The sequence below is a fragment of the Bos taurus genome, chromosome 29 (genome assembly GCF_002263795.3).
Source record: "Bos taurus isolate L1 Dominette 01449 registration number 42190680 breed Hereford chromosome 29, ARS-UCD2.0, whole genome shotgun sequence".
Lineage (NCBI taxonomy): Eukaryota > Metazoa > Chordata > Mammalia > Artiodactyla > Bovidae > Bos > Bos taurus.
In genome coordinates this window covers 43391626-43533340 of record NC_037356.1, presented here as the reverse complement: position 1 = coordinate 43533340, position 141715 = coordinate 43391626, and the positions used below count along the sequence as shown (strand labels likewise).

The 141715-nt window shown below is 49.5% G+C and overlaps 4 protein-coding genes and 1 non-coding gene across 8 annotated transcripts; all 5 read right to left on the bottom strand.

Moving 5' to 3' along the window:
* Nucleotides 1-4446: 4446 nt before the first annotated feature.
* Nucleotides 4447-10259, bottom strand: CDC42EP2 (CDC42 effector protein 2). Its single transcript, NM_001075341.1, has 2 exons — nucleotides 10230-10259; nucleotides 4447-5876 (listed from the first exon to the last, which is right to left on the bottom strand). The coding sequence occupies exon 2, from the start codon at nucleotides 5582-5584 to the stop codon at nucleotides 4952-4954; it is 633 nt and encodes a 210-aa protein (NP_001068809.1). The 5' UTR covers nucleotides 5585-5876; nucleotides 10230-10259; the 3' UTR covers nucleotides 4447-4951.
* Nucleotides 10260-28867: 18608 nt separating this feature from the next.
* On the bottom strand, nucleotides 28868-55807 carry POLA2 (DNA polymerase alpha 2, accessory subunit). 2 transcript variants are annotated; one of them, NM_001024542.2, is given in 18 exon segments: nucleotides 28868-29328; nucleotides 30041-30167; nucleotides 30810-30869; nucleotides 31697-31803; nucleotides 32057-32165; nucleotides 35625-35698; nucleotides 36693-36731; nucleotides 37519-37643; nucleotides 41010-41052; nucleotides 42011-42073; nucleotides 42586-42741; nucleotides 44180-44268; nucleotides 44911-45104; nucleotides 47799-47905; nucleotides 51235-51292; nucleotides 51661-51758; nucleotides 52246-52370; nucleotides 55368-55795. In NM_001024542.2, coding segments are annotated over 18 exon segments (1803 nt in total). In that variant the 5' UTR covers nucleotides 55447-55795; the 3' UTR covers nucleotides 28868-29178.
* A 26436-nt stretch (nucleotides 55808-82243) lies between these two features.
* SLC22A20 (solute carrier family 22 member 20) lies at nucleotides 82244-104588 on the bottom strand. The gene is made up of 10 exons (XM_002699340.5): nucleotides 104080-104588; nucleotides 103896-103999; nucleotides 102130-102284; nucleotides 98890-99058; nucleotides 97626-97749; nucleotides 96526-96641; nucleotides 91036-91250; nucleotides 88599-88707; nucleotides 88192-88395; nucleotides 82244-82614 (listed from the first exon to the last, which is right to left on the bottom strand). The coding sequence occupies exons 1-10, from the start codon at nucleotides 104452-104454 to the stop codon at nucleotides 82518-82520; spliced, it is 1668 nt and encodes a 555-aa protein (XP_002699386.2). The 5' UTR covers nucleotides 104455-104588; the 3' UTR covers nucleotides 82244-82517.
* A 1333-nt stretch (nucleotides 104589-105921) lies between these two features.
* CAPN1 (calpain 1) lies at nucleotides 105922-133439 on the bottom strand. 3 transcript variants are annotated; one of them, XM_024986972.2, is made up of 22 exons: nucleotides 133335-133439; nucleotides 131776-132043; nucleotides 131552-131621; nucleotides 131175-131293; nucleotides 129447-129580; nucleotides 129192-129360; nucleotides 128279-128362; nucleotides 127846-127931; nucleotides 127409-127483; nucleotides 127119-127279; nucleotides 114909-115090; nucleotides 114006-114017; nucleotides 111003-111214; nucleotides 110863-110902; nucleotides 110229-110294; nucleotides 110092-110149; nucleotides 109068-109132; nucleotides 108583-108651; nucleotides 108262-108340; nucleotides 107333-107449; nucleotides 107056-107114; nucleotides 105922-106668 (listed from the first exon to the last, which is right to left on the bottom strand). In XM_024986972.2, exons 2-22 carry the CDS (start codon nucleotides 132040-132042, stop codon nucleotides 106642-106644), a joined length of 2151 nt encoding a protein of 716 aa, XP_024842740.1. In that variant the 5' UTR covers nucleotide 132043; nucleotides 133335-133439; the 3' UTR covers nucleotides 105922-106641.
* MIR2407 (microRNA mir-2407) lies at nucleotides 108369-108441 on the bottom strand. The gene has a single exon (NR_030849.1). It is a non-coding gene; the product is annotated as a microRNA mir-2407 (primary transcript).
* Nucleotides 133440-141715: the final 8276 nt, after the last annotated feature.

Genomic DNA, 141715 nt, shown 5'->3' with positions numbered 1-141715 from the left:
AGATATATTTAATTGGAATCTCAGAGGGTGAAGAGAAAGAAAAGGTGTAAAGGCAATATTTAAAGAGAAAATGATCAATAATTTCCCAAAAGTGATGAAATACACCAACTCACACATTGAAGATGGCAAAGAAAGCCCAAGAAAGCTAAAGAAAGACTTAACAGAAAAAATACTGACAAGTTGTGACATCTGTAACTTACTTTCAAAAGGTCAGGAAAAAAGTTTTTATATTCAAGAGAGAAAGCAAATTAGGAAAAACGGTAATAATTGGCAGATCTAGATGCAGATATGTGGGTGTACATTGTTGCTGCTGTTCAGTGGCTATGCCACGTCCAGCTCTTTGCGACTCCATGGACTGCAGCACGCCAGGCTTCCCTGTCCTTTACTATCTCTCAGAATTTGCTCAAACTCATATCCATTGATTCGGTGATGCCATCCAACTGTCTCATCCTCTGTCGCCCCCTTCTACTATACTTTCAGTATTTCTGTAGGTTTGAAATGTTTCAAAATAAAATGTTTGGGGGAAATATCAGTTCTCTACAGGGAGATCCACCAAGTGCTCAGATTCTTGAAAAAAGTAGGTCTGGGATGTGTCAACCTGGTGAAGAACCCTGAACAGGCAAAATGCAGGCTGGAGGCAAAGCGAACAGGAGCCGTGTAGCAAAGAAGGGAGGTTATTCATACCAGCTACAGCTTTGTTGTAGAAAAGTCTATAGCTTCTACATATATTTCTTTTCTTGCTGTGTCAAGTATAATTTTAAATATATTTTAATTCTCCCACGCTTCTCTGTTTTTCTCCACTGTTGTACACAGTGGTGATTAACTGTACAGTGTAGTTTATAGTTTGCAAACTATTGAGATGAGCTGGTAAAGAACTGCAGGGATAAAGGGCATCATCTCGACATCCTGGACTCGGAAGTGGATGTGATCCTTTACAAGGTTTTGAGTTGTCTCCCTTTGGGAAATGAGTGAATGCATTTTTTAAATTGTTATTATAATAATTAATGAGTTAGTATTTATTTGGCTGTCCTAGGTCTTAGTTACAGCATGGGATCTTTAGTTGCAGCATGCAGACCCTTAGTTGTGGCACGTGGGATCCGATTCCCCACCAGGGATCGAACCCGAGCCCCTTGCATTGGAAGCACGGAGTCTTAGTCACTGGACCACCAGAGAAGTCCCAAGTGGGTGTGTTTTTGACAGGGACAGACATATTATACCAGAGGTGATATATACAGGTTATAGAAAATAATATATGTAATATTTTTAAGAGTAAATACTCCAATAAAGAAGTGCATGGATGTCAGGCATTTAAAACAGTGGACTGTGGGGATATTTGCTTTTTTTTTTGGCCATACCACATAGCTTGCAGGATCTTAGTTCCTCAACCAGGGATTGAACCCAGGCCCACAGCAGTGAAATCACTAGTCCTAACCACTGGGAAACCAGGAAATTCCTGTGGGATTTTTTTTTTTTTTTTTTGGCCATCCAACAACTTCACTTCCTATATAGGGGGATTCCTTTGTGGGAGTGGTATCTGTAGGGAGTATGTACAGCTCTATTCAAACTGAAGGGGGAAGGTCCTTCACTCCACTTCTGTCCACCTTAGTCCCAAGTTTAGATAATCCGATGCTTCAGTTTCCCCATCCAGTTCCCTTTCTCCACCCAGGCATGGTAGCCCCGAGCGGGTTCCCAGAGTCCTTTGAATGTGCCTGCTAGGTAGGGAGCAGTTCCAGGGACCCAGGACAAGAAGGTCCGCCTTCCATGGCCACTTTATCCTCATCTCAGGTCTGAGGTGACGTGCTGTTTTCTGGCTGGGTGAAGCTATAAGGAAAGTGTCGTGTTTCCTGTCTTCCCCTCCTGGGCAGATGGGGCCAAGTCACCCAAGAGCTGAGGGGGAGCCTGCAGGCAAGACGGTGCTGGCCTTCAGCTCCCCACCCTTTGCCTTCATACATTACCAGGGTCTGAAGCTGAACCCCAGTGGGAGGAGAGGGTTGCAATCATGTACGGGCTTTGGGGCCTCACAGACCTGGGTTCAAAATCCCACTACAGATACTGCAACTCCTATTCTCTAAATGATGGCCAAAATTTCTGATTAAAACCAAAAAGTTTGGAGGTGGGTATGTAAAATGGTGCAGCTCCAATGGAAAATGGCTCTTCCTTAAGAAATTAAATATAGAATGATAATAGGATTCAGCAATCTCACTTCCGAACACATCCCAAAGAAGTGAAAGCAGAGACTCAGATATATGTACACCCATGCTCATAACAGCATTATTCACAATTGCCAAAGGGTAGAAGCAACCCAGTACTCTTGCCTGGAAACTTCCATGGACAGAGGAGCCTGGTGGGCTGCAGTCCATGGGGTCTCGAAGAGTCAGACACGACTGAGCGACTTCACTTTCATGCATTGGAGAAGGAAATGGCAACCCACTCCAGCGTTCTTGCCTGGAGAATCCCAGGGACGGGGGAGCCTGGTAGGCTGCCGTTTATGGCGTCGGACAGAGTCGGACACAACTGAAGTGACTTAGCAGCAGCAGAAGCAAACCAGGTGTCCATTGATTGGATGACTGGATAAACAAAACGTGGAATATACAGACAATGGAATATTGGGTGCTAAGTCACTAAGTTGTGTCTGACTCTTTATGACCCTATGGACTGTAGCCCACCAGGCTCCTCTGTCCATGAGATTTCCCAGGCAAGAATACTGGAGTGGGTAGCCATTTCCCTCTCCAGGAGATCTTCCCGACCCAGAGGTTGAATCTGTGTTTCTTCTCTTGCATTGGCATGTGGGTTCTTTACCACTAGTGCTATGTGGAAAGCCCAATGGAATATTATTCAGCCTTTTAAAAGAATGATATTTCAGTGCCTGCTACCGCATGGATAAACCTTGAAGTTGTCATGCTAAGTGAAATAAGGCAATCACACAAAAGACAAATAACATGTGATTCCACTTGTGTCAGGCCCCTAGAGAAGTCAAAGTCATGGAGACAAAGTAGAAAGGTGGCTGCCAGTGGCTGGGGTTGGGGGATGGGAGTCAGTGTTTAGTGGGTATGGAGTTTCACTTTGGGAAGATGGAGAAAGTTCTGGAAATGGATAGTGGTGATGGTGCAGAATAATGTGAATGTATTTAATGCCACTTAACCATATGCTTAAAAATGATTGAAATGGTAAATTTCACATTATATATATTTTATCAGTTTTTTAAAAATCACTGAAAAATAAAAAGGTAGTATGGCCAAGAAAAATGTCCCCTGCTCCAATTCTGCCTCTGCCTCTAGTATGAAATCTTGGCCTAGAAATAGGAAAGGCTGGAGGTGAGGTGGGAGTCAGATTTGTAGGGTCAAAAGGATGGAAAGGAACCAGCAGAGAGTGGAAGAGCAGGGGTCACTGAGGCCAGCACGCGCCTCCAGACATCAAGCCCCACCCTCTCTCTCAGTCCCCACTTGGGGCCAATTCTCTTCCTGCAACAGCTTTTTCCTCTCTAATCTGTGATCTATCTCCCCCTTGGCCTCTGTAGTGACCCTTCTAAAACCTGGGTCTGACCACATATCTCTCCTTCATAACCATGTTTGAATACCTTCTATCTGCAAATAAAGAAATGTTATCCCTGATTTTCTCAGCAACCCTGCAAGGCAGGTGTCGCTGATTCCCATTTTAGAGATGGGAAAACTGACTCTCAACAAGGCTAGGTTGGACTCAGAGACCTAGGCCCTTTTGGCCAAGCTTTGGATCCTCTCTCATTCACTCAGGTGCCTCAGCGCGTTTGTTCAAGAATGAGCATAAGCCCGTCTGCCCTCAGGCTTGGCTCAGAATCTTGACACCACCCCACCCTGCCCCAGGCATTCATGATTTTGGTGTCTTCTTCACGGTGTTCAACACGGTTGAAAATGCACTTGATTACAGATTTGCTATCCTTCCCCCCACTAGACTTCAAGCTCCAGGAGATCAGGGGGTCACGTCCCAGCACCTGGAGCACATGTGATGCGCTGTAGACCAACAAGCAGCACTGATGAGATGGGTCCACTGAGGAACACAGTCGGATCCCTCCCAGCGCCAGGTCTAGCCTGCCCTTCTGCATGCTCCCTCAGTCCCCTGACGCCAGAGAAGCTATTGGTCCCTTGCACTAGGCCTGTGGTTATTCCTTGGCTCTTGGGCCTCTCTTGCTAGACCTCAGTCTCCCAGGCCCAGTGCCTGGCCTACTCCAGCTACCTCTCATCAGACACCCCAGTCAATGTCAGAATATCCCCAGTTGGCACTTGGTTTGTTCAGGCTTCATTCTCACTATGGGCTCAGAATACCGTACAGTTTCTTCCAGAAGGCAGGCCTTTCCTGCACCCCATCCCACCATATAAAGCCCTCTGGGGCTGGAGTGAGTTAGCCCGAAGCTCCCAGAGCCTGGCCTGTCTTGAGGAGGGGCCCGGAACAGAGTACCGGGAACACAAGTACTAGCAGCAGCAAGTTTTATTGCAACTTGAATCCCCTGATCATGTGGGAGGGGTGGGGTGGAGGGACACCGGTCACTGATGCCAGGTTCCCAATCCACAGCATGGAGCCAGAGGTCCAGTTGGCTGTGCCCCGCCTCTTCCCTGGCCCCCCTCCCATCAGGGTGTCATCGAGGCTGAGTTAGAGGCAGGTGAAATGTGGAGTCCATTTCAGCAGAGCCTTCGTCTGAGGGATCTGAGGAACATTTGGCGGTGGGGGTCCAGGTGGCCCGAGACACACAGGGGCGCTTTGGGCTGACGTCGGCATGTGTCCTTGTGGGGCTTAGGCGGAAGCAAAGAGGCCACTCTGTCCATGTGGAGAGGGTGGGAGGGAGGGAGACAAAGGCTCAAAGTGAGAAATCGCTGGCCAACAACCACACAGGTGGGACCCAGGGACCTCGAGTCCTAGACCAGGGTTGGTGTCCACCCCCTGCCTCGGTGGCATTCACCCCACTAGCCGCCCTCGGGTCCTATGTGGGGATCTGCAGGTGGCCCAGGTCTTGGTCCATGATCTGGAGGACGTCGTCCAGGATGGAAGGCCCCAGGTCCACGTGCAGGGACAGCAGGGAGCTGGCGTGGGACAGGAAGGGCTCCTCCGCCCCGGACTCGGTGGTCAGCTCACTGTGGGCGGCGCCAGCCTCTGGGATCCTCCACACGTCCACAGTCCCCGCCTCCTGCGGGGAGGCCTGCGGGGTCTCCAGGTGCAGGCGAGGGGGTTTGGGGGGGGCCTGGGCGGCGGGCAGGGTGAGAGCCTGGGGCCCGCCGATGACCGGCAGGGAGATGGCATTCTTGAGCAGAGGGGACGGCCCGTCCGGGAGCTCCCGCCCGCACAGCGTGGCCGTGCGTGTGAACTGGAAGGGCATCTCGAAGCCGCTGTCCTCCTGGGTCTCGTCCACCGCCGTCCCCGGCAGGAGGTGGAACTTGCCCTGCAGGAAGGAGATGTCACCGAACGTGTCGTTGCCACCTCCACTGCCGATGTGGATGGTGTGGCGGAAGTCCCCCAGCGGCGGGCTGATCATGTCCGAGGACAGCAGGTCCCGCAGCTTCTCCTTCTTGCCCTTGCGGCTGCCGCGCTTCAGATAGATGGGCACCTTGGTGGACATCGCGACCTCACCCCCGGGGACCGGGACCAGCCACTCGCAGGACCGCGCCCTCCGCTGTCTCCTCTCACCCCCGTCCACCACAAACACCCAGAGCGAGGTGTCCAGACACCAAACACTTGCCAAAGGGCTAAGAAACGATCAGCGAAGTCAGAGGGCCGAGACAGCCAAAATCACTTTCTCCCAAGAAGGCTGAAAACGCTTCTGAAAACCGGAAGCAGGCAGGCGCAAAGCTGGTAGGCAGCAACTCTCCGGGCTTGTCCTTGAGAGATTCTTTCCGGTCCGGGCTGAGGAGCTGAAACACGAAGGATATGAGTAAGAGATGGAAGGACAAAAGCGAGGCACCTGTCTGGTTTCCAGGTGCCTTCAGGAGCCCCAGGAGCCCATGCGGGGCTTACTCTTGTGGGGAGCCCTCCTGGAAAGATCCTGTGTTCCTCCACAGATTTACTGCGGCCTCAAGGCCTGGATCCCAAGCGCCAAGCCCCTCCCTCTGTGAGTGGGGACCCTGAGTGACAGGCCTGAAGTCACATACACAGCCCTGGTTCTGGTCTCCTGCTCTGAGTCCACAGCTCTGTTCATCTTCATCATCTGCACTCAACTGTGCCCGAGACGTGACCAGTGCCGTCATCAGGGGTGGGGGCGTGGGGGGCAGACGGGGGCACTTGTCTCAGATTTGTCTCAGCTCCTGACTTGACCGAGGATGGAGGTCTTGTGACCTCTGTCTCACCCACCTGGGCTGGGCCCAGGACTGGATGCACAGCAGGTGTTCAGCCCACCCAGCCGAAAGTATACCGGTTTGGCCCAATCACATCCCACCTGGAAGGGAGATGCCTGCTCAGAGCTTCCCTTTTCTCTTCCTCCCGGTTAGGAGTTCCTTATGGGCAGAAACTGAGTCTACTGTAGTTTCTGCCCCTCCTTTCTGTCCCAGCAGCTAAGGAGAAGAGGGAGTGGAGGATATAAATACTTGGGGAGTGGAGGCTCTGCTCCATGCCTGGGATTTTGTTGCGTTCTTTGCAAACCCATCTCATTCAATCATCGCAACCGCTCTCCTTTCATTCCCATTTAAAATTAGAGCTCTCGGAATTTCATAGTGGTCCAGTGGTTAGGACTTGCAGTCACTACTGTGGGTCCAGGTTCAGTCCCTGGTTGGGGAACTAAGATCCTGCAAGCCACATGACATGGCCAAATAAATAAATAAAGTTAGAGCTATCAGACATTCTGGAGAGATTCCCATAGGCATTGCAAAATGAGAGAAGCAAAAATGCAAAAATGTAGTCTAGAAGATCCCATTTGCTGAAAGCAGTTCCGCTCCCCACTCCCCATACATGCATGTATGTGTACCTACACATACAGGTCTGCATAGGATTATATCTTATATCGGAGCAGGAAATAATATAGAAGGCTGGCACTAGGTTGGCATAGGGGCTACCTAGAGGCAGGGGGGGGCAGGGATGGAGTGTGGGGGTCTGTGACATGGGAGGAAAAGTTGCCCTCAATAAAAAATTATCTTTAATATCTGGTCTCATTACTAAAAAATGATATACATAAGCTAAGTATGAAAGGATGGTTGCCAAATGTTGATGGTAGTTCTCTAAAGATGGTAGAATTTCAGGTGACTTCCCCTTTCTTGTTCATACTTCTATAAGCTCAAATTCTTAATAAGAAGCATGTATTATTTATGAGCAATATTATTCATGTAGTCAGAATAAACACAGATATTTTTAAGGTGGAAAAAATAAATACACTCTGGAGGGATGTCATACAGGTTTAACAGAAAAAGGAAGTGGAACGAGCACTCCCTCTAGTTCCCACAGCAGGGGACTGGCCTGGTGTGTAGAATCAGCGTGAAAGGCAAAGAAACTTGTCCAAGGTCGCCCAGTGGGTGACCACGTGAGCCCACCCTCCTGGGGCCAACAGGGGCTGAGCAGGTGGGAAATCGCTGGGGAAGGGTCAAGCAGCCTCTGCCAGTTCCTCTGCCCCATTCTTCTTCTTCATCTTTTTTTTTTTTTTTTTAATATTTATTTATTTATCTGACTGTGCCGGGTCTTAGTTGTTGCACTAGGGTCTTTAGTTGCAGTAAGCAAACTCTTACTTGAGCACATGGGATCTTTTAGTTCCCTGACCAGGGATCGAACCCAGGATCCCTGTATTGGGAGCACAGAGTCTTAGCCACTGGACCACCAGGGAAGTCCCCTCTGCATTCAGCCTCCGGAGCAGGGTGAAAGAAGAAGGAGGGGGCTGGCAGGAGGGAGCAGGATGGAGGAAGGAGGATGCAGGAGAGGCAGAATCCCAACTACAGTCCTCCCCCCAGCCAGGCCCTTACTCAGGAAACCCCACCCCAGGACGGGACAGCTCGGGTCAGTGGTGCTGAGCCAGAGACCGGACATCTTGCCCCTCCCAGAGCACCTGCAGCTTAACAGGAAACAAAGGAATGACTCTCCAGTGGCAGAATTCCAGCTAAGCTTGGAAGGAGCTGGAGCAGGGGGAGGGAGGCAGGACGTGCTCTGAGGTCCTGGACTCCCATCACTCATTTATCTAAAAGACATTTATCTGTGCCCACCATGCCAGGTCTGGAGGCATGCTGACATATATCCTATCTGTCCTCCTGGCAGGCGAGAAATCCTGGGATAGTTTTCCTTCCTTTTCACTCATGGAGAAGGAGGCCAACTGGTGGGATCTGCCCAGAACTTGGGCCAGACCTCCCCCCTCCCCCCGCCCTCCATCATACAGGGGCGCCAAGACAGCCTGAGTGTTTCCACAACAGATCCGGCGTCCCTGACAGCTCTCGCGCTCTGAGCCAGATGTATCCACCCAATTCCAGATGTGAGGAGAACTGAGGCTGGGGGGAAGGGTTGGGCCAGTGTCAACCACCAGGGGAGAGCTGGGAACTGCAACCATCAAGCCCCAAATATTCAGATTTGGCAACACCAAGACCCCAGGCTCCAGCTAGCCTTGCATGGCTTCCATTTTAACCTCCGAGGCACAACACAGTGTCATCACTGGCCTTTACAGAGGCAGACGCTGAATCTCAGAGACATCAAGCAACTTTGCCCAGGTCACCCAGCTAGTAAGAGGAAGAGTGGGCACTGCTACCCAGCTGGGTTCCAGTGTCTCTGATACAATGGGCCATACCATAATATGTGCACTGCCTGGGGAGCAAGAGGGAAACGGATCCATCTGGGCTGGGGTTGCCAGGTCCCCAAGCCTCCTCCATTTAAGTCCTACCTCTTGGCTGCTTCCATGTCTCAACGTGCAAGTGTCCAGATGTATGAGAATGAGCTGTCCATCAGGACAAGGCTCTAGGGGCTGGGCTGGGCTGCACCCTGCAGCTTTGGGAGGAGCAGACAGGAGCCATCCCAGCTCTGTGGGCCTGCTCTGGAAGGAGCCCGGGGCCTCCTTTAGAGAAAATGACTTCTTGGAGGCAGAGCCCCCTCCTCACAAGGAATACTAGGCCACTTCCCACCAGGGGTGATCCAAAGGCAGGCCCCTAACCTTGAACTCACTGCTACCTGGAAAACATCTTTTTCTCTCTGGGCCTCACCTTCCTCATCCATGAAATGGGATGACAACAAGGCCATTACCAGGGAGTTACTGGAAGTCAGAGTGTGGATGTAGGAGGGGGTTAGCGGGTCACTGTCAGCCTTGACATTTATTCAACCAAATACCTATAGGGACTTCCTCAAGCATTCTGGTTCTCCGGGGACAGTGCTCCAGACAAGACCGAAAAATAACAGCCCCTGGGCCGAGGGGTCCACCGGTACAGGCGCCCTCGCTGGCCGCGGGGTCTCCCAACTTCCCTGTGCAGAGCGGCGCTCGGTTCCGTGGCCACCAGGTGGCGGGCGCTTTCCCTCTACCGCCCTTGTCCCGGAGGGGTCCTGCACGCACCGGGGTCTCCAGCGAATCTACAGATCTAGGCGGGCGCTTCCCAAGGAGAGGCACGCAAGTTGGCTTACCAGGTGCGGACTGTCTGCAGGATCTTCTTCCCTTGGAGGATTCTGGGCTCACAACCAGAAAATCGGGGGAAGAGGGAACGATCGGGGACCCTGCCCGGGTATCCAAGCTCAGGGAGGAGCCTCCCCTGTGCTTTCCGGCCTAGGCGATGTCCGAGTGTCCGCTCGGCGCAGGGCCAGAGTTCGGGCGTGCGGCCCCCGCCCCGTGGCTCCGGCGGGTCCTGCTACTCAGCCCCAGCTCGGGTTCCGGGGCCGACCCCCTCCCCGCCCTCTACCCGAGCGCAGCCCAACCCAGTCCAGATCCGTTTCAGGACACTCGCGGCCACGGCTAAAGATAGGAGGACACCTCACCATCGACTAAAAATACGACCCCGGGTTCTGGTGAGGGCGCTGAAAGGCAGGAGGGCACTCCTGGGTCCCGGGGGTGGGGCGGGGGGCCCAGCGCAGCATGGAGGACTGGACCGGGAATTCGGGTTCGGGATGCGCGGCGCCCCGCAGGCTGAGGGGAACGCGGGCGTGGCCGCCGGGACCGAGGCGCGGGTGAGAAATGCCGTGCATCTCATGGCAGAAAGGACCTACGTAGAGATGAGTTGGGGACCGAGGAGCGATCGGGGATGAGGCGCCTTAAGGATGCACCTCTCGAGGGACCCCCCACCCAGGAGCCGAGGTCTGGCTGCAGAGTTCGTGCCTGAACTCACCTTGACGTGCGTTTAGGCGGCTGACCGGCGAGAGGCGAAAGCGCAGGAGCTGGACCTCGCGGCTGTGGGATAGACCTGAGCTGCGAACTTACAGGGAAGACCGTGGCCCCTATGGCCCCGCCCCCTGCCCGTAGAGCCAATGCCGGAGCCGCTCCATCTAGGCCACACCCACAGCCTCGCCCCACTCGCGGGCCCGCTTGGGCTCCCTCTTCCGAGGCGCAGCTGAAGGGGTCCAGCAGCCGCAGGACCGGGGGTTCTGTCCGAACTCGGGCCGCTGCGGGCTGGGCCGAGTCGAGTGATGGGGCTGGACTCCGCGGACTCCGGCTATGTCCGTCAGAGCCAAAACTCTCGGTTCTATGAGGGCCGAGCGGGGAGGTAGCCGGAAGACCGAATTCTTTAGAATTCAGAAGAGGAGCGTCCCTGGAGGGTTCCCTCCCTGGAGGGCACTGGCATAAAAGTATTGAGTGACTGCTGAGGAAATGAATGAGGCCTCGGAGGCGCTTACGTCAATATATTACAGACTTCCGAGAGCTTTCAGGACTTTGCCGTCCCCTAGAAAAGAGGGCTTTGAGGGTGTGCGCGGGATGAATGGCCAGGCCACGCTCGTATTTACCGTATCTATCTTCAGGCTAGGTGGCTTCCGGGGCGGGGGTGGGACTGGTACTCAGTCTCTTTACAACGTTGGATGGGGCCTGAGCGGCGGCAGGGTGAGGTCCTGGGGCTTGCGGATGACGGTGACCAGGAGGCTTATTGATTGGTCGGTTGGTGGGTTCATTCATTCAGTAGAAGAAACGTTTACTGAAAGGCAGATCCTGCAAAGAGTGGATGGTAACGAGGTAAGGGGACCTGACAGCTGTGACAGTACAATGTGACCAAGATGATAAAATCTTCCATACTGTAAAGGTGGGAGGGGAGGAGAGGGGGTCAGGAAGGCATCTTGAAGGAGGGGAGGATGCTGAGGGTGGAGGCGAAGGTCACCTAAGCCAGGAGGGAGGGAAGGATGGGGAGAAGCAGAATCCAGTAGGCAGAGTAATGGCTCCCCCTAAAGAAGGGAAACCTGTGAATGTGTTTTGTTACATGGCAAAGAACAATTAAGTTTGCCAGCATCACTACGAACAAAGCTAGTGGAGGTGATGGAATTCCAGTTGAGCTATTTCAAATCCTGAAAGATGATGCTGTGAAAGTGCTGCACTCAATATGCCAGCAAATCTGGAAAACTCAACAGTGGCCACAGGACTGGAAAAGGTCAGTTTTCATTCCAATCCCAAAGAAAGGCAATGCCAAAGGATGTTCAGACTACCGCACAATTGCAGTCATCTCACACACTAGTAAAGTAATGCTCAAAATTCTCCAAGCCAGGCTTCAGCATCATGTGAACCGTGAACTTCCAGATGTTCAAGCTGGTTTTAGAAAAGGAAGAGGAACCAGAGATCAAATTGCCAACATCTGCTGGATCATGGAAAAGGCAAGAGAGTTCCAGAAAAACATCTATTTCTGCTTTATTGACTACGCCAAAGCCTTTGACTGTGTGGATCACAATAAACTGTGGAAAATTCTTCAAGAGATGGGAATACCAGACCACCTGACCTGCCTCTTGAGAAACCTTGTTTCTCTAACTGTTGTCAGGAAGCAACAGTTAGAACTGGACATGGAACAACAGACTGGTTCCAAATAGGAAAAGGAGTACATCAAGGCTGTATATTGTCACCCTGCTTATTTAACTTATATGCAGAGTACATCATGAGAAACGCTGGACTGGAAGAAACACAAGCTGGAATCAAGATTGCCGGGAGAAATATCAATAACCTCAGATGTGCAGATGACATCACCCTTATGGCAGAAAATGAAGAGGAACTAAAAAGCCTCTTGATGAAAGTGAAAGTGGAGAGTGAAAAATTTGGCTTAAATCTCAACATTCAGAAAACAAAGATCATGGCATCCGGTCCCATCACTTCATGGGAAATAGATGGGGAAACAGTGTCAGACTTTATTTTTCTGGGCTCCAAAATCACTGCAGATGGTGACTGCGGTCATGAAATTAAAAGACGCTTACTCCTTGGAAGGAAAGTTATGACCAACCTAGATAGCATATTCAAAAGCAGAGACATTACTTTGCCAACAAAGGTCCGTCTAGTCAAGGCTATGTTTTTTGCTGTGGTCATGTATGGATGTGAGAGTTGGACTGTGAAGAAGGCTGAGCGCCGAAGAATTGATGCTTTTGAACTGTGGTGTTGGAGAAGATTCTTGAGAGTTCCTTGAACTGAAAGGAGATCCAACCAGCCCATTCTGAAGGAGATCAGCCCTGGGATTTCTTTGGAAGGAATGATGCTAAAGCTGAAACTCCAGTACTTTGGCCACCTCGTGCGAAGAGTTGACTCATTGGAAAAGACCCTGATGCTGGGAGGGATTGGGGGCAGGAGGAGAAGGGGATGACAGAGGATGAGATGGCTGGATGGCATCACTGACTCGATGGACGTAAGTCTGGGTGAACTCCGGGAGTTGGTGATGGACAGGGAGGCCTGGCGTGCTGCGATTCATGGGGTTGCAAAGAATCGGACAGGACTGATCGACTGAACTGAACTGAACTGAACTGAATCAACTGACTTTAAAACAGAGAGATTGGGACTTCCCTGGTGGTCCAGTGGTTAAGAAGCCACCCTGCAATGCAAGGGACATGGGTTCTACCCCTGGGTGGAGAACTAAAGATCCCACGTGCAGCGGAGAAACTAAGCTGGTGCACCCCCAGCTAGAGAGCCCTTGTGCTGCAACAAAATATCCCATGTGAGGCAAGTAAGACCCAATACAGACAAATAAATGAATTTTTAAAAATTGTGTTGTGCTTTTAAAAAACAAAACAAAAACCCAGAGAGATTATCCTTATTATCTGGGTGGGTCCAGCACAATAATGACTGATGGTTCTTAAAGTGGAAGAGGGAGACTGGAGTGTCAGAAAAAGAGATGTGATGATGCAGGAACGCTGTATGGCTGCTTAGGAAGATGGAGGAAGGGGCCACAAACAGGCAGCCTCTAGAAGCTGGAAAAAAACAAGGAAGCGGGTTGTCCCCTCGAGCATCCAGAAGAAACACAGCCCACTGAGCTTGATTTTAGACCCATGTTGGAACCTCTCATCAACGGGACTGGAAGTTTATAAATTTGTGTTGTTTTAAGCCTCCAACTTATGGAAGTGAGAGCTGGACAATACAAAAAGGCTGAGCACCAAAGAACTGATGCTTTGGTATTGTGGTGCTGGAGAAGACTCTTGAGAGTCCCTTGGACTGCAAGGAGATCAAACCAGTCAATCCTAAAGGAAATTGGTACTGAATATTCATTGAAAGGACTGATGCTGAAGCTAAAGCTCCAATACTTTGGCTACCTGATGCGAAGAGCCAATTCAATGAAAAAGACCCTGATGCTGGGAAAGATTGAAGGCAGGAGAAGGGGATGACAGAGGGTGAGATGGTTGGATGGCATCAGCAGTTCAATGGATATGAGTTTGAGCAAGCTCTGGGAGTTGGTGAAGGATAAGGAGGCTGGCATGCTGCAGTCCATGGAGTCCCAAAGAGTTGGACAGGACTGAGCGACTGAACAACAACAAAGCCCCCACGTTGGTGGCGATTTGCTACAGTAGCAATGGAAAACAAATGCAAGGAAGTTTCAACTGTTAATCTGGAGGCTTCCTGGCCGCTCCTTCAACTCCCCAAGGAGCGTCAGTTAGGTGGATTCTGCCAGGACTGGCCTAGTGGCTCAGAGGAAAGCTGAGACCTGGACAGTGGAGGAAGGGGGCCCTAGGCCAAGTTGTGGTGTGGGTGGGTAAGTATTGTACCTTCCCCCTTCCTACCACCCAGGCTTTGTCAGCCACCAACTCACCCAGGCCGGCCTGTGCCCCTTGCCCAGTGCCTTTTGCCCTTGAGCTCCTCAAATCCTCTGAGAGCCAGTGAGATGGACAGAGCCAGCATCACTATCCCCCTTTATAGAAGTGAAAACTGAAACTCGGGGCACTGACAGTGATCTACTTAGCCTGAAAGGGCAAGACCTGCTGGCTCTGGGTCCTCCTCCCCGCTCAAGCTTCCCACCCAGCCACTGTCACTCCTGCCCTCCCCTCATTCCTACAAAGCAATCAGGTTGGGGGGACAGCTCGATGCCCAGCCCTGAGCACTGTCTCTGAGACACAGACCCAGGTTCTGAGCTGACTGTGCTGCTGACTTGCTCTGTGGCCACAAAGAAAGGGCAATCCCTTTCTGAGCCTCCTTGCCTGTAAAAGTGGAGTTCCATAAGTCCCAAACAAGATAAGGGACTTGCGCTTGTTTTGTTGATGGGAACACACAGTCCCTGCAGGCAGGAGTTTCATGGAAACATTATAACTGGAGCTTTGGGGGATGGCAGGTGGCCTTGCCACCTGACTTGGAATGAGTCTAACGATGAATAGCTGACTCTGTTAATGACTCCCCTGAGCCTGTGGGAATAAGGCTGAGACGCAGCCCCCACTCTCTGCCCATCAGTGAGCATCCTCCGTTGGGGGAAGAGACTTGGGAAAGGTCAGAAGCTCCATTCAGGGCTGGTGACAAAACAAAATTACAGGGACGAAAGCTTGGAGAGGCAAAGACCCTTATCCAAGGCCACACAAAGCCAGGAAGCAACTCCAGAGCTCTCTGGAGAAGTTCTGGTGTATCAGTTTAGTTCAGTTCAGTTGCTCAGTCTTGTCCGACTCTTTGCGACCCCATGAATCACAACACTCCAGGCCTCCCTGTCCATCACCAACTCCCGGAGTTCACCCAGACTCACGTCCATCGAGTCAGTGGTGCCATCCTGCCATCTCATCCTCTGGTGTATGGGGGAGGGCAACTGGAAAGCCCTGGGGATGACAGAGCACTTGGGCGATGATTTGTCCCCCAAGCCTGACCCAATCCTGGGCCCTTCCCTCAGCAGTCAGTCATCTGCCCAGCCTGGCTGAGTGGTCAGGGCTCCCAAGCAGGAGCCCAAAGCCACAGGAAGAGCCACCTGCGCTCTGGGGCTGTTCTAAGCCCACCTGGATGTGACACTGTTCCAACCAGCGCTGGCTCCCTGGACGGTTCCTACTCCCCTTGTTATCAACCGGAGTTCCAGCCCCTGCAAAGCCCACATCCAAGGCCTGCTCTGTGCCTGGCACTGGGTTCTGCACTTTGCAAGCGCTCAGGTAGGCGGTCCATTCTCTCCATTCACAGAGGCAGCTGTGTGGCTTGGCTGGGGCCTGCGGAGTCCCTGGGGAGCCTGCTGCTGGCTGCTCTCAGCTCTGCTGAATGGACAGGATCCTTGCAGACACGCCCCGTGTTGCCATGGTAGCCCTGCAGTTAATGAGCATTTATAATACAGGATTTCATTGACTAGAATTGTGTATGTGTTGTTTTTTTTTTTTTTTTTTTATGCAATGTCTCAGGCTGTGTGTAAAGGCCTGAGTACGGGTGATGAGGCTGGGATCCTGGGCCAACGGAGCATCGAGGTGTCCTGTGTTTCTGACCCAGTGGACGCTCAGGCCAAGTGCCTCCTGTTCAGGGCCTGGACTGGTCTTGCCGGAAGGTGTCTCGGACAGCCTAGGGTCTAAGTGGTAGGACCCTGAGGGACGTTCAGGAGAGGTGAGAGGTGAGGAAGCCTGGAGGGAGAAATGCCCCAATGGGTCATTCAAGTCCCTTCCCCTCAGCCTGGAGCCTCGCCTTGATCCTGAGCTAGGCCCGGGCGCCATAACCCTGCCCCTCAACCCCAGAGCTGCTTCCCCCACCCAAGGACCTGTAATCGCCACACAGGGACTGACTCAGCTCTTCCTTCCCCTCCCGGCCTCTTCTTCCTGGAAAGCACCAGCGTCAGCAGCCCCAGCCCCTGAGGGCCCTGGGGGATAGAGCTGGAGGCCCCCTTCTACAAGGTCATCTGGGGAGAATGATGGAGGAACCGAGCCGGAGGGTAAGACTCCCAGGCTGGAGCCAGCTCTCCTCGGCCCCTCCCACAGGGCACCTAGGGAGGCAGGTGGGACGAGGGGGCCCAGGAGTCTGGGGACAGGTCTGGGGACAGGGCGTCACAGGGGAAGGGACATCAAGGGAGCAGAGAGAGGAGACAAGGTCCCCGAAAGGGCCTAAGCTCCCCCCACCCCCATCCCCTCCCACGGGAGGCAGGGAGTGGGACAGGCTGCATCCGCCCCTAGGAAGCCTCCTCCGTGGCGGCCTGAGGTCAGCCTGCAGGGCCCTGTGGCCTGAGCCAACCCCCGGCCTGGGATGGATTTTTCCTTGATTGTTTCTTGTTTCCTTCCTCCCCTGGGCTCCTGCCAACTCCAGCCCTGTCCTCCTCACTTCTCACCCGCCTTTAGGGAACTCTGACCCGACGGAGGCTGGGACTCCAGATGAGAGCTCCCCCAGAACTCCCCCAGCTCCTGCCTCTGCCTTGGTCCCCTCCGTGGGAAATGGGTGGCAGGGCCTGACTGGAGGACTTCTCTGTGGGTCTGGATTTTTGGTCCCAGGCCCAGGGCCAAGGGGCTTTCCAGAGTCGTGACAGCCCTGTCCTAGAAGGGACCAGTCCAGGCACTTCCTTGGGAACCTCCGAGCCACATGGCCGTCTTTTGGTCAGGGCAACACAGAGTTAGCAGAGGTTGTGTTCAACACTTCCCACCCTTTTGAGACACTTTGTCATTATTCATTTTGAAAACTCATTGGCATCTACCTTGTGCCTAGGGCTGTGCCAACTGGAGAAGACACAGATGGCCAAGGCTGAGTTCCAGACCTCAGAAAACAGAAACTCTGGGTAAAACAAACAACCAATTCTGTACCATAATGGAGATCCTTGAAAGCAGAGGCCAGCTCTGATTTATCTCTTTCCTTCCGGGCGGCATGGATGAGGCCCAGTCAGTGACAATGGATTGCATGCATACTATTAATAAGTCGCTTCAGTCGTGTCTGACTCTTTGCAACCCTATGGACTCTAGCCCTCCAGTCTCCTCTGTTCATGGGGTTTTCCAGGCAAGAATACTGGGGTGGGTTGCCACGCCCTCCTCCAGGGGATCTTCCCGTCCCGAGGATTGAACTCACATCTCTTAAGTCTCCTGCATTGGCAGGCAGTCTGTTTACCACTAATGCCACCTAGGAAATGGGTTGAGAGAAGAACCAAAAAGAACAGCAGTAAGACCGGTTTGTTCTGCTAGTGGAGGGGAAGCAGGTGGAAGAGTCAGGAAGGCTTCAAGAAGAGGTGATATTTGAGCAGGATATTAATGGATAAGTAGGAATTTGCCAGTTGGAGAATGGAAAAGATATTTCAAGGGGAGCAGGCAGGGACAAAAGCAAAGGCCAGAAGGAGTACGAGTAGATGCATGGTGTGATCAGGAAACAAGAGATGTCTAGCAGACCATGGCATAGAAGAGGGGGAAAGACCAAGAGGGTAGAGGGCACCATTTGCCTTGCTCGCCTCCCATCCTTCTTATTCTGGCGACCACCCATCAATTTTCCAGAGTCTCTAGTATGATTGACCCCACTGCCAAGCTCTAAAAGTGGGTCTGAGACCCTGGTCTACCCAATCTGAGTGATGGGGATGGTTTAGGGATAGGCATATATCAGCAAGGGCTTCCCTGGTGGCTCAGTTGGTAAAGAATCTTCAGGCAATTCGGGAGACCTGGGTTTGATCCCTGGGTTGGGAAAATCCCTTGGAGGAGGGTATGGCGATCCACTCCAGTATTCTGGCCTGGAGAATTCCATGAACTGTATAGTCCATGGGGTCTAAAGAGTCGGATACGACTGAGCGACTTTCACCACCATATATCAGCAATGAGCTTCAGCCTGTGATTGATACGGCGACAGATGGCAAGACGTCAACTCAGGACTCCCGGCGGCCAGCTCTGTCCCTCTGAGGGAAGAGCCTGTCAGAGAATAAAGCCAGCACAGAGAAAAACAGAGCCAAGAGAATGACTTTCAATGACATGGCTTGTGCTCCTGCATCCAGTCTTGCCTGAGGCAGACATCCATTATATGAACCAACAACTTAACGACTTTTGTTTAGTGCAGTTGGAATTGGGTTTCTGTCACTTGCCACCAAGAATCTTGCCTATTAAAGAATAGTTAAAAGCAGGACTTCCCTGGTTGTGCAGTGGATAAGAATCTGCCTCCCAAGGCAGTGGGCACGGGTTCGATCCCTGGTCTGGGAAGATTCTACATGCTGCAGAGCAACCAAGCAACTCAGCAACAACTGAACCCTGGAGCCCTGGAGCCCGTGCTCTGCAACTAGAGAAGCCACCGCAGTGAGAACTGGAGCCCTGGAGCCCGTGCTCTGCAACTAGAGAAGCCACCGCAGTGAGAAGCCCTCGCACTGCAACGAAGAGTAGCCCACGCTTGCTGCAGCTAGAGAAAGCCCGCTCGTAGCAACGAAGACCTAGCACAGCCAAAAAGAGAATAATTAAAAACAGACAATAGCTCATGGTAGCTGCTGAATGGGTGGGAATCAAGGATCTGTGTAAGTGCGATATGACCAGAATTGCATTTTTTCACTGAAATTACTTTTTTTTTTTTTTTTGACATGGTAGCGCTTTCATTCGGTTCACAATTTAGAAATCACAAGGGGCAGAACGTCTCCCTCTCACTCTTGTTTTCCAGGCACCAGTTCTCCTCCCCACGGACAACCAGTACTGTTTCTTGTAAACACTTCTAGAGATACTCTTTGCACAAGCAAGGCCTCTCTCATCTTCTTTTATACAAGTGAAAGTTGCTCAGTTGTGTCTGACTCTTTGAGACCCCATGGACTATACAGTCAATGGAATTCTCCAGGCCAGAATACTGGAGTGGGTAGCCTTTCCCTTCTCCAGGGGATCTTCCCAACCCAGGAATCAAATCAGGGTCTCCTGCATTGCAGGTGAATTCTTTACCAGCTGAGCCACAGGGGAAGCCCTTTTTTACACAAATGGCAATATTTAGACAAGGAGAGCCCCAAAGTACAGCAGGCCATGGTGGGAGTGGGGAGAGGAGAGGCCGCATTGCCGGGGGTGGTGGGGGAGAATCTGCAGGGGCTGTGGGAAGCTGCATTTTTTAAAACCCCTACTATTCACATTGTCCTGCACCTCCCTTTTTTCAGTTAACACTATACTCATGACCACATCATATCCGTTCATAGAACATGTCATCAGTGTAATTTTTTCACAGCTGCATAGTGTTCCACATGGGGTGCCCCATAATTTACCTAAACTATGGCCTCTCCAGTCTCAAGCTACTCCTCTGCTTCCTCTGCTCCAGACACAGGCTTTCAGCTCATAATGGTCTCAGCTGACAGGCGTTTAGCTTGTCCCCAGGACTTTCTGTGACAAGCAGTGCTGCAGTGGGTCATCTTGTATAGATGCTGTTTTACACACATGTGAGCACAGCTGCAGAATAAGTTCATAAGAACTCAAGAGTCATGTGCTTCCCAGTGGTGCTAGCGGTAAAGAAAGAGTCCCCCTGCTAATGCAGGAGACGTAAGAGCCGTGGGTTTGATCCCTGGGTCTGGAAGATCCCCCGGAGGAGGAAACGGCAACCCATTCCAGTGTTCTTGACAGAGGAGCCTGGGGGGCTACAGTCTATGGGGTCACAAAGAGTTGGGCATGACTGCAGCAACTTGGCGTGCGGCACACGGGTGTCACAGGACGCTCGCAGCTGTCATTTGATCAGCTCTGTCCACTTGTCCTTCTCAGGGGATGTACCAGGTCCAGGGTCCCTACATGGACCACAGGGCCTGTTTCTCCTCAAGCTTCACTGGTACCAGGTTCTCAGCCTTTTTGATTATTTTTTAAAATTCTATTTATTTATTTATTTGGCTTTGCCAGGTCTTAGTTGAAGCATTCGGGATCTTTAGTTGTGGCCTGTGAAATCTAATTCCCTGACCAGGAATCGAATCTGGGCCCCCTGCTTTGGGAGCGCAGAGTCTTAGCCGCGGAACCACCAGGGAAGTCCCAATCTATTTTATTGTTGTCACCGTGATTGGCAAACACTAACTAAAGACAGGGGAAGCTTGAAAAGTGAAAGCAAAGGTGTTTGTCGCTCAGTCGTGTCCGACTCTTTGCGACCCCACAGAGTGCAGCACGCCAGGCTCCTCTGTTTATGGAATTCTCCAGGCAGAATACTGGAATGGGTTGCCATTTCCTTTTCCAGGGGAGTCTTCCCAACCCAGGAATTGAACCTGGATCTCCTGCATAGCAGGCAGATTCTTTACCATTTGAGACACCAGGGAAGCCTTGGTATGGTTTTAACCTACATTTCTCTTATGATAAATGAGGTTGGCCATTTTTCATAGTCTTCAGGCCAACTTTCTTTCCTTTTCCATGAGCTGACTGAGAAGTATGCTTTGGAGGGTCGATTCAGAGACGAGGGTGGGGCAAGAGGCCTGATTGGAGGCAGGGGCCACTTTGGGGACAGTTGGTTCAGAAGAGAGACAGAACTTGGGTCTGAGCTGTGGTGTAAAAGCCGGCGCTGGAGATAATGAGGTCGAAAGATTGGAATTTGGTGACAGATGGGCTACGGGGGCCAGGGAGGAAGGAAAAGGACGGGTCAGGCCAGTCCAGGGTGATGACTTGGTTGATACGAGGGGGCAGGGTAGGAAGGGAGGATAGGTGAGTGAGTCATCAAAGGCGGTGGAGGATCCCAGCGGGTCCCTGCCCACTCTCCATCCCACGTAGTGACTGATGCAAAACACCGAGCTGATGGCCACACACCCCTGCTCACATGCTTCGGTGGACACAGACCCTGGGCAGTGCCCCTGCTTGCCTCCAACTCCAAGCCACTGCTTGGTTCCCTCTGCTCTGGACCCGGCCTGCACCCACCCAGGCTCCAGGCGCAGGTGTCTTGCATGACTTCTCCTTTCTCGGGCCATCTCCCTTTATTCTGCAGCTCTCAGCCATGGGGTCAACCCCAGTTGATGTCAGGTTGCCTCGGAGAAACTCTGGACCACGGTTCTCTCTGTGCCATGGTCATCTGACTCATGTCCACCCCCTCACCCTGACACTGGACTTTAACCACGGTTGTCTCCCCAGAGTGGATGCCCATGAATGTGAGTGAATGAATGAACGAAGGGCAGGGCGCTGGAGGCAGCAGACGGGGCAAACAGGAGACGAGGGTTTAGGAAGCCAAAGGGCCTGGCGCCGGCCGCCTCTCTGTGAGGCACAGCCACTCGGCCCCTCCCTGGCGCCCCCTCTCATGCGGCTTGCTTGGGTTTCTGCTTAGCATTTGTGTTAGTGCTTGGTGGCTTGCAGTTTCTACCTTGGAGTGGAAACTCCAGGAGTTCCCTTTGGTTGAGGTCTGCATCTCGATGCTGAGACGAGATCCCGACAGGAGCTGGCAGCACGGCAGGCGTCTGAACAGGAGCGGGTGTGGGAACTGACGGGCTGAGGCCCAGGGTGGCACGCTGCTGCGTCCTTCTCTCTAAGAATCTGTTTCTGTGGATGGACTGAGGACGTGTTATGACCCTGCATTCCTTCGGTGGGTAGCTCTTGTGGGTCTACTGTGTGCCAGGCACTCTACAGGGACAGGACAAAGTCTTTGCCCTCAGGAGACAGGTTTACAGAGCTGAAGGGCGAGAGAGTTGTATGTAGATCTATATGGGGCTCCCCATGTGGTGCTAGTGGTAAAGAACCCACTTGCCAATGCAGGAGACTTATGAGACTTGGGTTCGATCCCTGGGTGGGGTAGGGTCACATAGTCAGGCACTACTGAAGCGACTTAGCATGCACACACATATATATATACATTATTTTCTTTCTTTTTAAAAAAGTTCATGCATATGGCAAAAGATTTTAAACAGGATGTGAGGATGGACATGACTAATTCCCTGAGACCTCCTGCTTCTGACCCTGCTTCTTCAATCCCCAGCCCCAGAGGAAAACCACTGTGATTGGAAATATTTTCTTGTGGTTTTTAAAGACTTTTTTTTTTTTGATGTGGATCATTTGAAAAATCTTCACTGAATTTGTTACAGGATTGTTTCTGTTTTATGTTTTGGTTTTTTGGGGTGTGTACCAAGTGGGATCTTAGCTCCCCTACTGGGGATTGAACCCACACCCCCTTGAAGTGGAAGCCAAAGTCTTAACCACCAGACCACCAGGGAAGCCCCCGGAAATATTCTAAGAGCAGAACATTTGAGATTTTTTTTGTTTTGCTTTTAATTTAATTTATTGGAGTATAGTTGATTTGCAGTGTTGTGTTAGTTCCTGGTGTAACAGAAATCATTTCTGTGTATAACAGCACAGTGGTTCACTTATACATACATAATAATCCGCATCTGCTAATCTCAAACTCCCAAGCCATTCCTCCTCCACCCACCCCTACTTGGCAAGTCTGTTCTCTATGTCTGTGAGTATATTCCTAATTGTAGATGAGTTCATTTGCGTCATATTTCATTTTACTATTATTTTTTTTGGCATGCCACAGCATGCAGGATCTCAGTTTCTGGACTAAGGGATTGGTGTGGCCCTCCCCCACTCCCCGGCAGTGGAAGCCCAGAATCCTAACCGCAGGATCTCTGGGGAATTCCCCATTTGTGTCATATTTTAGATTCCATGTATAAGTGATATCATATGGTATTTGTCTTTCTCTTTCTTACTTCTCTTAGTATGATAATCTTTAAGTTGTTGCAAATGGTATATATGTATATATATATATATATCTTTTTTTTTTTTTTTAATATTTGGCAGCATGTGAGATCTTAGTTCCCTGACCAGGGATTGGACTCTTGCCCCCTGCTTCAGAAGTCGAGAGTCTTAACCACTGGACCACCAGGGAAATCCCTACCATATTTTCTTTATCTATCCATCTATCGATGGACATTAAGATTGCTTTCATGTCTTGACTATTGTAAATAGTGCTGCTATGAACCCAGGGGTGTCTGTATATATATATATATTTTTTAATTTGTATCCATCTTTCTGAATTATAGTTTTGTCCATATATATGCCCAGTAGTCGGATTGCTGGATCATATGGCGATTCTGTTTTTAGCTTTTTGAGGACTCTCCATACTGTTCTCCATGGTGGGTGCACTGGTTTATATTCCCACCAATGGTGTAGAAGCTTTTCCTTTTCTCCACACCCTCTCCAGCATTTGTTACTTGTAGACTTTTTTTTTTGTAAACTTTTTAATAATGACCCTTGACTTTTTAATGATGACCACTGACTTTTTAATTTCTGACCACTTCCTCATTGCAGTTTTGATTTGCATTTCTCTAATAGAGTCTGGCGGGCTACAGTTCAAGGGGTCACAAAGAGTTGGACATGACTTAGCGACTAAACAACAGCATATAATTAGTAATGTTGAGCATCTTTTCATGTGCTATTGGCTGTCTGTATGTCTTCTGTGGAGAAATGGCTATTTAGGTCTTCTGCCCATTTCTTTTTTTTTTGCCCATTTCTTGATTGGGTTGTTTGTTGTTGTTGTTGTTATTGTTATTGAGTGTATGAGGTGTTTATATATGTGTGAAAGTGTATGTCTGACACTTTGTGACCCCATGGACTGTAGCCCACCAGGCTCCTCTGTCCATGGAATTCTCCAGGCAAGAATACTAGAGTGGGTTGCCATGCCCTCCTCCAGGAGATCTTCCTGACCCAGGGATTGAACCCGAGTCTCTTAAGTCTCCTGAATTGACAGGCAGGTTTCTTTACCACCAGCGCCACCTGGGAAGCCTCTGTGTGTGTGTGTGTGTGTGTGTGTGTATGCGTGTGTATATTTTAGAAGTTAAGTTGGGGGCAGAACATTTGAGGAGGATTCCAGATCTCAGGGGAAGGTGGGCCCCAGGGCTCAGACAAGGCGAGCCTTCCAGATTCTGCTTGAGGGCTCCTCCAGCTCCTGGGAGCAGAGAAGCCGGAGGGGCTGCTGCGGGGCTGCCTCTGCTGGCCTGACTCTCCTGCCTCTCACTCCTTGGGGCGGGGCCCACTGACTCAGCCCTCCAGGCCTCCTGTTCTGTTTCTCAGCAAGAAATGCTTCAGACCCTGGGAAGATCTGGAAGCAATGGAGCTGGCAGGAGAGATGGGGCTCTTTGGGGCCCCACCGGCTCGGGGCGGACGCCTGGGCTCTCAAGGAGCAGTGTACAGGGGCAGGGGTCAGCGGGGTCACAGCCGGCAGCTGTCCGGAGACTCCTGAGGGGCCCTGGGCAGCTGCACAGTGCTCAGCTGTCAGGCGGGCTCTGGGCTGACAGGAGGAGGAGGGTGGGTCTGGGCAGGGGAGTCTGGAGCTGGCCATGGGCCTGGTGGGCCCAAGAGCAGGCCAGCCCTGAGGCCCCTAGGGCCCTGGCATTTCCAGGAAGACCCAGAGGGAGCAGAGATAGGCCTGGCTGCTTAGGGATAGAAGATATAGAATGATGATGTCAAGGAGCCAGAGGCGTCCAAATGCCTGAGTGCAGGTGGTTAAGTCCCATCCTTTTGACCTCTGGACGTTATGGCCAGACAATGTGGCCTGGTGCTGACCTCTCTCTCCCCCAGCTTCCGGTTCTCTGTCCTTTGGTTTGATCCATACTCAGGAGGAAGCTTCCCCTCATGGAAGCAGGATGGCTGCAGCAGCTCCATCCTCGTGGCTGTGTCTTTTCTCCTACCTCCAGCAGAAGCCTTGGAGCCATGGTGTTTACCGTGTCTTAGGTGGTGTCTATCCCTGGCCAACCACCGAGGCCAGGGAAATGCAGTGTGTGGTTCGGTTTAGGCAAGGGAGGAGGGGGGAGGTTCCCCCCACCACGGAAACTGGGGTACAGTTTCTGTAGGAACAGAGGGTGCTGGGGAGGCTCTGTCCTCTGTTTTTTTTTTTTTTCCTTTCTTTTTTGGGCATGTTTGTTGCTACGTGGCCATGTTTGTTGCTACGTGGCCATGTTTGTTGCTACGTGGCCAGCTCGTGGCCATGTTTGTTGCTACGTGGCCATGTTTGTTGCTATGTGGCCATGTTTGTTGCTATGTGGGCTTCATTAGTTGCAGCATGCTGGCTCAGTAGTTACGGCGCACGGTCTGTTTCCTCTCTGCAATTGGAATCCTCCTGGATCGGGGATCGAATCCATGTCCTCTGCATTGGCAGGTGGATTCATAACCACTGGACCAGCAAGGAAGTCCTGTCCTCTGACAGCTGTTAAAGTGTCTCGCATCTCTCTCAGCTTCACTTTGCCCTGTGTGGCACTGCCAGCCCTTCCCTAAGTTACAGGCTGGATGTTGTCTGTCCGCTGTAGAAAAGCCTTCAAAGATCCCCCGAGACACACAGAATCTGTCCAAACTCCTTCACAAGTCTAGACTGTTTGAGTCATCTGGCTCTAATACATGGTACCAGGTCACTCAGTTCTCTTTTCTTTTCTTTTTCCCCTTCTCCCTCCCTTCCCTTGTATTCCCTTCCTTCATAAATTTAGAGCCTGGGTGTATACACAAGAGCATTGAGAACACGTTCACACAAAAACTTGTACACGAGTGTTTATAGCAGCACTACTCACAATAGCCCCAAAGCGGAAACAGCTCTAATGTCCATCAACTGATGAATGGATAAACAAAATACAGTCCATCTGTACAATGGGATGGGGCTTCCCAGCTGGCGCTAGTGGTAAAGAACCCACCTGCCAATGCAGGAAACCTGAGAGACTTGGGTTTGATCTCTGGGTTAGGAAGATCCACTGGAGGAGAGGATGGCAACCCACTCCAGTATTCTTGCCTGGAGAATCCCACGGACAGGGGAGCCTGGCGGGCTACAGCCCACAGGGTCGCAAAGAGCTGGGCATAACTGAGGAGACTTAGCACGCATGCACGTACAATGGAATAGCATTCAGCCATAAAAAGAAACGAAGCGCTGATAATGCTACGACTTGGGTGAACGTCGAGAACATTATGCTCCGTGAAAGAAATCAGACACCAAAGAGCACACTGGTATGATGCCATTTATTCGATATGCCCAGAAGAGGCAAACCCATAGAGACAGAAAGTAGATTAGTGTTTGCCAGGGGATGGGAGCAGGGTGGAGGCGGTGAGCAACTGCTAGTGGGTATGGGGTTTATTTTGGGTGGTGAAAATATTCTAGAAGTAGTGGTGATGTTTGTACCACTTTGTGAATGTACTAAAACCCACTAAATTATACGCATTAAAGTGAAGTTTGGGAATTCCTTGGCTGTCCAATGGTTAGGACTTGGTGCATCTACTTCCGTGCTGGGGCCCCTGGTTCCATCCCTGATTGATTAGACCTAAGATTCTACAAGCCACATGGCAAAAAAAAAAAAAAATCTCTGTTACAATTATAAATTATTCGAGTTTTCTGTACTGACAATCTGAATGAACTTTTTGGCCAACCAATATCTCAGTAATTAAAAAAAAAAAAAAAAAAAAACTGCCTTCCTCTACCCTCCACCAGTCAAGGTCTCTCTCGTTTACTTACAGGGTTCTTTGAGGGAGAGGCCACGTGTGTCCCGCAGGGACTGGCTCTCAGGTGGCTCAGCCAGGAGCCCCAGGGTCAGGGGAAAGGAAGTGTGTATCAAACAGAGAAGTGAAAAATCAGCCTAAATGACTATTCCCAGCACCAGGGGAAGCAGCGAGGCTGGGCTGAGCCAGCCTGGGTGACCTCGAGCTGAGGGAAAGGAAACACTGAGGTCAAAATGGCCGCAGGAGGCAGGAAGGAACGGATGGCAGAGGAGAAGTCACGGCCCTGCCCAGGTCCTCACCCCCCAGGACCTCCACCCGCAAGAACCCCCAGCTTCCTGGTTAGTATACACTTGGGGTCCCAGACACAAAGCGATGAGGGGCTTTTATTCCTTCAGCAGCTCTCCCCTGACCTTCCTTGATACAGAGCCTGAGCCTAAAGGGTGGCTGAGCAGGGCTAAAGGAAGCTGGGCAGGCCCCTGGGCCAGCGGGTGAGAGGGCTGGGGGCCCTGCCAAGGGCAGAGCTGGGGCATCGAGGCGTGGAAGGCAAACTTGGTCTGAGTGCAGGACTTTGCTTCTTCAGAACCACCTGCTTCACCCTTGGGCTTATGTCTCAAGGGCCCGGGGCACGACCCGGACCAGGGAAGATGCCACCAAAGCAGGTTCTGGAGCAGGTGGGTCCCAGGGGTCCAGGCCCAGCTGGACTCCTCTGCTTCTCCCCGTCGCCAAGGCCCCCCACCCCCCCAGAGCCTTATTTTAGAGTCGTGAGCCCCACACGAGTGAGAGGAACGAGGCTTAAGGAAACTGCTGAGCCAGCTAGAGGGGGCTGAGGAGCAGTCGGCTGGCAGTCGTTGGGCACTGACTTCCTGCTGAGAGCAAGGGAAGTTTCTGGTGTGGGGGGCACGTGTCTGCCAGACCTGTCTGAATCTGGGGTTCTCATCCTGCTTTTTCTGTTTGTTTTCAATGCCTGCCTAGGCCCTCCCAGAATGCTGCCCACAGTCACACGACTTGTATCCAGGCAACGGGCTCTTGTTCCCATTCATGCCAGCTCCAGCTTTCTCCCCCAACCTGCCCTGCACGTGCTTCCCATCCCTCCCCCCGCCCTGCCCCCACCCCCACCAGGATACAGGTATTGTCTCCCCTCTGCTAACCACCCCCATCCCACTGGGATCTCTGGACCGTCCTTGCCAAATGGGCACCAAGACATTACCATTCCCCACACAGCTTCTCCAGCAGCAATGTGAAAATAAGTGCCGGGGTTATGGCACCCTGGGAGCCACATGTGGCTCGCAAGATGAGGGTCGTTTTGTTTATTGTGGCCAAAGGCTTGTCATCTTCCCAGGCAAGGGTTTCCCGGGGGTGGGGGGTGGGGTGGGGGTGGGGGTGGGGTTTTTTTGCTGACATTTGGCTGGGTAAAATGCAAATGACATTCTTGAGCTGCAGCAATTCTATGGGGTTGTGGAAGAGGGGCCCGGGCTCCAAGAATGCCGGGTCTGGAGGCTGATAAGTCACGGTGGCCTTCTGGACCATGGTTGGGTGCTTCACGTGTGGGGGACCCTGGGGAGCAGTGAAAACCAGCCTCCTCAACCCCCCAGGTGGGGCTGGTCTCTAATTCTGGTCCTCAGAGGAGGCGCCTGTAAAACGAATGCAATGGAACGGCAGCTGCTTGTTTTCAAGGGGAGACCGGTTCTGCCCAAGCCTGGTCAGATCTGTTGATTCCACTTCGCCGTCAGACGGGGGAGGCAAAAGTTGGACAGTTAGGTTACCTATTTATCTCTGACTCAAGGCATTGGCCCTTGGCCTGGCAGCCGGGAGTTTCCAGCCGTGGCTCTGGAGTCTGAGGCAGGACGGCCACCAGCTGAGAACAGAAACCCACTCCTCATTTAGCAGCGATAGCCTCTTGCCAGGTGCCAGGACCCCCAGGGGTGGGGACATGGTGGGGGCCCTGGAGGGCCTGGCCTTGTCCGAGCATTATGGGTTGGAGGCGAGACTTGGCAGCGGTGCAACTCGGCCAAGCCAGCGCAAGGGGATCCGGCTCTGGCGCAGCTCCGGGAGGCCCCGCTCCAGATGCAGGGGTCGGGCCGGGACCACGATGGGCCCGAGAGGACCGCGCCTGGCGGGCCCGGCATGCAGCCAGCTGCACGCTCCTCGGCCGAACCCAGCGCCTCCTCAGCAGAGGCCATGGGGGCCTCAGAGGGTCAGAGCTGGGGCTGGGCGGAAACTCAGCATGACAGACGCTCTGCTTCTCTGGACAGAGGTCGAGGAGGCAACATTCTTTGTTCACTACCAGGAAAAAGAAGGAGTGGAAGACAGATTCAACGCAGAAGTTACAGAATTTATTCTATTTCTCCAAAAGTTGTTTTCCTGTCTGACTCATATACAAAATCGTAAAGCCTTGACCTTCCTGAGCGTGCTGCACCCACGGCCAGTTCTCTCTGGACTCTAAGTGTCCAGGAAGAAACAACAGTTTTCTTCCAGAGAAGCTGGACTCAGGGATGGGGACCAGCTGCCCGAGGCCTTCCCGCAGGGCCCCTGCCCCTTCCACGGGTGGGATCCTGTCAGAGGGCTACTCCCAGTCCCGACGTCTGTGAGGCCTGCGCGACGGGGCTGACGAAGGACAGCGGCTCAGATCCTGACCACCTGGGCGGCAGCACACGGACTCTGCCGCCCCTCACCGCCTGTGGTCTGCCTCCTGAGGTAGAGTCGGCCGAAGGTGCCCCCCACCTGGCCTTTGGTGAGGCGCCCCGGGTTCACACAGACGCAGCCGAGGATGTCCTGGAGGGGAGGAAAGAGTGACTGTGGGTCTGGAAAGGCTGAAACCATGGGCACGGATGTGAAGAAGCTGGACTCATCTAGGGGTTCAGCCCCAGAGGATGTTATAGAAACTGGAAACAAAGGCAGACGAAAACCATCTTTGGGCCAATGTGTTAATTTATTACAGAAAACTCTGAGTCCCTCTTGTGTCTCCAAAACAAAATAAAGAAGGTGACTCAGCCAATTCCCAAACGTGGAGACAAACTTGCTCTATTGGTTTCACAGCGTGAAAGGTTTACCTCCTGAGGTTGGACTGGCTCTGCTTTGGCAAGAGGAGGTTGATGGGGTACATTCCCCCACGAGAGCCTGAACCTGAACGTGCCCAAGAGCTGCTGGGAGCTCATCTCAGAATTCAGGGAGGGGACAGGCAAGCCCAGGTCACCCGAGGTGGCCATGGGTGAGAACCGTGGTTCGAGGGCCTTCCTAGCTGCCTCCGGGGCTTCCAGGCTGGGCTGCTTGAGCACCATGCCGTGGGTGGGGTGGGGTGGTGGCAGTGGGCAGCAAGGGCGCATCACTTAAGCATTATACTAACAGATTTGTTTTCTACTCCTACCCCTCCCCCAAAGGAACGAGGCCACTGTCCCCACCAGCAGACCCGAGAGGAGTTAAGTGCCAGGGCTCCAGAAAGGAACTGGTTCTGGCATTGCTGGGAAATGGCTGAGTTCAAACCCACCTTCACGAAGTATCTCAGCTCTGATGGGGCTATGAAGACGTCGGGGGTGACGGGCAGCTGAGCGTAGAGGTAGAAGTTCTCGTAGTCGATGGCCATGTCCTCCTGGGGTGGGTAGAGTGGGTAGTAGCTGCAGAGAGGAAGAGAGAGTCAGCAGCAGCGGACTCGGGAGCCGTCCCCAGATGGACTCCTTCTCTGCCGCTGGTTTTCACGCTGTCACACCCTGCCTCTCCCCGCCTCTGTATCTGGGGGACAGAGCAGGCCTGTCATGCCAGGAGGGAGCTCCCTGGTGGGGCCTAGGGAAGGCTGTTGTTGTTCAGTTGCTAAGTCGTGTCTGACTCTTTGTGACTCCAGGGACTGCACAGGCCAGGCTTCCCTGTCCTTCACCATCTCCAGGAATTTGCTCAAACTCATGTCAACTGAGTCGGTGATGCCATCCAACCCTCTTATTCCCTGTTGCCCCTTTTCCTTCTGCCCTCAATCTCTCCCAGCATCAGGGTCTTTTCCAATGTGTTGGCTCTTTGCATCAGGTGGCCTGGCCAAAGGATTGGAGCTTCAGCTTCAGCATTAGTCCTTCCAATGAATATTCAGGGTTGATTTCCTCTAGGATTGACTGGTTTGATCTCCTTGCTGTCCATGGGGTTGCAAAGAGTTGGACACGACTGAGCAACTTTCACGTCCACTGGGGAAGGTTCTTGAAGTCAAATCTGTCCGAGCTCTGTGACTCCAAAGCACCCCGGGCACGGGCAGGTGCCCCACCGGGCGGGCTCACCTCCGCTGGGTCAGGATGTGTCTAAGAATTCGGCTGAACCGGTCTGAAGTTCCAGAAGAACTGCAGAAGGAAGAAAAGCAAGAAACGGAATGTGGAAACTTGTCTCTCGGCACCTGTTTCTCTTTGGGGAGGATTTCTTAAACTAGAGAGAAGTGATGTGGCCAAGGTGTGTGACAGGAAGTTGCCTCTGGGGAAGTTTAAAGACGTATCTGTAAACAGCTCGGTCTGTTGAGCAGGACACTGGGTTGAGAAGGGGAAGAGCGGGAACTCCTTGTGATCAGGCCCAGGCAGGCCGTCATCAGCCCCACACCGTGCGAGAGCACGTGGGGTCTGCCCCTCGAGGGGCCAGCTGTAGCTGGCTGACCCTTGCACCTCCAACCAGAGCCAACCTGCACACACCCATCTCTCCTAACACACGAATGGCTCCACACTCCTTCCCATCACAGGTAATGGAAGAACTGAACCGCTGGGCCTCAGTTCAACAGACCCGGTAGCATCTGATCCCCTGCAGAGTAATACCTTGTTCTGGGAGGGGGCATACCCTCCAGGGTAAATACAGTCACCCCATGCGCATGGACAGCTTGTTTAGGTCACACATGTGGCAAAGGAAGCAAAGTAGATGAATGTCTATGACTAGAAATTAGGGGCAAAGATACGATGGAAGGGACCCCGCAGGGCCTCAAACACCGCAGACAAGTGGTAACAGACACATGCGTGTCCCGCCGCCCCCTGTGGGTGCAGAGAAACTCACTGGCCAAAGGGTTTGGCAGAAAGTGCTGCTCTAGGGACTGCCCGTTTGAGACTCTGCCCAGCAGGCCTTTGGCCAAGGACAGGACCAGGGTCCAGAGGGCCAGAAACTGCCCATGGAACTGGAAGCCCCTTCTCACCTACTGATCTCCTCAGCCCCCATGTGGAACAGCAGGTCGGTGGATGTCAAACCAAAGATCACTCCGTTGATGGAAAGGGTGCAGGGCTCGGACACGAGCCTCACTCGCTGGAACGAGAAGGGCGGGGCAGGTGTTAGTGTGTCGCAGTTAGAAACTTCTCCTCTGGGAAAGTGGGGGGTCCAGAGGGCTGGGGAGACCACGGAAAGTCCAACACACAGTACATAACACATGTGCTTGTGATAAAGAGAAGCTGAGAGTCAGGCCCTCCATCTCCCCACCCTCCACTTCCAGATGGAGCTGGGTGGTCGCCACCGGCACGTTGCACTCGGCTGCCTGCTGTTACGGAGGGGACGCGTGTACCTTTTTGTCCTCTCGAAGCAGGTCGGAGCAGCTGAAGGGAGGTTGTGGGTACACGGGCTCGTGGTGCACGTCTCTCAGCGACGGGACGATGATGAGGTGGGAGCCGGAGCTGGTTTGCAAAAAAAACATGTCAGAAGAAGGAAGATGAACACAGCTCATAGCCGGGTGACAGATTCCAAGTGTCAGGGCATCAGACAAGAGCCTGCTTCCAAGGGAGATGCTCAAACAGAGCTCTTCCATGAGGAGGGGCTGCTGTTTCCCCATGGGGTACTGGGTGTGAGAGACGGGCTGTTCTATCACACAACCACCTCGACGGGCTCAGGACATGTTTTCTCGCAGCTCCGCATCATGTTCTACTGAGAGAGGAAGAGGATGACCGGCAGAAAAAGGGAAGACGAGACAGAGATCTAGAAAATCAGGAAGGACAAGGATGTGACCAGAAATCCTCAGAGCCCAGATGGCACAGTGGTAAAGAATCTGCCTGCCATGTAGGAGACCCGGGTTCGATTCCTGGGTTGGGAAGATCCCCTGGAGAAGGGAATGGCAACCCACTCCAGTATTCTTATCTGGAGAATTCCATGGACAGAGGAGCCTAGAGGGCTGAAGTCCACGGGTTTGGAGAGTCGGACACAGCTGAGAGACTGAGACATCTTCACCTTCCTCAGACCAAGAGCTGAAGCCAAAGTTCTGACTCTTCACACTGGGTGAACAGATGTGGCTTTTAGGTGTCCAGTTGCCTCCCTGACTGGGGGCTCTTCCCTCGGGAGGGACCAGGCAGGCAGGCTGGATCCAGGAGGGGGAGAGATGGTGCATTCTCCCAGAGCTCACGCCCCCTCCCTGCCCCTCCGCCTCACACAGGGAACCAGGGCTGGTTTTTATTCCTCAGCTGACGGTCTGACAAACATGAAAGAGAGATCTACCAGCAACAGCAGAAGCAGAGATGACAGACTTCCCTCTGTGGAGGGTTATAACACAGAAGTGAAGAGAAACCCCGAAACTCTAGGGGCCGACGCTTTATCCTCTCCAGCCACACAAGAGAAGAGGGAAAAAACCCATCTCCTTGATTCCCTCGCTGTCCTTGGCAGAGGGGCCTAAGGTGGAAGGTGTTATTTTGGAGGCATATCTGACATCCGCTGGGCTTCTCTGGTGGCTCAGTGGTAAAGAATCCACTTGCCAAGCAGGAGATTTGGGTTCGATCCCTGTGCATGCTCAGTTGCTCAGTCGTGTCTGACTCTTTGTGACCCCACGGACTCGCCAGTTTCCTCTGTCTATGGGATTTCCCAGGCAAGAATACTAGAGCGGGTTGCCATTTCCTATTCCAGGGGATCTTCCCTACCAGGAATTGAACCTGTTTCTCTTGCGTCTCCAGCATCCGTGCCTGGGGAATCCCATGGACGGAGGAGCCCGGCAGGCTACAGTCCATGGGACCACAAGAATCGTTAACAACTTAGCCACTGAACAACACCCACCACTAGCTTTCACTTCTAGCGCCCTCTCTTGCTTAAGACGAGAAGGCTTCCCAAAGGTGGGCACAGGCAGGTACCCACCTGTGCAGGTATAGGGACACAGCTGCCTCTCACGAGGGATAAAGGTGCTGCTGATGCTCACACACGTGCCACTTGTTTGTCACGCCTGCTCAAAGCGTGAGCCGACACTTCTGCAGCGGAAAATCTGAACCTCGAGACCAAGGGTGCTCTGCAAATGAGTTACTGTCCCTTTGCCACTGAGAAGTTCCCTGTGATTATCCAAGACTACCAATTTGGGTGCTGAAGCCTGGCAAACGAGCGAGGGGTGGCCTGGAGGGGACAGTGTGTGTTCCAGAACCCCGGGGCTCAGTGTGTGATGGACACAAAGAGCAGAGGTGCAGCCGGCCGCTGTTAAGACGTGGACTTGCTCTGTTTCCTCGCAGGAGCTGGCAGAGCAACAGTTAAGGAGGAAACGGGCCTCCTGCTCTGAGTTATACACGGGTTGTAGGGGGAGGGATCCGCGAGAAAATTCCAACTATGCTGAGCATTGCACAACTTCACACATCATGGTGGGCCGGGCCTCGCAGCCGCTCCCTCAAGCTCCGGGGCTCTGCTGGGCTCCCGGGAGGGAGGCTGCACTTCCTCATGGGCTCTGGTTTTCACTGATAAATGGGCTCAGTGCTCTGTACTGCTGACCCCTCAGAGTAAAAATAAATCCCCCCAAAGAGGGCCATTTTTATACTGTTTGGGGAGGGTGGGCAGCCCCTCTCCCCGAGGCGCACTCTGGCTGCAGATGAAAGTGCCTGGTGGTGCTGGGAGCTCACCCCCAGGGCAACAATGCCCGGTCTGTTCTTTGTGTGGCACTGCTGTCAATACCACATGGGGTGAGGAACCAAAAACAACCCCATCTCAAAGGGAAAGCACCCGGCTGGCGTGCGGGGCGGTCCCTGCCTATCCCGGAGGGGACCCAAGGGCTGACAAAACAGGGACACCAGGCCTGCCCCTGGTTTTCAGGGACTTATCTCCTGAGGAGCCTCCAGGTCTGACAAACTCATTCAGGGTCCCAACAACCCTGGGGGTGCAGAGGGAAGACACCTGTCGTGTCACTTGGAGTGGGGGAGGGAGAAGGGAGCGGCAGGCCCAGCTGCAGGCTGTCACACCACACGATCCGAGCCCCCCGATTCTGGGGACGGTTGGGGTTCTCCCCCAGTCCGAGAGGCCTACCCTGCTGGGACGAGAAGGTAGAATGACAGCTAATCATTGCTGGGATCAGTTCTCACCGCCAAGGGCGGAAGACTATACATCTTGTTTCAAAAACCACCGTTGTTCCAGACGTATTTTACACTTAGCCTCAGGAATGTTTGTTTTCGATGAGCTCAGCTCCTGGCAGGCAGATCCCCGGAGGAGGAGATCCACCACCAAGAGCAGCTTCTCTCGAACCCGGGCACTGGAGGGGAGCGACAGGAAATGGGGGTGTCAGCTTCCAGAAAAACTTTCTACTTCTAGCTTAGGCTCTTCCTGGAATAGCGACTTTTCTCTCAAATTAGAACTGCCCAGCCCTCATCACCGCTATGACCTTTCCCAGTCCCATCCCTCCAGTCCCTGGCAAGGGTTCAAAATCCCCACCCTCATGCGTCCCCACCCACGTACGAGCTGTCGCGGGGCGCCGTGAAACCATCGAAGCACTGACTCGGGGAAGGACTTGGGCTCACCCCCCAACTCTCACTCACAGGAGATGTTAGGCCCCCTGGGACTCTGTGCTGTAAGCCATCAAACACTCCCCGGCCCCACCCCGGGAAGATTCCCAGGGAACATGAATTTCTACAAAAGGGAGTAAGAAAAGGAAGGAAATGCAGAAAGAGCCAGGGAAGAGCGAGTCTGGGCAGCCTTGTCCTTTCCAGTGTGTTTATCTCTGTTTTTACAAAGATGCTTCTTCACTCAGGGTCGGCGCGCTTGAAGTGCAAGGGTTCTAGCTGATCTCTGCAGTTCAAAAGGATACAAGGATGGGAACTACCACGACTTTTGAACGGTTTCAGCATTAACGGGGAGCCCTGGAGAAACTCAGGAAATGTAAGGTTCTGCCCAGTATTTTGAATGCTGACCTTCGTGTTCCTTCAATAATTGTTCGGAGACATTGCTTGAAAACATCTTCAAATGAGCTCGTCAGCAGACAGCTCTGCAAGAAAAGAAAGGAGATTTACAGGTTGAATGTTTGGTGTCTGTTCACTTGTAGAGCGCTGGTCAGACGGCCATGGGGGCAGATGCTGGGTGAGGAGCTGAAGGAGATGCAAAGATACACGAGACAAAGGTCTCTGTCCTTTTGAGAACTGAGTCTAGTTGGGAGCAGGCAAGGAGGTCAGGGAAGAATCAGTCCTGAAAGTGAGCCGAGGGGAGTAGGGAGAGCTTTGAAGCCTTTGCTGTGGCTGGTAAACCTGAGAGGGCTTCCCTGCTGGCCCAGGGGTAAGGGATTCACCTGCCAATGCAGGGGATCCCTGGTCTGGGAAGATCCCACATGCCGAGGAGCAACGGAGCCTGTGCTTTTAGAGTGCAGGAACTGCGACGACTCAGCCCACGTGCCGCAGCCACTAAAGCCTGCATGCCCTAGAGTCCATGCTCCGCAACAAGAGAAGCCACTGCAACGAGACGCCTGCACGCCGAAACTGAAGAGCAGCCCCTGCTTGCCCAGCTAGAGAAGAGCTCGCCTGCAGTGAAGACCCAGCAGTTGAAAATTGAAAAAAAAACGAAACAAAGAAACCCCTCCAGAAGGGCCATTTGTGTGTTAAGTTCAAAGGACAGTGACACTCAGGGCCCAGAGCTGTTGCAGCCAGGAAAGGGCTTTCACAGGCACAGCTCCGGGGGACCACGGGCACCTCACCCACCCTCCTGCCCCAGAGCCACACATGTACACGAAGGGGACCAGGACTCAGATATTTGGATCCCCTCCCCAACCCGCCCCAGCTTCCAGATGGCTCTGTACTCTGGTGAAATGAAGCCCTCACATTCAGTACCTTTATTAGACTTGCCCTGCAATCATGTTTTTCTAATCAGCCACAGGGATTCATTTAGGCTGTTACAGATGCAGGATAAACTCCAAGAGATGAAAGTAACAGTGAGGCCTTGACTGAATGCGAGTACCCAGTCTCTCCCTGACTCCAGCCCCAGCCACTTACCTCAACCTGTTCATGCTTAGCGTCCAGGAAAGGGCCAAACTGCAGAAACGAAGGTACCAAAAGAACACATCAGAATTGCACGTGCCTCTGAGTACCCTCACACACCCGATCCTAGCAGTTCTCCGCCCAGGATCCATCTCTCCCTCCAAGGCTGCCTGTACAGGCTGGGACAGGTGGCAGGTGGCGGGGGTGGGATGGTGCCCAGCCATATCACAGGCAGAAGGACACAGCCCCCTGGATGGCCAGGCACTGGGCCGTCACTAGCTGCTTTGTCTCCTATAATGCTGGGTTTTGTTCCCCCTTCAACCCAGCAAGGGCAGTCTACCTCCAAGAAGCAGTACTCTGGGCTTTCAAAAGAGATGAGTCCACAAATGGGAGTAATTAGACAAGAGGTGAAATACTGAAAAGTCAGTGCAGGTGGCAAACCCCTTGGGCTTTTTGATTACGACCATGCACACAAAGAGACTCCCTGGTGGGCCAGGGGCTAAGACTCTGCTCCCGACGCAGGGGGCCCGAGTTCTATCCCTGGTCAGGGAACTAGATTTCACACGCCACAGCTAAAGATCTTGCATGCTGCAACGAAGATCAGAGACCCCACGCACCACAACTAAGACCCGGTGCAGCCAGATAAACAAACGTTAAAACAAAGACCACACACACCTCGCCAAAGAGGGAGACCAAGAACTCAGAAATACTTTTAAGAAGGAGGAGAGTTTGACACTCTTCCTAAAAATTTAGAACCTCATCAGACCTTTTTCTAAGACTACGCCCACCCCATTCTCCCTTCGGTGCCTCCCTAGGTGACCTGTCCCCGGAGGGGCCCTACCAGGATGCAGACGTCCGGTCGGTCGCGGTTGATGATGGTGATCAGGTCGAGCAGGGGGTCAAAGGTGATGCTGTCAGATGTGGTGTACGGCCCACAGGCCACCAGGACCATGAACTGCTCAGAATCTAAGCCGGAAAGGATTGTTAAGGTGTTGATGAGAAGATGCTGGGATGGTGGGAGAAAGGACAATGAGGGCAAGAAGCCTTGGGACTCAATTAAGAGTCCCACATGTGCAACTCAGGGGATTGAAAGGAATGAGACCTCACCCTGCCCTCAAAGAGCCCTCCATGAGCTGCACAGACAGGCAAGTGTGCAAGCAACCAGAACTCCAGAGACGATGGGAGGAAGGTGGGAGTCAGGAGAGAATTGATCGAAGTGACGTTTGCTTACGTGGTTTTCCTCTTAACTTTTTTTTTTTGGTGGTAAAATATATACAACACAAAACTCAACTTTTTGGGGGGCGGGGGGACGTGCTGCGTGGGTCTCAGGACCTTAGTTTCCTGACCAGGGATCGAACCTGAGCCCTCAGCAGTGAAAACTCGGAGTGTAACCACTGGACCACCAGGGAAATTCCTCCTGATCACAGCCATGTTTAAGCCAACATTTCAGTGGTATTGCTGCTGCTGCTGCAAAGTCGCTTCAGTCACGTACGACTGTATTGCGATCCCATAGCTGGCAACCCAGCAGGCTATTCTGTCCCTGGGATTCTCCAGGCAAGAACACTGGAGTGGTATTAGATAAATCCATAATGTTGTGCAATTGTCACCACCTTCCATCTCCACAGCTCTTTCTATCTCGTAAAAATGAAACTCCGCACCCGTTAAACACTAACTCCCTGCTCCCCCTCCCCCAGTCCCTGGCAACCACCTCTATGATTCTGACGGCTCTAGGAACGTCATCTAAGGGGAATCATGTGGTATTTGTCTTTTTGTGACTTTGCTTACACTTGAGAGCAGAGTTTTTGGGGAGCCCGGGCAAGGCAGGTCCCCAACAGCACTGAGGTTTGCGAGCTCAGTGGGAGGGACCATCAGTGTTGAGAGCAGCTGGAGAATTTGGTACATCGAGGGGTCCGGGAAGACCAGCTAGGGGGCAAGGCTTGGGACGGGAGACTCTCGTGTTATGGGGTGCAGGGCCTTGTTTCGGGGTGCCCTTTTCCTCAAAGCATCTGCTTTCCTTTTAGAGAATCCGCCTTGGCGTCCATAAGGTCCTCTCCCCTCCACCTGCTGCCCTATGGAGATGTAAGTTAGGTGCACCGTCCTCCCCAGCCAAAGAGCAGCAGGCATGTACTGGCTTAAGCCATTCACTCTCTCCTCTGGATTCCAGAATCTCAAGGTGAACTATGCAAGGACAGAAAAAAGACAGGCGCTGACCCATCCAGCTGAGGTGCCTGGTCAGTGCAGCCCAGGACTCCCTGCTACCTGGACACCTGGCGTTGCTGAGCCGTGATCCGGACTGTAAGCCTGTTCCGGCCATTGTCCGGGCTGTGTGCTACCTGAGTTTCCCCTAACAAATTCTCTTAAATTAGTCTGAACCAGGTTCTGTAGCTTACAACAAAGCCAATGATCCTTGACTTCTTAACAGGCAGCTTTATTAGCTTCTTATGGTTTTGGTAACAAACTACCACAAACTTGGTGGCTTAAAACAATACACATTTGTTATCTTACAGTCCAAGAGGTCGGAGGTCCTAAAATCAAGGTGTGGGCAGGGCAGCATTCTTTCTGGAGGCTCTGGGGAGAATCCTTTCCTGGCCCCTTCCAGCCTCCAGAGCTGCCTGCATCCTTGGCCCATGGCCCCTCCTCCATCTTCAAAGCCAGAACCTGACATGTCCATCTCTGTGACCCGCCCTCTCCCGCCCTTCCTTATAAGGACCCTTGTGGTTACACTGAGCCCACCTGGACAACCCCCATCTCGAGAGCCTTAACTTAGTCACACCTGCAAAGTCCCTTTTGCCATATAAAGTCATATGTTCAGGAATATATTCCAGGAATGAGGGCCACTGTTAGTCGAGCGTAGCAGTAACTGAACTGAGATAGAGAATTCAAGGAGGAGAGTAATACTGGTGCTGTGCAGAGGGGAGGCGACAAAGCTACATTCAGTTCCAAGGCGCCCAGGAGACGCCGGCCCCAGGTAAACGGTGAGCGCCCGGGGCCAGGTCCATGTATTCTGTGTCTCCACACCCAGGTGTTGAGCCCAACACCTTGCTCACAAAATGTCTATTAACAACTGTTTCAGGGACTTCCAGCAGTTAAGATTCTGCACTCCCAGTGCAAGAAGTTCAGGTTCGATCCCTGGTCAGGGAACTAGAGTCGGCATGCCACAATGCAGCCCCAGTGCAGCCAAATAAATAAATGACTATTAACAAAACAAAAGCAACTTATTCAATTGCTTCCAAAGATTTCCGTGGCACAGCTCCGGCTCCGGGCAGTTCAGCCCTGTCTGTCCCCTTTGCTACCTGAACTTGATTCAACACCAGCACTCCAGTTTCCATAAACACTTACTTCCTGAGAGAATGTGCAAGGTCATAAACTCCTAAATCTTGCTCCCAATTCCAGGCCGCCTCTAAGGATGACCTCACACAACATTAACGTGGAGCGGGTGTTGACAATACAGGTAGCATCAGCTATCTCCCTGCTAATCCTCAACAGCCTACTGCTCTGCTTACAAAAATGCTTGGAATTGTTCTGAAGCCAAGTTTACTGAAATGTTCATCTTTTCTCATCTAGGTTAGCTACCAAGATGGTCTAGGCTTCCTGAGAAATGTATGTAATTTTAAAATAGAGTTTCCTTTTTGGAATAACCTTAGAATTGTAGAAATGTCCCAAACAGAGTCCAGAGTTCCCGTATGTACACCTTTCACCCAGCAACCGCTAATGCTAACATCTTACATAACTAGGGTACATTCATCAAAACGAAGGCATTAATACTGGTATGTTACTGTTAGCTCGTGACTTTATTTAAATGTCACTGGTTTTTCCACTAATGTCCCCTTTCCTTGTCCAGAATATCACATGGCATTTAAAGGAATTCTTTTTTAAATTGGTGCTCTTTACCCTTTTCTTGTTTTTTTCCTTTTCTTCCCCCTTCCCTTTCATTTTTTGGCCGCATGGCATGCAAGATCTTTCCCAACCAGGAATGGAGCCTGTGCCCCTGCATTGGGAGCTTGGGGTCCTAAGTACTGGATAGCCAGGGAATTCCACTGGTTTTTTTCTTTTTCAAAGCAACCTTCAAACACTTGTTCAACATTAGTCTTGAAATGCCAGCTCTTGTGGAATCAGAGCACAGGAGGTAAGGCTGACCAGCCACACAGGCTCAGACCCCTGGCCTTCCACAAAGGGCCCGTGAACCCATGAATCTGCGGTCACCCTGGAGCTCCAGAATGGTTCTCTCACAGCTCCTGAAGCTTTCCCAGGGCCAGAGGAACTGTGCTCCAGACCCTGGCCCACCCTTCTCCACCCGCACTGTTGGCAAATACCCTTGGAAGTCTAGCTCACCTCCATCCTCTTCATCGGGCTGATGGAATGGGAGCGGCACACCCTTCAAACAGGAGAGAAAACTGTGGTGAGGTTTTGCCCCAGGTTCCACCTCTGGTCAGGAACGGGGTGGGCACTGAATGGGGGCTTGTTTGTGGGTGTCTTGCTCCTTGGAGCTAAAAGCCCACAGAGTTGATGAAAGTGGAAGTCACTCAGTCGTGTCTGACTCTTTGAGACCCCATGGACTACGAAATCCATGGAATTCTCCAGGCCTGAATACTAGCGTGGGTAGCTGTTCCCTTCTCTAGGGGATCTTCCCAACCCAGGGATCGAACCCAGGTCTCCAGCACTGCAGATGGATTCTTTACCAGCTGAGCCACCAAGCAAGTCCAAGAATACTGGAGTGGGTAGCCTATCCCTTCTCCAGTGGATCTTCCCGACCCAGGAATTGAACCGGGGTCTCCTGCATTGCAAGTGGACTCTTTACCAGCTGAGCTATTAGGGAAGACCACAGAGTTGATGCCCCTTCCCTTTTCCTCTACTGCTCAGAGTGGCCAAGACAGCCGGTAGCATGAGGTCACGGCTAAACTCAAAACACACCCAGGAAAGAGCAGGAGCAAAACGGGCGACTGCAGGATCAGTGTCCTGCCTGGGAGGGCAGGTGCTGCTACTTCTTCCACATCCCCTGGAAGCCGGCAGAGGATCACCGCAGAGCAGGGGCTGCTAAGCTATGGGCGAATCTGGCTACCGCCTGTTGCTGTAAGTAAACTTTCACTGGCACACAGCCACGCTCTTTGGATAATGGGTTGTTCGTGCCTGCTTTTGTGCTACGATGGCAGAGTTGACATTGTATGAAGACCAAGTCTGTGGAGTCTGAAATATGTATCGTCTGGCCCTTTAGGGGAGCAGTTTGCTAAGCCCTGACCTAGAAGTAGGTCATACTCTACAGAGAATTGAGAAGCGAATCAACAGGCCTTTACAGAGGATGGGCTCCAGGATGGAGAGAAGCCCACACACTGTACCTCGTAGAGTCTGGTGGCAACAAGTTTTCTACCCGTGGTGTTGATTCCTTCCATGACCACCACCTGAAAGGCAGGCAGCAGACAGACTTGGTCAACAGGAGGTCTGGAAGAAGTTACTGTGATAGAGTTACAAGTACTGTCCAGCTACTCTCATTCTGTAATTGTAAGCTTGGGGTGTTTTTCTAGAAAACAAATGAAGGGGGTTATATTAGTGTAATAATAATTACGCTTTACATGGTGATCTCATTTTTACAACATTCCTATAAGGTGAGGATTATCATTTCCATTTCACAGATCAGGACACTCTGGGTTTGGGAGGTTAAGTAACATCGCCAAAGTCATCCGCCCTGCGGGGTGGAGCTGGGGTTGAAACCTGGCAGCAGATCCCAGAGCCAAGGTCGGAGCACACAGGGGACTGGAACCCCCACACTGGCATCCACTCTGGTGCCTGAGCTCCAGTTACACCTCTTGGCATCAGAGGTCAAAAGTGCGGGGCACCTGGCCACAGTTCACTACACACACCAGGAGCAAATAGCATAGCCGCATCCAGAGGGGAGACACACCCCTGATCTCACCTGTCCAGGAAATAGAGAATATTCTTTGAGCTCAGATAGATCCACTGGAATCTGAGCGCCTGAGGAATGTTCCAAATCTCCCTCCAGAATCACTGACTTGTGGTTCAGCTTCCCGTTGCTGTCACAGCCGATCTGGCCCAGCAGGGTGACGGGCTCCTACCGAGATACACAGGAGAACAACAGTCTTTGGGACACAGGAGCTTACAATCTGGTCCGCCCGATGGAGAGCAAAACAGCCCTCCAGTAACAGCGCTCATGTTTTTGGTGGCGCATCACTTTGAGCCCGAGGCGACCACAAGTATCATCACTGGCTCCCAGGGGTGAAAGGACCCTTAAAGGGCACCTAGCCTGTCCACCATCTAATGCCCCAGCCCCTCTAAGTGGCTGTCTGAGCCACAGCATCTCCAGTGAAGGGGAACTTGCGCCCGAGCCCACCGTCCCCACTGGCAGCCCGCTCACCACATATCTCTCTCTCATTTTTTAAGTTCTACCAGCTTATCGCTACCAACCCATCCATCTCCCTCCACCTTCCTCATGCATGCGTGCTCAGTCATGTAAACCCATGGACTGCAGCCCGCCAGGCTCCTCCGTCCACTGACTTTTCCAGGCAAGAATACTGGAGTGGGTTGCCATTTCCTTCTTCACCCATTTCCTGAATAACGGTTAATGACAGCTCTGGTTTACTGGGCTCACTGAACACCAGGCACTGTTCTAAAGGCTTATGTGTATCAACTCACTTAACTCTCACAATAACTGTGAGGTGGATATTATTATTGCATCCATATTAGACATGAGAAAAACCAGCAGCTGAAAGGTTAGATAATTTAATCAACGTCAAACAGTGGGCAAAGTGTGGGTTTGAAGCCCAGATGTTTGGCTCCAGGGCCATATCCTTTAACCACACACCATACCGCCTTGTAACAGGAAGTTCTTCATTAAACTGAGCTGAAATTCCTCTCTCGGTGGCTTCCTCTATCCTGTTCTCACTCCCGGGAGCAAACCGAGGAAGTCTAATCTTTCCCCAAGAGATTGTACAACCCAGCCTCCCCTCCACTACTTCCTCCCAACTCCCCCGAATCTTCCTTATATGACACGGTTTTGCATATCTTCCCCAGCTGGCCATTCTCCTCTGAATGCAAATATGTGACAGAGGCGCCGTAAAGAAACTCTGAGAACACATCTCCCCTTAGCGTACATGCTAGAGAGAAAGCACTGTACACGTGCTAGATTAAAGTATGACGTGGACATTATTCACAGCACCTGATCCCTGATGACAGAGACCAAAGAAGGGGAGAGACCATGAGTCACCGTTTCTGGAAATCCTCACTTTGCTGCTGTTCTCATATCCTGACACTTGAATGCTTAAGGCCCTCAATCTTGTTTACACGCAAGGCTCTAACCCAAGTGCAAAGCAAATGATTTAATCTGGTCACAAAACCAGACAGCACTTATAACCCATTTTACCAAGTTCATCCAAGGTAGATGTTCTAACTAGAAGGTAGACAGTTAGTGAAAAGGAAGCTGGAGGTTGACTTTTCATCATTGATTTAAAAAAACAGTATCAATCAGGAAAGACTATTAGAACAACTCTTACCTGTGCTGGGACTAGAATAGGAGCAAAAGCCTCAATTTTGTAATGTTCCTTGAGTTCACTGCCAAGTTCTTCTATCTTACAGGTCAGAACTGAAATCCCAGAGGGAAAAAGTGTGTTTAAGACATTTTACTTGCCAAGCAGAGAAAACACAGCACCTTGTAAAACACTAAAGTCAGTCATTTCACAGAAGCAGGCAGGGTGCCAAGGACAGCAGCCAGTCTGTAAGCTGCTCAAGCCCGAGCCAATTGCCCAATATTTGGTTGCTGAACCCGGCCTTCCATTTGGCCATGGTCGGGGGGAGGGAGGGGTCACGGATGAGGTCACAGTCCCAAAGTCGGCCTGGATCCCTCCCCAGCCTGCCTCTTACTCAGGTGGTCAGGGGGGTTTCAGGGAAGCCAAGAACAACCCTAAGAGCCTTCCAGTCTTTCCAAGGAAGAAGCCATAAATGTCTCCGCTTCCTTTAACACTCTAATTGGCTTCCTCTACACAGTTCAAGTGGTTGTTACTGGGAAACGGTTATGTGCTTTTTCTTAGCAAAGTGCTTGTGATTTGGGAGAATTATTGAGAGTGGTCATCTCATATCCGTTTCCTAATAGGGGCGCCCAGAGGACATCTGTCAATCAAAGGGAACCTTGAACTTGTTCTACCAGCCTAGCTGACGCTTTGTTACTGATTCAAGCCCCTCCAGGTGGTTTTATACCCTCCAGAATGTCAAAGGGAAAAACAAATACCTTCTCGAATGTCTGGGAGCTTCTGAAACATGTATTTGTAGCTCCCGGTGAGCGGCTCTGGATGTCCCAAGACCTTCAGGCTGAGGGGACTAGCTCCTCCTCTCCCGGACCAAGACACCCCCTGCGCCGAGCCAAAGGAGGTAACCACTTCTCCCCGGTTACTTCTCGAGCTGTATTTCTGAGGGGGAGTAGCGCTGATTGGAAGCAAAAGACATCAAAGTTACCGCGTTCACATCTAAAAGGAGAGGAGTCTAAGATGAGGTTACCTCTTGGAAATTTGGGATTGGAGGCATGCCAGCCTGGCCTCACATTTTATAAATCTAATCAGCTTAATGGGGTTGGACATTCTGGACCTTTAAGGAATTTTAGGAATGAGTGGGGTTGAGGAATACCAAACGTGTTTAGAAAAGCTTAGACACAGAGACACAGTTTAAAAGGTCTTCTCCTGGCTTAAAACTAACAAAGTAAAACAAAACCCAAACTCTGAATTGATTAAGAGCCAGTTTCAAGTACCATTTTCTTCCTTATGCATTTTTAGCATTTGTTAGAATATCATCAGAGCCTCAACTGTGGATAAGCCGAAAGTTGCTCTGTGTACACGTAACACCTCATGATACAGTTCAAGGTAGAAACAGTAACAAAATGAAGTTAAATGAAAGGGAATCAGCTTTCCCCAGTGTCTCTGGAGGTGGACAGGTAATGAATTCCGTCAGCCAGTGAACAAACACTCCCATTCTCCAAGTCTCGATCGGCAAGTTCTCGTCTTTCTCCTCACTCGCTGATAAAGTCCACCTCCGGGGACACACGAGTGTGGCTGATCTGCTTAGAGGACAGCGAGGTCCTCTAAGCCTTTGGTTGTGAACACAGTGCCCCGAGAGGCCTGCTTACAACAGGCTTCATCTGATGCCCTGAAACCCTGCGGGAGCCAGTTCTACGTGGGCACTGTTCCAGTGGGTGCTGCCGGTTCCTCCTTTGCAGAGAGGCTGCAGCAAACGAGCCTGACTAATGACCTCTGTCTCCAGTGCTGCCTCCACCTGAATAATTTAGAAGTTACTTTCATAAATTACGAAGCCAGTTTCTGATGTCGGCTTTACTAGTGTGCATTACAGAATGACTAGGCAGGGCATCTCGACTGCGCCAAGCACGAAGCTCTGTGAGGCGCACATTACAGCCGGCCCTTTAACCCAGGAAGATGCTCACACGGGGTCTGCTGCAAACAGATCTACAAGTTTCAAAGTCTTGCTTGTTGAGAGAACAGAACTGCTGCCATGGTGCTGGCACCTACAAGAACCACTCTGTAACCAGCCATCTCTGTGCATCCAAAGATGCCCTTCTAAGTCTAGAAAGTTCTATTCGGAAGCCAGGGTGAAAACTCCTGAAAGCAGGAGTGGGCCACACCAAAGTCAAATCTGCCCTCGGGATCCACTATCTTTCAGGGGACTTCCCCAGTGGTCCAGGGCCTAAGACTCTGTGCTCCCAATGCAGGGGGCCCGGTTCAACCTCTGGTTGGGGAACGAGATCCTGTAGGCTGCAACCAAGAGTCTACATGCCACAACTAAAGAGTCCACATGCCGCAATGAAGACTGCTGCTGCTGCTAAGTCGCTTCAGTCGTGTCCGACTCTGTGCGACCCCATAGACTGCAGCCCACCAGGCTCCGCCGTCCTGGGATTCTCTAGGCAAGAACACTGGAGTGGGTTGCCATTTCCTTCTCCAATGCATGAAAATGAAAAGTGAAAGTGAAGTCGCTCAGTTGTGCCCGACTCTTAGCGACCCCATGGACTGCAGCCTACCAGGCTCCTCCATCCATGCAGTTTTCCAGGCAAGAGTACTGGAGTGGGTTGCCGTTGCCTTCTCCGACAACTAAGACTAGGCAGAGCCAAATAAATAAATAAATTGAAGAAAAAAAGAAGAATCTGACCCGCTCTGATCTTGAACAATGCTAGCGCTTTTTTTTTTCTTTTGTGTGTTTTGGCCCTGCCAAGTGGCTTGTGGGATCTTAGTTCCCTGACAGGGATCAAACCTGGGACTACGGCAGTGAAAGAGCTGAGTTCTAACCACTGGACTCCCAGGGAGGTCCCTATCACCTCCTTTCTGATGTGACAGAAAGTCTTAGGTTGGCAAGTCTTAAGCTCTGCTTGGTCTAGAAGTGACTCCCGGCAGCCAGTGTCACCCTAACTGGTTCACATCACTGTTCTTTTGCCCCATCCCGATGCGGCAGCACCTAAAGCCCTTTCTTCTCCTCAGCAGAGCTCCCACTACGGAATTCTCTCATGGAACACGTGTCATTTATAGATTTCCAAAAGTCACACGTGATCCCTGTGGATTTATGTGCAGAAGTGGCAGCAGGGATAAAATACCAATGAAGTTGGGGTAGGTTCAGGGACAAGAAAACTCAGCAACTAGTTGTAACCTGAGTGAGGAACAAAGAACAGGTTACGCAACATTATGAACAAAGATACGTGCTTTTCTTTTTAAAAAATAAATACCTAAAAAAAAGAAGAAAGAAAGAAACCAACAACACATGAACTAACAGAAGCAGGTGGAAACCTATTAGCCTCCTCCTGACAAGAGACTCGCAGGCTCCCCAACTTCTGAATAGACAGTTTGTTTTCGGTAGGAGATATCAGTTTCTGAGCTAGGAAATGAGCCCTAGAAAAGAGGGTGGAAAGTGAGTTTCCTTAACTACAGCTAAGAAGCAGTAACTTTCCACACAGGATGAGGGTGGAGAGGGGAGGGAGCAGTCGGCCGTCCAGCCAGTCGACTGCAGAGGGAAACGTCCACCCCTCCTCCTTAAGTCAGGCTGTAGTGTCTGGTTACCTCCACCAGGTAACCAGAGAGAGGGGAGGGCAGGCCTGCTGCCTGACAGCTGAATTATCAGAATGCATACCTTGGAGAGAAACTCGATGGTGAGAGGAGCTGATGGGGGCTCCGAGCAGACACACTCCTCTTTGTGAGGGGGGTTTCTGGGGTGGTGATAGTTCGCTTCTGAGAACCCTAGAAGCAAAACAGGAGAAGGGCCCAGTCACTCTAGACCCAGGTTGCTAAGTGAAGTGCGCATATCCTCAGGAAGAAAGGGAGGACGTGCCCGGATGAAGGGCACAGACTGCACAGGCCTGGGTTTCTTCTGAAGGCCCCATCTTTCAAGCAGAATCTGACTTCAGCAACTGTAATTCAGTCCTCAGCAGTATGCTGTCTCCATTTGGGAGGCAACTATGAAACAAATGCCAACAACATCCCCCCAGAGGACTGCCAAGCAGGCAATCTGTCCTGTCAAATCGCTCGTGTGCTCACTTTCCTTCCCCATCTCTCTGCTTCACCGCAGCTGGGAGTCTGGCTACACAAACAGTTTTAACCTGCACGGACACATTTTCCTGTCAAGGGATGGGACCATGTTACTATTTATTCTGGCAAAGTCTACCACACGTTTTCAGAATTAAAGAAGGGAGTGACTCCAGGCAGATAACACGGGTGAGCTCATACTTGGAGAGTATTTAGCACACGCCTCACTGATGGTCAGTTTTGTTTTCTGAGTGGTTTTGCTCATTAAGAAGAATCCAAAGAGATGCCTGGAGTGGAGGGTGAAACTGGCAAATCCCGAGATCCCTCGCTCCCCAGAGTCTGGGACAACGGACTGTGGCTGAGCAAAGACAAAATCCTCCGCTGGAGGGAAACCAGGCAGCCGGCTAGTTGGCTGGCGTTCCCCTGCCCTTGGGCTCCTCCTGGCTGCGGGTTTAGGTTATGCCACCAAAGCTGCCTACAGTGGTGACTACAGACAGGCAAGGAGAGAGAAAGCAGGATTCGAAACCACCCTTAAGTGGCTGGAATGGAAACTAGATTTTAAAAGGACCCTTCCTTATGTACCACACTTATACAATAGCCATTTAAAAATACTCCTTTCTAGTATTTCAATATTTTTGCAATTGAAAATATTCTAATAGTTATAATCTTAGTTTGAATATGATCCTTCATTGAAGTATTGTATATACTGAGTTTTTTGCTGTATATTAATTCTGAGCATTTCTCCTACTTTGTCAGTCTTCACCCTTTCTGGTAGCTGTGTGGATGGAATTGATACATAATAGTCTACGTAACTACTTCTCTATTGTTGGGTGTATCTGTTTCTGGAGACAACAAATACTGAGGTGCTATCACACACGTAGCTTTTCCTGGAATTTGGATGATTTCTTACGAGAGATTCTTACTAGGAGCGATTACTGGGCCAAACGATGGCAAAGATTTTATGGTTTCAATAGGCTTTTCTCAAACTATTTTTCCCGAAGATCCTTCTAATATATAGGGGGCTACAGAGCTCCAGGTCCATCTCCCAGGATGAAGCAAGAGGACAGGACTCTGGGAAAGAGCAGAGCCTTGGGGCTCAGCCCTCAGCCACGTGGTGAAACCCGACTGTGTCAGCAAACCAGCTCGAGACGTCCCTGAGGTGTGCTCACTCGAAGCAAGCTCAGGAGACTCACTGCTAACACTACGGGCCGGGTTATCCACCCATAACGAGACATACAGAGGGACTGCAGTCTCATACCCTGGGGGGAGCTCATCCTCACAGCACACAGGAACCCAAGTTATAGCCAGATTATTCACTTATTAGAAGCATGACGCCAGCAGCATGGGAACTTCAAATCCCCAGGCTGACACATCTTTCCCTGTCAGGCGGGACATGTGGGGAGCCGGACTACAACCGGAAGATTTATGGTGAGCACGGGGGCAAAAGAGTAGCTGGTGGGACTTCCCTGGTGGTCCAGTGGTTCAGACTCTGCACTCCCAATGGAGGGGAGCCTGGGTTCAGTCCCTGCTCGGGGAACTAGATCCTACATGCTGCAACTAAGACCTGGCACAAAGAAATAAATAAATATTTTAAAATAAAAAAAGAGTAGCTGTCATTGCACAAGTTAAATATTTAATGGTGACAAGCTAAGACCACTGACATACTCACCTCTGCAATATGGGCCCTCCTGCCCCTGGCACTGGTCTGGGTGGGAAAGGCCAGCCCTGGGCTCTGACCCTGTCATCGTGCTGCGCTGATGCCCGAGTTCCCACGTGCTGGGCACTGTTCAAGTCTTTTTCCTGTTTCTACCCCAGATCCAGTCTGCCTCTCCTCTGAGCTCCAGATGCATATTTCAAACTGTTCACTCATTTCAGCTCATCTCTTGGCTATGATTCCATGGCCAAACTTTGATCTGTGTTCGAGCCTCCTGAGTACTTCTGTAGCAGGAATGAGGTGTCCTCAATATGGTATTTCAGCCATCGGAAATGTGTATACTTCAACAGTAAATTAAGTAAATTTGCATCTGATTTATGTATCAGTCTACTGAGAGCTGAGTTACCACGAGTCAGTCCTCCCAAATATGAACAACTCTGATGCTGTGAACATTTTAGCTTTTTTGCTCTCCACAAGCACATTTAAATGACTCACCTTTCCTTCCTTCTTTTTTTTTGGGTGGGGGGCCGTGCAGCGTGGCTTGTGGGATCTTAGTTCCCAGATCAGAGACTGAACCCAGGGCCTTGGCAGTGAGAGCACCAGGTTCTTGCCAGGGAATTCCCTTATCATCTTCTTTGTTACAGTGTAATTTACTTTGATAGATTAAGGCTTGCTCCTTGTTTAAGGATTGCCACAAATTCATTTTCTATAAAGACTATGATTACTGAATACATTGCTTTGGGTTTGGCACTTTACATGTTCATTTAGTTCAAGCCCTCAAGATATTATTCAAGATAATATCACGGGGTATTATCTGCTGGCTATTGGCTTCTTGAGGGCAGAGCACAACCTTGGCTGCTTCATTCACCAGTTCATCCAGTGTCTGGCTCACAGTAGTTGCTCAGTAAGTGAATGAATGAACCCTGATTATGTAGGAAAGGAAATGGCAGTTCAGAGAGAGAAAAGCAGCTCACTCGAGGTCACTTATGTCTTTGACTCAGGCTTTGAGGACCGTGCCCTTCCACTGCTCTACTCCGCCTCCTACCACGGGGCCCAACACATAAACTGGATAAGCAGCAGTCACAGTGCCTCCACCCGCTACAAAACTAGACTCCCACTAAAAAGAGCAATTATGGGGAAATCACACTGACCAAAATTTTATGATATGCTAACTGAAGACAGCAGGATAACTATGTGTCCACAAGGACTGCCATCATGTAAAATCATCTAGCACATGATCGGAAAGGAAGATGCATACGTGGAAATAGAGTAGGAACTGTATGAGTGGCTAATTTTCTCCTTCAGAACTTCAAGTGCTGTGCTGATATTTTTAGAATAAAGAAAAAAAATGCTACGTGTAGAATGCAATTTCCAAACAGGGTACACGCACCTTAGAGGGTGTGGTGTAAGAGTTCAAGAGGGTCTCCTCTTCCTCCTCCACTTCAATTCTAAAAACACTGGTTAAGAGAAACAATAAACTTCCACCCAAAATCTAAGGCAAGGATCGATCAAATAAGAAATCTGAATACTAGGTATATTACTTTAAATTTGAGTTTGTTCTTATGTTTTTTGTGGTTTTCAAAAAATTATTTATTTATTTAAAAAAATTTTTTAGGCCATGCCATGTAGCACGCCAGATTTTAGTTTCCTGACCAGAGATGGAATCCACGTCCCCTGCATTGGGAACTCGGAGTCTTAACCACTGGACCACCAGGGAAATCCCTTATTACTTGCTCTTAACTTACACATGCAACTATAGACAATGAGAAAATACAATATGTAGATTGATACAAGGGCCTTGAGCAGAAAAGGATACAGCTCTTGTATGGAGACAATGTCTCTGGCTCCTGCGTGCCTGAGCCCCTTGTCCTTGGAGGCGCCATGTCGGGTTTTGGATACTCTTTTGCTCAGAAACTGAGGAATAAAAGATAATGAATATATTATTCCATAGTCAAGTAATAGAGGAAGCGTTTCCCACAGTCATGAGGTAATCATGGGCATTTTGAAATATAATCGAAAATATAAAATTCCTCAAAAGAAGAATGAAGATGTACATGATAGACTAAAGACTTAACCTGTCGCTGTTTCTCTGCAACACGTAACAATTCTAATATTAACACCAATTACTTGCTGACAAACTACCACCTGCTGAGCATAGTTTTAGGAGGGACTTACAACCATTCTCAATTCATTCAATAACCATAAAATATACACATCATGGGGACCACTACTGAAGAGGAAACTGAGGTTAGGAGTCATTAAAGAGTTGGTCCAAGCTCACTTTGGGACTGGAATCCAGGTCTGATTCTAAGGTACATACTCTTCTCAATACGGTGCTCCACCTTCCGACAGAGCAGACACGGAAATTTACATTATTAGTTTGCCTACAGTTTCTTCTTACCTCGTGCTCAAAAGAATTCAGGGTCTCTAAGGTAAAGCAGTCTTTATGTGTGCTGGTGCAGAAGGCTATAAGCTCGCTGGCCATTCCCTCTTCATTCTGTCCATACAGAATGCACAATTCTACCACTGTAGGGGGAAATTGGACACATAAGAACTTAGTTCATTTCTTGTGGCTTTCACCTTGAAAAGTGAAAATAATCTTTTATTTATTCAATAGTCATTTATTCAGCACCTACTAGGGACAGGCACTGTTCTAGACACGAGGATATATTAATAGCAGTGAATAACAAAGAGACAAACCCTTGTTCTCACGCAGCTCACTATGGAGAGGAGACAGAAAACAACCAAATAAGTAAAAAATGTATGTTAGCTGGTTAAATGTGTTTTGTAGAAAAAATAAAGCCTGGAGAGGGATCAGGGGGCTGGCAATTTTAAACACAGTGATTAGGGAAAGCTTCATTGAGGGCATGACATCTGAGTAGACTTGGAAGAAGTAAAGGAGTGTGGCAGGCAGTGTTGAGGGGATAGAGCTTTCAGGCAAGGATCCTGAGGGAGAAGCAAGAGCAGCAAGACCTCCACGGCTGGGATGCAAAGAGGAAGGAGGAGACAGAGACAAGCTGAAAGGGTAAAGGGGGTGCAGACTGCTGGCCCCTGTAACTATTCTGAGCAAGCTCAGAAATCACTGGGTGGTTTGAATAGAACAGTAACACAACCTGACTTCCAATGAACAGGGTCACCCTGGCTGCTGTGTTAAGCAGATTGAAGGGGACAAGGGCGGAATCAGGGACCAATGAAGAGAACCATGGCAAAATCCATGGCGAGAGATGACAGTTGCTTGGGTCAAGGCAGTGTCAGTAGAGGAGGGGAGAAGTGGTTGGACTCTAGACTGGAAGCATCCTGAAGGTAGAGCCCCTGGGATCTGCTGACTGGATGTGGGGTGTAAAGAGAGAAAGTCATGAGGATGATGCTGTGGGTTTAGCCTGAGCATCTAGAAGGGGCCAGTTACTATGAACTGAGATGGGGAGGCAGCAGGAGGAACTCTGAGGAGAGGGAGCAGGAGCTTAGCTTCAGACACTGAGGCTGAGATGCCAATCAGACTTCCAGCTGGAGACATGTGGGAGGCAGACTGGCCTGCAGATCAGGCAAAAGGTCTGGGCTGAGTTATAAATCTGGGGACCACTAGCAAACACATGAGATCAGGTGAGATCATCAAGGAGCTGGGGCTTAGAATGCAGAGGAATGTGCAAAGGCTAAGAGGTGGTGGCACGCACATTAGAACACCCAGGAGGAGTGTCCAAGCAGCTAAGAGGAAAATGCATTTTAAAGAAGAGGACCAGATGAATGGCATCACATGCTGCTGCTCATCCAAAGGCGGACAGAAAAACGCATCTGCGGCTTTGGCCAGGTGAAGGTCGTTGGTGACCCTGGGAGGAGCAGTTTCAGTGAAGCGGTGGGGATGAAAAAGCTGACTGAAATGGGCTTAAAGAGGAAAAACTGAAGAAGAGGCCATCATTCTGAGAAGATTTGTTGTAACTGGGAGAAGATAACTGGAGTGGGATGGGGCAACAATGGAGTACTTAGAGGTTGGGGTAAGAGTCACATTCCTAGGCTACTAGGAAAAAATATCTTACGGAGAGAAAACAGAAAATAAGAAAGGGAAGAATTACTGAAGTGATGTCCTTAAGGAGGAGAGAAGGAATGGGATTCAAGACTCAAGTGGAGCGGGTGGCTTTTGCTGGAAATATGGAGAATTTATTCACTGTAATGGGAGGAGGCAAGGAATATAGCATAGACACAGGTCCTTCTATTTTTCTCAGGGAAACAGAAAGTAAGTTCATCAGCTGAGAGTGAGCATGGGACAGAAGATTGTCAAAGGAGGACCAGGTGACGAATGTCTCCCACAGGAGACTCAGAGTGAACAGATCAGGGAAATATGCTAAGATATGTCAGGCAATATTGAGGTCCAGGTGAGGTTAGCAATCATGAAGCACAAGTCTAGAATTCCAACATCACTGCCAATGTGGTCCTACACGAAAAGGGACCAGGAGGCATCTTGGATTGAAGCCTTTACAAACTTAGTTCACACAACTCATTTCTCTTGTTTTGACTCTAGGCTCACCAAGTAAACTTCTGACTATGATTGGTCTTCTCATTCAAGTCTCCTGTTGGGAAGAGAATGCCCTGGACATAAAAATTTAGAGTATTCCAGTCTCTCATAAATTAACGTTTGCATTCTGGTTTTCTATATTAAAAAAGAAGTTCAATGTGCTGATGAAGGGTAAAGGCAGATGCCTGATCATCCTGATTCTAAAACCGGTAACTCCACACCTCCCGAGAGTTTGCTTCCTGACACTGCCCTAGAGCCTCACCAATACAATGGACTACTGGACGTGGGCGCAGGAGATCTGGTTCACAGCCCAGCTCAGGCAATTAACTCTCCTTATCTGTTTCTCCGTGGCTCAGTGGTAAAGAATCTGCCTGCAGTGCAGCAGACATGGGTTCGATCCCTGGGTTGGGAAGCTCCCGTGGAAAAGTAAATGGCAACCCACTCCAGTATCTTGTCTGGAAAATCTCATGGACACAGGAGCCTTGCAGGCTATAGTCCATGGGGTCATAAAACATTTTGACACACCTAGCCTCTAAACAACAACAACAATAGGTTTCTCCACCTGTAAACTTTGTCAGCAACAGCTGCTAAGCTCCTTAAAGTTCCTTGCAAAGCTAAAATTTAATTTTAGGAACCCAGGACAGGGACTCTTATTTGCACAGACCACCAACAGTTTTGATGAGAAGTGATGGATCAGCAGAAGTTAAGGTGTAGGCTGGAAAGGGAGGAGCCAGGAATAAAAAGCTACATTTCAAAATCCCAACATCTCTTGCTTTTCTGTTGGGCTTTAAACATTTTCCTAATTCTGTGCAACTGCGCTGACTGAAAACCATTCTTCACATTCTTATTTTTCAGTTGGGATCCAAGCAGTACCCTGTGAGCATTTCAAAGTTTCAAACTCAGTTTCACTCATCTCACAAACACCGACAAGCCCCATCTAGGGGAGGTGAACCTCGGAATAGAGCAGGGAGGGGGTGGACCTGGGCTGGGGACCAGAGAGGGGGCAAGGAACTCACATTTCTCAATCACAGCCTCCTCGCATTCTAGGCCGAAGATCTGCAACTCCTCCACCAAGAGCTGGGCGGACACAGCCATGATGACCCAGGAGGGGGACCGGGGCCGGGCCCACCCTAGCTCCGATCTGACGCCAAGAAACCCACAAGCCTGGAGATCGATGAGCAGAACGAGGTCCCTCTGATCCTTTCACCCTCCGAGGGCCTGAGGCGGGGAGTGACCAAATGGCCCAAGACCTCAGGCGGTCAGAAGGGCCCAGTCGTCAGTCACGGAGAAACACTATTTCCTTCTTTTTTTGGAAGCCCTCAAACGCCTAGAGAAAGAAAACAGAAAGCTTGAGAAGTTCGCTCCCCTGGAACGTCCTGCTTCCTAAAAGCCACTGCAGAACTTCTCAGTGATGGGAGCAAAACAGAGTAGCCCGGAAAAACCCGCCAAATGCTTTGTACGGCGCACGCATGCGCGAGACCCAGGTTCAACCCCACCACTTCCTCCTGCTTCCGGCTGTCAGGTCCCTGACTAAGCGCGCGCACGCGCGTCCGAGAACGCTTGAGCACAAATGCCTGAGTGCCAGCTCGCGCCCCGGTGCCTGGCTGCCCGCCCGCTCTACAGGCGGCTCCGCAGTTAGCCTTGGTGCTACGCTAAGTCTTCAGTCATGTCTGACTCTTTGCGAGCCCACGGATCATAGCCCGACAGACTCCTCTGTTCATGGGCTTCTCCAGGCAGAGTACTGGAGTGGATTGCCATTTCCTACTCCAGGGGATCTTCCCAACCCAGGGATCCAACCTGAATCTCTTTCTTGTCCTGGATTGGCAGGCGGGTTCTTTACCACTAGCGCCACCTGGGAAGAGATTCCTTCAGTTCAGTTCAGTTCAGTCGCTCATTCGTGTCCGACTCTGCGACCCCAGGGATTGCAGCACACCAGGCTTCCCTGTCCATCACCAACTCCCAGAGTTTACTCAAATTCATATCCATCGAGTCGGTGATGCCATCCAACCGTCTCATCCTCTGTCGTCCCCTTCTCCTGCCTTCAATCTTTCCCAGCATCAGGGTCTTTTCCAAGGAGTCAGTTCTTTGCATCAGGTGGCCAAAGTTTTGGAGTTTCAGCATCAGTCCTTCCAATGAATATTCAGGACTGATTTCTTTAGGATGGACTTGTTTGATCTCCTTGCAGCCCAAGGGGCTCTTAAGAGTCTTCTCCAACACCACAGTTCAAAAGCATCAGTTCTTTGGTACTCAGCTTTCTTTATGGTCCAACTCTCACAACCATACATGACTACTGGAAAAACCATAGCTTTTAGTAGATGGACCTTTGTTGGCAAAGTAATGTCTCTACTTTTTAATATACTGTCTAGGCTGAACATAGCTTTTCTTCCAAGGAGCAAGTGTCTTTCAATTTCATGGCTGCAGTCACCATCTGGAGTGATTTTGGAGCCCAAGAAAATAAACTGTACTAATTCCATTGTTTGCCCATCTATTGGCCATGAAGTGATGGGACCGGATGCCATGATCTTAGTTTTTTGAATGTTGAGTTTTAAGCCAGCTTTTTCACTCTTCTCTTTCACTTTCATCAAGAGGCTCTTTAGTTCCTCTTTGCTTTCTGCCATAAGGGTAGTGTCATCTGTGTATCTGAGGTTATTGATATTTCTCCCGGCAATCTTGATTCCAGCTTGTGCTTCATCCAGCCCCACATTTAGCATGATGTACTCTGCATGTAAGTTAAATAAGCAGGGTGACTTACCTGGCACAAAAGCTAGCCTTCTGCATGCAAAAGCTGTACCTGTACTGGGGTTAGTTGCTCAATCGTGTCCAACTCTTAGCCTACCAGGCTCCTCTGTCCGTGGGATTCTCCAGGCAAGAAAACAGGAGTGGGTTGCCATGCCCTCCTCCAGGAGATCTTCCCAACCCAGGGATCGAACCCAGGTCTTCCACATTGCAGGAGGATTCTTTACCATCTGAGCCACCAGGGAAGCCCATGAATACTGGAGTGGGTAACCTATCCCTTCTCCAGGGGATCTTCCCTATCCAGGAATTGAACTGGGATTTCCTGCATTGCAGGCAAATTCTTTACCAGCTGAGCTACCAGGAAAGCTCAAAGCTGTAACTGCCAGCACCAAAATCCCGGCTTTGTACCTTGCCTTCCAGGCACCCCCTGCTCCATGTTACTCGTTGAGATGTGTCTGTCACTCTTTCGTCTTGCCCTTTGGTGCGTAGGTGCTTCGAGTACATGCCGTTACGTGTCCCGTTCTGTGCCCAGTGCAGGAGAGGAAAGCCTGTAGTCCCACTCGGTCTCCTGGGTCACCTCTGCCCTCAGTGTGATTTCTTTAGGGAATCTGGTTGCCATGGTTATCGTCATGGTTACTACCATGGTCCCAGTCATAGTGATAGATCTGTTTTCTGGATCTGGAGCATTTCAATGGAGAAGAAATGGAAAGGAGACGAGTGATTTAGTTTTGGAGACAACCTAATTGGAATTTTCAGGTAGAGGTTCCCAGTGAGTTACTGGAAGCTTGGGAGTGAAGATGAGTCAGTAAATGGGAGAGAGTTCAGAGGTAAGATGAGAAGAGGAGCTTCCCCCCAAATACCTCCTAATTCGTTGAGCCAAAAATCTCCATTGGCTCAGCTTAGATCAAATAACCTTAGACATCATACTTCAGTAATGGGATGGTAGGTTGGTAGAGTCTCTAGAAAAACTTGGCGTTATGTATCAGGAGCCTTAAAAATATTCATCCCTCTTGACTCAGCATTTCTTATCCTAAGAAAACCAGCCAAAATTCAAAGTTTTATAAACAAAGACGCTCTTCATTTTTTGTTGTTGTTGTTTGTGAAAAAAAAAATACAATTAAAAAATGGAAACAGAGTGTCCAGAGGTAGGAAAGTATAGAGTATCACTAGAGCAGTGATTCTCAAGACTGTACTAGAGAGACTTTCTGGGCAGTGCAGTGTTGAATTGGTGATGGATGAGGGGCGTAGTGTGCTGCAGTCCATGGGGTCTCTGAACCGAACTGATTGGGTCAATGCCTCTTCCTGTTGGAGAAGTGCCCTCCTCACACTGCTATCAAGGGATTTACAGATGTAATTATGTCCCCAAATCAGTTGACCTTAAGAAAGTGACATTATCTAGGTGGTCCTAACCTAAAAACATGAGCCCACTAAAAGCACTGTCCCTAGCTGGTGGCAGAAACTTCTAGAAAGGAATGCAACTTAGCCAACACTTTAATTTCTACCTTACTGAGAACCCAGACATGTTGTGCCCAGACTTCTGACCTACTGATCTGTGGGTTAATAGATGAATATTGTTTTATGCCACTAAATTGGTGATAAATTATTACATAGCAACAGAAAAATATATGCTCTACTGCTTGTACCCAGGTGAACTGATCCCACCCTCTGTCCTTGGTACCCACCAGTAATAAGTCTTAGGGGAATGTAAGGTGGTTTTCCCTCCCCAGCCCTCTCCCAACCGCAGTTAATACACAGAGTACACCCTGTTTCACAAGGCTGGACTGAGGCCAAGACAGGGCTCTGCCTGGCCCTTCCTCACTCATGTCCTCAGGTGCCCCCTGAAAGTCTTTGACCCCTTTAGTGCAGTCTCTTTTTAATGTCTGTTGCTGTTGTGTTGCTTCTATTTTTTGGCTGTACTCCAAGGCATAATGATGTTTGTTCCCCAAGCAGAGATCAAACCCGGACCCCGTGCCCCTGCAGTGGAAGCCATAGCCTTGACTAGATGGACCTTTGTTGGCAAAGTAATGTCTCTGCTTTTTAATATTGACCCAATAGAACACAACAAAGAAAAAAAAAAACAGAAGAGGAAGTTATTAGAACAATGACATGATCTATTTTGAAATATATAATGCCTTCAATATTGGATACGGTTTCATTACATGGTAATTACCAAAATAGTGTTGTATAATGGTGAGAGAGTTAAAACATCCTCTGTTCTGGGTGTTAAACAGGCTAAGAATGACTTTGACCCCTCCTCTCTTTCCTTTTCTGAATTATCATGCTTCGTTGCTCAGTCGTGTCCAGCTCTTTGCGACCCCACGGACTGTAGCCTGCCAGGCTCCTCTGTCCATGGGATTCTCCTGGCAACAATACTGGTGTGAGTAGCCATTCCCTTCTCCAGGGGATCTTCCTGACCCAGAGATCAAACCAGGGTCTCCTGAATTATAGGCCAATTCTTTACCATCTGAGCCACTGGGGAAGTTCCTCAGTTGTTTTTTTTTTTTTTTTATTAGCTGTTATTATCTGGAGATGAGTGATGAGGGTTGATAGTCAAAGGACTAGTTCTGGTCTCTTCTAGAAAGCTTTCAAGAGCATGTCAAGACTTTCTTTTTAGAATGTAGGGTTATTCGTCATATATCGCATTCAGGTAAAAGGAAAAAAATCTCTTTCTACATCCTGTAACAAATGCTTAGTGACGGTTTGGATTGGTTTTTTTCTGCAGATTTACATCCGTTGTCCTCTGCCTTTCCTTACCAAGCAACGGGGGCTTTTTGTACATCAAAGCCAGGGGTCCAAGACTGTGGCCCTTAGGCCAAATTTCACCAGTTATCTTTTTTATGAGGCTTGCAAGTCAAGAATGGTTTTTATATTTAAAATTATGTTTATTTATTTAATTAATTTATTTTGTTTTTGACCATGCTGCATGACTGGTAGGGTCTTAGTTCCCTGACCAGAGATCGAACCTGGGTTCACAGCAATGAACATGTGGAGTCCTAACCACTGGACTGTCAGGGAATTCCCAGGTTTTGCATTTTAATTTTTTTAAAGGGATATTCCTTTACTTTGCATTATGACCAACAGTGATTATCAATTTTATGATGATGCCGTAATTTAAAAAGTAATTTTATTCATTAGTTTTTTTGGCGGCCCTGGGCCCCTGTTGCTGTGCACAGGCTTTCTCTAGTTGCGGCGCGTGGGGGCCAGTCTTCGCTGCGGTGAGCAGACTTCTCTTTGCAGTGGCTTCTCATGGTGGAGCACAGTCTCTAGAGTGTGTGGGCTTCAGTTGTGGTGTGTGGGCTTAGTTGCTCTGAGGTGTGTTGAATCTTCCGGGACCAGGGGTCAAAACTGCGTCCCTAGCAACGGCAGGTGGATTCCTAACCATTGGACCACCAAAGAAGTCCCTCAGTTCTTACATTTTTAAATGGTTGAAAAAAAAATGATTTGTGGAAATTATATGAAATGCAAACTTCAGTATCCATGTAGTTTTTTAGAACACAGCCGTGAGTATTTGTTTATGAATGCTTTATGGTTGCATTTGTGCTACAGAGAAAAACTTGAAGGGTTATGATTGAGGCCCCGAAGCCTCAAATATTTACTGTCGGGCTCTTTACAGAAAATGTTTGCAGATGCTTGCCATAGACAATAATCACTGTCCATCAAAGGTGTTGCATGTATATTTTTCCCAGCTTTTTTTTTTTTTTTTATCAAAGGTATTTTTATCCTATTTTCTTCCAGGTGTATTGAGATATAATTGACATACAGCACCGTATGAGTTTAAGGTGTATGGCATAATGATTTGACTGACTTACATCATGAAATGATGACCACAATAAGCTTAGGGAATATCCATCATTTCCTAGAGATACAACATTATAGAAATAGAAAAAAAATTTTTTCCTTGTGATGAGAATTCCAAGGGTTTACTCTGTAACAACTTGCATATATAACATAGAGCAGTATTAGTTATTGGAGAAGGCGATGGCACCCCACTCCAGTACTCTTGCCTGGAAAATCCCATGGACAGAGGAGCCTGGTGGGCTGCAGTCCATGGGGTTGCAAAGAATCGGACACGACTGAGCGACTTCACTTTGACTTTTCACTTTCACGCATTGGAGAAGGAAATGGCAACCCACTCCAGTGTTCTTGCCTGGAGAATCCCAGGGACAGGGGAGCCTGGTGGGCTGCTGTTTATGGGGTCGCACAGAGTCGGACACAACTGAAGCGACTTAGCAGTGTTAGTTATATTTATCATGTTGTACATCACACCCCTAGCGAAATCATTAGGCCGCATCTTGGGGTGGTCTGACTCTCTGCAATTCACGGGGTTGCAAACAGTCGGACATGACTGAGAGACTGAACTGAACTGTACATCACACCCCTAGCAAAATCATTAGGCCGCATTTTGGGGTGGTCCAAGAGGTTCTAGTTCTTTATGTCTCAGGGCAGAAAGAACTCAGTGAGAGGCGAGGTGATAGATAAGAAGTGATTTACTAAAACAGAACCCTTGTGAGGCTTACAAGTGGGTGGGCAAGAGGGTGCTGCGCCCCAAGAACTTATTGGGCTACAGTTTTATAATCAAAGGAAAAGGCGGGGAGGGGGAAAGACCACTGTCTTCCTCATTCTTTTTTTTTTTAACTATTTATTTAATTTTTGGCTGCGATGGGCCTTTGTTGCTGTGCCTGGGCTTTCTCCAGGTGTGGGGCTTGGGGCCACTCTTTGTCGTGGAGCCCAGGCTGCTCACCGCGGTGGCTTCTCTCACCGACTCGAGAGTGCTGGCTCAGTAGTTGGGCTGCAGGGGCTTCGTTGTCCCGCAGCATGCAGAAGCTTCCCGGACCAAGGACTGAACCTGTGTCCCCTGCACTGGCAGGCGAATTCTTTACCACTGAGCCAACGGGGAAGCCCCAATCTGTCTTTTAAGGTTTTTAGGTTTCCTGCTCTACTTAACAAGATCTTCCCAACCTAAGCTTATTCAGCTATCCTTCTAATATTTCTTTCGTGAACTGCTTTACAGTTTACTTTTTATACTGATTTGAATCTTTAAAATTTATTTCTTTATTATGTAGGCTGTGCCAGGTCTTAGTCGTGGCATGTGAGATCTAGTTCCCTGACAAAGGAGTGAACCCAGGCCCCCTGCGTTGGGAGCGCAGAGTCTTAGCCAGTGAGAGCCCCACACCTTGAAATCATTATGGAATCATAGTGGACACCCATACCTTCTTCCGGGGTCTGATGGCAGTGACTTCAGGATGGCTCATTTAGTTCGATGTTTGCTACTTGTTTCTGTTAAGGATTCATAATCAGAGTCTAGTTTTTTTCTTCTAGTTCTGTTTTACTCAAAGTTTATTAGAAATGGCTGCTGAATTATGCCCAATTCCACAAGAGAATGGTTTCCTCTTTTAGCTCAAGAGTGTAACAAAATGTCACTTTTATAATGATGAAATAAAGATTCACTCTAATTTAGCAGATTGTGTATTTTTTTTCAGATTGTGTATTAAAAACATTTATGAATCAAAGAATACTATCAAGAAAGTGAAAAGATAATCCATAGAATAGGGGAAATATTTACAAATTATGCATCTGATAAGGGTCTAGTTTCCAGAATATGTTAAGAACTCCTACAACTAAGCAACAAAAAGACTCAGTTTAGAAATGGGCAGAAGACTTGATTATACTTTTCCCTAAGAAGATATACAAATAGCCAATAAGACATGAAAATATGCTTAACCTCATTAGTCATTAGAGAAATGCAAATCATATTACTTCACACCCACTAGAATGATTATAACAAAAAAGGATGAACAGTAGCAAATGTTGAATTTGTGAAGAAGCTGAAACCTTCATACATGCTGATGGGAATGCAAAATTTAGAGGAAACAGTCTGATAGTTCCTCAGATAATTAAACGTAGAGTTACCATGTTGCTGTGCTAAGTTGCTTCAGATGTGTTTGACTCTTTGTGACTCTTGGGACTGCAGCCCACCAGGTTCCTCTGTCCATGGGGATTCTCCAGGCAAGAACACTAGAGTGGGTCGCCATCCACTCCTCCAAGGGATCTTCCTGACCCAGGGATCGAACCCGCAGCTCTTATGTCTCCTTCACTGGCAGGCATGTTCTTTACTGCCAGTGCCACCTGGGAAGCTCCTGGGAATTACCATATGATCCAGCAATTCCACTCCTAGGTATATACTCAAGAGAATTGGAGGCATATGTTTATACAAATACGTCTACAAGAATATTCATAATGGCACTATTTATAATACCCAAAGAATGGAAGCAACCAAATGTCCATCGACTGATGAGTGGATAATAAAATATGACATACCCATACAATGGGATATTATTCAGTGAATAAAAAGGAATAAAGTTACTGATTCATGCTACAACATGGATGAATCTTGAAAGCATTATGTTAAGTGAGAGAAGACAGAAACGAAACAAAAAAAAAAACAAAAAAGAAACCAAAAAAATATATATTGTATAGTTCCATCCATACGAAATGTTCAGAATAGATACATCTGTAGAGACAAGGAGTAGATTTGTGGTTTCAGGGGCTAGGGAGGGAGAATGTGGAGTGACTGCTAATTGGTAAAGGGTTTCTTTTTTGGGGTGATGAAAATGTACTAGCATTTAATAGTGGTGATGGTTACACAATTGTGTGAATACACAACATTGTGAATACACAACATTGCGCATGTACTGCTGCTGCTGCTGCTAAGTTGCTCAGTCGTGTCTGACTCTGTGCGACCCCATAGACGGCAGCCCACCAGGCTCCTCTGTCCCTGGGATACTCCAGGCAAGAATACTGGAGTGGGTTGCCATTTCCTTCTCCAATGCATGCATGCATACTAAATCACTTCAGTCGTGTCCGACTCTGTGCGACCCTATGGACAGCAGCCCCCCAGGCCCCTCTGTCCACCGGATTCTCTAGGCAAGAATGCTGGAGTGGGTTGCCATTTCCTTCTCTGAACATCAAATTGTACACTTTGAAAGGGTGAAGTATCTCAATAAAGCTTTTAAAAATGGTCATGTGGCTGTGTTTTGTAATAGCATAGACCAATGTAAATGCTCATTACGTAGTATCTCACATTAGAGAAAAACAATTTCTATTGAAACGGTCAGGTGGCATTTTGGGGAGCTCCAAAGAGCTCTGGTCCTTTATGTCCTAGTTCAGAAGGAATTCAGCAAAAAACAAAGTGATAAGTGATTTATTAGAATAGGACGCTTGTGAGACATGCAGGCAGGCTAGAAGATGCTGCCTGAGAACTAAGTGGGTTACAATTTTACAATCAAAGGAAGAAATCACCAGCTTCTCCTCCAAGTTGGGCAGGGAGTTTTCTTGCCCCTACATGGTCAAGCTAGGTCTACAAATTACTGTGTTTTTTATGTGTGCAGAGAGCGTGTCCTAACTTGCTGAGCTCACTGGGCAGGATATGGGTCTCATGCCGTCCATTGTTGTTTTTTTTTGGTTGTGCTGGGTCTTTTTTCTCTAGTTATGGTGAGCAGGGGCTACTCTCTAGGTGCGGTGCAGGGGCCTCTTGTTGCCTTGGCTTCTCTCGTTGCGGACCACAGGCTCTAGGGCATGTGGGCTTCAGGAGTTGCAGCTCCTGGGCTGCAGAGCATGGGCTCAGTAGCTGTAGCCCAAGGGCCTACTAACTCCACAACGTGTGGGGTCTTCCTGGATCAGGGATCGAACCCATGTCTCTTGCACTGGCAGGTGGATTCTCAACCACTGAACCACCAGGGAAGCCCCCACCATTGTTTTCTTGTTTGGGGGCATGTCTCATGCTTCTGTTGCTAAGCAAACCTACTTTCTCGAGTAAATATTAACAGAGGTCCTTCATTTTTTCTACTTACAATTCCCTAGTGGGATTAACTATTTGATCACCTATTTTGTCCCTTTACTCTGTCCCTATCACTGTTAGGCTGTAAAAAACCCATAATATCCTGAAAAGCTGGGGCAGAGAGGGTTTATCATTATTACTATTTTTTTTTTGAATGGCTTGTCATCTCAAAGGAACAGTTTGGTCAGGGAATAAAATGCATGCAATGTCCCATGCTGTGACATGCTGTCCTCCGCATGTAAAGTCTGCCTGTGGGTGGAAAGCCCAGGCTATCTATGGCGGAGGGAAGAGCACCTCCTGGTCCAAGTGGCCGTGGCCGGGAACAGCCACTCTGGGGAGGCTCCCACACCAGCCCGTGTTTTCTAACAGAGCCCTTGGCTACTAGATATTTTGAATCTGCTCTCAGATATCTCTTTGACCTTCGTTTTGTCATGCAATGATGATCCAATCCCTGAGTTATTGGTATTGTTACCTCTATTTCCCACATGCAAATAAGGAAACTCAGAGAGGGAAGTGACAGGCTTGGGAAGAGTTCTCTCTGGGCAGAGGTGGATCCAGTCCAGCCCAGATCTCAACCTCAAGTTCATGCTTTAAATGCAGCCCTAAACAAACAAAACTCCCCAAGATGGAAAAAAAAAAGAAAAGAAAAACAGAGAATCCCATCTTAATATAGAAATACAATTCTTGCATAGTGTTTTCCAGCTTACAATGCTTTTACTGTACTTTGTCATTTGATTTTTGGCGCATTGGTTGTTAACCCCATTTTACTGATAGGGATTCTATAAACTTGGAGAGTTTAGATAATTTGCCGGGAGTCACATTGCTGGTAAGGAACAAGGTAACTGTAGACCAGTTCTTTCATATTGCAGCTGTGAGTAAGCGTAGAGAAACTATTGTGGGGAACTCCCAGGGAACAATGAGGTGAGATTTAAAACCAGCTCCCGTTAGAGATCCTGGACTTTGATTGCAAATCGGGACCGCAGGTACCTCACATTTGTTAGAAATGATTTAAGGAGTTAAGGTCAGGGCCAATGGCACGCTGCTGTTGGCTCATGCAGTGGCTAGGTCACATGTATTCTGTGTCCCAGAAGGAGCTCATGCAGTGGAAATCAGATGGAACATGAAGCTGAGAATTTATGCTTGCAAACTTAATAAAGGGCGGCTTTTGAGCCAAAGAGCAGCAGTATATATAAACACAGCATGTAATATACCATTGTCATTCAGTTGCTCAGTCGTGTCCGACTCTTCCCGACTCCACGGACTGCAGCACGCCAGGCTTCCCTGTCTTTCTCTATCTCCTGGAGTTTGCTCAAACTCATAATACATGTTTAATAGTAAATAGCTATATACACCCCCAAGGATGCCCAACATAAATTATAAAGGGCTTGAGGGAAATGTAGAGATAGGACAGAACTGTCATGTAATAATACAGTTTGTAATAATGAGAAGTAAATCTTGAGACCACAGCATAATCCCAATATTGCTGCTGCTGCTGCTGCTGTGTCGCTTCAGTCGTGTCCGACTCTGTGTGACCCCATAGACGGCAGCCCACCAGGCCTCCCGTCCCTGGGATTCTCCAGGCAAGAACACTGGAGTGGGTTGCCATTTCCTTCTCCAATGCATGAAAGTAAAAAGTGAAAGTGAAGTCGCGTAGTCGTGTCCGACTCTAGCGACCCCATGGACTGCAGCCTACCAGGCTCCTCCGTCCATGGGATTTTCTAGGCAAAAGTACTGGAGTGGGGTGCCATTGCCTTCTCCGAATCCCAATATTAGGCAATACTATATCCTAAATCAAATGAGAAAGGATTTATTTCACACTTCTGGTTTTTATTATTTTATTTTTATTGTGGTAAAAACATAAACCTAAAATTTACCACTTATTTACTTTTATTTGTATACTTCATTAACATTATCTTGTATTTCTGACACTAGTATTGCCTGGAGGCATGGCCCTGCAGTGTAGACATGTTGCCACCAGGTGGCAGCAGTGCGGCACAGTCCCAGGGATTGAGTTTCTGCAAGATTATTCAACCTCTGTCCTTCCCAGACTCCCCAGGCTGTTGCTATGGGAAACTAAGACATTCTGAATAGAGGGAGGCAAGATTTTAAAAAAGAAGGCTATGAACCTTGAGATAATTAACTACACTTTATTGAGTTACTATCAAGTCTGAGGTGCAGAGTTGGGGAGGGAGTGAGGGGAGGGAATGTTACAAAGATGGTACATCCTTGGTGGGCTGAAGGCTGGGGTCATAATGATCGCAGTGGGTATCTACTGTGCACTCACTCTGCTGGGTGCCTGTCCTGAGTTTTCCTTACTCCTAAGGCAACCTTGTGTGGCATTACTGCAACCAGCCTTTACTCCCCGTGTGTGTGTGTGTGTGTGTGTGTGTTAGTCGCTCAAATGTGTCTGACTCTGTGACTCCATGGACTGTAGCCCGCCAGGCTCCTCTGTCCATGGGCTTCTCCAGGCAAGAACACTGGAGTGGTTTGCCATGCCCTCCTCCAGGGGATCTTCCTGACCCAGAGATGGAACCCTGGTCTCCTGCACTGCAGGCGGGTTCTTTTCCGTCTGAGCCACCAGGGAAGCCTACCCTGCCAGTCAGTCGCTCCCTTATTTTGGCCTCTGCGATCTGTTTGAAATGCAAATGTTGTCACGTCAGCCCCGCCCCTTGGGTAGAACCCTTTCGGTGGATTCCTCTCACCTCTGGACCCCCACCCCAGGCCCGGCCTTTGTTCTCCTTTCTCAGGCCCTGCTAGTCCATCCTCCGCAGAGGTTTTGTTCCCGGTCTGTTTTGCACCTGGAATGTCCTTGCGTCCCCTCTTCACGGATTGACTCCAACTCCTCTTTCTCAAGGCCTCTTCCTTGACCGCCAGAATCTCTCCTTCATGACCTTCAACACAGCTTTATTTTCACATTTGTCATTTATTTGTCTTGGACTCATATCTCCCAGCTCATTTTCCCACAGGCTCCCTAAGGCAGATCACATGTCTGCGCTGACATCTCAGTGCTGACCCTTGGCAGGTAGATGCTCTCAGGAGGTGCTTATTGACTAAACAAAGGGAAGAAGCTGGCGGCTGGAGGGCCGTGCTTAGGCTCTGCAGCCAGTGGAAGTGCCGGCTGAGACTGGGCGCAGGTCTCCACTCTGTGCACTCAAGTCCGAGGCCTTTGTGACCTCAGACTGATGAGCTGAGCTCCGCACTTCAGTTTCCTCATTGGTCAAATGGGTATAGAAGCAGGTGGAAGGACTGCCGGACTCCAGAATGGCTACAGAAACGAAATGAGTTCACACACGTGGAGGAAGGATATAGGCACTGGGGTGCTGGCTAGAGACCAACGAAAGAATGTAAAATAGCTCATTAATACTGCTTTGTATTGGTTACAGGTTGAAATGATAATATTCTGAGTATATTAAGTAAAATGTCATATTTTATTATACTGTATATTATAAATTAATTTCGTTTTCCTTTCTTGGGCTGTGCTGGGTCTTTGTTGCTGCGTGCGGGCTTTCTCTAGTTGCGGTACACGTGCCTCTCCTCGCAGCGGCTCAGGCTCAGTAGTTGGGGCACACAGGCTTAGTTGCTCCTCTGCACGCGGAATCTTCCAGGACCAGGAACTGAATCTGTGTCCCCTGCATTGCAAGGTGGATTCTTAACCACTAGACCACCAGGGAAGTCCCTCTTTTTTACTTTTTCAAATGTGGCCACTAGAAAATTTTAAATTATACATGTGACCTGCATTATATTTCTACCGGCCTATCTCACCAGGATGGCTGGATTGGTCCCCACACCACTCTGGCTCCCTTCCAATCTATTTTCTATTAATACTCCATAGCCAGAGCAATCTTTTCGAAAAGTAATGTAATCCTCTCACACCTGTCACCTCTTGCGTCTTGCCCCGTCTTACGTAAGACCAATCCTTCATTTCCCTTTGTTAATAGGATGAAGAACCACATCCTGCTGAAGCCTTAAGCCTCTGCCCAGACTGGCCCCAGCTACCCCTCTCCAGGCGGCATGTGAACGCTTAATTGTGGCATGGGGGATCAAGTTCCCTGACCAGGGATTGAACCCAGGCCCCCCGCATTGAGAGTTGCAGGGTCTTAGCTACTGGACCACTGGTGAAGTCCCAACAACCTCCTCTTTAAAAAACAAAACAAGAACGTTCCCAGTGGCGCATATGTTCCACCCCCGACCTGGGAAGATTTCACATAATACTGAGCAACTAAGCCTGATCACTGAAACTGCAGGGCCCACGCTCTAGCGCCGGAGAGCCCGCGTGCTGCGACTACTGAAGCCTGTGTGCCTACAGACTGTGCCCCGAATCAGGAGACGCCGCCGCAATGAAGCCTGCTCGCCGCAACTACAAAAAGCCTGTGCACGGTATCAAAGACCCAGTGCGACAAAAAATAAAGAAATTAATACAATAAAATAAAAATTTAAAAAGAAAGTAGCTATTGCTGTGAGGTTTTTTAAAAAAATATATTCTATTTTTATCTATCTATTTTTGTCTGTGCTGGGTCTTTGTTACTGTACGGCTTTTCTCCAGTTGCGGGGAGCGGGGGCTACTCTCCACTTGCAGTGTGAGAGCTTCTCATTATGGTGGCTTCTCTTGTTGCAGAGCACGGGCTCAGGGTAGCTGTGGCACTTGGGCACAACTGGAGCTCAGGCTCAATAGTTGTGATGTATGGGCTTTGTTGCCCTACAGCATGTGGGATCTTCCCGGATTAGGAATCGAACCTGTGTATCCTGCATTCACAGGCGGATTCTTTACCACTGAGCCACCAGGGAAGCCCTGCTGTGAGGTTTTGAGAATTATCAGTGAACTGTACACGATAGGAATTAGGCCAGGCAAATTGCTCTCCTCCTACAGTAGAACAGCTTAATGTTAAGTGAGTAAGCAGAACCTCTAAGTGCAGTTGTGTAGGCTGTTCACTGAGCAAGGAGGCCTGGCCAAATGGGTGGGAACAGGCTGTTGAAATCGAGCTCATGTTTTGCTAGCCAAGCTGTGGATCTCTCTGGGGGTGGAGTGGGCACCACCCACCCACCAAGCTGGGTGCTGAGCATGCTGCATCTGCCTGGAGGGGGTATGTTTTCTAAATTCACCCATGGGTGGTGTATGGACTAGGTGGCCCTGCATTTATGGTCAGCCCAATGGTATGTTTTAATTGAGTCAAGCGTTCTATCGTAAGAAATTACGAAGAAAAGACAACTTGTTTATTTGGGGTGCATGCCGCATGCTAAGTCCCTTCAGCTGTGTCTGACTCTTCGTGACTCTATGGACTGTAGCCTGCCAGGCTCTTCTGTCCTGGGAGTGTTATGTATAAATGTGAGAATATGGCAATGACATTAGTCTTTCTTCCCCTCACTTTCCCAGCTGTGCCCTCGAGCTGCAGGATGCTTGGCATCTGGACCTTCTTCCTTAGCTCATGATGTGAACTAGAACCGGGTTGGACTGGGCTGGACCCCAGTTTTGGCTGTTTATCTTGTCCTTAAAGGTGACATTGTGGGAATTGAGTTGTGTCCCCAAGGATCACGCCAGTGTGCAGGACAAACTCTGCTTCTCCCTTTAGCAAACATTCCCTGAGGGCCAACCCAGGTGACTCCTTGCCACTGCCGTCGCCCGGCGTCCCCCACCCCCATTTATCAAAGAAGGGCTTTTCTGGGACTTCCCTGGCGATCCCGCAGGGAGCATGGATTCGATCCGTGGTGGGAAAACTGAGATCCCGCATGCCGTTAGTGACAGTGAGAGTCGCTCAGTTGTGTCAGACTCTTTGTGACCCCAGGGACTATACAGTCCATGGAGTTCTCCAGGCCAGGATACTGGAGTGGGTAGCCGCTCCCTTCTCCAGGGGATCCTCCCAATCCAGGGATGAACCCAGGTCTCCCTCATTGCAGACGGATTCTTTACCAGCTGAGCCACAAGGGATTGGGCATGGCCAAAAAAAAAAAGCCTGTTCCTCCGCAGCCCCTCTCCCCCAAGGCTGGGGATGGATGGGGACAGCAGCCAAGGAGGGGTGCCGTCTCCTTTCTGAGTGTTTCACCCTGAGGTCCAGTCAGACTGGAGCTGCTGTCCTGACTGCTCCGGTTTCTTGGGCTGAGGAAAGGGCAAGTTTAATGAGTCCAGATGTTTTTCTGACTGGTTGTGGGCACAGTGTAAGTGTTCAGGGAGACAAGGAGGTGTGCGTGAGGTAGGCTGGGAAGATGGAGCTATCGAGAAGGCAAGTTCTGTTTTTTTTTTTTTTTTAGAATTAGCCAATTCTTATTATTATTATTAATGAACAAAGCAAAACAAATACCTGGAATACATGAGGTAGCTAGCAAGTGGCCACAAAGCTGAAGTGCATTTTAAGCTCCATTTATACAGAATTAAAACTGCAGTTGTTACACATTCTCCTACTTTAGTAAATAGCAGATTTTCAATTCGTGTTAGTAGGTACAATGAGCTTCTTCCTCAAGATGATCAGGCTGACTCTGACACTTCTGTTCTGTCCTTTCTCTTTTTTTTGTAGGCATAAAAAAGTTTTATCTTTTTTCTAAAAAAAATTGAAGTATAGTTGATTTATTTTGTTTCTTTATTATTTTGTTTTCTTTTAACTAACGTATTTTCATAGTTTATTATTTCTTCTCATAGTTTATTATTATTTCTTCTTTCCTAATCAGGCCAAAAAACAAATCTAGAACATTATGAGTCTTTTTCAGATACAAGAGGACATTTAGTTATTTATTCTTCTTTGTGTAATATTTGGGGCTTCTCAAGAGGCGCAGTGGTAAAGAATCCATCTGCTAATGTAGTAGATTCAAGAGATGCGGGTTCAATCCCTGGGTTGGGAAGACTTCATGGAGTAAAGAAAGACAATCTACTCCAGTATTCTTGCCTGGAAAATTCCATGGACAGAGGATCCTGGAGGGCAGCAGTCCCTGGCGGGCAGGGTCTCAAACAGACACGACTGAGAGCACTCACTCACACACACACACACACACCCCTACGTGTAATATTTAAGTAACCTTCTATGTTCTAAAGTCACATTGGTGTTTTTTAAACCTTCAGAACTGAATTGCGGGTGGCTTTCTGATAAATAGCAATGTCTTTTTGGCATATTGAATGAACTTGTGTTTTATTTTTGGCCAAGCTGGTCCACAGCTCTCTAGTTGTGGCCAATGGGTTTAGTTGCCCCCAGCAGGTGGGATCTTAGTTCCCTGGCCAGAGGTCAAAACTGCATGCCCTGCATTGCAAGGTGAATTCTTAGCCACTGGACCACCAGGGAAGTCCCTTGAATGAAAAAGTATCATTACAAGTTTGTTGTTGAATTTACTTTCAAATACTTCTTAGCTTTTACCTGTTAACATGAAATCAGGCATAAGTTTGGGAAGAGAATAAACTGAACATCATGGTAAAACAGATTTACGATACGGAAGTCCTTCCTATCATCAGAATTTCTCTGAATAGTTCTGTTTCTGCAGCAAGCAAGCATTTACCCCTTGAGTGTCTGGACCCCAGGGGCCCCTGGGGTGGCTCTGTGACTCGCTGACTCCCGCTTGGTGCTCCATGGCTGCTGTCCGGCTCTTCACTCCCCCCATCTCCTCTCCAGGCTCCCCACTTACTCATAGATTAACGCCTTCCATGGAGAAGCTCAGGCAAGACCAGCTACATAATTTGTGAGACCTAGTGCAAAGTGTGGAGAAGGCAATGGCACCCCACTCCAGTACTCTTGCCTGGAAAATCCCATGGGTGGAGGAGCCTGGTAGGCTGCAGTCCATGGGGTCGCTAAGGGTTGGACACAACTGAGCGAATTCCCTTTCACTTTTCACTTTCATGCATTGGAGAAGGAAATGGCAACTCACTCCTGTGTTCTTGCCTGGAGAATCCCAGGGACGGGGGAGCCTGGTGGGCTGCCGTCTATGGGGTCACACAGAGTCGGACACGACTGAAGTGACTTAGCAGCAGCAGCAGCAGTGCAAAGTGAGAATTCGGGGCTCCTCGTTCAGAAATGACTGAGCATTTCAAGATGGTAGCAGCCAAGCATTATACCCAAACGTGGTACCCTTCTGAGCGTGGAGCTCCAAGCAACTGCAAGGTTGCACACCCATTAAGTCGGCCGTGTTCACAGTCCTTCTCGATAATGCCAGAGCCTTCCTTTGCTTGAAGCCAGCACTGGACTAGGACCACGTGGGCTGGCTGCCCTTCTCCTGACTTGGGCCCTTCAGCTGCTTCTCTGCTGCCTCATGGGTCTATTTTATAATCTTAATTAAGTCCTTCTGAGACCTGAAGCTGCTCTGAGAGAGGGGAGGGGTGTCCTGGGGCAGACATGGCTGGGGAACCAGGAGACCTGGCTGGGTTCTGTCTCCAGAAAGGGCTGGGTTGGGGCTAGGCTTATATGACAACTGACCTTGGGTTGCCCTTTGGGTGAGTGCTTGCTAAAGAGAGAAGTAGTCTTGGCACCTGGGAGCTGATGAAAAGCTGCCCGAAAGAGATAACAATGGTAGCATTATTTCAATTTGGGTGTTTTTTTGGTGTTTTGCACAGTCATCTTGTCTTGCACAGAGCTACTCTGGAAACTTGTCTAGAAATAGTTGGAAATCACCCAGGAAAGTCATGTGTATCCATCACCTTATCATTAAAAGTAATCAAGACTCATTAAAAGAGCTGCCTTCTTGTAAATAAAGGAGACGCTATGCCCAGTGCCCCTTCAATCTCAACAGTGATGATCCTGAGACAGCTGGAGAGGAAGTACCCAGAGCAGGGCCATGGTGGAAAGTTTCTAGATCTGTGCCGCCTGGTACAGTAGCCACTAGCCACATGTGGCTACTGAGCACTTGGAATGTGGCTAGTGAGACCCAGGAATTACATTTAAATTTTATTTAATTTTAATTAATTTCAATCTCGGTAGCCACAGGGAGCCGTTAGCAACTGCATTGGACAATGCAGACTACATCTGGAATCTAGATTCAGAGCATTGTAACCCTAAACAATTTTAAAATATTTGTAAAGACCCAAATCATGTCAAAAAGTGGTTCTATTAAATGTTTTAGGCAGACAAAGCACAGTACTGGGAACCAGATAGAAGAGCCTTGTATTGACAAGGAGACAGATACGGAACTGACTAAGATGTAAGAATTGTAGAATTCGTGAGCTGATGAGACCTAAAGCTTTTTAAAGTCCTTTTCCAATTGTGCTGGTAGACCCTGTTGCAGAAACAACCTCGCAATGTGACGATGATGGTAATGTTTTGTCAGTGTCATCCTCCAAAAGTCACCAAGGACAGTGGTCCTTCCAGTGGCGTAAGTACCTCCAGAGTCTTCTCCCCTATAAAAACATGTGAACACTGGCCAAAGATGTTGAAATCAACTTTTTCAGAACTCTGAAAATGAATCAAAGGCTTGCAACAGATGCTCAACAGATCAGTCATTAAGAAAATGCGAATCAAAACTGCAATGAGATACCACTTGACACATACTAGGATAACTATAATAAAACATGGAAAATAAGTACTGGCAAGGGTGTGAAGAAACTGGAATTCTGTGCTTTATGGTACAAATGGAAAATGGTACAGCCGCTGTACAGGTCCTCAAAAAATTACCTGATTACCCACAAATTCCTCTCCTGGGTATTTAACCTAAAAAATTGAAAACAGGTATTCAAACAAATATTTGCACATGAATATTCGAAGCCACACTATTCACAGTATTCTCAAAGTGGAAGCAACTCAAAAGACCATTAGTTGATGAATGGCGAAACAAAATGTGATTTATCAATGCAGTGGAATATTATTTGGGGATCAAAAGGAACGATGCATGGATACATGCTACTATAGGGATAACCCTTGAAAGCATTATACTAAGTGAAAGAAATCAGACACAATGACCAGATTTTACATGATTCCCTTATCCATCTCTCTCGAAAGGTAAGTACATTCACGGTTCTTTACGATTGGTGCCTAAGGCAAATTTATAGAGATAGAAAAGTGGATCAGTACCTAGAGGGGTGGGATGGGAGAGCAGTGGGAGGCATGTTCGAGTGGGAGGGGACATGGGTAAACCTGTGGCTGATTCATGTTGGTGTTTGGAAGAAATCAACACAATACTGTAAAGCAATTATCCTTCAATTAAAAATAAATACACTTAATAAAAAGAAAAGCCGATTAGTGATTTGCCAGGTGTTCGGGGAAGGCAGTCATGGGGCTTGCCCTCACAGAGTTCACAGTCTAGCTGAAACTGCAGACACCGAACAAGGAGGACAATGAGATGATAAAATGTGCCAGGGGCTATGGTTCTACCCTAAGAGCACGTGGTCCCGGCTGGAGGGACTCCTGGCGAGGGGCGGGCGTGCTTCCTGAGGGAGAGCTGTCCACCAGACCTGCCGGGCGAGAAGGCATGAGCCAGGGTAGCGGCAGGGGAGAGGGGAGGGCCAGCCTTCAGTTCACCCCCTTCTCTTGCTGCCTTTTCTTCCAACCCTGACACTTCTGACCCTCCCCACTGCTGCCAGAGAGGCTTTCCTAAAATTCACATTTGTGCTCGTCACTTACTTGAAACCCTTGACTGAAAAAAACCATAAAGAACTATGAATGATACTTACCTCTGGGGAGAGAGACCAACAGGGGAAATTTTTTTTTTTTTTTTTTTGTGCTTTTCTGTGTTTATACTTCTACATGTACAACTTCTGCTTTTGAAATGTCAATAGAGGTCATTTCCTTGATATTCCCTTAGGAGATTATATTTCTCTTCATGTTCTTCTCTGACTTTCTGCCGCCATCTGGAGAAAAAGTCATTTCTTTAGCAAATACGATCTTCCCTCATATTTCCCATTTTTTTCCAATCCCAGTTGATGCTCCAGTATTTTAGTCAGGACCTATGAAGGAGAACGGAGAAGGCAATGGCACCCCACTGCAGTACTCTTGCCTGGAAAATCCCATGAACGGAGGAGCCTGGTAGGCTGCAGTCCATGGGGTCGCTAGAGTCAGACACAACTGAGCGACTTCACTTTCACGCACTGGAGGAGGAAATGGCAACCCACTCCAGTGTTCTTGCCTGGAGAATCCCAGGGATGGGGGAGCCTGGTGGGCTGCCGTCTATGGGGTCGCACAGAGTCGGACACGACTGAAGCGACTTAGCAGCAGCAGCAGCGGCATGAATGAGAAATGACAGAAATGTGACTCAAGATATTGTATGCTCTTGGCTTTGCTTTTGTTCTGGTTGGTTTCATGGCAACTGGCGCAGGCTGGGAGAACTGCTCTACCTGTTCTGTGTCTGTTTCGTGTTTGAACGTCCTGTCGGGCAGGCAATGCTTATTACTCTCATTTCATAGAGGAGAAAACCAAGACGAGAGAGGCTAGGCAGCTCCCCCAGCGTTTCACAGTTAGTAAGGGAGCTGGAACCAGACAGTTTGCCTCCAGAGCCTGCCACCTGGGACATGGATCTCTTGCTGAAGACCTCCAGGGTCAGGATCCAGAGGATATCTTCCTCCAAACCCTCATCAAGTGAATCTGATTGGCCCTCCTTGGGTCACACGGCCTCCCTGCACCAAACCTTGGTGCTGAGGAAATGGCATGTACTGATTGGTCAGGCTGGCCATGGAATCAGCCTCTTTAACCACAAGGACTGGGTGTGGGGGGCGTTGTTACCTTTGCTCTGAGCTCATCTAGCCACAGGATTCCACCTTGCATCTTCTAATATGCATCACACTCTCTTTACTTCTTTGTCCCTGCTTTTGCCCTTTCTTCTTCACGGGACTATTCCCCACTCCCTTCCACCCCGCCCCCCACCCCTCCCATCCCTGCTCCCCCCACCTTCCCGCCCCCACCCCCCCAACCCCTGCCCCACTCCCGCCACTCCCCACCCCCCATCCCCCCACCCCTCCTCCACCCCCTCCCGCCACTCCCCACCAGGCTAATGGCAACTTCTCCATCAAGATTCAGGTCTCTCATTTTCCGCAGGAAATAGTTTGTAACCCAGCAGGCTGTCAGACCTACGGTTCTCCCATGGCTCTGAGCGGGCTATACCCCATCCTGGTTGAGGCTTTCTGATCCATGTGTTCAGAATGCACTAGAACCAAGTAAAGCAAGTCAGATGCTATCCAAGGATTTGAAAATGTTAAGTGAGGAATCAGAGGCGGAAGATGCTCAGAGCTGCACCATCACCCACAGGGCCCTGGTTGTCTACTAAGGCTGGGGCACTCTTGCTGAGCAGCCCTGGGGCTGCTCAGATCCTTTCGCTTGTTCTTCCAGTCTGTGAATTCACCCAACAACTGTCCAGAAAAACCTCTCCTGGGATTCAGTTTAGGCAGAGTCAGTTTCTGTGGCTAAAGACTAGAAGAATCTTAGTAGACAAGTGCCTCTTGCTCTGGTCATTCCTGTGCACACCTGTCATACATCAGCAGAGCTGAGTTCTTTGCTCACTAAAGCAGTTTCCCTGCACACAGGGTATTGTCCCCATTTTACAGATGAAGTAAGCTAAGCTTTAAGATGTTAAATGCCTTGCTCAAGTTTACACACTTAGTAACTGATAGCACTGGGACAGATAGGTACTTGGAATAATGGGAAATGAATGGTTTTATGGAAACATAGTTGTCGTTATTGTTCCATTGCCTGGTCGTGTCTGAATCTTTGCGACCCATGGACCGCAGTACACCAGGCCTCCCTGTCCCTCACCATCTCCCGAAGTTTGCCCAAGTTCACGGCCGTTGCATCGGTGATGCCATCCAGCCATCTCAGTCTCTGATGCCCTCTTCTCCTTCTGTCCTCAATCTTTCCCAGCATCAGGGACTTTTCCAGTGAGTTGGCTGTTCACACCAGATGACCAAAATAATGGAAATGCAGACCTGGGTTCAAATTACAGCTCTGCCACAGGTCAGTCAGTCAGTCAAGTTACTGACTACTTGACTTTTAGCCAGGAGAGGTACTACCTGAACGTTTGATGGGTGCCAGGTAAGGTTATTTGTATATATGATGTCATTTAATCCTTACGACAACTCTGTTGGGTAGGCCTTATTTCCCCTCAATTTACAGTTGAGGAAACTGAGAATCAGAGCAGTCAAGTGACTTGCCCAAGATCACAAGAAGAAAAAACATTCTGAAAGAATTTACCTCTAACTGTGAAGAGAGCGTGGGAATCGACAGAGTACGGGGAAGAAAATTTCACATTTTTTCCAGGCACTTTCCTCTCAAGTTTGAATTTTTACATGTGAATTGCTCCCCAGGTGGCATTAGCGGTAAAGAACCTGACTGGCAAGGCAGGAGACTTGAGAAATGTGGATTTGATTCCTGGGTCAGGAAGATCCCTTGGAGGAGGGCTCGGCAACCCATTCCAGGGTTCTTGCCTGGAAAATCCCATGGACAGAGGAGCCTGGTGGGCTACAGTCCATGGGGTTGTAAAGAGTCAGACATGACTGAAGCGACTTAGTGCACACACATAGAAAAAAGATTAAAATGTCTGAATAATATTATTATCACTGTCTGAAGGCTTTAAGGTGTTAGGTGAAGTCTGGGGAGGAAATACCCTGCCATAACCACAGTCAGAGTGTTGGGGGAGAGTATGGCACCAACCTCCAAAACCTCCTTCCAAAAACCTTCACCTCTTGATATCCGAGGCCACAAGTAGATTCATTTGGCATGAGTCAGGGCTAACTTGAATGATTAGTAGAATGTAGCAGAAGTGTGTGCTTTCTGAGGGTAAGGTCACGAAGGGCTTTCATTCTGAACTCTGTCTTGAGCTCTGGATCACATCTTATGGAGGATGCCAGTTGCCATGTTATGGGAATGCTTCAGCAGTCCAATAGAGGCCTTAGGAGAGAGCAACGGAAGCCTCCAGCCAACAGCCAGCTCCAACTTGCCAGCTATGTGGGTGAATGACCTTGGAAATGGATCCTCCAATGCCAGTCAAGCTTTTAGATGACTGCAACCTCATGAAATTCCTGAGTTAGAGCCACCCAGCTGAACCCTTCTTGAATTCCTGACCCACAGAAACCAGCAAGAAAAGATAAGAAAGCCTTCTTCAGCGATCAATGCAAAGAAATAGAGGAAAACAACAGAATGGGAAAGACTAGAAATCTCTTCAAGAAAATCAGAATACCAAAGGAACATTTCATGCAAAGATGGGCTCGATAAAGGACAGAAATGGTATGGACCTAACAGAAGCAGAAGATATTAAGAAGAGGTGGCAAGAATACACAGAACTGTACAAAAAAGATCTTCACGACCCAGATAATCACGATGGTGTGATCACTGACCTAGAGCCAGACATCCTGCAATGTGAAGTCAAGTGGGCCTTAGAAAGCATCACTATGAACAAAGCTAGTGGAGGTGATAGAATTCCAGTTGAGCTATTCCAAATCCTGAAAGACGATGCTGTGAAAGTGCTGCACTCAATATGCCAGCAAATCTGGAAAACTCAGCAGTGGCCACAGAACTGGAAAAGGTCAGTTTTCATTCCAATCCCAAAGATAGGCAATGCCAAAGAATGCTCAAGCTACCGCATAATTGCACTCATCTCACACGCTAGTAAAGTAATGCTCAAAATTCTCCAAGCCAGGCTTCAGCAATATGTGAACCGTGAACTTTCTGATGTTCAAGCTAGTTTTAGAAAAGGCAGAGGAACCAGAGATCAAATTGCCAACATCCACTGGATCATGGAAAAAGCAAGAGAGTTCCAGAAAAACATCTATTTCTGCTTTATTGCCTATGCCAAAGCCTTTGACTGTGTGGATCACAATAAACTGTGGAAAATTCTGGAAGAGATGGGAATACCAGACCACCTGATCTGCCTCTTGAGAAATTTGTATGCAGGTCAGGAAGCAACAGTTAGAACTGGACATGGAACAACAGACTGGTTCCAAATAGGAAAAGGAGTACGTCAAGGCTGTATATTGTCACCCTGCTTATTTAACTTATATGCAGAGTACATCATGAGAAACGCTGGACTGGAAGAAGCACAAGCTGGAATCAAGATTGCCAGGAGAAATATCAATAACCTCAGACATGCAGATGACACCACCCTTATGGCAGAAAGTGAAGAGGAACTAAAGAGCCTCTTGATGAAAGTGAAAGTGGAGAGTGAAAAAGTTGGCTTAAAGCTCAACATTCAGAAAACGAAGATCATGGCATCCGGTCCCATCACCTCATGGGGCATGGATGGGGAAACAGTGGAAACATTGTCAGACTTTATTTTTCTGGGCTCCAAAATCACTGCAGATGGTGACTGCAGTCATGAAATTAAAAGATGCTTACTCCTTGGAAGGAAAGTTATGACCAACCTAGATAGCATATTGAAAAGCAGAGACATTACTTTGCCAACAAAGGTTTGTCTAGTCAAGGCTATGTTTTTTCCTGTGGTCATGTATGGATGTGAGAGTTGGACTGTGAAGAAGGCTGAGCGCCAAAGAATTGATGCTTTTGAACTGTGGTGTTGGAGAAGAATCTTGAGAGTCCCTTGGACTGCAAGGAGATCCAACCAGTCCATTCTGAAGGAGATCAGCCCTGGGATTTCTTTGGAAGGACTGATGCTAAAGCTGAAACTCCAGTACTTTGGCCACCTCATGCGAAAAGTTCACTCATTGGAAAAGACTCTGATGCTGAGAGGGATTGGGGGCAAGAGGAGAAGGGGACGACAGAGGATGAGATGGCTGGATGGCATCACTGACTTGATGGACGTGAGTCTGAGTGAACTCCGGGAGTTGGTGATGGACAGGGAGGCCTGGCGTGCTGCGATTCATGGGGTTGCAAAGAGTCGGACACGACTGAGCCACTGATCTGATCATTTGTTTAAGCCCCCAGGTTTTGCAATGATTTGTAAAGCAGCAACAGATGACTAATCATGAGGGTGAGTGGAGTGGGGTGGAGGTCCTGGCTGATTGTTTCACTCTGTCTTTCAAACTTGCCATAGTGCCATATTCCTAAGGACAGAGTAAGGGACAAGGTAGGTGATGAAATGGTTAATCCCACTAGGGGGTTGTAATTTAAAAAAACACAGGAGGCCGCTCTAAGTTACACAAGAAAGCAGGTTTGCTTAACCACAAAACCAAGCAGGCTTGCTTAGCAACAAAACGATGTAACAGAAGCAAGAAATATGCTCCAGAACACTAAAACAATGGCAGCAGGAGACCCACGTCCTTCCCTGTGAACTCAGCAAGTTAATGATCCTTAGGACATACTCTCTGTACACATAAAAAATGATGATTTACAGAAAAGTACTCACTGTTACAGAGACCTGGAATAATTTCTACAGTCCTGACTTGACCATGTAGAAACAACAAAAAACTCTCCTGCTCAACCTGGAGGAAGAGCTGATGTTGGAAGCATGACGTCTACTCAAGAACGACAAAGAAGGTCTTCTCCCCCTCCCCACTCTTCTTTTGATTATAAAACTGTAGCTCGCTAAGTTCTCAGGGCAGCACCCTCTCCCCCTCCTGCTTGTAAGCCTCAAAAGCATCCTGTTCTAACAAATCACTTCTTATCTATCACTTCGCCTCTCGCTGAATTCTTTCTGTGCTGAGACACAAAGGACCAGAGCTCATCGGAGCCCCCCAGAGGGCCACCTGTAGTTTGCTAAAACTTCAAAAACAGAGGCAAAAATCACTTAAAAGAAGAGAGAGAAACAGGTTATCTCTACACCTCTGTATTTGTTCCAGCACTCCATGGAAATACCCCACGAAAATATTACAATGTCTTAGTATTTACTTCTTTTTTTTTCACTAAGATAATAAAAATAATGCAATTTGAATTTGTGTTGTACTTTTTTCTGCTGCTAAGTCACTTCAGTCGTGTCCAACTCTTTCTGACCCCATGGACTGCAGCCTGCCAGGCTCCTCTGTCCACGTGATTCTCCAGGCTAGAACAGTGGGGTGGGCTGACATTGCCTTCTCCAACTTGTCTCTAATCTTTCAAAATATATTTAATACTGGATCTGAGCTCCGAGGGGTGCTGTGTCATACCAGGGACTCGATCTTCTGCCTGACTCCTGGGAAACCGAACCACAATCCACTTCTGCAAAGTGGAATTGCTAGGAATGCCAGTGACGGGTGGAGGTCTCTATCCATCGCCCGAGTCTGGCTGCATCATTTACTCGTCAACTGTGTGTGGAGACTGTACTGTCTCCCAGGCCCATTGCTGGGGAGACATTTGCCAGGGGAAGATACAAATCACACACCAGGGAAGAGCTTTAATCATATAAGGCAGGAAAGAGTTAATGCCAAATGAGTGAGCGCAGTGAGTCCTGAAGTTCCCGGAACCCAGCAGGCAGGGGCTGCTCCAGGGACAACGAGGGGCAGAAACATCACCTTAACCCTCCAAAGACATGGCATTTCCACGTGGGACAAGGATGAACAGAGAGGATTTTAAGGGGCAGAGTCAGGGATTGGAAAGGAAGACGGTGCCTTCTTGGGCCCCTGGGCACAGTTTCTCTTTTCTATACTTTCACAAAGCCGGCGGGCCGCTGCTGGCTGGTTTTCTCCAGCAGCCCCAGCCTTGCTGTCAGGGCAGCTCTCTCTCATGGCTCTGCAGAGTCACCCTAGTCCTCAGCCAGTCTTGTCCCCATCAGCGCCAGGAGAAACTGGAGGAAACTGGACACTGGCTGGGGCGCTGCCAGCAAGTGCCAGGCTGTTGGCAGCTTAGATGGTTTCCTTGAGGGGCGAGACTCCCAGCTGCTGAAGAGAAACTTCTTCACCCTTCTCTTCTGCATCATTCCTAGACAGGCGTTCTTTGACTCTGTTGAAATGAAAAGACAAATGACATTAAAAGGAGGTGATGAGGGGTAGGGATTGCGAGCATTGTGGGCAAGGGTGTATTTGTTCCACATACAGGAGGTGTATCTCCGCTGTCCCAAAGTCCCCAAAGAAGGTGACCCGTCCTCTCGTCCCTGTGAGGAACCTCAGCAGGTGCCTCCCACCGTCCCATCCACTTCCTCGCTCTCTCCTGAGGTCCACAGCTACCAGGGGCTGGCCTGGCTGGTATCAGCCAGACTTGGAAAGGATGCCAAGTCAAAGAGTCTTCGGATGAGGACCTGAGGCCAGACACACACCCCAGGTCACACAGCTGGTGAACAGGGCACCAGGCTCAGCCCACTTTCTGCTGCTGGGCCGGGCTTGCCCAGGGACCAGGGGCACCAGTGAGACCCCAGGGACTGGGCCCTGGCCCAGGTAGAGGTCAGTCGTTCAGGAGGCAGGGAGGGAGGAGTCAGGTGAGGATGAGGGCAGGGAGGTCACTGCAATAGCCTCCCAGTAGCCCGAGGGCTGTCCCCAGGGCTGCCTGTCCCTGATCACATCCAGTTCTGCTGCTGTTTCCTATTCAACCCTCTAGTCTTTGAAATGATTTGTGTTCTGACCTCCTTCGGTTTATTTCATCCTCCTCTTGAACAGACTAAGAACTGCCTATTTTTCTACTTAGTTTTTCTTATCTTCTTGTCTTAATCACTCACATAGCTTGCCAGATTCTCCTGTCCAGTTTCAGCTGGTTCCATTTTTAGAACTTGTTGCATATTCAAAACATTTCACCAGTGTTTTTTTTTATTTTTAATCCTTACTTATTCTATTTCTGATTTTTTAGTTCAGTGGTTTAAGCCTTTGTGTCTGTGTGGTCATGGCCTAACATAATCACAAAGAAACATTTTTCTTCTCGTTTTACTGTTCTGCATCTCTCTTTTCTGCCCATTAAGCCTCGTTTTCCTGACTTCTGTCCCTCAGGGTCATTGAGGGACAGAAGCTTGTTGGTTTTGTCTGCTAAGTGCCTGTGGTGGGGAGTGAGAGGTGGTTCTCTCCAATTCTGTCTGATAGATTCCTCTTCCCTTTCAAAGATGATTCCTAAAAACCCAGAGGCAGACATTCTCCACATTCAACTGCTGCAATGGGTAGGCTTGCTCAGTGTTATTTTTGAAACTCATCAAATGAGCAAAGACAACCAGAGGCAGCCTCTTCATGTAATCCATAGTCTTTTTTTTTTTTTGGCTGTGCCTCGCAGCTTGCAGAGTCTTAGTTCCCTGACCAGGGACTGAACCCAGAGCATAGCAGTGAAAGCGTGGAGTCCTAACCACTGGATCCCCAGGGAATTATCAATGGTCTTCTTTTTTTAAGTATCTGAAATACAGTATAAAAAATATATATATCTGAAATATAGTACACACACACACACACAATGATTAGGGCTCCACACTCTCAAGGCAAGCATTAAAAACATGCTTGGGTCAGCCATGCAGCTGGTGCTCACTATGGGTGGGAGGGCAGCCGGAGGTCCTAGCTGACCAAGAGCCTGGCCCTTGGCCCTGGTGGAAACCAGACCTCTGCTGAAAGGCTGAACTTTTCTCTCCACCCTGCACCTCTCCATGCCCCCCACCAGTGGGAAGAGCTTCATGGACGGTCACTGGTTGGACCTTTGGCACTTTCTCAGGCCTGGCTACCTCTCTTCCGGGTTTTCCTGACACCTCACAAGCTTAGGGGAGCTTCAGCTTCACCCAGCTCCTTCCCTCACTTCTAGGCCTGGGAAATGGGAAATGGCCTAATTGAATTCTTACAATTTTTTTCACTGTGTGACTCATCTCTTTGATTACCAAAGAAAACCTGCTCAATGCAGATAATTTGGAGAAAAAAATTCTAAATATAAAGCAGCCAGGAAAAAAATAAAATATCACTTATACTTTGAGACAACCACTGTCACCATTTTAATATACGTTTTTTCTCTTTTGAGTCTCTATTTCTTGACATAATTAGGAAAATATCCTAATGATAATACACTGAAAACATTTGTTTGTATGTTGTAAACATTTGTTTGAATGTTGTAAACATTCCCCATGCCATTAAACACTCCTCGTCAGCATAACATTTAACTGGTGCACAGTGTATCATAGGTTATCTAAATTGCTGGATATTTGGAGAGTTGACATTTTTTTCTGATACATTAAGCATGATGATGAATATCCTTGTAAATAAACTTTGTCCACATTTCAGCTACTTTTTTTAGGGCAGAGTCTTGGAAATGTCACTGCTGCCTAGAAGCTTGTGAAAAATTTTCCAACTCATGGTCAGTAATGCCAAAGAACCTTCCAGAAAGCTTGCAGGAGTTTCCTCCTTACTATCTGCACATCTCCTGCATTGAAAATGTTTCCTTAGTGAATATTTAAAACAGGACATCATATGGTTTTATTTGCATTTCTCTGATTATGACTGAAGTGGATATTTTTTCTCTGTTTACTTCCTACTGGCATTTCCTTCTTTGTGAATATTCTATTCTTACATAAAAGGGCCTTTAAAAAAAAAAAACCAGGATTAGTCAACTGCTTTTTTGCTATTTTTTCCAACAAACTAGGGCATAGACCCAACTGGGGCTGAGCCCTGGACCACATCAGGCATTCAGATACTCTGAGAAACAGTATCTGGTCTCGTGATGGATGAAGGGTCTTGAGGATGAGCAACTTGAACTTTAGAAACAGGCATTTTCTTTTCACCTTAATCTTTAACATCCTAGGCCTGTGACCGGCATTCATAACTATCTGATGAGATTAGAAACAGAAAAATGAGAGGGGCTGAGAAGTTCTGAATTCTTATTGTCTAAATGGCTGAAACTCCACTCAACTGTCTCATCAAAAAGGCTGTCTCTTGCCTCTCCTTCCCCAACAAACCAGAGCAAGTCCAGATGCTGCCATCTCATGTTTGGTTGGACAAGAATAGTCGAGAAGAACCCTGGACTGGCCACTGAAGAAGCCCAGGTACTAGCTTCTATCATTTATAATATGCTGGTCAAGTCTAAATCTCCTGTTGGAGGCAGCCTCTTACCAGCCTGTCTACACTGTTGATTGAAAATTATAGATTTGTGGTCTACATCCGGCTTACCAGATTACACAGGCTGGTTTGGGCTATGACCAACGGAATGGAAAAGACCCTTCAGCAAGCTTGTGCTTGCCTCCCTGAGATGGAGACCCACATCCTGATGGCTTGTGATGCGGGAATGAATGGCATCCCGGCGGCTCTGAGGACCCTGGCAGGTGTACTGAGTGCTCTGGCCCTTCCCGATATTAGCCTATATTTTCTTCCTCCTGCTATATTGTATCCTTTGAATTATGACAACCTTAAATAAGTGTGCTTTGTGGAGTCTTATTAGTGCTTCCAAATATAAAATCCTGTGTAATTGCTGGAGTAGTGGAAGTCAAAGAGCAAAGGACCTACTCCAGCCTGAAAGAGACGTGACAACTAAATGCCCCTTGTGATTCTGAACCCGACCCTCCTGCTCTACAGGACGTGGTTGGGGAGGACTTGAATGAGGTCTGAGGGTGAAATGGTAGTCACATAGCAACATTAACTTTCTGACTGTATGTGGTGGCTGTATTGTGCTCATGCAGGAGAACACCCTTGGAAAAATTACACACGAACATATTTGAAAGAGATTTCAACAACGTTCTCCATATGGTTCAGAAAAGAAAAGTTCTTTGTCCAGCACTAGCACTTCTGTTTGAGATTGTTCCAAACCACACAAGCATGTGTGTATACATATGTATATATACAACTATAAAGATAAACAACAAAAGCAACACAAAATACGGGACTACTCTGTCATGCTTAAGAGAACTTCTCGTACTGTGGCAGTCACAAGCTCTTCCTCACCCCTGGGAGGAGGGGACTCCTGACAGCACCAGCTAGATCAGACCCAAACCGTAGATCGCTGTGAGAAAGAATCGCTTGTTGTCAATTGCTATAAAAATCAAAATTATTCAGGGCAAATGGTGCCCCAAATTCAGTTGGTTCATAGCCAGTAACAACATACTGTAGTTTCATAATTAATTGTTCCTGGCAAGGTCAAAGGAAAGTATATTACCTAAAACCAGAATTTCATTTGGCATTACTCAGATTTTTCTATAGCCAGGGCAAGCAAAATCTGATTTTAAAAATGCCAAGGCCAGACCATTACAGTGGTTCTCTCTGTCATATTAGGGAAGGACACTTCTCCAGTTTCTCTTCCAAGTACCTGGGGCCCTCAGGCAACATCTCAGAGCACCTGCGAACAGGTTCCGGACTGGGTTATTGACAAATGCTTACTAGACCCTGGGATACATGGACCTACATCTGTTCTGTGGGACGAGTAGGGGCTAAGAGCAGAAGGAAGAGCATTCCAGACAGGGACCCCTGGTGGTGGGCAGGGGTCGAACATGGGAGGGTGGGCAGGGACCATATCCTGAGAGTTTCGTAAGGTTTCAATTTTTATCCTCAGTGCAATAAAGAGCCAAGAAAGGGTTCTGAGGAGACAACTGCTGTGATTCTACTCACAGGATAAGTCCTTCACACCAGCACCTGTGTAGAGAGGAAAGAGGAGAGGGGCAGGGGAGGATCTGAAGTTTTTGTGATTGTTCAGACAAAAGATGATAGTGGCCAGGAAAGTGGAGAGAGATCGACAGATTCAAAATATATTTTGGAAGTAAAATTGACAGGACTTGTCAAGATCTATATCCTTGATCTACATGAATCCAGACTTTGTCCACAGCTCAGGGTAGAAATGGGATGTTTATGGTTTGGGTTATGGATCCCGCAAGGCTTACAGGATCCTAGTTCCCCAACCAGGGCTTGAACCTGTGCCCCCTGCAATGGAAGCACAGAGTTCTAACCACTGGAGCTCCTGAAAATTTCGTGGGGGTTTATTTTGAAGGGATGCAAACACAGTCCATGCACACAGGCCTCTGGGCACAGATGGTTCAGCTGTGGCGTCAAGCTGGACCCAGAGAGGTCTCCTGGCACCCTAAAACTGAGGCTCATCCTGGAGCCCTTGTTGGTGAGAAATGCCTCAAGAAGCCACACGAGTCCCCTCTGGCTCTTATTTTAGAAACATTGTCAAGGACATCCCTGTCAGCTCACACAGTGATCTCCCTGAGAAGACGCGTTAGAGACACGTCTTCCAGTGCTAGCTGCTGAGAAAAACCTCCTTTTCTCTGAGGAACTCGTGTTCCCCGTCCTCTCTGAAAAGAGTCGTCAATGTGGGGTCTCCCTTTCTGCTGCCAGAAAGCTTAGAGCCAAAGTGGACAGCCAGCGGACAACCTCGTGGGCTGGTCTTTGCTTCAAACTGGGGCCCCTCTTCCTCCCGCTAAACATCACCCCACTGCTCTGCCACATTTCGCTTCAACTCGTCCTCTTTTTCCTGGTCTATAGGTTATTCTTATTTCCGTTTCACCGTTCGCTGTGGAAAAATGGAGGCGGGCAGCACGCTGGTCTCTTGGGCTCTGTTGTCGCCACCAGACCATGTGTTAGCGGCACGTGGAGGACCTGCACTTGTCTCCGCTGCCCACCTCGACTGTGCCAAGAGGCCCCTCACCTCCTCTCCATCGCCTCGATGGTCTCCACCAGGGGCACGTCGCGCGTCTCAGCCAGGAAGCAGACGGCCAGCCCGGCCAGGATCGAGGGGGCCCCAAAGCCCACGGGCGGCAGGACGGCACTGAACTCCCCGAGCATGGTGAGCAGCGGCGCCGCCAGGCCCCCGAGCCGGGCGTTGACCGAGGCGAAGCCCATTCCCATCTGCCTGTCGGAGCAGGGGGCCGGGTTAGCCGCTGTGGCCTGGATGCCCGGAGGGGCCGGCGCGCCGGGTCCTGGGTGTTGGGGGCAGAGCAGGACAGAGAGCGGGTCCTGCTTCAGCAAGCCCAGCAGGCGCCAGCCTAGAGTGAGGACCTCCCAGTTTGGGGCCAGCACCCTTGTGTACCCCCTCACCTGCCCCCAGGTCCCCACCTGATCTCCGTAGGGTACAGCTCTCCTGTGAACAGGTACACGCAGATGAAGGAGCTGGCCAGGCAGCCTTTCCCCAGTGCCGCCTGGGCCGTGCGCAGGCTCTGCATATCTGGGGGACAGGGGGACAGAGTTGCAGGGGGAGCCCAGAGCCCAAAAGGGGAGCAGGAAGGCACAGCAGGGTGGGGCTGGAGGGGGGGGGACTCCTGGGGAGGAGGGTGGATGAGGCTCAGAACCTGCAGAGGGAGAAGGAGGCAGAGCCCTGGGGGTAGAAGCTCCGGTTGCAGAACATGGAGGGGAGGATGGGGGGGTTTCTACCTCCAGGGACCCAGAAACTTGCACACTGCCCTTCTCTGCCCTCTGCCTCCCTCCTTATAATAAGATGCCTTATTCCATCTATCACAGTCCTTTTGGAAAGGCAGGCCAAGCTCCAGAGTTAGGCCTGGGTTCCAACCCAGCTCTGACTCAGCTGGGTGACCTGGCCACTGTGACTCAACCTCTCTGAGCCTCCCTGTCCTCATCTGTAAAATGAGGGAAAAATGCTCAGTGTCATTGAAAGTTTGCTGTTACCATCATTATTCATCATGCAGCAAAATTCCAATGACAAGCCCAACATCAGGGTGATGGTCAAAGAAATTATGGCACGTCCTCTGGATTGGGGGCAGCTCCCACTGCACGCTGGAATCAGGAGAGGAGATTTTATAAACACCCACACCTGCGCTCTGCTCCATCTCCAGTACATCAAAGCCTCCTGGGGCTGGTTCAAGTTTGGGTATTCTTAAAAGACCCCCCAGGGGAGTCTGATGTGCAGCTAGAGTTGAAAAACACCAATCAGGTTAAATACTAAATAGTATAAAAAATTAGGGTCATGAAACATTTGCATTAATGCGGAAAAGCAGATTTGTGTTACAACAAATAGTGAAAAGAGATATGTTTTATATAGATAACTATGTACAGTATATACATATATAATCCTATTTATAGTATTATGTATATATTTATCTCAAATATGTCAAGTATAAAATCTATGAATAGGAAAAAAGATTGGAAGAAAATAAGTCAAAATTTCAATAGTAATAATCTATTCTACCATCCCCTCTCAGATTGAACAATAAAGAATCTGCCTGCAATGCAGGAGACCTGGGTTCAGTCCCTGGAATGGAAGATGCCCTGGACTAGGGAATGGCAACCCACTCCGGTATTCTTGACTGGAGAATCCCATGGACAGAGGAGCCTGGTGGCTGTAGTTCATGGTGGTCACAAAAAGTCAGACATGACTGGGCGACTAACACACACACACACACACACACACACACATACATCTATTCTTCAGGGTAGGAACTGAAGCACAGAGAAATCAAACAACCCGCCCAAGGCCATGGTGGCAGAACTGGGGGTCACAGCTGGGCCCTTGGCTTTGCTCGGGCCTCTGATATGCAAGCCTGGCTTCATGCTGTGATCATTGGACTAAATACTGAGGTTTGGGTCCCTCTCTTTGAGACTGGTTGCCTTGGCCTGGAGCCCATGGGCTTTGGGAGTTTTCAAAGGTCTCCAGATTGGTGATGATTGCAGCCAGCTTTGCAAACCACTGTTTCAGATCCGGCTAGTGGAAGTTCAGACTCTCAAGTGCCTAGCCAGGCTCCAGGGGGACATGCCAGCCCGCCCTCTGCCTCTCCAGCTCACCTTAGTGAAGTGAAAAGTGACGGTGTTAGTTGCTCAGTTGTGTCCAACTCTTTGTGACTCCATGGACTATAGCCACCAAGCTCCTCTCTCCATGGAATTCTCCAGGCAAGAATACTGGAGTGGATAGCCGTTCCACTCTGCAGTGGATCTTCCCAACCCAGGGATCAAACCCAGGTCTTGTGCATTGCAGGCAGATTCTTTACTATCTGAGTCACCAGGGCAGCCCTGGTGTTCTTATCCATCATTCTAATCTCTCTGGCAAACAGTAAACGCTCTGAGGGTGAAGACTCATGTCCTTTGTAGATTCTCCACTGTGATACTGTCACTAGGTCCTGCTGCTGCTGCTGCTGCTAAGTCACTTCAGTCGTGTCCGACTCTGTGTGACCGCATAGACGGCAGCCCACCAGGCTCCCCTGTCCCTGGGATTCTCCAGGCAAGAACACTGGAGTGGGTTGCCATTTCCTTCTCCAATGCACGAAAGTGAAAAGTAAAAGTGAAGTCGCTCAGTCGTGTCCGACTTTCAGCGACCCCATGGACTGCAGCCTACCAGGCTCCTCCGTCCATGGGATTTTCCAGGCAAGAGTGCTGGAGTGGGGTGCCACTGCCTTCTCCTGAGTCACTAGGTCCTAGTGCTAAACTCCAGTAGTCTATAGTCACTTTCTTTCCAGATTCAGAAGAATATCCCTCAGCCTTGTTCCTGCACAGTGTCTGTTGCCCCTCAAACCCTCAACCCCAAAGGCAGAAGCAGGCAGCTCACCTTCCGGCACAAACATGTTTGAGATCACCATGAGCCCGGCCAGGATGAGGAAGGAGGCCACTGTGGCCCGGCGGCCCACGTAAATCATGGTGGTGGTGGCCACCAGCATGGCCGGGATGTCTATGACGCCAAATAGGACCTGTACCAGATACACGCTGAGCCCAAACTTCTGCAGGTCCATGGCCAGGCCGTAGTAAGCCAGGGAGTTGGAGAACCTGGAAGAGGAGGCAGAATGGTCCTGCTTCAGCCCAGAGCTCACTGTCCTGGATCTGAGGGCACCCAAGAGTGAACGGCATAGGACTCCTCTGCTGGCTCTACCATCAAAATATTCCCAGAACCTGACTACATCAGGGGGGAGCGAAAATCCCCTGGCTTGGCAGGATACTCCCTCCTGGTCTCCTAAGCCTCTGATTTTGGCCGTGGAGCCCACGCTCCTCCATCCACATCCCTTTCCAGCCACCTGAGTCCAGCCAGCACCATTCCAGCCCTTCTGTCTCCAGGCTTCAGCGGCTGATCTGATTTGGACAGGACATCAAGAATTATGTCCTGAATTATCAAGGGAGGTTCAAGAAAAAGCTTGTGACCGTTTTATATGGCTTGTCTGGAAACTTCTGTAAATCCTATGTTTTAGTAAAATATTTTTGTTATTCTTAAAAAAAAAAAAAAGAATTGGAGGGAGGGACATCCCCAGTGGACCAGTGATTAGGACTCGGCTCTTTCACTAACGTGCCCTGGTTTCGATCCCTGGCCGGGGAGCTAAGATCTCGGGGTTCACAGCCAAACTGACTCTGTTGGCCTGGATTTCCAACACTTGGGGTCTCCACAGAAACTTACGAGGTCCCTGAGACAGTGTCTCAAAGAGTTACTTGTACATCCATGTTCACAGCAGTGTCATTTACAATAGCCAAAATGTGGAAGCAAGCCGGGTGACCATCAACAGCAAGTGGTCTACACATGCAATGACTCAGCCTGAAAAAGGCAGAAATCCTGACTATGCTACAACACAAATGGATCTTGAGGACATTATACTAAGCGAGATAAGCCACTCACAAAAAGATAAGTATCGTATGATTCCACTTACGGGAGGCCCCTAGAGTGGTCAAGTCCACAGACATGGAATGCTGGTTGCCAGAGGTTGAGGGGGAGCAGGAATGGAGGAGATATTGTTTAATAAGTACAGAGCTTCAGTGTCGAAAGACGAAAAGAGTTCTGCTGACGGCGGTACAGCAATGTGGTAGGTACCGCCCAGTTACCAACGGTTAGGATGCTGCGACTCCCCTGGTGGCCCAGTGGTAGAGATTCCACACTTCCACTGCAGGGGCACAGACTTGATCCTTGGAAACTAAGATCCCGTTTGCCACGTGACATGCCCCCCAAAATGGTTAAGATGCTGAAGTTTATGTTATGTGTATTTTATGACACTTTCTGGACATGAAACAAAATAAAATGTCCCTGAGGAAGGGGCTTGAGATGGGCCCTCATGATGAGAGGGTAACAGGCAGGAAGGCCAGGGGTCTCCAAACGGAGGAAATAGCCTGCAAGTGTCAGACATTTTTCTCTCTCTTAAGCGGCAGGAGGAAACAAACTAGCGATATTTTTTTCCTTCTCTGTACAAATTTAAAAGGAGGTTTCTCTTCAAATACTGTGTTGCCATAAGGACACCTGGTTTCACCTGAAGTTAACTGTTCTCAAACCTAGAGATAACCAATGCCTTTTTCTTATGGAAATGTTTGTCTTAAGCTATGCTAATGTGCTATGCATTTACCCCAAACTCTGTCTTCAAGTCGGTTCCGCCTCTTGGCTCAGAACCTACTTGACACACCAGTATGTTATACTCAGATATTGTTCCCCTAATCTATGTAAATGAAACTATTTGTATGGTGGTCTGCCCTTCTCCAAGATTCAAGTTAATCATTTTATGGCCCAGGATAAACCATTTGGTGCCAAGATTATCCCAAAATGCACCTTATGGGTGAGGGTCCTGGTGCCATTCTGAATTTTAAGACATTCCTTTCTTTCATTAACAGACTGCTAGTGACTATATATCGGAGAAGGCAATGGCACCCCACTCCAGTGCTTTTGCCTAGAAAATCCCATGGGCGGAGGAGCCTGGAAGGCTGCAGTCCATGGGGTCGCTAGAGTCGGACACGACTAAGTGACTTCACTTTCACTTTTCACTTTCCTGCATTGGAGAAGGAAATGGCAACCCACTCCAGTGTTCTTGCCTGGAGAATCCCAGGGACGGGGGAGCCTGGTGGGCTGCCGTCTATGGAGTCGCACAGAGTCGGACACGACTGAAGTGACTTAGCAGCAGCAGCAGTGACTATATAACATCCAGCTGAAGACTAGCCGGGCCGGGGCGGGGGGTGGGGGGTACTCTTTTGCCCCCTTCTGATGCCTATGTCAGAAGCTTTCTCTATCTTCTTTATACTTTAATAAAACTTTATTACACCAAAGCTCTGAGCGATCAAGCCTCGTCTCTGGCCCTGGATTGAATTCTTCTCCTCCGGGGGCCAAGAATCCCGGTGTCTTTGTATGATTCAACAACAACCTTTCAATGACCCACCTGCATAGGTCTTATTTCTCTGCAGGACATGCTGGCACAGACCCAGGAGTGTAGGGAGAGGGGAAGTGGAGAAACAGAAAGTGGCAGTGGGCTCTCTCCTACCAGGGCCCAGCATCAGCCCCCAAACCACTTACTGAGAAACTCCTGCCATCCCTCCCGGTTATCCCCAGCCGTGTGAGTCAGTGAAGATGGAGAAAAGGAGAAAAAACTTCAGGAAAAGGTAACAGTCATTCTTGTGGGCACTATCGACAATAGCCAAGACATGGAAGCAACCAAAATGTCCATGGACACATGAATGGATAAAGAAGTGGTAGGACTTCCCTGGTGGTGCAGGGGTTAAGAATCCACCTGCCAATGCAGGGGACATGAGTTCGATCCCCGGCCCAGGAAGATTCCACATGCTGTGGAGCAACTGAGGCCATGTGCCACATACTAAAGCCTGCATGCCCTAGAGCCCGTGCTCCACAACAAGAGAAGCCGCTGCAGTGAGAAGCCGTGTGCCGCAACTAGAGAGCAGCCCCCGCTCTCCGAAACTGGAGAAAGCCACTGCAGCAACGAAGGCTCAGTGCAGCCAAAAAAAAAACACAAAAGAATGAATAAATAAAATTTTTTTAAATAAAATAAAGATGTGGTATATTTATACAGTGGAATATTACTCAGCCACAAAAAAGAATTAAATAATGCCATTTGCAGCAACATGGTAGGTTTATCACGTCAAGTGAAGTAAGACAGAGGAAGATAAATATCATTTGATATCACTTATATGTGGAATCTAGCAAATGATACAAATGAGTTTATATATGGAACAGAAAGACCCACAGACAGAAAAGAAACTCACAGTTTTTATGGGGAAAAGTGGAGGAATTTGAGATTAACATATATACCTACTATACACAAAATAGATAACCAACAAAGACCTACTATACAGCACAGGGAACTATACTCAATATTTTGTAATAAACTATAAGGGAAAAGAATCTAAAAAAAAATAAATAATGTATAACTAAATCACTTTGCTGTACTCCTGAAACTAACATAACATTGTAAATCAGCTATGTACTTCAGTTTAAAAAATAAGAGAGAAAAATGACGGATTTTTCTGGGTGAACCTGACCTAGTCATAGAAATCCTTTAATTCTGGATATAGAGGTCAAAAGTGGGCAAGTCAGAGACTCGAAATGTGAGAAGGATTTGCTGTGATGAAAATTCTCCTTTGAGATGGAGGTGGCCATATGGCAAGAATATAAATGGCCTCAGTGACTTGAGAGTTCCGTTCAGTTCAGATTCTCAGTTGTGTCCGACTCTTTGCGACCCCATGAATCGCAGCACACCAGGCCTCCCTGTCCATCACCAACTCCCGGAGTGGCCCTTGGCTAACAACTAGTGGAGAAATGAACATGTCAGTCCCACAACAACAAAGAACTGAACGCAGCCAACACTTTGAATGAATCTGAAAGTGAATTCTTCCCATGCAGCCTGCCCACCGTCTTCATTTCAGCCTTGTACGAAAATCCTGAAGAGAGAACTCAACCATACTGTGCCTGGACTTCTGACCTACACAATGATAAGCTCATAAATGGATATTGTGTGGAATCTAAAATATGACACAAAGGAACTTATCCATGAAATAGAAACAGACTCAGGATGTAGGGAACAGACTTGCGGTTGCCACGGGGGAAGAGAAGAGGGGGAGGTTGGACTGGGAGTTTGGGATTAGCAGATCCAAACTGTTCCATATAGGATGGATAAACAACAAGGTCCTACAGAATAGCACAGGGAACCGTATTCAATAGCTTGTGATAAACCATAATGGAAAAGAACATGAAAAGGAATGTATAAATATATGTAATATAACTGTCACTTTGCTGTACAGTAGAAACTAACAACCACTGTAAATCACTATAAACCAACTATCCTTCAACAAAATGAACTTTTAAAAAATGGTATTGTTTTAAGGGCGGTTCAAGAGGGACAGGACATACATATATCTATGGCTGATTTCATGTTGATGTTTGACAGAAAACAACAAAATTCTGTAAAGCAATTATTCTTCAATTAAAAAAATAAATTAATTTAAAAAAGGGGGAAATTGTTGCTTAAAAGACATTGTTAGTTTATTGAACCTGGGTATTTCTTAAGACTTCAAATGTACTTCTGTATCATTGATATTTCATTAAAGAAACTCAATTAATGAAAAAAATGGTATTGTTTTCAGCTGTTGTGGTCATTTGTTACATAGCAACATGAAAGTAATACAGTATATGAAAACTAAAGTGATTGTTGAGAGGGCTGAGGGACACCCAGTCAAAAATTAACTGGTTTCCATTCATATCCTTTGCTTAATAATGCGTGTGCTCAACTGGGGATTAGAAAGTGGGGCATATAAGGAGTGGCCTGTGAAGACGTGAGCGCCCTAGCTGAAGGTCTTCCCAGCACCTGGGTCCTGAGGAGTTCTCTGGCTGCCCAGGCCCAGAACGGCCTCACAGGCAGCACTTTTGGGGCAGAAGCCCTCTGAATGCTCAGTGTGGGGACAACCCCACATTTGCAGGGCACAGGGACACAAGTGCTTTGCCAGAGTGGGGAACTTCCCAGAATCCTCTGGAGGCATATTAGGATACAACTAGGTGTATTTTATTCAAGTTGCCTGGCTGATTTCAGTCGGTGCCCCCAGCTGGGTGAGACCCATCTCTAGATGTGGGTTCCCTAGGTCAGCAGGGGTATCTTATGCACGGCCTTAGGTCTTAGCAACCAGCAGGGGCCCAGAGGACCCTGGACACTCGGAAGACATGGGAGAAAGCACAGGGAACAGGACTGACTTCACAAGGCCCTCTGTGCATTGCATTAAGTATTTGAGAGTTTGTCAGTGGGGACACTGGCGTGTCCTGGCCTTGGGTCAAAGTCCTGGACAGGAGCCCAATACCTACCAGACCACCATGAGACAGCACGTGACTTTACGGATGGCTGGGGTTCGGAAGAGGTCCAAGACTGAGTTGGAGGGGCGACCAGCTGCAAACTCACTCTGGATGTAGGAGCTCACCACCTGGGCAAGGAAAGTCTGATCAGGGGGAGGCAGGATCTGCGATCCTATTCCTAGGGGAGGGCCAAGGTCGAGAGCCCTGGCAGGATGGTTGACCCTTGTCTCCTCCCCAGGCTGGTTCCAGGACTTTGAGTTGAAGCAGAGCCTCCAACCTGAGTCCCAGGGCTCCTGGGCTGCCCACTGATTAGGCTGAAATAATCAGGGGCACCCTCAGACCCCACTCCTGGTGTCAACTCTGAGACAGTCTCAGCCGGTGGTTAAGGAGGCAGGTTCCCAGGGGTTCTGCCACCTCCTATTGTGTTTTCTTAAGCAGATTGCGTAAGTTATTATTTCCCTGCCTGTTCCCTCTGGATCCAAAGGGTTGGGTGACTTGGTAATCCAAACATCAGATTCCTCATCTTTAAAAGTGAGGCATTAGGAAATCCCCTGGTGGTTCGGTGATTAGGACTTGGCGCTTTCACTGCCACGGCCCCCATTCAGTCTCTGGTTGGGAACTGAGATCCCGCAAGCTGCACAGAGCAGCCAACAAGAAAAAAGTGAGGCATTAAATGAGATTGTGTACAGAAAACCCTTAGCACGGTACCAAGCAACTGGCTCGATAAATGTATTTATTTATAATAAATAGTAGCTATCTTATCATAAATGGTATGCATAGTAAATAGTACTTTTGTTATTGATTATTTGATAATTTCATCTTAGGATTTTTATTTTTATTTTATTGAATTTCTGGCTAAATGTGAATGGGTTATTTCCCCATCCCATGAATGGACAGATTGATAAACAAAACAGTGAAATGATTTACCCCAGATCACAGAGCCATTCTGTGGTTAAACATCTTCGTCCCACTGGAGCTCTTCCCACTCTATTTATTCTCAGCCTGTTCACCTGGATGGTGAGTCCTGGCAAGTCACCAAATCCCAGCACATCTCGAGGCTGCCAGCAAGACTGAAAACTGGTGCTCCCCTAACTTGCAGCAGACCTGCCTACCTCCTTGGTCAGCCTTTCCCCTTCCTCCTTTCTCCCGTTCATCGCAGCCACCTTCCGCAGGTTCTTCAGAGCTACCTGGGTCTTGCCGTGAAGGAGGAGCCATCGAGACGACTCTGGCAGCCACCTGGGACCAAGAGAAGGATGGAGAATGAGTGGCACTGAAATGGCCCCTGTGATGCCCTCTGATGGCCACCGGGGCACTGAATGGGCCGAGTGGCACTCATGCCATTCCTCAAACCAGAGCACACCTTCTTTCACCTTCCGGACCCCAAAAAAAGGAAAAACCCTTGCTGTCAGCAGAATCGGGAAAACTGGGGGACACGCGGCCTCTCTTTCTTGCAGCACATCTCTCAGAGAATCTCTGCAGTGTATTCAGAGACGACATGGGCCTTCAGGTGTCCACAGATCTGGTTTTGAGACTGGTTCTGACCCCAGTAAATGGCTTTTTAATTTGTTTTCCTTTGGTTGTTTGTTGTAGTTAATTTTCTTTTTTTCTTAAAATTTTTGCTGGAGTACAGTTGATTTATAATGCTGTGCTACTCTCTGCCATAACAGCAAAGTGAAACAGTCATACATACACCTAAATCCCCTCTTTCCTAGATTCTCTTTCTATATAGGTCATTATAGAGCACTGAGTAGAGTTCTCTATCCTGTGTAGTAGATCCTTATTTGTTATTACTTTACATATGGAAAAAAAGTGAAAGTGTGTTGCTCAGTTGTATCCAACTCTTTGCAATCCCGTGGACTGTAGCCTGCCAGGCTTCTCTGTCTATAGAATTCTCCAGATATGAATACTGGAGTGGGTAGCCATTCCTTTCTCCAGGGACTCTTCCTGACCCAGGGACTGAAGCTGGGTCTCCTGCACTGCAAGCATATTCCTTACCATCTGAAGCACCAGGAAGCCCTAACTTGTATATGTCAATCCCAGTCTCTCCCAGTATGTGGCTTTGAAGAAGTCATGGATCCACCTGGGCTGCCTCATCGCCCCTCCTATAAAATTCCCTGGGGTTGTTGTGAGGTGCAAAGGAGCTGATGAAGGCAAAGCTCTCGGTGTGTTCTGGAGCCCCTCAGTAATGTAAGGGGTTCTATCCTGAACCTGCCCACAGCCATGCATGGTCCTTGTGAGCCCATGTCCTCACTTCTGCACGTCCCCACCACGTCCCCCAAACTCCAGTCGCTGCCCACCCCAAGGCTCCCCCAGGGGCAGGTGAGGGCCTGGCTATACAGGTGCACTCTGCCCCAGCCCTCTCTGCTCAGAACGTACCAAGAGTAGAGGAAAAAGATGAGGAAGGGGACAGAGACCGCAAACTGCAGCCACCGCCAAGGGCGGATCAGGTACGCCACGCCCGCCAGGATGAGCTGACCCGAGGTGAACGAGTACCCCAGCAAGATCCCCGCCACGGTCCGGCCCCGGGTGGGCATCCACTCCACGACTGCGGAGAAAACCACGCCAGGCTCAGTGGGGCTCGTTGCTCACGTGGGTGTTTAATTCAAGCCTCCCCGCTCCTTTAGAATGACTCTGTGGCCACTGGAAATCATTCCAGAGAGGCATGAGCACGGACAAAGATGTCCCAACCTCAGTCCTTACCCTTAGACAAATGCCAGGTGGACTAAAGAGCTTCATGTAGGGCTTCCCTGGTGGTCCAGGGTTAGGAATCCACCTTGCAAGGGAGGGGACACGGGTTCGATTCTTGGTCCAGAAAGGTGCTACATGCCATGGGGCAACTAAGCCTGGGCACCATAATTACTGAAGCCTGAGCCTAGAGCCTTTGCTCCGCAATAAGAGGAGCCACTGCAGTGAGACGCCTGCACGCTGCAACTAGAGCATCGCCCAAGACTAGAGAAAGTCCCTGTGCAGCAACAAAGACCCAGCACAGCTGAAAATAAATACATACATGTTAAAAGGAGCTAAATAGAACAATAAAAGCATAACAATATTAGAAGAAACCATGCTAGATGTCTTTTCGATCTTAGAGTCAGGAAAGGCTTTTCCAAGAATGTCACAAAACCCAGAGACAACAAAAGGGAAAACCAAAAAGAGCTGCATAAAAGTAAGGAGTCTCTGCTTAAAAAAAAATACCCATTGTAAGCAGAGTCATAGCTTCAGCAAAAAAGACAGGAAAAAAAAATACCATTTCAAATAACAGTCAAAGGGTGACTTTCCCTAATCTGGGAAGAATTCTTACAGATCAATAGGAAAACAACTAACACGCCAAAAGGAAAAACGGGCCAAGGCTGTGAATAGTTGGTTGAAAGGGAATATAAGACTTAATTACGCATGTGTCTGTCTGTGTTAGTTGCTCAGTCGTGTCCAACTCTTTGTGACCTCGTGGACTATATATAGCCCGCCAGGCTCCTCTGTCCATGGAATTCTCCGGGCAAGAATACTGGAGTGGGTTGCCATTCCCTTCTCCAGGGGATTTTCCTGACCCAGGGATTGAACGAACCCGGGTCTCTTGCACTGTAGGCAGATTCTTTATCATCTGAGCCACCAGGGGAGCCCCTTTTAATTACATGATTTTTTGCAAATAGCAAAGCTTGGAAACAATTTAAATGTCCATCCGTGGGGGCCTGGTGACATAGAGCAGGCACACTCTCACGAAGCAACCAGAATAAACAGAAGAGGATGCTGCTTTCAGGCAGCAGCCAGCTCGTGTGTCCAGTCCATTGGCAAGCCCTGTGGCTTCTCCCTGCAGAACCTCAGAGCCTAACTGAACCTTCCTGCCTCCCCCTGTGCTAACCCCGGCTCACTCCAGCCTCGCCTCTTGCCAGGTGACCGGATGAGCCTCAGACCGGCCTTCCTGCTCCTGTCCTCGAGCCGCATGGCAGCCTGAGGGGTCCTGGCTGATGCCAAGTGGGACCAAGTCAGGCCTGTCCTCAGCTCAGGACCCTCCAGAGGCTCCTGCCTCACTCGGAGTCAAAGCCAACGTCCTTCAAGGCCCAGGCCTAAGGATCTGCGGCCGTCGCCCCAGCCCTGCTTGTCACCCACCTCCACTCTGTCCAGCCACGAGGACCTCCTTGCTCTTGAGTCCTCTAGACACACTCTTGCCTCAGGGCCTTTGTCTGGAACGTTCCCCCCCGGTGGCCACAGGTCCCCTTCCCTCACCTCCCTCAAGCTTTGGTCAAAGTGACCCCTTCTCAGCGAGCCCTGCCCTGAGCCAATAAAACTGCAGGCTCTCTCCGCCTCAGGCCGCCACCGCCCAGCCCCTCGCCTGGCCGCTCTCATCCCCTTTCTGGGCTCTGTAACACTTATCACCTTCTAACACACTACGCAGTTCGCTTATTTGTGTTTATCTGTCTTCTTGCAGGAGAACATGGGCTCTTCAGAGCAGGATCTACTTGTTCTCCACCTCCCACACCTAGTAGTGTGTGTGTGTGTGTGTGTGTGTGTTCGTGTGTGTGTGTGTAGGGATGTGTGTATATGGTGCATGTCTTGTGGTTAGGAGTGTGTATGGTGTGTGTGTAATGGTTAGGAGCATGTGTGTGTCTGTATGTAGGAGTATGTGTATATGCGTGTGTGTTATGGTATGTGTGTATGTGTAGAGGTGTACACAATTGTGCATACAATATACACATTATATATTGTGCAGGGGTGTGTGTTGTGGTTAGAAGTGTGCATGTGTGTATGTCAGAATGTGTGTATATGGGGTATGTGTGTGTGTAGGCATGTGTATTATACAGGTGATTCTAGCAGGAGATGGATTTGGGACGACTGTTTCTGCCTTTAGATTCCACGAGCCATGGCTGGACGCCCACCCTGAAGGATGAGGCAGGTAGGCTGGGGTTTGCTGAGGTCCCACCGTGAGCTCAGCACCCTTCAATGTCCGGATGTGGGGAGGAGAGGTGACCAGAGTGTGACCTGGAGCATCCTAGTTCTCCGGCCCCAAGATTCCCCACTACCCTGGGAAAAACGACCCCAACAAACCAAGTAATTAGAGGCAGGGGGCGGGCCTGCGTCCAGGCTGGGCTTCCTCTGCCCACACGGCTCTCTGCCACAGCCACTGGAACCAGCCTGGAGTGACGACTGAGCCCGTCAGTGTGGGGTGGGGATGTTCCCACCTGGCACCCAGGAGGCCAGGCCGCCAGCGGCCCCAAGGGGAAGCCTCGCCTCTTTGGGATCCACATACTTTCGGGATGCCTGCCATCCACCCCGGGGACCCTGTGTCTCACCTCGTTTCCACGTCCCCACGCTAAGCCCCACAGGAGCCTGGCACACAGTAGGTCCTTAGTAAGTGGTTATTGCTGACTAATTCACACAAGAAGGGAACCCAGCCCTCTCAGCTCGCAGACATGCAAATCGCAACCCAGGGTTCCCAGCTCACTGCTGGCAGGCCCCGCTGAGAACCCAGGTCTCCTGAGAACCCTGGTGGGAGGCTGTGAGTTGAGGTCACCGGATGAGAATCCCACCACAAGGAAACGGGAAAGAGGCGCACCAGTGGGGCTGCCATTGCCCTCCTGCCCCTGCCAGGCCCTCCCCTCCAGTCCCCTCCACGGCTGGACTCACCCAGAGAGAGCGAGTTGAGGATGATGCCGGAGAAGGTCATGCCCATCAGGAACCGGCAGAAGCAGTAGGTCCCAAAGGAGCTGAAGTATGCCGTGGCCGCCCCTGAAACTGCCAGCTGCAGGTATGACCAGACCAGGGGGGCCTTGCGGCCCAGCCTGAGCCCGGCCATAAGCCCAGGTTAGGGTTCTGAGGTGGCAGCAGCTTCCCCCATGGCTGTCGTGGAGGGAGGATGAGAGGAAGCTACTTATCCCCACCCCCTACCCCCCAATTTGAAAGCCACTCATCCTAAGAGAAGCGCACTTGCTGGGGCCCAGGCCCTGGCAGAGGCCAGGGAGGGAGAACACGGTGTGGAAGGAGCGCGGGGATGAAGAGACACCTTCCTGCCTTCGTTCTTTCACTCAAGGAGAATTCTAGCTCCCGACCAAGACCCCACTCTCCCAGGATTTGGGGGAAGGCAGAGATTCTGCAGAGGCCCAGAAGCTGGTGCAGAGGGTTATGAGAGGGTCCCCTGAGTGACCTCCTGGCAGGGGGTAGCCCTCGAACCAGAACTCATGGGGTGTGAGCCCTTGAGGGGGCCCAGGCTGATGGGAGCCGGACCCCAGGAGCCGGTCTTCATTTGAATTGGTCATTTTGGTGGGGCCAGGGTGAGGTGGGGCTTGTTATACCGTAAAGGAATCCAAGGCCAGGGAAGCAGGGCCTTGGCATTGCCCCATTTGTAAGTGAGGGTCCAGGGCTGTAGCCCTAGCTTGGCCAGGTGGGCAGCACTTCTTTTTCACACACTGCATGTTACACTCATTCATTCCATCGTTCATTCATTGATTCTGTTGCACAGATGTCCATTGATGACCTCTAAGGGGTAGGTCTGAGCTGGGGGCTGGTGACAAAGAAGACACTATGCATAAGATACAGGCTCATTCAGAGAAAGACCCAATGTGTCATGACACAGGGCGACAGGGGCTACGACAGGGCCACCCACGAGGCGGCTGAGGCACACAGCACAGTCCAGGGTGTGGGTCTGCAGTCCTGGAGACCCCAGAACCTGAAGATTGAGAGGAGGGGCTGTGGGGCGGGGAGAGGAGAGGGGGAGAGAGAGAGAAGGGGAGGCGAAGCAGGGAGGGAAGGGAAAGAGGACGGAGGAGGGAAGGATGCCAACTCCATCAGAGCCGTGGTGTGCGCTGCGCTTCGGGGCGTCTCTGTACCCTCAGGTAGTCAGCAGTGGCTCACCCACACAGTGCAGTGCAGCCTGGATGTAGGCAGGATGGGATCGCTGTCTGAAGCAACACGCAGAGGCCACGAATGAAGTGAAATGAAATCTTGATAGAGAAGCATGTGTGGGCTGTGCCCGCGTTTGTATGAAAAAGGGGGATGGAGCACATGTGCGTGCTCAGGACTGTTGTTCAGTCGCCCAGTCGTGCCCGACTCTTTGCGACTCCACGGACTGCAGCTTGCCCAGCCTTGGATTGTATAAAATCATAAAACATCTCTGTGAGATACACAGAACCAGGCTGCCCTAGAGGAATTACTGGAGTGCAGGGCAGAGGGGAGAACGTTGGCCTGCATACCCACTTGTACCTTCTGGAATCTTGAACCATGCGAATGTATTATATAATAAATTATATAATACATATATCTACTTTAAAATAAATATTTTAAATACATATTAAATACATTAAAATACATATTATTTTAAATTTTAGTTTAAAATAAACTTTAATAAAGAAAAGTTAATGAACAGACTGGGGAAACCCTCGCCCCCAAAGGCTCACCTGTCTGCAAGGCTGCCAAACACAGCGGCGCCTGCCAGCACCCCGGCCATGTAGGCGGACTGAGCCAGGTCGCGGAGGGTGCGGGCCTCGCACACCAGGTCCCACTGCGGGGGAGGGAGGGACGCTCCAGCCTCGGCCTGGGGTGCAGCCCCCACCAACCCTGCAGCCCCTGGCCCCACCTGACCTCCGTCACGATGGTGGACGGGAAGACACTGCGGTCGTACACCCAGCCGTCCTTGCAGCCCTCCGTGGCTGCCCCGTCGACAGAGGCGTTGGGGCTCAGGAGGGCCCACTGAGGCCGTGTGAAGCGCCGGCACGGCTCGGGGAGCCCGAGCGGGTGCAGGGGTACGGTGGCTCTCAGCCAGGCCCCCGAGCCGTAGACGGCGGCCGCACTGTGGTTGGCGGGGCTCTGGCAGTGGTGAGGGGGCACAGCGGCCGTGAAGTTCTGCAGGAAGTTGTGACAGGCCAGCAGGCTGCAGGGAAGCAGCAGCAGGGCCGTGGAGACGAGCTGGAAGCGACCCACGCCACCCAGGGCGTCCAGCAGGTCTGTGAAGGCCATGGCCCCGGGCCTGTCCTGAGGCCCAGGTGTGGGGCCTTAAGTAAAGGGGCTGGGCCCTGGGAGGTGGAGGAACAGGCCGGGGTTAGGACCGCAGATGCCCCGTGTCCGGAACTCACAGGGGTCCAGTTACACCTCACAGGAGGCCTGGGGCGTCCCCACGTCTGGAGGCTCCCCTGCTGCCAGGCCCTTTCTCCTCGTTTCTCCTAATCTCTCACCTCCCGGGTTAGAAAAGTGAGGGGTCCCAGGGGGCCGCCTCACAGCCCCCTGCCCAGATCTGCAGGCCCAGGCCCCTGCCCACAGCCCTCATGGGGGGACCCCAGCCGTAAATGCAGCGCCATCGTCACCCTCCCCTTCTTTCTGGAGGCTGCCGTGAGGCGTCTTCAGGAGCCCAGTTCCAGCCTCAGCGCACGGGACCCAGGCCTGTCACTGGTCTCCCCTGAGGCCAGAGCCTTAAAAGCTTGGAGATCATGTAAGGGGGTGCCAGCGATTACTGCTGCTTGCCTCTCCCCCATTTTCCTGGAAGTTGTGGGCTGCACAGGAGATACTCAGAAAAAAGTCCTTTAAAAATGCCCAAATAGGGCAACCACGAGGAAGGCCTGCTCTCCCTGCCTCCACCCCAGGCACCCTCAGGCTGGAGGTGGGTGAGGGGTAGGGCCTCCACGCTTGGGCACCCACAGTGTCCCAGCCTCTCATCAAAGGAAACCCACTACAGAGAACCAAGAGGGTGGGGCCCTCCACCTGCCTCCTCTCACAAACCAGCCCTGGCGCCCAGGAAATGACGGGCCACTCCCCTTACTGACGAGACCCAGTAGACCGGCCCAGGGACTCCCAAAGGAAAAATGCAGATTCCAGGCCCCGTCTGCCACTCGGGGCTCCGCCTGGGGCTCCCGGGGCCAAGGGCAGTCCCCACCCCCACCTGGCTCCATCAGTCTCTGCCCTGCAGGTGCTGCCCTAGTTTGCGGTTCTCCCCTCGCGGCACTGCTCCCAGCCCCTCCTCTACCCCCAACTCAACCTACTTTTATCTCTGGTAAGAAGAGCCTGGATCCTTAGGACCAGAACAGCTTATATAAACCACAGGTGTCTGGGTCACAGGGCAACTCCCTCCCCCAGCCTCAAGAAGACTTCCAGGAGGCTCTGTGCTCTGGGGAGGTTCCTGGGGGTCAGGTTGGTGCTAAGTAGGGCTTTGGGTCTCAGCCAGAGCCTCACGTTCCCTGCAGAATGTGCAGGGAAGGAAGGGGTCAGGGCTCAGAGGAGGGGGGCATGGAGGACCAGCAGGGCCATGTGGGACCTCAGCAGTGTGGTCCCATCCCCGCCCCCCACCCCCTGTCAGATGCCCAGGACTTGGGCAGAGGTGCCAGCCACTGGGGCGATGGGGAAGGAGACAGAGGGCAGGGCAGGGGTGGGTGCAGGATAAGGTACCCTTGTGGGCCAGCAGGTTTAGGCAGAAACATACTCCAGAGACAAAAGTGGGGTCTTTTTCTTTATTGTTCAGGGTTTCTCCACATGTAAACATGAGACCCCTCCCACCCCATGCCTCTGGTATCCCCGTAACTCAGTCCCCACAGAGTCCCCTTTAAAATAACCAATATAAAAAAGGAGAGCGGAGGGAGGGAGGGAGGGAGGGAGGGAAAGCCTGAACACCCCCCAGGCTAGGCTGCTTCTGGTCAGCTGGCAGGGACAGGCTAGGGGGGTCATGGGGCAGAGGGGAGCATTGGCTTCCGCACAGGCACGAACAGGCGTTCCCAGTCCTGGGGAGGGGGCCCCAGCTGGGAGGGGGCTCCACAGGTCTAGACTGCAGACTGTTGCACAGCTAGTGGTTATAAAGTGTGTAGGTGGGGGAGGGGGGGAGGGGTGGCCTGTGGGGGCAGGAGAGAGGACACGTCAGGATGTGGGAGGCTTGGGGCCCCCAGCTCCCCGGGGAGCCCCATCCTGAGGCAGGAACTAGCGAAAGCTGCCTCCCTGGTCTGGCGACCGGAGGGGCCGGGTGGAGGCAGGGAGGGCCCCACGGCTCTGCCCAGAGCAAATGAAACACGGCGGCTGAGAGGCGAGGGGACAGGAGGTCGAGGCCGCCTCCTGCTCCAAGGAAGGCACTTGCAGCTGGTGTGGCCTGGTGTGGCGTCGCAGGAAGGCATGGCTTGGCGGACGAGGAGGGCAGAGGAGCATAGCAAGGGGGCCTGAGCCCCCGTCTCACGCAAACATGGTCAGCTGTAACCACTGCCGGGCAGAGAGGGCATAGAGAGCAGTCAGCCAGGGCAGAGGCCCCAAGTCCCGCCTCCCAGCTCCATGGCTCAGGGGCTGCTGTCTCCTCCCTCTGTCAAGGGCAGGAGGGAGAGGGACCCTCCTGGGGAGGGGGCCACTCTTACCTCCTCTACCCCTGGGAGCCCAGGCTGCCGGCTCCTGTGCAGGCCTCCAGGGGCCTGGGTCTTCCTGCCCCCACCCTCAGAAACCAGAGATCCTTGCTGTGTCTGTGCAGGATGCAGGTGGCCAGCCTCAGGGCTGACTCTGAGGCTGCAGGCTCCAGCCCCTCCGGGGTGGGGGGCGGGTGAGAAAAACCCACTGCCCCTGAGTGCCTTCCCCCACCCGACCAGAGGAGAATCCCACCTTAAACAAGTCAAAGGTCACCACTCCATCCAGATCAGTGTCCAGAGTTTTGAAAAACCCTGTGTGTTCAAGAAACGAGATGGGAGGAGGGCTCGGTGAGACACGAGTTCGAGGGCCAGCCCCACCTCCAGCCTCACCCTCCACCTCCCCCTGCTGCCCGAGAGCCCCCTCCAAAGTTCCCTCCATACTCCTCATCTCCTGGCACTCAGCCTGTGTGGACCCCCAGCTCCATTCCCCGAGACCCTCGTGGGAAGGGGGCGCCCATGGGGACACTCACGGAACATGGTCTCCAGCCGCACCAGGCAGCACACGAAGTTGTCGAAGTCCACGGCCAGGTCGGGCTCCGAGTAGCGGGTGATAATGAGCTCGTACAGCTTCTTGTTGAGCTTGAAGCCTGGCCCAGGAGAGCAGGTGAGGCCCCGGGAGGTGCGGGAAGGGGGACGGAAGGCTGGGCAGAGTGAGCCCCGCCATGGGGGGAGGCAGTCCTGGGCAAGTGCTGGCCCAGAGAAAGCTTGAGGACCCAGAACGACCCACCCAGGAGCTGGCCATCAGGCCCACAGGTCCAGTTTCATCTGTTCGGAAAGCCCTGGCCTCATCCTGAAGTGGGACTGTGAGGGTGAGCCCTGCACAGCTCCCATTGGAGGCCCTGGAGGCTGGCTGCGCTTCTCCCTGGCTGTGTGGCTCCAGGCCAGTCACTTCCCCTCTCTGAGGAGACACTTTTCTCTGTGCTCAATGGGATAATAAAAGACCCTATCCTCGCAGGCTGCAGTGAAACAAAGTGAAGTGAGTGAAGTGAAGTCGCTAAGTTGTGTCTGACTCTTTGCGACCCCATGGACTGTAGACTATCAGGCTTCTCTGTCTAAGGGATTCTCCAGGCAAAAGTACTGGGGTGGGTTGCCATTTCCTTCTCCAGGGGATCTTCCCAACTCAGGGATCGAACCCACGTCTCCCGCATTACGGGCAGACGCTTTAACCTCTGAGCCACCAGGGAAGTCTAGTGAGGACAAGAGGAAATGCTAACGGTTACCAGGAGAAAAAGGCAGTAGATGGCTGTTTGTTATCACTTCACCACCACTGCCATCAACAACCCCACCCCACCCACTGACAAGGCCCCATGGGTGGGCCACTGCCCTGGGAGCTGTCAGGGAAGCAACCCGGGCCATCTCCCTGGGGGCTCCACAGGTCCTGCCCGCCCTCAGGCCTCACCTGCAAACTCAATGGCCATCCGCATTTCATAGGCACTCATGCTGCCCGACTTGTCCAGGTCAAACTTCCGGAAGATGGACTGGGGTGGGGGGCAGAGGGTGAGGGCTCGGCAAGCATCCAGCCCTTCCCATCCGCCCAGCGTGGAGGGTTAACGAGGGTCGGGGGAGAGGGGGTGAGCCACTGGGACACGTGGGCTCAGAAGGGCAGAAGCCAGGGTGAGGGCTTGGGAAACACATAGCTGGTCCGGGAGCCGGAGGCCCGCCGCCCGCTGTGACTGAGGCCGCAGAAGAGGGGAGGGTGCTGCGGGCAGGAACCACCTACCAGGTAATTCCGGATCCGGTTCCATAGGATGTTGAACTCCACCAGGCCCAGTTTGCCATTGCCGTCGCGCTGGGCGGCCGTTAAGAAGAAAACTCCACAGCGTAAACCAGACGCTGGGTGAGTGAGTACTGAGCACTGAGGGGAGGAAAGACTGGCCGTGGAGAGAAACCCGAGGTAGGGGAGGGGAGAAGCTGCAGGAGCTGCCCAAAGCCAGGCCTGAATTGGGGTAGGCTGGGAGGGGTGTTCTCTGAGTGCCAGCCTTAGGGTCACCTGTAGACGAGGCCCTCCCCCGTCACTTGACACAGCCCTGCGCCTCGGTTTTCCCCCCAGTCAAGGGGAGGATGCCAGGAAGGAACTGGCCTGTCCACATCTGTCCCTTTCCCTGCTCTTGGGACAGGTCACCCAGAGCCCTTCCTCTGCCGACATCCCAACCCAAGCCCTTCCTATGCTGACAACCCAACCCCGGGCCCTGCTCAGGAGGATACATCCATGAGGTTGACCATGCTGCGGCAGGACTCCAGGCTGAAGCCCGTGGTCCGCAGGTCTTTGTCTGCAAGAAAGACCAGTCTCAACACCTCAACCCGACCAGTGTCCCCAGACTGCCCCGTGCTGGGTGCACTGGGTGGGAAGAGGGGCAGGGAGGCACCATTGCTGTCCGCTGGTATCTAAAATCTAGCTGAGGAGGTGCGTAGGATTGTTTTTATCATCAGAAAAAGTTTAAAGTATTCTAGTAATCAAGCCGCTGACCCAACAGCCACGTCAACACCACGATTAGATGTGAGTAAAAAGGACCGGTGCTGGACAGAAGGGAAGGAAGTGCAGTAGAAACATGCAGGGAAGGGGGTCACGGCAGGGCTAGGGGCTGCCTCAGGTCCCGAAGGGTGAGAAGAGCAGGAGAGGGGCTCTGGGCTGAGGGAAAAGCATGGGCACAGGTTGGAGGTCAGAGGTCAGAGGCGGGGGCAAAGGGAAGGCTAAAAGGCAGCTGCCTTCAGTTGTACCCAACGGGGAGTGAAGCCCGTCACCTGTCACCCGCCTTCTGGGACGAAGGGGGCTGGCACACTGGCCCTAAGGTGCCCTCAGCTAGCTAAGCTGCTTCTTTTTTGAAATATCCATCTATTTATTTATTTGGCTGCGTCGGGTCTTGGTTGCGGCACGCAGGATCCTCCTTGCAGCACATGGACTCTCCAGTTGTAGCGCAAGGGCTTTGCTGCCCCTTGGCCAGGGATCAAAGGTGGATCCTTAACCACTGGCCCACTCCCCAGCTAAGTTCCTAATCACACCAGGGCCTGGAGCTCAGGCACAGAGAATGGGGTCTGGCAAGAGGAATTTAAGAGGAAAAAGCGGGGTGAGCAGGACTCTGAAAGGCAGTGGAGGGTGCCCGCCCTCAAAGACCGAGGGGTTGGGTTCAGCCCAGGGTGGGAGAAGCCTAGATCCTGGAGTCTGGAGGAATGGGGGCTGGGGGCGTGGAGGCAGACACGGGGTGGAGAACAGCTACCCAGGGACGCTCACGTTTGCTGATGATCCTGTTGAGGATGGTCCGCAGCTCCTTGACGCTGATCTCCATGTCCTGGGGGGAGATGGAGGATGGCACCTGCCCTGGGGAAACCCCTCAGTGCCCCAGACACCCGCCACCAGGCCCAGCCTACCTCCCCTGCCAGTTGTCTGAAGAGGGACTTGAAGTTCTCATCAATCTCCTCTTCTGAGAGCACTTGCTGGAGAGGGAAGGTGGGGAGAGCAGGTCAGGGGCGCCCCAGCCTGGCCTCTGCGTGGCCAGCAGCAGCAGGCGGGGCTGGGAGCACTCATCAGCTAGGTGTCACTTCACTTCAGAGCCTCACTCTCCTCATTTGTAAAATGGGAACCCAGTCCCTACTGTATTCCTGTCTAGAACTCTTGTGGTCTAAATATGGAGGTGGAAATACAGCCCAATGATGAGGGGTGAGCCTGGATCCCTGCTGCGTGACCTTGGGTAAATTCCTTAACCTCTCTGAACCTGAGTTTCCCTCTGAGAGGAGAGACGGTGACAGCACCCTGACACGGTTGTTATGGAGGAAACCGGGTGATCCAGGTAAACAGCTCAGCACAGACCCTGCAGAGAGCAAGAACCCAGGGGCCCTGCGCCATTACTATCGATCGCAAAGTCCTTTGCAAACTGTAAAGTGCTTGGCAAGTGAGGGATGTGTATGGCTCCTGCCAGGAGGGGCTCTGCCTTGCTGGCTAGAGACCAAGACACAGGACACCCGGGTCCCCGTCGTGCACCCAGGGTGGGGGCAGGGCACGTACCTCGTCGGGGAGATTGGCCTGGACCTGGTCATCCAGCTCTCTGCAGAGGGTGGGGAGAGAGAGGGGCCAGTCAACGGGGGTTGGGGCAGCAAGGGTGTGGTGGGAGGAAAGGGGGAGACAGGGGAGGGCTTTCTACTCACTGGGTCCCTGCGCTCTTCTCTGAGAAGAAACGCAGCACAAAGTCACCTTCCTTGTTGGGCTCGAAGGTGGAGGGCACCACCACGTACTCCCCAGGCGGCAGGCGGAAGCGGGTGCTGACCTCCCGCAGGTTGATGAACTGCTCGGACCGGGCCCGGGAGGCGTTGGACAGGAAGAAGTCCCGCTTCAGATGCACGGCCGGCTGGCCCATCAGCTGGTGGGAGGGGAGGAGAAAGTGGGGGCTGCAGCTCAGCCCACCCTTCGGAGTTGCCCCCAGACCCAGACCCAGACCTCAGGCTCCAGGGTCTGGCCAAGGGGCCAGAGAGCTGGGTCACGGTTCAGTCACCCAAAGGCTGCCCATCCCTGATGAGTCACATTGCTCGCTTCCTCATCTGTAAAATGGGTGTAAAAGCCCTGCCTGCTGCACAAGGGCAAGGGGAGGAGACACCACGGAGGTGAATGCAGACAGTAAGGGAAAACCACTAGACATTCAGGCATGACCTAAATCAAATCCCTTACGATTATACACTGGAAGTGACTAATAGATTCAAGGGATTAGATCTGATAGATAGACTGCCTGAAGAACTATGGACAGAGGCTCGTGACATTGTACAGAAGGCAGTGATCAAAACTATCCCCAAGAAAAAGAAATGCAAAAAGGCAAAGTGGTTGTCTGAGGAGGCCTTACAAATAGCTAAGAAAAGAAGAGAAATGAAAGGCAAAGGAAAAAAGGAAAGATATACCCATTTGAATGCAGAGTTCCAAAGAATAGCAAGAAGAGATAAGAAAGCCTTCCTCAGTGATCAGTGCAAAGAAATAGAGGAAAACAACAGAATGGGAAAGACTAGAGATCTCTTGAAGAAAATTAGAGATACCAAGGAAACATTTCATGCAAAGATGGGCTCGATAAAGGACAGAAATGGTATGGACCTAACAGAAGCAGAAGATATTAAGAAGAGGTGGCAAGAATACACAGAAGAACTATACAAAAAAGATCTTAATGACCCAGATATCCACAATGGTGTGATCACTCAACTAGAGCCAGACATCCTGGAATTCAAAGTCAAGTGGGCCTTAGGAAGTATTACTACGAACAAAGCTAGTGGAGGTGATAGAATTCTAGCTGAGCTATTTCAAATCCTAAAAGACGATGCTGTGAAAGTGCTGCACTCAATATGCCAGCAAATTTGGAAAACTCAGCAGTGGCCACAGGAATGGAAAAGGTCAGTTTTCATTCCAATCCCAAAGAAAGGCAATGCCAAAGAATGCTCAAACTACCACACAATTGTACTCATCTCACATGCTAGCAAAGTAATGCTCAAAATTCTCCAAGCTAGGTTTCAAGAGTACGTGAACCAAGAACTTCCAGATGTTCAAGCTGGATTTAGAAAAGGCACAGGAACCAGAGATCAAATTGCCAACAACTGTTGGATCATAGAAAAAGCAAGAGAATTCCAGAAAAACATCTGCTTTATTGACTATGCCAAAGCCTTTGACTGTGTGGATCACAATAAACTGAAAAATTCTTCAAGAGATGGGAATACCAGACCACCTTACCAACCTCCTGAGAAATCTGTATGCAGGTCAAGAAGCAACAGTTAGAACCGGACCTCGAACAACAGACTGGTTCAAAATTGGGAAAGGAGTACGTCAAGGCTGTATATCGTCACCCTGCTTATTTAACTTATATGCAGAGTACATTATGAGAAACTCTGGGCTGGATGAAGCACAAGCTGGAATCAAGACTGCGGGGAGAAATATCAACAACCTCAGATATGCAGATGACACCACCCTAATGGCAGAAAGTGAAGAGGAACTAAAGAGCCTGTTGATGATGAGAGTGAAAAAACTGGCTTAAAACTCAACTTTCAAAACACTAAGATCATGGCATCCAGTCCCATCACTTCATGGCAAATAGATGGGCAAACAATGGAAACAGTAACAGACTATTTTCTTGGGCTCCAAAATCACTGCAGATGGTGACTGCAGCCATGAAATTAAAAGACACTTGCTCCTTGGAAGAAAAGCTATGACAAACCTAGACAGCTTATTAAAAAAGCAGAGACATTACTTCGTTGACAAAGGTCCATCTAGTCAAAGCAATGGTTTTTCCAGTAGTCACATATGAATGTGATAATTGGACCATAAAGACAGCTGAGTGCTAAAGAATTGATGCTTTTGAACTGTGGTGTTGGAGAAGACTCTTCAGAGTCCCTTGGACTGCAAAGAGATCAAACCAGTCCATCTGAAAGGAAATCAGTCCTGAATATTCATTGGAAGAACTGATGCTGAAGCTCCAATACTTTGGCCACCTGATGGGAAGAACTGACTCATTAGAAGAGATTGAAGGTGGGAGGAGAAGGGCACAACAGAGGATGAGACAGTTGGATGGCATCACCGACTCAATGGACATGAATCTGAGTAAGCTCTGGGAGCTGGTGATGGACAGGGAAGCCTGGCATGCTACAGTCCATGGGGTCGCAAAGAGTCGAACGTGACTGAGGGACTGAACTGACTGATGACACCATGAAATAACTTTCTTATCATCCTTACCAGGCGTTTCCCATATAAGACACTGTAGGGCCCTCTACACAAGCTCCTCACTTATGCTCATGGGAGCCCATGAGGCTTAGAGCTTAAGCGACTTGCTCAAGGGCACAGAACACTCAGCCCACCCACTACCCTGTTCCCAACCAGCATCCCAGATGTCCTCAGTGTAAAGAGTCAGACAGGAAGAGCCTCGTGGGTGTGGTTCAGGCAGGGCTGAGGGTCAAGCTTCAAATCCAGCCTCCTGACTTGTTACCTGCTCTGACACACAGGAGGACAGTGTTTGCTCTGCCCACTGAAGAGCGGGCAGGGGGTGGGGGCACTGTGTGAGCCCCCAGGGGAGGTGGCGTCTTAGCTCTCTACGTGTGGGCGTGCCGCTGTCCTGCTCCCTCTGGGCAGCATCGGGCCACGTGTGTTCAAGGGTGTGTAAATCCAGGTGAGTCAGGTGCCACACCTACCTCCGGAGGGACCTGCAGAGAAATGAGGGGAGTTAGAGATACACGCTTGGCCCAGGGGCAGGGGGTGTGGTGTGTGCCACACAGGGGCCCAGAGTTCTTCAGATGAAAAGGACAGGATGGGGAGACCAGGAGGGTTAGGGATGGGCCTGGGGCTGCTGTTGCCTCAGACCTGTTTTCATGCCAGAGAAGGACCCCAGGAGGGAGCCCCAGGCGGGGCCCTCTTGGTCCCTGGAATGCCCTGCACCTCAGCTCTGAACTGGAGTCTCCAGGATTGCCCCCTGTAGGGCCAACTGCAAAGTCCTCCAGTCCCGGGACATCAGACATCCATACCAGTTTGCTGTCAGGGGGCTGTGGGCCTGGGCAGAGGCTGTGACTGTCCTTTACCCCGACCAGGGAGATCCAGAAGTGTCTGTCTGTCACGAATACAGAGTATGTAGCAGGGTCCTCCATGGCCAGCATCCACTTACATACTTCGCAGATGGGGAGCTCACTACTCCTCCAGGGCAGACCACTTGCCCACTTCTTTCTGAAACTGAGCCAGGAGGTCTGTGTCCCAGGCGTCAGCTAAGCCAGAGGTCTGCCCAAGAGCAGCCTGCTGGCCTCCGAGGACAGGGAGAAGAATCTCAGGATCTTCCCTTCTCCTGGCTAAACATTTTCCTCACTCACTATCCGCCTCCTGGGAAGAATTTTAGGCCCCTGGCTGCCTTAGTTCTGGTGGTGGGCCTCAGCAGGTGCCTCCCCAAGGTCAGGTTTAGGACTGTGTACCTCAGGGGTGTGACTGGCCCCAGCTGAACCATGATTGGCAGGTGTCACCAAGTCCTCCAGAGACCCCCTGGCACCCCCTGGCAGAGCTGGCCGGGAGGCCGCTTTCTCTGCTGCATTCCGCGCAATCTGCCTGCTCACCTCGTAGACAGCGAAGCCTATGGTCTCCATGTCACGGCCGAAACGGCGCTCCCGACGGCGGTGCTTCTGCATGAGGGCGAGCAGGAAGCTGCAGCCTGACTCGCGACCCCCGTAGTCGTCGGGGTCCGGGTCATCCGTCTCCTCCAGCCGGATCTTGAACTGGGGGTTCACCCAGAAAGTGGCTGCAGGAGGTAGAGAGGCAGGGATCAGCAGAGAGGCGGAGGAGAGCAGCCTCCCATCAAGCCTTCCCTCCTCCATGTGTTCATTCAACAAGTATCACTGGGTCCACCGTGTGCCAAGTGCCATGTGTGCAGAGGGGACACACGAAGTCCCTGCCTCAGGAGCTCACATTCCAGAAGGAGGCAAAGCGCGAGCAAGTCAGGTTAGGCAATGGGACAGTTACAAAGAGAGCAAGCTGGAGCTGGGCAGGGAAGGAATCCTCCAGGTGACCTGTGAGCTGAGACCTGAAGAAGAAGGCCTGGGAAACAGGACAAGGCAGAGAGAGAAAAAAGACCCACAGCGGGGGCTCCAGTGAGCAAAGGGGATCTGGGATGGTGACAGAGATAAGAAGTGTGGATTGAATCAAAGAGTAAGAAAGGCCCCCTGACAGGTCTGTACTGGGAGGGGCATGATTGGATTAGGGTTTTAGAAGGTGGCTGCTGTGTAGACAGTGACTTGGAGCAGGGGCAAAGAAAGAGGGTCTGCAGGGGAGCCACAGGGCGGAGGGAGCCTTGCATTTCTGGCTGTTTAGTAATTCAGCTGCCTGAACCATCCCCCCCCCCGACTAGAAGAACAAAGTGCTGGGCAGAAAATACAAAACCTCCTTTTAAAGGCACCAGTAAGTCCAGCATTCCCTCCCCTACACACCAAATGAACATTAATCAAGAAGATAGATCATAAGTGAGGGTGTAGAGAAATCAGAACCTCACGTACAGCTGGTAGGAACATAAAATGGTACAGTTACTTTCCATAATAATCTGGTGGTTACTCAAATGGTTTAACATAGAATTACCACGTGACCCCGTGATCCCACTCCTAGGAATATGTATGTAGGTGTGTGTATATATACGTACATATACGTATGTATCTCCAAGACTAATGACAACATGTGGTGGTGGTTTAGCCGCTAAGTCATGTCTGACTCTTGCGACCCCGTGGACTGTAGCCTGCCAAGCTCCCCTGGCCATGGGATTCTCCAGGCAAGAATACTGGAGTGGGTTGCCACTTCCTTCTCCAGGGGATCTTCCCAACCCCGGAATCAAACCTGGGTCTCCTGCATTGCAGGCAGATTCTTTACCGACTGAGCTATGAGGGAAGCCCCTCTACAAAAGGTTCTATAAAACGAAAAGTACTTTTTGTCTCAGCCAGAAAGTCTTTCCTCAGACCATCTTTTCTAAAGTAGTTTCCACTGTCATCCTAGGAACCTCCAGTTTCTTACACCTACATGTGTGCTAAGGCTCTTCGGTCGCCTCCAACTCTTTGCCGCACCTTGGACTGTAGCCCACCAGGTTCCTCTGTCCACAGGATTCTCCAGGCAAGAATACTGGAGTGGGTTGCCATTGCCTTCTCCAAATGACAACATATGCCCACACAAAAAAACTTGTATGTGACTGTTCAAAGTAGCATTGTTTATAACTGACAAATGATAGAAGCAACCCAATTTAAACAAAATGTGATATAACCAAATAATGGAATATTATTCAAAATAGGAATGGAGTCCGGACACATGCTGTATACCATGGATGAACACTGAAGACATTATGCGAAGTGAAAGAAGCCGGTCACCAAGGAGCACAGGTTGTATGGCTCCATTTGTATGGAATTACTTTCTGGAACAAGCACATCCATACGAGACAGAAAGTAGATTAGCGGTAGGATAGAAATAAGGGGGAGAAATGACTTGGGAGTAACAGCCAGGGCTGTGCAGGGGTTCTTTGGGGGGTAATGAAAATGTTCTACAATTGATGTGATAATGGGTACACAACTCTATGAATACAGTAAAGGCCACACTGGATTTTACACTGTAAAATGGGTGAAATATATGGTATCTGAATTTTATCTCAATAAAGCTATTTTAAAAAAATGGAAACTGGGAGCCATGAAAGGTAAATAATGCCAAAGGACTTCTGTGGACTCACAGAGACCTTGAGTCCTGCCTGGGCACAGGGGCAGGAGACAAAGTCTGACAGGAGATCCCAGCAATAAAACTGGAAGCTCTGTGAGGAATGCCCGCAGCAGAAGTATGAAAGAAAATAAAACCACTGGGAGGAAGGAAAGCATTCTCTGAGAATTTACAACCAAAAGCAGCCTTCTCATGAGCTTGCAGTTTTAATTCACGCTGCCCATGAGGTAAAAGAAAAAAAAAACTTAAGGAGACAATTTATTTTTCAGAGTCATGGCTTTGGAGTATCCTAGGTGTGACTGGCAGAAACACTCGAGGAACTTAACTTCATCCAAGAACTCAAAGAACTCCCACATACTTCTAGGTCAAATAAGCCAAAAACCTCTCAAGGCTACACTGGATAAACCTCATTCTGGCTGAGACTGACCAGCCACGATGGATGGAAAACAACTTGCCAAGACTTCAGACACTGACATTATCGGACATGGACTATGAAAGACTAAGCTTACTACGTTTGAAGAAATAAATGAGAAGCTGGACTATATGAGCAAGAATGAACAGATTAGAAAAAAGCCACTAACACTTCCAGAAATGAATTTTTCAAGTGAAATTAAGTATTTGTTGGGAAGATTAACCAACTGCAAAAAAGAAAATTCAAGTGAATTGAGAATGGATCTAAAGAAACTACCCAGAATGCAATCTAGGGAGATTCAGAGGAGGGCCATTTAAGAGATGTTAAGAGATCTAGAGGATTGACCGAGGAGGTCTAGCTTACATTGGATTGGCATTCTCAAGGCAGAAAATAAAGAGACCAGGAAAAGGGTATTCTCAAAGAGCACGGCTAAGAATCATCTAGAATTGCTGAACGACACCAACCTTCATATACAGGGAGCTCAACAAATCCAAACCAGAATCCCCAACTCAACACATCATTGTCTAATTGTAAAATATCAAAGAAACAAACTGAAAAGAGGAAAGACAGATATTTCAGAAGACACGGTAGATGAGCAGATTCCAGACTCATACAGTAACAGTGGCAGCAGAGGGAAGAGTGGCAGCATCTCCAGAGAGGTGAGAGTGATGTCGACTCAAGACTCAGCATCCAGAGAATCATCAAGAATGAGCACATCACAAAGGCATTTTACACAAGTCCTGAGAAAATGTATTACCAAAGTCCCTCACTAAAAGAAATTCAGAAGGATATATTGCAGACAGACAGAAAAAGATCTCAGGTGAAAGGTCTGAGTATGGCGAGCAAAAACACTAATATTATGTGGGTACTCAAACAAACATGGATTATATCAAATAATGGGGATGATGATGGTGCTTACTTTAGGACAGGAAGGAAATAGTTAAGGATTAAAATACTAGCTAAAGACAGCATATTGAACAAAGAGAGGATGTGATCCAGCTGGAACATTTTCAGGTCTTTATACTTTATACTGTTCAGGTAGAGGGTAAAGATACTGATCAACTAACTTTGGAACTTATTAAGCAAGCTCTTATATCTTCCAAACTCATAGAGGGAAAAACTAGCAGACAGAAAAGAAAAAAACTCACTCCAAAAGAAGGCACTTTTGGAAGGCAGGAGGGATGAACAGAAAATGCATAGTAAGTCTGCTGAAATAAATACAAATATATCAGTAACACTATGAATGTAAATGGATTAAATTTTCCAATCAAAGGACAATGTTTTCCAAATCTGACCATTAAAAAAGTCATATGCTATTTATAAGAGATAACTAAAACACTGAGCTATAGAAAGATCAGACATCAAAGAGTGTAACAAGACATACCACAAAAACAGTAATCAACAGAAAACTGGAACAGCATAGTCACACAGACTGAAACAGACTTCAAAGTAAAAAGAATTATTAAGATGAAGGTGGGCACTGGAAAATAAAAAAAAGTTTAACTCACTAGGAACTTAAAACAATTTTAAACTTGATTCACCTAAAATCATAGCTCAATATTTGTAAAGAAAAATAATTGACAAAAATAAAGGGAGAAATTGGCAACGCCAACAGGGTGGTGTGAGATGTTTATTATCCCTTTTCCAGTAATTGATAGATTAAGCAGACAAAATAGTCAGTAAGTTTGATACGGTGAACAATTGTAGAAGATTCCCTCTAACATTCAGAGAACAGTCAAGCGAATAGGCCTGTCAAGAAAACAGACTCCAGATGGGGTTAAATCCCAGCTCAGCCACTTACTAGTGACTTTGGTAAGCTATTTAATTTCTCTGTGCCTCACTTTCTTCATCTGTAAATAGTGATAATATAGTATATCCCTCATAGGATCAGTGTGAAAGTTAAGTAGATTATATTTTAAATATTTACAGAAGTGCTCAGCATACAGTACACAACAGGAAAGTGTTCGCCAGTCTTTTTAAGAACACGTGAATACTCACGCTGGGCCATTGTACCAGCTTCTGTTTATTTCAAAGTTATGATCTATATAGATCATATTTTCTGAATACAAGGAAATTAAATTATAAATCAACAATAAAATAGGGAATTCCCTGGCAATCCAGTGGTTAGGATGCCATGTTTCCACTGCACAGGGCCGGCCAACTGTTGGCTTCATTGATTTTTCTCTGTTGTTTCTCTATTTCATTTATTTGGCTCTTCTGCTTGCCTTGGGTTTAGTTTGCCCATTTACTAGTTCCTTAAGGTAGAAAACTAGGTTGTTGTTTTGAGTTCTTTTTTAAAATAGGTACACAGTGTTTTAATTACTATTGTATGTGATTTCTCATTTACATTACTATTTCTTTGAGATAAACTCATTCTATGGGGCAGCATTACCTTGACACCAAAGCCAGATAAAAACATCATAAGAAAAGAAAATTACAGACCAGTATCACTCATGAATAACAATATAAAAATCTTCAACAAATACTGCTCTGCTGCTGCTGCTAAGTCACTTTAATCGTGTCCGACTCTGTGTGACCCCATGGATGGCAGCCCACCAGGCTCCCCTGTCCCTGGAATTCTCCAGGCAAGAACACTGGAGTGGGCTGCCATTGCCTTCTCCAATGCATGAAAGTGAAAAGTGAAAGTGAAGTTGCTCAGTCGTGTCCGACTCTCAGCGACCCCATGGACTGCAGCCTACCAGGCTCCTCCGTCCATGGGATTTTCCAGGCAAGAGTCCTGGAGTGGGGTGCCATCGCCTTCTCCATCAACAAATACTAGTAAACCAAATCCAACAGTTTATTAAAAAGATTACATACTATGGAAGATTTATTCCAAGAATGTGAGAACAGTTGAATATAAGAAAATCAACCAGTGTAATACATCACAATAGGCCAAAGGGGAAAAAATACATGACCATCTGAATTGAGACAGAAAAGGCACTTTAGAAAATCCAACACAAACTCATGACAAGAACATACATAAATTTAGGAGTAAAAGAGAACTGCCTCAATAAGAAAAAGAGCATTTAAGAGCATTTAAGTAGTATGTTCAGTGGTGAAAAAAAATGAAAGCTTTCTCTCCAAGATCAGGAACAAGATGCCTACTTACACCACTATTATTCAACATTGTGCTGCAAATTCTAGCTAGATCAATTAGTCAAAAAAAGACAAAGTAACCAAATTTAAAATGAAGAAAAAAACTATCTCTACTTGCAAATGACATGATCCTGTATGGAAAAGCCTGAAAAATTAGAATATTAGAATTAATAACAAATTCAGTGAAGTTGCAGATTACATCAGGACACAAAAAAACAGTTGTGTTTCTATACACCAACAATGAAAAAAAATCCAAAGAGGAAATTAAGAAAATAATATCTTTATAACAGCATCCCAAGCTATAAAATACCTAAGAATAAATTTCACCAAGGAACTGAAAGACTTATACACTGAAAATTACAAAACTTTGATGAAACAAATTAAAAAAGACATAGAAAAGTCAAAAGATATAATACTCAAAGTAATCCACAGATTCAATGCAATTCTTATCAAAATTCCCACAGAAGTGAAAAGCAGATCCTCAAATTTATGTGGAATTTTAAGGGGCCCAGAAGCTAAAATAATCTTGAAAAAGAGCAAAGTTGGAAGACTCATGCCTCCTGATTTCAAAACTCACTACAAAGCTAAAATAATCAAATTGGTGTGATATTGGAATAAGCATAAACAGATACGTAGACTAAAAGAATAGAACTGAGAGACCAAAAGTCTTTTCAACAGATCCTAGGACAGCTGGATTTCCATAATCAGAAGAACTAAATTGGGCACCTATCCCATACCATAAACAAAAACTAACTCAAAATAGATCAACACCTAAATATAAGAGCTAAAATCATAATGCTCTTAGAAGAAAATGCAGAGATAAATGACCTTGGATTTGGCGATGGATTCTTAGCTATGACACCAAAAGCATGAGCAATAAAAGAAAAAACAGAAGATTGGACATCGTCAAAATTTAAAACTTTGGTGCTTCAAAAACACTATCAAGAAAATGAAAAGAGAGAACAGAAACAGAAAGGGAGAAAATACATACAAACCATCTACCTCATAAGGCTCACATCTAGAATATATAAATATATATATGAAGAATATATGAGAAGACAAACACCCAATCTAAAAATGGGCAAACGATTAGAATAGACATCCCAGAAAAGATACACAAATGGCCAATAAATATGTGAAAATATACTAAACATTATTAGTCACTATGGAAATGCAAATTAAAACTGCAATGTGATACCACTTTATAGCAGCCAGGATGGCTATCAGAAAAAAGGTGGACAATAAGTGTTAACAAGGATGTGGAAAGAAAACAAGGATGTGGAGAAATTGGAACCCTCATGCACTGATAGGAGGAATGTAAACAGTGCTGCCACTTTGGAAACCAGATCAGTTTCTCAGAAAGGTAAACATGGAGTCACCATACAACCTAAAAATTCACTCCTCCTTGTAGACCTAAGAGAACACTTGCTCATACAAACACATGTACATAAGTATTCAGAGCAGCTTACTCACAATACCCCCAAACTGAAAATAATTCATCAACTGAAGAATGAATAAGCAAAATGTGGTATATCCACGTCATGGAATATTATTCAACCTTAAAAATGAAATGAAGTATTGATCATGCTGCAACATGGATGACCTTTGAAAACACAGTGCTCAGGGGAAAAAGCTAGGCACCAAAGGCCACATATTGCATGATTCCATTTTTATGAAATGTCCAGAACAGCAAATCTATAAAGACAAAATTAAATTAGTGGTCACCAGGGGTTGGTGAATGAGAAGGTTAGGGAGTGACTACTAATGGATATAAGATTTCTTTTGCAGGTAGTGAAAATGTTCTGGAGTTAGGTAATGGTGATGATTATACAGCATTGTCAATATATTAAAAAACCACTGAATTGTACCCATTAAAAGTGTAAATTTTATAGAATGCAAATTATATTACAATTCTTAAAAACATTATATATTAAAATTGTATAACTCAAAGGTACATACAGAAAAAAATTAATGAAGTAAGAATCTGATTTAAGAAGTTATAGAATGACAATTACATCAAAAAGAATAAAATACCTAGGAATAAATCTGACTAAGAAGGTAAAAGACCTATTCTCGGAAAACTGCAAGACACTGATGAAAGAAATTGAAGAGGACACAAACAAATGGAAAGCTATACCATGCTCGTGGACTGGAAGAATTAATACTGTTAAAATGACCATACTACCCAAGACAATCGAACAGATTCAATGCAACCCTTATTAAAATACTAATGGTATTTTTCACTGGCCTAGAACAAATAATTCTAAGATTCATGTGGAAACACAAAGATCTTGAATAGCCAAAACAATATTAAGAAAGAAGAACCAAACTGGAGGTAGCACACTGTCTTACTTCAAGCTATACTACAAAGCTACAGTAATCAAAACAGTATGCACGGGTTGCTTTGTATCCCACTTTGGACACCGTGAATTGTCAGCCAAAAAAATAGAGAAAACCGCTCATAAGAATAAAGGATTTATTGAGTTCTTTAAAAAAACAAACAAACAATATGATACTGGTATAAAAACAGACACACAGATCAACGGAACAGAACAGAGAGCCAAGAAATGAACCCACACCTATATGGGCAATTAATCTATGACAAAGGAGTCAAGAATACACAATGAGGAAAAGACAGCCTCTTCAATAGATGATGTTAGGAAATCTGGAGAGCTACATGCAAAAAAAACAAAACGCAACTATTTTCTCACACCATATACAAAAATAAACTCAAAATGGAATAAAGATTTAAATGTAAGACCTGAAACTATAAAACTTCTAGAAGAAGCCGTAGATAATACACTCTTCGACATCGGTCTTAGTAATATTATTTTGGATCCGCCTCCTCAGGCAAGGGAAACAAAAGCAAAAATAAACAAAAGGGACTACATCAAACTGAAAAGTTTCTGCACAGCAAAGGAAACTAGCAACAAAATAAAAAGACTGCCTACTGAATGGGAGAAACTCACAGGAGATCACATTCCTGGTAATCAGTGGCGAGGGGTAGAGGCAGAGAGAATTGGATGAAGGTGGTCAAAAGGTACACATCTCCAGATATAAAATGAATAAATACTAGGGATACAATGTATAACATGATAAATAGAGCACTGCTGTATGTTAGATCTCAAAGTTGCTAAGAGAGTACATTCTAAGAGCCTAAGAGTTCTCATCATAAGGAAAAAATACATTTTTTTCTATTTCTTTAATATTGTATCTATATGATATGATGGATATTCACTAAACTTATTGTGGCCGTTGTTTTATGATGTATGTAAACTAAATCATTATTTATGCTGTACATCTTATACAATGCTGAATGTCAATATATCACAATAAAACTGGAAGGAAAAAACGTCATAAAATAAATTCTAAAAATAAATCCAAAGAAAGCAGATGAATGAAACAACAAGCAAGAAAGATTCATAATATGGAAAAAAAATACTATAAAGAATAAAGTAAAAAATCATTTTATTTTAAAGACTTATATTGACAAACCCCTCACAGGATTAATAAAGACAAAAGAGACAATGAATAAAAGAGATGTTATCATTACAGATGAGGTATAGTATATTAAGGATAACTTCATGTTAATAATAGAGAAAACCAGATGCAAAGGATGAACTCCTAGAAAATAAAACTCCTCAAAATATTTTCAAGAGGAAGTAGAAGACCTGAAAACTTTAATGACCATAAAAGATACTCAATATCAAAAGTTAATCTTTAAATAAAAGAGCAGGCCTGGTAGTTTTCTAGACCTGTTCCACCGAACATTCAAGCAAGAAATCATCCCCATCTTATGCAAACTCTTCCAGAAAAACAGGAAAAGACAGAACATTTCCCAGTTCACTTTGCCAGCCAAATATAGCACCCATATCAAAATTAGATAAAGTAAGCATGAAAAAAGAAAACTACTGGCAGACCTCACTCATGAACATGGATGTAAAATTATTGTATAAAAAATTTATATCATTACTCTGTTGTTTTATCTCAGGAATGTAAGGTTAATTTAATATGAGAAAAGTGATCAATGTAACTTATTGTTTTAACAGGTAATTTAAAACAGCTAATTCTAATAATAAAGTTATTTCATAACATTAAGTTTCATTACTCAGATAAAAGGTGCATACACACACACAAAAAGAACCTAAAGTAGAAAAGTTTTTAGTGATGAAATCTACAGTCAACGTTTAATAGTAAAAACTTTTCCTTTTGAGAGAAGGGTAAGACCAGAACATAGTGAGTGCTAGTGGGCATGCAGCAAGCCTGGCCAGCACATTAAACAAGAATGAATATGCAACAAAAGTTATAAGCATTGGAAAAGAAACAAATTTATCATTATTGGCAGATGCTATACTGTCAGTTAGAAAACCAAAAAGAATACAGAAAAATGAGTTAAAATTCATTACAGTTTAACAAGCTTGCCAGATGTAGAATAAACTTAAAAGGTCAGCTGCATACTACAGTATCAGCAATGACCTGGCAGATGTCATTTAAAAAGAGATACCATTTACAACAGCAACAAGATGATAAGAGTATCTAGGAACAAATCTCAACAGAGGTATAAGCCCTTTACAATGAAAATTATAAAATTTTATTGAAAGACACTAAAGACCAAAATAAAGAGACATAGCACATTCTTGGATAAGAAGAATAAAATTGGAAAGATGTCAATTCTCCCCAAATTGGTCTATATAGTCTATGCAATTCCAAATTAAAATCTCAAAAGGGCTTTTTGTAGGACTTGGTAAACTGATCCTAAAATTCACACAGATAAAAACCAAAAAAAGAAAACCAGAAGCAAAGAGCAAGAGGAGCTAAGAGACGCTTGAAGAAGGAATTCATCCCGTCCAATTGCAGGATTTATAAATCTCAGTTCCACAGCCAGGAATCAAACATGCACTCCCTACACTGGAAGCAGAGTCTTAACCACTGGACCACAGCAAAGTCCGCAGGATGTACAAATCCATAGCAACTAAACCAACGCGGCAGTAGCAAAGAGATAGGCCGAGGGACAGAAAGGCAACTCAGAAACGGACCCAGCTACGTGGGAACTCTATGACAGAGCTGGACCTGCAGGGAAAGGACAGGCTTCTCAGAAAACGGTACCTCGAACAGTGGTCATCTGGGGAAGAACTGAAATGAGATTCCTGCGAGGGAGAAGAATGCTTGAACACAGAGGGCTGGGAGCCAGGCTGAGAACTGCTGGAGGAGGCAGGACATGCGAAGAGAGCAGCGGTGGTGGATTTGGCAAAACCAAAGCGGACAAGGAGCAGCCACAGCAGCATGGTGGGGACGCAAGGTGGACTGGAGCGGGTTAAGCACTGAACTTAGTGAGGAAGGAAAGGGGGAGGCTGGCCATCTTGAGAAACTTGACTTTGAAGGGGAGCAGAGAAATGAGCGGGGAAGTGGGTTCCAGAGGCAGGCAATTCTCCCTTGTGCCCCGGAGTGAGAGGCGACGGGTGAAGGAGCCCGAGGGAGAACGGGGTCTAGAGCAGAGGTGGGGGGCGCGGTGCCCCTGAGTGGGGACAGTTCCGCCACTGTCTCAGGCAGGAAGGCAGCAAAGACGGGCACAGGTCCAGACAGGCTGGGGGCCTTGGAGGTGGGACTACGATGGGTGTCCTGTGAGGTCGGAAAACAGTGACAGTGGCGGCACGTCTGAGGAGAGACTGCTGCTGCTGCTGCTAAGTCGCTTCAGTCATGTCCGACTCTGTGCGACCCCATAGACGGCAGCCCACCAGGCTTCCCCTGTCCCTGGGATTCTCCAGGCAAGAACACTGGAGTGGGTTGCCATTTCCTTCTCCAATGCATGAAAGTGAAAAGCGAAAGTGAAGTCGCTCAGTCGTCTCCGACCCTCAGTGACCCCATGGACTGCAGCCTTCCAGGCTCCTCCGTCCATGGGATTTTCCAGGCAAGAGTACTGGAGTGGGGTGCCATTGCCTCCTCCGAATACTGCCCGAAGTGTGTGATCTCTCTCCAGGCCCAGTCAGCGGCTCTGGAGCCGGTCGAGAGGGTTCAATTAGGATTATGGTTGTGCCAGGTAAGAGGACCAGAGGGAGCTCGGAGCCAAGAAACTTGAGTGTTTGCAGGGACAGCATTAAAATGCTGACTCCAACCTGGGGAGGATGAGGATGCTAAACCTGTTAAGAAGAGAAGGCAGGGTGGGAGAGGAAGGATGCCCATGGACCCCAGGGAAAGGCGACAGAAGGACCAAGGAGGGAGACAGCGGGCCAGGAGGAAGGCCCGGAAGGAGGAGTGACAGGAGGTGGCTGGACAGCAAGGAAGTCTCCTCTGTCCGCACCCTGAGCTCAGGCTCCAGCAAGGCAGTCAAAGGTGGCTCTTGGGAATTCACACTTTTTCATCCTCAAACCAAATTTGCAAAACAAGTACAACTACCCCTATCTTACAGGTGAGGAAACAGGCTCAGAGAGAAGATACGTCTTGTCCAGGGCAGCAGGGCCCAGGACCCCACTCCCCAGGTCACCTGGGTAGTTGCGGCAGCCCCCCACGGTGCTCCCCCCACCCCCAGGTCACCTGGGTAGTTGCGGCAGCCCCCCACGGTGCTCCCCTGCCCCCCGGTCACCTGGGTAGTTGCGGCAGCCCCCCGCGGTGCTCCCCCGCCGCCAGGTGCCCTCGTACAGGGTGGTGTTCCAGTTGCGGAACCTCTGGCTCTTGAGCGCGTCGGGTGTCAGGTTGCAGATCTCCAGGCGGGTGAATTCACGCATGAAGTCTCGGAAGGACATCCTGGGGGGTCGAGGTGAGAGTGAACCAGGATGCCCAGTCGAGGCATCAAGAGACATGGCACAGCTGGTTTTCAGGGGGGTGGGGTTGGGAGCTGGGGTGCCCACTCAGACTGAGGAGGGGGCTGCTCACCAGAACTCCCCATCCTCCATCTTGACCCGGAGCTGCTCCCGCATGTAAGGGTCCACGGCGTTCCACTCCGAGGAGCTGTAGGAAAACGGCACTGCCAGGGGCTGGCGGCCACTGACCTGCCCAGCCTCTATCCCTGGGGCCTGTCCTTCCCTGGCCCAGGTCAGGAGGCCTCCACAAGGGCAAGTCCAGAGACCCCAGTCCCAGGGGTTATCTTATGAGGGCCAGCTCAGACGCCCCGAGGATGCTGGTAGGTGGGCACAGCCGCCTGCACGCACAGCCTGAGCTTTGCCAGGGCAGTCCCCAGACCCAGTCACACGCAGATGGGCCCCTCTGTTCAAGCCTGAGTCCACTGTGGGATGGCAGAGACCCCAGCAGAAATGCCAGTGGCACTGAAGAGTCTTCCCAGGCCTCCCCGGCCAGCCTCCATGGACCCTCACCCGTCACTCCAGGCTCCTGTCCACTCCACCTCGCCCCAGGGGTTCCGCATCCGGATCAGGTTCACCATCTGGCCCTGGTAGTTCACCTGTTCCCCAGAGCTCACGTCAGCGCCTGCTTCTGGCACACATTTTAACACCCCTTCCCACCACCTCATCCTCACAGAGCCCAGCTCAGCACCCAGCACCCACCGTTGGAAGCACAGCTGAGAAGCCTGTCTGGGCATAAACTGCTGAGAGAGGCAGCTCTACACACAAAGTACAGTAAATCAGGGTGGGACAAGATAACCAGCTTTGGGCGAGAGTCCCTGGGAGATAGGAAGGTGCTGCTGAAGGTCACGGGGAGAGTCGGCCTCTCCCACAGCCTTGGCCACAGGCCAGAGAGGCAAGGAGGCTGGAACCACCCTTTGGGGAAGACCTCCACCTGGGGCAGTACCTGTTTGGCCCCGGTCACAGAGTAGGCGTGGCCCTTCACCAGCTTCTTGAAGGTGACAGCCTCCATGTCCAGAATGCTGGAGATCTGCAGAAAGACACATGGGCTGCGGCCGCTGTCCCCACCCCCATTCAGGAGATGAGCCCCGAGTCCTGGCTTTCCCTTGCATACACCCACAGTTACTGGGAGTGATGGGCAGGACCCCTGACCCCATCTCAGTCCCTGGAAGGGGGAGCTGCTGGCTACTCCACCAATGATACTGCTGGTGAGGGGGGTGTGCACCCCACTGACACTGCTTCTGGCCAGAGCTGGCCAGACCCTGGGCACACATGCGTGAACACAAACATACAGCCATGCAAAGCCTCTCCCCTCACCCAGGAGCCACGAGGTCCTCAGAGGACCTCATGTGGAGGGACTCAGGGAGGCAGAGAAGAGGGGTGAGCAGAGACTAGAGTCGGGTAGGGCTGGGGAAGAGCGCGGCAGCGGGGTTAGAATGGAGAATGCAGTGATGGTGGCGGTGGAGGCCGAGATCAAGGATGAGGGAGGTCTGAAGATAAGTCGGGGAACAGAGAGCAACTGAAGGAACAAATGGGGAGTCTGGGGCCCACAGGAACTGGGACTCGGGAGGAGCTGAGGCCAGGCTGTGAACTGGACAGCGCACAGGCATGGCCTCAGATGACAGGAAAGAGGAAGTTGGAGAACATGCTGAAGTCTGAGGTTTTGGGAACCAGGAGGAAGCCAGGCATGGAGGTGGAGGACAGGACTGAGGTGATGAGCCAGGCTGGCTGAGGATCCAGGGATGGTGTGAGGCAAAGGACAGGGTCTGGAGCCAAGCCCGTGGCAAGTCTGAGGCTGGGCTGAGTAGAGAGAAGGAACCGCTAGGAGACTCAGGTCCCAGGATGGGGGAGGCACTTACATCGATGGAGCAGCCCAGCAGGGAGCCACGCTCCAGGGCCTTGAGGATGATGTTGTAGAGGTCGCTGGGCGCCTTGCGCAGCTCGTACCACTCGGTGACTCCGCCGGTGAAGTCCTCAAAGCCCTCAGATGTGCTGCCTCCTGAGAGGGCCTCGTAGCTGCCGTTCACCCTGTGGGCGGCCCAGGTCACCATTCTGCACCAAGCAGGACCCCCAACCCAGGCGTGGCCTGGAGCTGTCCCTGGGCCCCCACTCACTTGGCATAGGCCTTCTCCAGCAGGGCGCTCCAGAACTCGTTGCCTTGGGCAGAGTGCACAAACACCAGCTTCCCGTCCTTGGTGGGCAGCAGGTCATCCACCACCACATCCACCCACTCACCAAACTGCCACAGCTGGGGGAGGAGGGGCACAGTGAATCCCTGCTTTGAGATCCCTCGGGCCTGAGGTCAGGCCTGAGGTCAGGCCTCAGCAGCTCTGCCACTCACTAGATACCTGATTCTAGGCCACGCATCCTAGACACAGGATCTGAGCAGGTCGTCCTCGCTGAGCCTGTTTCCCCCTCCACAAAAGGGAACAATAATGCCTTCCTAATGGGAAAACTAAACAAGATTAGGCAGGCAACACTTGTAAGGCAGCATTGTTCATATTTTTGAAACAGACCAAGTTGCCTCTTCAGGTACAGAGACGTTGCAAAGCCCTTGGACCCTGGCTCTGCTGGGCCCTACCATGACCCCAGACTTTCCCCCTCCCCACCATTCTAGGCCAGGGTGTGTGTGGGTGTGTGTGTGTGTAGGGAGTGGGGATACCTAGGTAAATTAGATGTGGAATGAAAATGCGGGTGTGTGTGTGTGTAGGGGGATGGGGATACCTAGGTAAATTGGTGTGGAATGAAGATGCAGGATCCAGATCCTTCAACCACAAGGTGGACAGGATTCCCACAATCACGGGCTTGCTTCAAAGATGCCTTGAAAGGCAAGTTTCCCAGTGGGGGAAGGACTTCCCGCCATCCCAGGCCATAAGTGACTCTGTGCTACAGCACTGGGGGCCGTGAGTGTGCAAAACAATGGGGCAAAAGGGAGGAGGTGCGCCCACAGCACCATGGAGAAAGTGAACGGGCCAATCAGAGGCCGTGGAGGAACGGATTGGAGGAGTAAGAGGAGAGGGTGGGGAAAGGACAGCGAGGCCACGCCCCTGCAGACCAGCGCTGGCAGGTGCCGCACTTGGCCACAGTAGTTCGCCCCGCACTGTGGGTCCCGTCAAGTGAAGCCAAATGCGCCAAGGCGGGTGAGGATGAAGTAGGGCAAGGCGCTCCCTGACCAGAAGGTAGGAGAGGACACCGGCGCCAGAGGTTCTCATCCAGGGTTGCTGGGCATGTCTCTTTCCCAAAACGAGCCTACTGAGAATTCATCAGTGTAATTTGAAAAGTGGGCCCTGTGCGCAAAGAGCATCAGGAAAAGCTGGTTTAAATAAACTTTATCCAGAGTCTTTCTTTTCCTCAGGGCTCTCAGTGGCTGGAGACTGACAGAGTGCAGGAGGAGTTGGGGGTGAGGGGGTCGGGGGGAGACTGAGGCCAAGGGTGTAGATGACCACAAGTGACAGCCGATTTTCCCCAGCAGAACACTATTTCTCAGACAGGGAAACTGAGACCCTGAGGAGGAAAAGGATTTGTCCCGTAGGACATAACCCAGAGAATTTTCTCTAAGCACTTTCTTTTCTCCAGTGTGCACAACCAGCCAGGAAAACTGCCAGCTGAAATACCTGCCCAACCGTTTCACACATGACAGATTCTCACACATGACAGACCTGAGATGGAATCAAGAGGTCACATACTTTCTGGGGGGTGGGGGGGGGTGCGGGGAGCTGGCCCTGCAAGGTGCGGCCCCGCGCCACCCTAACTTCAGGGTCCCCCGCCCATCTCCGTTGCCTGCTACCCCTCTCTCCCTCACCGCCCCACTCCTTGTCCAAGGTGCATGTGGGGCTCCTCACCTGGAAATGGAAGATGCCAGCGTAGCCATCCTGGAAGCTTTGGCCATGTGGAACTACTCGGTGCAGGAGGGTGTCATTGAGGGTAAGGGAGGCGATGGCAGCCAGGAGCCAACAGTCCCCTGGGATGGGAAGGATCCCCGTCAGGTCTACTGTACCCATCTTTGCCCAGTGAGTGCCATACTGGGGAGAACCTGGGACTCCCCGGACAGGGTGCCCCTCAACTTACAGAAAAGACCCAGGAATCTGGGCAAACCAGCCCCAGCACTGAGAGCCAGAGCCTGCTCGGGCTTGCAGGAGGGAGAGGCTGAGGCGGAGCAGGAAGGAACGGGCACAGGGAACTACTACGCAAAACACACTCGGGATCCCCCAGGGCCTACCCAGTGCGCCCTGGCAGATGTCCGTGCGGGTGGCTCCATCCACGATGAACTGGGGGTTTGAGAACAGCTCCTGCAAGAGACCCAGAGTCCTGTCTCTGGGCCAGCCCCTCCTAGAAACTGGAGCCCAGCCATCCCAGACCCCACTCTAGGGACCTGGCGTCCTATTCCCACTCCTCACTCAGGAAGGAGGTAAACTGAGTCCCATCCAGGGTGGCCCCTCTCACCGTGGGACGCTTCCACTTGATGCCATAGGTTTTGGAGGAGTTGGGGCCCAGCTCCTTGAAGCCCAGGCTCTGGGGCACTGGGGGGAAAGCCTCGTCACGGAAAAGGGCCCCTCTTTGCAGGCAGTGAACCCGCAGCTGCTCGTAATCCTGGCCCAGGTACTTGATGGCATTTTCATGGCGGCCCAGGCCCAGCTCCTTGGCCCGCTGCTTCTGCACTTGTGCAGACACCCCGGTGCAGTACACCGGAGTGATGAACTCCTCGGCCATCCTGTGGGACAGAGGGGCCCTGCTCAGAACCCTGGCCTTCCCAGGACTAGAGCTGGGGCTCCTATCTGCTAACACTGCTCTCTGGCCCGCTGCCCTCCTTTCTCCCCAAGCCTGTGGTTTCCCCACCTCCTCACTAAATTAGGGCGGGCAGCCATACCTCTCTGCTCCCAGAATCCACCAGAGGGGGCTTCCCATCCCCTAGGTGCGCTGGCCATCATCTCCCTACCCTCACCCAATGCTACCACCTCTCCGTTCCCAGACTCCCATTGTCCTGGGTCTGCAGGCCTGCGGTCAGCCAGTCAGGTGGGGAAGGGCGGGGTCCGAGATAATAGCACAAGGAACGAGGAAGGTGGGAGACCCCGAGGCAAGTACTCTTTGAATGCCTCTCTCCCCAGACTAGCCAAGCTCCTAGGCACTGGCCCCTTTGCCAGCTTGGGGGCTGATAAGTCCAGGCAGTCCGGGGTTCCCCTCCCCAGGCTCCTGAGACGGGTTGAAGGATCAGGGAGGCTCGGCCTCAGTCCTTTCCCCTCCCGCCAGCCCCCAGCCCAGCCCCTGGAGACCGTGAGGAACGCAGCCTGGGGCGGGCTCCGGAGCCTTGCGGTTCCCGAGCCCCCGCCCCGTCGCAGGCACTCTGAGAGCCCGGGGGGAAGGCAGCCCCACATCCGGGATCCAGGCCAAGCTGGGGGAACGCCGGGCCGGCCTCACCCTCCTTACCTGGGGGAGGAGTGTTGGGGGGTCGCTGCGGTCCCTGCTCTGGCTTCCCGGGTGGCAACTGAGGACAGGGCCCAACCAGGAAGAGCGCTCCTCCCCGCCCTCCTCCGCCCCTCCCTTCTCCTCCTCCTTCTCCTCGGGCTTCCACCCCGCTTCCTCTCCGCCCTCCTCTCCGGGCACCTTCTCCGACGATCTCTCTAATTCACGGTATCTCCTCGGCCCTCCTCCGCAGACGCTGGGCCAACTCCGCGAGAGGACAAATTAGTCAAAGGCAGAGTAGTCCCCGGGGAGGGGCCAGCGCCTATCTGGGTGGGAAGGGCTGGGGCCCGGACGCCAGGGCAGCGCGGGGGAGCGGAGGGGGAGGACGGGACAGGGGGTATTTTTAACCAGGGGCAGCAGCTCGAGTTGCAGGGCCGGGTGGCCCCACCCCACGCGGCGGCCCCGGAGGGCATTCTCGGGAGTCCAGCCCCGCGGCGCCACCTCCTGCAGCCCGGGGTCCGTCCCCCTCCCCTCCGCGGAGCCGCAGCTGTCCCCCCACATGGCCCCCGCCCCGCGCGCCCCTAGCGCGGGGCCGAGATTACCTCGGGCTGTGGCAGCTGCTCGGAGGAGGGGCCGGGCGGGCGGCGGGCAGACCCCTGCCGGACGCTCTGCAAACGGCAGCCCCACCCCGCCGGGTCCCCGCCGCAGCCAGGCTCCTGGGCCGGGGCCGCTCCCCGCCCCCACCCCGCCCCCGCGCCCCGGGGCGCAGGCTCCCGGCGACGCCACCCCGCCTTAGCGGCTCTCGGCATCCAGGCGGGGCTCGGGGAATCGGTCCCCCGGACCCGGGCTGGCTGCGTGACCTTGGATGAGTCTCTGCGGCTCTCGGCCTTAGTTTCCCCATTTGCGCCGCGAACGGGATGAAATGAGGAACTGCGGGATCCCATCTTGCGCTCTGAGGTTTCTTGTGCTCGGAAATTGCGAGAGGCCAGCATCCTTGCCCTCTCCTCCTTGCCCTCTCCTTCTTGCCCTCCCTCTCCCACCCACCCGTGTACCGCTTTACCCAGGAGGGAGCGGCAGAGGCTGCGAGGCAGACAGCAGGCCCACCCGGGACACAGAGAGACCCAGCCACCTGAGATGCAGTTGGAGGGACGGAGACTGCAGCGGACCCTCGGCTCAGGGCTTTTGATTGGCCTTGGGGGCCCCAGCCAGGAAGGTCGCGGCCCTTACATGATGTTTTCTTGTTGTTCGGTCCCTAAGTGCCTGACTCTTTGTGACCCCATGGACTGTAGCCCGCCGGGCTCCTCTGGGGATTTCCTAGACAAGAGTACTGGAGTGGGTTGCCATTTCCTTCTCCAGGGGATCTTACTGATCCAGGAATTGAACCCCGCGCCTCCTGCATTGGCAGGCATTGGCAGGTGGATTCTTTACCACTGAGCCACCAGGGAAGCCCCTTATACACACAAGCCTTTTGTTAGGGAAACAGTGCTTAGCCTTCCCCGAATTTGAGGGCCCTTGATCCCAAGAAGATTAAGGGCCACGGATCTAATCTGACTCGGTTCTCACTCCTAGTACACAGATGAGGAAAACTGAGGCCTAAGAGTGCAGCTTGCTGAGCTCCTTCAACTGGTGAGTCAGACCTGGGACCAGCTTCTGAGCTCTTTGTTCATCACCACTGGGCATTTATGTGTCTGATCTTGACCAAACCCTTCTGACAGGTCTTTGCATAGCAGACCTGTGACTAAGGCAGACAGGCCCAGCTAAAGGAGGCTGCTCCTCTGGTTCAGCTTTGGGGTTTAAGAAAGGTGAATCTTATTGGAAAAGTAGGGTTAACTAGGCAGTGAGGTGCTGGAAAGGGTGTTCCAAACTGAAAGAACTGTGCATGTCCAAAGGTCCAGGGGCTGGGGGGACACAGGTCAATCAGGAGACTGTAATTGTTCCTTGTGACTGGAACGCAGGGAGCAGGGGCCTGGGAGATGCTCTGGGGAGGTAGCCAAGGCCCCCCTTCCCCTCAAAGCACTCTGGCTCAACCCATGTGCCCCACAGTCCCCAGATTATTTTCAGTAAACTGTCACTCCAGCTGACTGTGTTTGACTGTTCCCCAAATGGGCACTGACCACCTCCTGTATGTGCAAGGTGCTGTGGTCACCTGGACATCGGATGCTGACGACCCAAGGCCTTGGCTCCCTCTGAAGGAGGCAGACATTGACTCAGCTCTTGCACCCATGATTGAAAGTGAAGTCACTCAGTCGTGTCCGACTCTTTGCGACCCTGTGGACTGTAGCCTACCAGGCTTCTCCGTCCATGGGATTCTCCAGGCAAGAATACTGGAGTGGGTTGCCATTTCCTTCTCCAGGAGATCTTCCTGATCCAGGGATTGAACCCGGGACTCCCACACTGTAGGCAGACACTTTACCGTCTGAGCCACCAGGGAAGTCCTACACCCATGATTAACTGGGAAGAAGAATGATGTGAAGGAAGCCCATAGCTGAAGCCCTCACTAATCCAGGGTATTAGAGTAAAGATAAATCAGACAAAGTTATGTCAGGGATGGGAGAGGTAGGGGAATTAGTTGCCTTGGCATATGGAGGAACTAAAATATTCTGAGTGTTGCTTGAGCTGAGAGAGAAAGGGAGAGCAGAGTTGTGGCAGGCCTGGGTGGGCTGTGGAAGATGGATTTTGTTCTACCTGAGGTAGAAGCCTGCTCAGATTTGTACAGATGATGGAAGAGGACAGCTGGCAGTGTCCTCTGGCTCAAACTCCAGAGGTGGTAGACATAAGAGAGAAAGAGATGGATTTGAAAACTTATTTATTAATAGGATACACCATATCAAAATTTAACTCAAACTGGATTATACACCTAAATATAAACCCTAGAGCTATAAAACCTCTAGAAGGAGGACTTCTCTGGTGGTCTGTGGCTAAGACTCCTTGCTCCCAATTGAGGGAGACTGGGTTTGATCCCTGGTCAGGGAACATGCCACAGCTAAAAGATCCCGTATGTCACAACTAAGACCCGGTGCAGCCAAATAAATATATTTTTTTTTTTTTAAAGAACAACAACCTCTAGAAGAAAGCATTGTTGTTGTTGAGTCACTAAGTCATGTCCGACTCTTCGCGACCCCATGGACTGCAGCCTCCCAGGCTCCTCCGTCCATGGGATTTTCCAGGCAAGAGTACTGGAGTGGGGCGCCATCGCCTTCTCCAATACGCTGTCTAGGTTTGTCATAACTTTTCTTCCAAGGAGCAAGTGTCTTTTAATTTTGTGGCTACAGTCATTGTCTGCAGTTGTTTCAAATGCCCTTTATTCCTACTATATGGTTCCAACTCCTCTTTCTATGCATGTCTCATATTTCTGTTATAAACTAGATATTTTAGGCAATATAATGTAGGTACTCTGGGTACTGGGCACATTTCTTCTGGACTTTGTTATAATGAGTACCAGCATTATCATTTTTTTGTTTGTTTTTTGGTGGAGAACGTGAGTAATGATCCAGCCTTATTTTAATGAAGCTTGATCCCCACGTTTTGAGAAGCCAGAGCTAGTGTATTGAATTAAGGATATGCAGGTTATGATCTGCTTTCCTGGTGGCTCAGCTGGTAAGGAAACCACCTGCAACGCAGGAGACCTGGGTTCGATCCCTGGTGGTAAAGATCAGAAGGGAAGGGTTACTCACTCCAGTATTTTGGCCTGGAGAATTCCATGAACTGTATAGTCCATGGGGTCACAAAGAGTTGGACACAACTGAGCAACTTTCACTTTCACTGGGTTTGGTAAAGATTTATTAAATATGACACAAAAGCCCAGACAATAAAAGAAAAAAAATTTGAAATTTATTGAAATAAAACACTTTGTTCCTCCTCAAAAGGCACTATTATGAAAATGAAGAAAAACCACAGACTAGGAGGAAATCATTGCCAAAAAATATATCTGATGAAGAACTTGTATTTAGAATATATAAAGAATTCTTACAATTAAAAAAAATAATCCAGTAAAATTGGGTGAAAGATTTGAATAGACATTTCCCAAGAAGACATGTGATGGCAAATAAGCATATGAAAAAATGTTTATTCATTGGAGAAATGCAAATTAAAACAACTAGAAGGACCAACATTACAAACCTAGAAGGGCTAAAATTAAAAAGACTAACCATGCCAAGTGCTGGCAAGGATGTGGAGGAGTTGGAATTCTCATACGATGCTGGTGGGATACCACCACTTTGTTAAACAGTTTGGCAGTTTCTTTAAAAGTTAAACATGTATTCAGCAATAAATGGAAATAAACTATCAAGCTACAGAAAGATGCCAGAACCAACATGCATTTATGCATGTTGCTAAGTAAAAGAAACCAGTATAAGAAAACTGGAGAAGGCAATGGCAGCCCACTCCAGCACTCTTGCCTGGAAAAAATCCCATGGATAGAGGAGCCTGGGAGGCTGCAGTCCATGGGGTCGCTAGGAGTTGGACATGACTGAGCAACTTCACTTTCACTTTTCACTTTCATGCATTGGAGAAGGAAATGGCAACCCACTCCAGTGTTCTTGCCCGGAGAATCCCAGGGATGGGGGAGCCTGGTGGGCTGCTATCTCTGGGGTCGCACAGAGTCGGACATGACCGAAGCAACTTAGCAGCAGCATGAGAAAACTTATACTGTATGATTCCAACTATATGACATTCTGGAACTGGTATAACTAGAGATGGTAAAGAGATCAGTGATAGCCAAGCTTTCAGGGAAGGTGGGGGAAGGGCATTTTTAGGGCACTTAAACTATTCTGTGTGATACTGTAATGGTAGATACATGACATTGCATTAAACCCATATAATGTACAACACTAAGAGTCCCTGGGGACTTCCCTGGTGGTCCAGTGGCTAAGACTCCGAGATCCCAATGCAGGATCCCCATGTTCGATCCCTGGCCAGGGAACTAGATCCCACATGCTGCGACTAAGAGTTCCAGTGTAACTAAAGATTCCACGGGCTGCAACAAAGAGGGAAGATCTTGCATGCAACTAAGACCTGGCCCAGCCAAGTAAAATAAACAGTTTTTTAAACAAACGTGAACCCTAATGTTAAACTGGAGACTTTAATAACAATGTATCAATATTGTTTCATCCATTGTAACAAATAGATCACACTAATACAAAATGTCAGTAGAGAAACTGCAGATGGGAAAGGGGGGTACTGGAATTCTCTATACTTTCTGAGCAATTTTTGTGTAAACTTAAAACTACTCTAAAAAAAATTAGTCTATCTTAAAAAAAAAAGAAGAGTAAAGTTAAATTTGGGCTTCCCAGGTGGTGCTAGTGGCAGAGAACCCACCTGCCAGTGCAGGAGACATGAGAGACCTGGGTTTGGTCCCTGAGTTGGGAAGATCCCCTGGAGAAGGGCATGGCAACCCACCCCAGTATTCTTGCCTGCAGAAACCCCATGAACAAGAGGAGCCTACCGGGCTACGGTCCATAGGGTTGCAGAGTCGGACACAACTGAATCAACTTAGAGCATGTGTGTTAAATATACACCTATCATATGACCCAGCCATTCCACCTCTAGGCATTCACCCAAGGGAAAGAAAAGCATGTGTCCATGCAAAGACTTGTGTATGAATATTCATAGCAACTTTAATTGTAACAGCCCAAACTAGACATAACCAAATGGTCATCAACAAATTGTGACTGGATAAGCAAATTGTGGTGCTATATATATATCACAGAATACTACTCAGTCATAAAAAGGAACAACGGCTTAATCTCAGAATAATTATACTGAGCGTAAGAAACAAGACAGAAAGTGAAAGTTGCTCAGTTGTGCTGACTCTCTGTGACCCCATGGACTATACAGTCCGTGGAATTCTCCAGGCCAGAGTACTGGAGTGGGTAGCCTTTCCCTTCTCCAGGGGATCTTCCCAACCCAGGGATCAAACCCAGGTCTCCCACATTGCAGGCGGATTCTTTACCAACTGAGCTATCAGGGCCTGCTATATAATTTCATTTCTATGAAAATTCTAGGAAAATGATAGCAATTTAGTGATAGAAAGCATATCAATGATTGCTGGAGGGGATGGGGGGGCTGACAGGTGGGAATGGATGGCAGGAAAGGATTACAAAGGGGCTTGAGGAAACTTTTGGCGGTAATGGATATGTCCATTATTTGACTGTGGTATTGGTTTTGTGGGGGTATATATTGTCAACAAAAATGAACCTTGAAGTATACATAGTTTATTTTATGTCAACTATACCTCAGTAAAGCTGCTAAAAAGACCTATAGAATTTAGCCACTGATGGGATATGGTTCCTGGGAGACAGGGAGGGAAAAGACAACTCTAGACCATCTGAGTAGATTCATGGTGTAGGGGACTCTTATCTGGAGGGGATACTGGAGGATCAGGTTAGGGAGGTACCTGTGGGACTTAATGGCTCCTAAAGGAAATCAGTCCTGAATATTCATTGGAAGGACTGATGCTGAAGCTGAAACTCCACTACTTTGGCCACTTGATGTGAAGAACTGACTCACTGGAAAAGCTCCTGATGCTGGGAAAGATTGAAGGCAGGAAGAGAAGGGGATGACAGAGGATGAGATGGTTGGATGGCATCACTGACTCAATGGACATGAGTTTGAGCAAGCTCTGGGAGTTGGTGATAGACAGGGAGGCCTGGTGTGCTACAGTCCATGGTGTTGCAAAGAGTCGGACACAACTGAGTGACTGAGCTGAGAAAGCTGTGGGACCCGCCCTCATCCAAGAGGAGGTGCCTGGCGGTGGGAACAGACCTCAGAATAGAGGAACAAATTTGGGAGTCATTGGACATTGTGCCACCTGAAAGAAGTAGAGGCAGGGGACAGACATGTCATTCTGGATACAAAGATGCTTCATAAAGATGTCTGTGCTTAAAGTAATCTATAGAGTGATCAAAATTAAAAATTCTAGGGACTCTCCTGGTAGTCCAGTGTTTGACTCCGAGCTCCCACTACAGAGGACATGGGTTCCATCCCTGATTGGGGAACTAAGATCCTGTAGGCCACATGACTCAGCCAAAAAATTTTTAAATTCTAACAAGTGAAAAAAAAAATTCTAACAGATTATTTGGGGAAAAGAACTAGAAAAACTGATTTAAAGCTCCTATGGGAAACTGAACAAGCAATAATAGCCAGATCAGATCAAATCAGTTGCTCAGTCATGTCCGACTCTTTGCGACCCCATGAATTGCAGCACGCCAGGCCTCCCTGTCCATCACCAACTCCCGGAGTTTACTGAGACTCACGTCCATCGAGTCAGTGATGCCATCCAACCACCTCATCCTCTGTCGTCCCCTTCTCCTCCTGCCCCCAATCCGTCCCAGCATCAGAGTCTTTTCCAATGAGTCAACTCTTCACATGAGGTGGCCAAAGTACTGGAGTTTCAGCTTTAGCATCATTCCTTCCAAAGAAATTCCAGGGCTGATCTCCTTCAGAATGGACTGGTTGGATCTCCTTGCAGTCCAAGGGACTCTCAAGAGTCTTCTCCAACACTACAGTTCAAAAGCGTAAATTCTTCAGCACTCAGCCTTCTTCACAGTCCAACTCTCACATCCATACATGACCACAGGAAAAACCATAGCCTTGACTAGACAGACCTTTGTTGGCAAAGTAATGTCTCTGCTTTTGAATATGCTATCTAGGTTGGTCATAACTTTCCTTATGACCAACCTAGATAGAATAGCCAAGAGACTTCTGAAAACAAGTTAGGAGTCTAATCCTGTGAAAGTGTTAGTCACTCAGCCAAGTTCAACTTTTTGTGACTCCAGGGTCTGTAGCTGCCAGGCTCCTCTGTCCATGAAATTCCCCCAGGCAAGAATACTGGAGTGGATTGCCATTCCCTTCTCCAGGGGATCTTCCTCACCCAGGGGTCAAACCCAGGTCTCCTGCATTGCAGGCAGATTCTTTACCATCTGAGCCATTAGGGAGCCTAACCCTATCAGGTATTACATCCAATCTATAATGATTAAATAATTCTTATATAATAATTAATGAAGAGGAGTACTGATACATATAGATCACTGAAAGATAGAAGAATCTAGTTCAGTTCAGTCACTCAGTCGTGTCCTACTCTTTGCGACCCCATGAATCGCAGCACGCCAGGCCTCCCTGTTCATCACCAACACCCAGGGTTCACTCAGACTCACATCCATCAAGTCAGTGATGCCATCCAGCCATCTCATCCTCTGTCGTCCCCTTCTCCTCCTGCCCCCAGTCCCTCCCAGCATCAGAGTCTTTTCCAATGAGTCAACTCTTCGAATCAGGTGGCCAAAGTACTGGAGTTTCAGCTTTAGCATCATTCCTTCCAAAGAAATCCCAGGGCTGATCTCCTTCAGAGTGGACTGGTTGGATGTCCTTGCAGTCCAAGGGACTCTGAAGAGTCTTCTCCAACACCACAGTTCAAAAGCATCAATTCTTCGGCGCTCAGCCTTCTTCACAGTCTCCAACTCTCACATCCATACATGACCACAGGAAAAACCATAGCCATCTAGATACAGGCCCAAATGCATATAAGAATTTAGTATATAAGAGCAGCATCTCAAATTTGCTGAGAAAAGATGAGTTTTTCATTAAAAAGCATTAGGAAAATGGGAGGGAATTTTGTATATGATCAATTCCAGATGAACTCATGATTTAAATGTAAAAAATGAAAACAAAAATACAGCCAGCAGCTAAGGGAGACATTCTTTTAATCATCTCCGTGTGGAAAAATTCTTTTTAACTGTGACACAAAACCCAGAAGCCACAAAAATTTATTTTATCACACACAAAAGGCTAAACTGAAGAAAATACTTACAATTTACATCCTGAAAGGCTATTTTTCCTTACATACGAGTCAAGTACCAAAAAACAGTGGAGAAATGGGCAAAGATAAGAACTGTTCACAAAAAAGACATACAGCTCTTACCTGTATGAGCTTGAGCTCACTTGAAAGAAAAAAGAAATACAAACTAAACCTTCACCAAGACAGGATTTT

Bases quoted from the DNA above. Each gene is read 5' to 3' on its own strand.
- CDC42EP2 (NM_001075341.1), bottom strand. From the start codon at position 5,584: ATGTCCACCAAGGTGCCCATCTATCTGAAGCGCGGCAGCCGCAAGGGC.
- POLA2 (XM_005227073.5), bottom strand. From the start codon at position 55,446: ATGGCTGTGTCCGCCCAGCTCTTGGTGGAGGAGTTGCAGATCTTCGGC. The intron at 44,269-44,910 runs GTATTTGTTTTT...CTGGGATTTCAG, and splicing joins GCTCCCAGACATTCGAGAAG to TTCTGACCTGTAAGATAGAA. The intron at 41,053-42,010 runs GTACAGTGTGTG...TCCTGTTTGAAG, and splicing joins TTGCCACCAGACTCTACGAG to GGTGTGCCGCTCCCATTCCA.
- SLC22A20 (XM_002699340.5), bottom strand. From the start codon at position 104,454: ATGGCCTTCACAGACCTGCTGGACGCCCTGGGTGGCGTGGGTCGCTTC. The intron at 97,750-98,889 runs GTACGTTCTGAG...TCTTGGTCCCAG, and splicing joins ATCTTTTTCCTCTACTCTTG to GTGGCTGCCAGAGTCGTCTC. The intron at 88,396-88,598 runs GTGGGGACCTGG...CTGCTCCGACAG, and splicing joins CTGTACCCTACGGAGATCAG to GCAGATGGGAATGGGCTTCG.
- CAPN1 (XM_024986972.2), bottom strand. From the start codon at position 132,042: ATGGCCGAGGAGTTCATCACTCCGGTGTACTGCACCGGGGTGTCTGCA. The intron at 127,484-127,845 runs GTGAGGGTCCAT...GTTTTCCTACAG, and splicing joins ACAGGAGCCTGGAGTGACGG to CTCCTCGGAGTGGAACGCCG. The intron at 127,280-127,408 runs GTGAGCAGCCCC...TCGACCCCCCAG, and splicing joins ATGGAGGATGGGGAGTTCTG to GATGTCCTTCCGAGACTTCA.